The sequence below is a fragment of the Diabrotica undecimpunctata genome, chromosome 3 (assembly GCF_040954645.1).
Source record: "Diabrotica undecimpunctata isolate CICGRU chromosome 3, icDiaUnde3, whole genome shotgun sequence".
NCBI lineage: Eukaryota > Metazoa > Arthropoda > Insecta > Coleoptera > Chrysomelidae > Diabrotica > Diabrotica undecimpunctata.
In genome coordinates this window covers 129,422,852-129,567,030 of record NC_092805.1, presented here as the reverse complement: position 1 = coordinate 129,567,030, position 144,179 = coordinate 129,422,852, and the positions used below count along the sequence as shown (strand labels likewise).

Sequence of the window (144,179 nt, the reverse complement as noted above, 5' to 3'; positions counted from 1 at the left end):
TTGGCAAGAGGTCTCGGATTTAATAAAACAAGAGTGGAATTTTTCCAAAATTACGACAGTGTTACAAAAATATAATTTTAGCCCTGATCGAATCTTTAACTTGGACGAAACAGGTGTAACAACAGTCCTACCCCCTCCCAAAATTGTAGCACCAAAGGGTAAGAAGCAAATCAGTCTAGTATCGTCAGCCGAAAGAGAAGAACTTGTAACGGTTGTCAGGGTTATAAACGCCATAGGAAACGCATTACCACCGATTTACATATTTCCCAGGGTAAGAAATATCGAAGACTATTTATATGAGGCACCGTCTTTAAGTGTAGGATTTGGAAATAAGTCTGGGTGGAATACTAACGACCTTTTTATTAAAACTCTATGGCACGTTGTCAACCAAACACACGATAAGGACAATAAAATATTATTGCTGCTGGACAACCATGAGTCGCACACTAGTCTAGACGCAATACTTTATGCGTGAGATCATGGAATAGTAATGCTTTCGTTTCCTCCGCATACTTCCCATAAACTCCAACCAATTGATGTGGGAGTATATGGGTCTTTTAAGAGTAAATTCTCTGTTTCCTTAAATGAGTGGCTGAGTCTGTTTTCTAAGTCTGGTTTCTAAGTCCTGAATATGTAAGACCTTTCCCAATAGTTGAAAAACGTCAAGATAAAAAAAGAAAAATTAAAGCAAACAGCGATAGGAAGAAATAGAAAATGAAAAAAAATAAAAGAAAAAGTGAAATCCGAAAAGAGGACAGTAATCTAAGAAAGAAGCAAAAATTCTTAACCAATAGGGATGAACAAGCAAAGAAAGCAAAAATCCAGAAAATTAAAAAAAAAGTTTTTAATGACAGCTCTAGCAGTGAATCGGAAGTGAGTATTTTTTGTGACGACTCGGATGACAATGAAAGTCTTGCATCTTTTGAATCTGGCGAGGAACTCATAAAAGACACTTTCATATTAGTAAAATTTGAACTGAAAACAACAGTGGTTTATTATGTTGGAAATGTGGTTGAAAAAATATCTGATTCTGAATATTTTGTCACATATTTGCGGCGTAGGGGAAATTCTAATAAATTTTATTTTCCTCAAATAGAGGATACAGAAACCTGCGAAAAATTAATTATTCATGCCAGACTTACCAAATTCTCTAAATCTCGAAAAAATTCGACGGTGACATTTCACTACAACTTTGAAGGAACTACGTTTAAGTAAATATCTTTATTAGTTATTAGTTAATGTTTAATTTTCTATATGCTATTTTTCTTACTTTTCCATATTTTGTACGTTCAAAACAATGTTTGATAACAATGTTTCTTTTAATAAACAATCTACTAACAACCAAAAGAAAAATAATATGGTTTTTTCAAAATATTATAATAACACAGCCACAGCCTTAAAATTGTTATAGGTACCAGCAGTATTTAAGTAGAAATAGCAACAAATTCAAAAAGCTTGCTTTGTTTGTGGATCCTTTGAAAACGGCCCTTGTGGTTTAAATAAACCCAATTTAAAAATAATTTTTGTTTATATTCGGTGAGATTGCTACCAAAATTTCCTTGATCTGATGAAGAGATATTAAGAAATTCTTTACTCTTATTTGGATTTTCGTCGTGATCTTTTAAATTTTTGGAACCTCTGGCAAACTACGCGGTACAGGAAAATCTAAGAATAAAATTTATGTTATAATAAAATATTTTTTTTTATCACAAGGACCCTTTTACTTTACTGTAATGTAATTATGCTGTAAAGCCCTACAATAAGTTACATATGAAACTGGATGCGAATTGTTACACCAGTAGATAGAAACCTAGTATTTACTACTGTGATCCAAATTACTTTGGGAATATGTTTGATGGAAAAATAAAGAAATTTTGGGCATCTTCTAAAGTTCTTCCTTTTTTTGTTTTATTTTTCTTTTCATAGCTCGACTGAGATACTCTCCTTTTCTTTGACTAATTTTTTTTACAACTTTACAATATTTTCAAAATTTAAACATTCTAAATCGACTGTACAAATTGAAATAAATTCTAATAAACCAAAGTCGAAAAATGAATTTGAATTGTTATGAATCAGGTGGAAAACCGGGCAAGAAAAACCCGCTAATGAAACCGCTAAAAGGGCTGCTTAGCAGAGTTTATTGCCAGGATTTAGACATCTTCTGTAATAAATCTATAAGGCGTTCTTATTTCGCGGTATAGTCGTCCAAACCAAATCGAGTAAGACTATTATGACAAGTACAATTAGTCTTTGTATTGGGATTAAACGCCTCACTTTAGAAGGATGACAATATGACCTAATAATGAAATTGTGGAATATTTTTTTTTAATTTTTGTTTTGACATGTCCCCCCTGTATGTCGGAGCCCCGTATAATTGATACGACTGATACGGCGGTAGCTATGTCCTTGCCAATACACCAACAGATATTTAAATTGCGACTCCAACTACAACATAAACATCAAAAAAGGAATTATTAAATGCTTATATGATAGGGCCCAAAGCACCTACTCTAGTAAAAATGTATTTCAGAAAGAAAAAACCTGATAAAGGTCCTGACTAAAATTGACTAATCATTGCCTTATAAACAAAGAATTCCACAAGGTTAAGTAGAGAAACAACATAACACCACAAGCAATCCAGAAACACTCACAAGAAAGGACTTAAAGATACCAACAGTACCAGATGTAAAGGGCTTATTAGAAAAAAACAACCAACATACTGAGATCTATCCTATCCAAAACCAAACCCAGTAACACACAAGAAAAATCAAAAAATTGCATCTATAAAATACACTGTAAACAATCTCTACGTGGGAGAAACCGCAAGACCACTAATTGTCAGGATAAACGAGCATTAAACATACATCAAGAACAGAGACTTCGAGAAATCTTAGATATGCAAACATGCCTAGGACAACGAGAACAGACTACAATGGAAAGATGCATCAATAATCATGAAAGAAACAAACATAAAAAAAGAAAAGTCAAAAAAGCATTCCTCATCCTACTCAACGAAGAAAAATGTGTAGCAAACCTATTAGCAGAATGTAGCAGACTGTGGTTACCAATACTAAAAGAAGAAGTTAACAACAAGAATATAGCAGCAATAGCGAAGTAATATTGGAGGTACTATTGGACAAACAAGGAACCATTTTAGTGGAGACAGAGCAAAAATTAGGAAGATGAAAAGAATACATAGAGGAATTATTCCATGACCAGAGACAGGAAAATATATATGAATATAATCAGAGTAAAGACGAGGGACCCGAAATAACAAAGTCAAAAGTTATGCATGCGGTAAAGTGCATGAAAAATAATAAAACTGCTGGTCCAGGTGAAATACCAAGTGAATTGCTAAAACTGGTCAATGAAAAAAACATAGATCATTTAGTCCAACTACTAAACACAATCTATTCCACAGGAATCATTCCACGTAAAATGCTGACATCAACATGTATTTGTCTACCAAAGAAAGTAAATGCCAAAGAATGTAGTGATTATCGAACGATCAGTCTAATGTCATATAGCTTAAAAACGCTGCTAAAAATCATCCATAATAGAATACACGCTAAGCTAGAGATGGATATTAGTGATTCCCAGTTCGGATTTCGGAATGGAGTGGGCACAAGTGACGCACTATTTTCTTTTAACGTGCTGACCCAAAGATGTTTGGATGTTAATCGAGATCTTTATGTATGCTTTATAGACTACAACAAGGCATTCGATAAGGTAAAACATACCCGACTTACTTAGAGAAGTACTCATAAACAAGAATCTGAATGTGAGGGATGTAACATTGATATCAAATTTATACTACAGCCAACGATCAAATGTGAAAATTGGAAGAGAAGTGTCAGAAGAGGTGGAGATAAGGAGAGGGGTCAGGCAAGGTTGCATACTGTCGCCATTATTGTTTAATGCTTATTCTAAAGAAATCATACAAGAAGCTTTGGTAAACGAGATATAAAAGTGAACGGCATAAAAGTGAACGGAAGTTTAATTAACAAAATTAGGTATGCCGACGATACAGTCATAATAGCCGAAAACTTGGAAGACTTAGAAAGAATAATGAACAAAATAATAAGATATAGTGGAGAATACGGACTCTCTTTTAACATCAAAAAAACCAAATTCATGAATTAGCAAGAACAACAATACAAACGAAATATTAACGGTAGGCGGACAGCAGATTGAGAGAGTAAAAAGATATACTTACTTGGGAACGACAGTAACAGAAAATAACGATTATACTGCAGAAATTAGAGTCAGAATTGAAAAAGCATGTGACAACTTCGTGAAAATAAAAAAGATTTTATGCAGCAAAGATCTGACATTGGCCCTCAGAATAAGGCTAATTAAATGTTATTTACACAGTGTACTCTACTATGGAACTGAATTATGGAAATTAAACCGGAATACAATAAATCGACTTAACGCGTTTGAAATGTGGACATTTAGAAGATTGTTAAGGATCCCATGGGTAGATAGAGTCACGAATACAGAAGTGTTAAGGAGAATAGTCAGAAAGAGTGAAATGGTAAATGCAATAAAAGAAAGGAAATTGCAATATCTCGGACATGCGATGAGAGGCGAAAGATACAACATCTTGAGACTCATACTTCAAGGAAAAGTAGAGGGTAGGAGAAGCGTAGGAAGAAGACGCGTTTCCTGGTTGAAGAACCTGAGAGAGTGGTTTGGTTGCAGCTTAAGGCAATTGTTCAAAGCAGCTGACTCGAAGGTCAGAATAGCTAGGATGATTGCCAACCTTCGTCGCGGAGATGGCACTTAAAGAAGAAGAATGAGGTCGCAATAGCGAATAATAAATATAGCTTCGGGAATAGTTTGGTACGCAGTCTATTTTTACCTCAACAGCAACTATAGTGTAATAATTTAGTAGCTGTCAATAAAACTATATTTTACTCCTCAAATTTTTTATCATCGTCGATCGAGAAGAATCGAACACAGAGAATTAGAAACAATTCGAACTTATAATTACATTAGAATTTGTCCACATAAAAACAAAACAGTCAAAATTTGATATTCCGAGGGTAAAAACACCATCCTTAAATTTTGTTCAGCTATTACATGCTGTTACACTGAGAGCTTGACCTACAAGATCGGGGTCAAGCATGTCAATTTTGAAATGACATAACCAATAACAAGAACTTTGGTTATACATTTCACAGAATTTGTATGATAATATTTTTTGAAAACGATTTCCGGAGTGGAAATCGAAACGTCAAACATTAGTTAGTTAAAAATGTGATTTTTATTACAATCAATAATTGTGGCTTAATCCCATATAAACATAATATTAACCCATTATGACCTAGTGTTACTTTTATGTAACACATATTTTTTTTGTTAGTTAATAAGTTTTTGGGTTAAAAAAAATGTTAGTTTGTCTATTATTATACATTTTTAATAAAAATATATTAGCTTCTTTAATAAATTACAAAAAAAAATAACTCGGGTCATAGTGAATAATACTTCTATTGTTAATAGTTCTTGTATCAGTAATATTTCTTGTAATAGTAGAGATTACAGGGATCGGTACATATATTTTTTCATAAAAATTGTAATTGGGTTCTGTGATTTTATTTTTTTATTTTTTGATAATTAGATATTCACTATTTTTCTTCTTCTTCTTCTTCTTCGGCTTTTCCCATTATGAGTTCGCCGTTTTCGTCCTCCACAGCACTCTATTCTCCCAGTCACCTTCTCTGAGGTCTCTATCTATCATAGCATTTCCGACGTATGTTTTCCCTCTTGTGGCAGGTCTTCCTCTCCGTCTTCTTCTCGGCGGGTCCCAGTTTAATATTCTTTTCGGCCACCTATGCTCTGGCATTCTTTGTACATGCCCGTACCACTGCAGGGCTCTGTTTTCCAACTTTTTTGTAATTGAGCATTTTACTTCCATTCTGTTCCATATTTCCTCCGTTCTTATTCTATCCGCTCTTGTGATTTGTAGACATCTTCTCATAAAGTCCAGTTTAACTGTTCTTATTTTATTTCGTATTGTTGTTGTCATTGGCCATACTTCCGCTCCATATAGGGTAATATTCATCACTATGCTTTGAAAGATCCTCCTTTTGTTTTCTTTAGTTAGAGTGTTGTTCCATATTACTCCATGAAGTGCTCTTGTGGCTTGTTTTCCCCGTGCTATTTTCATTTCTATATCTTTCATACAAGTACCATCTCGGCTAATCATTGACCCTAAATACTTAAAAGACTTACAACTCTTAATAGTCTCTTCTTCTAAACTTAAGTTCAAATCTGCAACCTAGGGTCCAATACATAAGTATTCAGTCTTGCACATATTTATCTTGAGTCCCCAAAGTTCATATTCTTCCTTTAATTTCCTTATCATATATTCCATATCCTCCCTGTCTTGTGCAAAAATGACTTGATCATCTGCGAAAAGTAGTAAATGTAATATATTCTCTTGTACTGGTATGCCCATTGTTCCGCATTTTCTATACCATCTTTTCAAAGCCTGATCTATATATATATATATATATATATATATATATATATATATATATATATATATATATATATATGTTAAAAAGTGTAGGTAAGAGACCACATCCCTGTTTGAGGCCTTTTGTTGCGGTGATTGTTTTTGTTATTTCATTACCTAACTTTATTTGCACTTGTGTTTTTTTATACAGTCTTTGTGTTATATTCACCCATTTCTTGTTTCCTGGGCACGCTTCTTATACTTGTTTCCTGGGCACGCTATCGTATGCTTTCTCTAAGTCGATAAAGGTCATAGGTGTTTCAATGTTTTTTTCTTTGTTCTTTTCAATCATCATCATCATCATCAGTAGCTCGACAACCCTTTCTGGGTCCTGGCTTGTTCTAGGATTTTCCGCCATTCTGTTCTGTTCCTTGTTTTGTTTTTCCAGTTGGTAATCTTAAGTGTTTTCAGATCTTGTTCCACTTGTTCCATGTATCTAAGTTTGGGTCTTCCCTTTGACCTTCTTCCTACTGGTGTTTGTCTCATAATATGTTTTGGTGTTTCAGTTTCCAACATTCGTTCAACATGGCCCATCCAGCGCAGACGTCCGATCTTTATGGATGTTATGATCTCGGGTTCGTTGTATGCTGTGTACAGTTCAAAGTTATATCTTCTGCGCCATATGTCATTTTCCTTTACCCCCTTATATATGTGTCTCAGGATTTTTCGTTCAAATCTGCCTAATAGTTTTTCATCGCTTTTCGATAGTGTCCATGTCTCTGATCCATATACAAGGACCGGTTTTATCAGGGTTTTGTATATTTTGCATTTGGTGTTTCTTGTGATGTTGTTAGATCTTAGATGTTTAATTAGTCCATTATATGTTTTATTAGCGATATGTATTCTTCTCTTAACTTCTTCACTGACATTGTTATCTGCGGTAACTAGTGAACCTAGGTATGTAAAATTTTTCACGCTTTCGATGTTATAGTCTCCTATTGTCAGATTCTGTAGGTTTCTTTGGCCTGTCAATTTACTGACCTTCATGTATTTGGTTTTTATTTCATTAATGTTTAGGCCACTGTTTTTTGCCGCTCTTTCTATCGCATTAAATGCTTCTATCATCTCTCTTTCGCTTCTGGCTATGATATCAACATCATCTGCAAATGCCAATATTTGTACACTTTTTGTTATTATTGTTCCTCTGGTGTTGACTTTTGACTCCCTAATTATTTTCTCTAATGTGATGTTGAATAGAATACAGGATAGGGCATCTCCCTGTCGTAGGCCCGTTCTCACATGAATTAAATCTGTTAGTTCGTTTTGAATTCGAATTTTGCTTTGTACTTTAAGTGTTTCTTTTATGATATTAATGAGTTGAGTTGGAATATTTGTGCTTTATTGTTTTTGGATTTCTTTAGTGCTTTATTTATATCTTCCTCTGTGATTTCTGCTTCCTCAGTTATTATTGTCACAGGGTCGTATGAGATATACTCCGGCCTATTCTACTGCAATAATTTTGTGTAATGCTTTGTCCACTCTTTTGATGTAATTATCTGTATGGTATTTTTACTTCGTTTATTACTTCTGATGTTTTTTATTTTTTTCCATGCTTCCGTTGATCTGTTATACCCTATCGTGTTGTCTATGTCTCTGCACATTCTCTCCCAGTATTCGTTTTTCTCGAGCTTTATTCATTGTTTAACTTGTTGTCTAAGGGTAACATATTCTCCCCGTGTTCCTGGGGTTTTGTCGTTTAGCCATTTATGAAATGTACTTTTTTTTCTTTTGATCATCTCTTCTAAGCCGTCGCTGTATTTCTCCAAATCTGTATTCTTATGTTGTTCAATACCCAGCACTTCATTTGCCACTTTATTTATTTTTTCCTTTAGGTGTTGATACATTTCTGTTGGGGTCCATTCTTCGTTCATCTGTAGCATATTCTGTAGCCTATTCTGATATAGTGTTCGAGTACTAAATTGTTGCAGAAGTTCTACTTTATACCTCGTATTTGCGATTTTTTGCATCTCCTTATCTTTCTGGATATTGTCTTTTTGTCGTCTTCCCGTGTATATGAATTTTCCTAGCACTAATCGGTGGTTACTTGCACATTCTGCTTGCCTGTATACTCTTACATCTTGTATTATTGTTTTGCTGGCTTTTCTTGCTATTATTAAATCAATAATTGATCTTTGGTTTCTACTAGGTTCTTCCCATGTGTATCTATGTATGTTTTATGCTGGAATCTTGTGTTGGTTATGGCTAAATCGTATTCTCGACATATTTCGATTAGCCGACTTCCATTGTCGTTTCTAATTTCGTCTTCTCCGAATCGTCCCACTATATCTTCATAATCCTTTCCTATGTGCCTGTTAAAATCTCCAATTAGTAGAATATCTTCTTTTTCCTTTGTCCTGTCTAATACATCTTTTAGTGCGTTGAAAAAATCTTCCTTTTCCCTTATGGTCGCATTGTCATTCATTGCATATACTCCAACAATTATTGTTGGTTGTCCTAATATGTTCATCCTAATTTCCATTATTTGTTCATTTATTTGCTGGTAATCTTGTATGTATTTTCTCCATTTATTTTTTATTAATATTGATACTCCTTTTGCGGCTCTTTCATGTTTGCAAACTCCACTCCATATGTGTGTATATTTCCCTATAATTTCCTCTCCTTGATCTTTTTTTTTGTTTCGCTTAAGACTATTATATCTGTGCCTAGTCTTTCGATTTCTGGGATTATTTTATTTTGTTTAGATGCGATTCCTTGTATATTTCACGTTCCTATTCTTATAGTCCTTTTTCTTCGCCTAAGTCGTATATCCTTGTTTCCGTCCAAAATCCGAGGCTGTGTTGGATTGGTTTTTGCATAATGACTTTTTCCGAGTGTCAGGTAGCAGGCCCGGCGCCTCAACCCCCTATTCTTCGGAGGACCATCTTCCTATTCGTTAATCAAAAAATCGTTTCCATATTCAATCTAGGGTCGTTATCGGTAAATCCATCCAGGGTACTGGGAGAGAAATGGTAGGTTTGGATATGGACTGTGGTAGGACAATGGTTTCCTCGGTATGGTATTAGGAGATAAACCAAGGCTCGCGTGGGCAGGGGCGCATCCCTGAAGTATATCTGTCACCTATCGGGATCATAGATGAGTATCTACCCGCTACCCGCTACCTACTATTTTTCTATTTATAAATTTCCTAGTAGTTTTGTCAATTTTCTTAGTTATGTATTTAGGTATGACAATTAAGCTTAATTAACTTTTATGTAAATTTGACCATAATCACAACTTATAGTCGATGAAAAATAAAAATACTCAAAGTATAATTTTTTGAATCCCTAAAAAGTGTTCTAAAAAGGTTTCTTAAGTAAAATTCACATCTATTATTCCCATAGTGTATCTAAAACGAATAATTTAAACCTGTTTTTAATTAAGAATAACTGACACTTACTGGTTTTTAATAAAGTTTGTCCAAAATGTCATAAGAGTGCTACGGAATTGTTCATCAATCACACCAGGAAGAAAGGTAATATTCCACAAGTACATTAACTCTTCTCCATGTCCAACATGTTCCGTACCTTAAACATTAAGTGTTCCTTAAAACAAATCTATAAAACAATAAATATTAGTATAGATATATCAGACAGTTGCATTATTAAATAACTCTCTTCTCATTAATATAATCAACATTATTAATTAATTTATTACAATAAATGCCGATGTATTTCCGCTGTGTTGCTTGCTGCGCTTGAACAACGTCAAAAAAATGTCACTAATTCTAGAATTTAAGTAAGATGGCCCTTTACAACAGAAGAATAAGTTTTCAAATATTTTACCTGATATATTCAAGAATGGCTTTCCATATGCAAATTGGTACATATAAACTGGAACAAATTGTGAGGTCAGCTGTGCTTGTCGTGTTGTGGGATGAATGTAACCAGCATCACTATTATACTAAAAATACAATAAAATATAAATTCAATTAAGCGCATATGTTTTTTTAATAAAATTACAATAAACAATTAGAGAGCTTCAATAAGTAAATTATATTTTGAGTAACTGGTAATTACCAATAAAGTTACTGGTAAAGTTCTTGATCCAAAAGTTTAAACAGACCAAACAGATCAAATTTGATTTAATTTGATTTCTTTAAAATAATCTTTCCACATATGTGTCATATATTTAAAAACATATATTCTGTGTACAATAAAACTAACATAGACAGTCCGAGTAATATTTACCACTCCCTGTAATGATTCAGTTTTCTTAATTTTTTAACTTTTGACGGTTCTGTACCAAAATATTCCGTAGAGAGTTTTTACTTTAAGTATGTGTACTTAAAGTAAAAACTTAAAGTAAAGATAAGATTACCCCAAAAAACACCTAAAACCACTAAACAAAGAACGAAAAATAATAAAGTGAACGAGAATATCCAAAACTATAAACTAAATGACCAAAATGTCGCGGCCATGTTCAAAAGTAAAATTGAAGAAAAACTAGCCAAATTATCTAATTCACATAGTACTGACAACTTACAGGAAACTTGGAAACAATTTAAAGAAACCCTCGTGACGACAGCAAAAGAAACGTGTGGAATAAACCATGTAAACAGAAAAAAAAAGCAAACACGATGGTGGGACGATGAATTAAGAGCCAAAATAAAATATAAAAAACAGAAATGAAAAATATACTTAAACAAGAAAACAGAAAATAGTTACGAAGAATATAAACGACAAAGAAAGGTGGTGAAAGAAATGGTGCTGAAGAGAAAGAAGGAAGCCTGGGATGAGTTTGGAATGAAGATGGAGGCAGATAGCCAGGGTAACCAAAAATTGTTTTACAAGGCACTAAAGACGCTAAGAAAAGGTAAAGAAATAACTATGAAACAGCTGAAACGTAAAGACGGCACGCTGATTATCAGATCAAATGAGATTATGGAAAGATGGAGACAATACTTCAGCGAACTCCTAACACCAAGACAGCCGAAAGAGGAAACTGTAATGATAGAAGTAGAAGGAGAACATGGACAAGAAAATTATATTCAAATAGAAGAAGTCAAAAAAGCAATTAATAATACAAAGAGAGGTAAATCGGCTGGTCATGACAAAATCACTGCTGAAATGTTAAAGGCAATGGGACCGAAAGGAGTTGAATTTTTAACCAAAATTATGAACATGGCTTGGAACCGATGTACAGTCTCCGAAGATTGGAGAATTGGCATAATACTACCAATCTTTAAGAAAGAAGACCCAAGTTCTTGTGAAAATTATAGCGAGAATTAATCTACTCAGTATCGTCTCGAAAATATATGAAAGCATCCTAGAAAAGAAATTAAGACACATCGTTGAACCACATCTGGATGAAGTACAAAGTGGGTTTAGGAAAGGACACAGTACGCAAGACCATATATTTACGTTGAAACAAATAATTGAAAAAGCTAGAATAAAGAACACAGAAATATCTATGGCTTTTCTAGACATTGAGAACGCATTTGACAGAGTGTCCCAGGAAGCAGTTTGGAAAAGTCTGCAAAATAGAAATATTGACCATCAACTAAAAGGTGCTATCAAAAGTCTGTATCAAAATAAGAAGAGTTATGTACGTAAGGATAACTTGGAATCAGAGATGTTTGCAATAAACGAGAGTCTAAGACAAGGAGGTGTTATGAGCCCCACACTGTTTATATTGATTATTGACGACATAATTAAGGAAACAAAAGCAAGTATACACAAAGTACATATCGGATATAGTAAACTATGACCGGTTGGTATAGCTCAGTGTGCATTCGCAGATGACCTCATGTTATGCGCTTCCAACGAAAGGGACCCCCAGAAACATATAGATAGCTGGAATAATGAGCTGGCAATTAGAAACATGAAGATTAATGTTAAGAAAACCAAGGTGATGCTAATAGCGAAAACTAACCGAAATGTTAACATAGAAATTAACCAACAACTCATAGAACAAGTAGATGCATTAAAATTTTTGGGTTACAATAACATATCCAAACATATAACAATACAACATACAGAACACATCAACCAAAATCTTCCAGAGTTAGGCAATATATCAACACACAACCAAGTTGACACAGGGATTTTCAAAATTTAGAAACTTCTTCAAGAAGCCTAAGCCCTGGCTGTGCCAAAAACAAAATATAATCCTTATACTTCAACTCTTCCACCTCATATCATTACACAAATCAAAGCTCAAACGAAAAATGGTCAGAGAGTATAAAAGATTCAGAGACCCTCTTATCAAAACAGAATACAACAGACTCTCGGCGGTCATATGGTTGGAAGTGAACAGGCTGAAACAAAAACAGTGAATGTGTGTCACAGCCGGCCTTGACTACCGAGATGGTGCTGCATTCTGGAATAAACTCAAAGTCTTAACGAAACAAAAAAGTCAGCCACGATCTCATCTCATGGTTAATAACGTCATTCTCAACAATCCACAAGACGAGGCCGAAGCTTTCAAAAACACACTACAGGCCACTCCCATCTCCCCCAATAACCCCAATTTTAGCGAAAGATCGAAAAGAAATGCTGAGCGGAGAGTGGAAGATATATTCTACTACCTTCAGGTACATGATAGACCACATCCTCACGCAATGATGGCCCCTGTGACCGAGGACACCGTCAGACAGATGTGTAACCTTGGTAAAAACACATCTCCTGGCCCTGACGGCATTCACAGAATATAATCCCGTTGCTTACCAATATTATCAATGCATCCCTATCACTGAGTTACTTTTCTATTCCTTGGAACGTAGCCAGTACAGTCATGATCGCCAAAAAAGAGAAAACATTCACCAACCCTGAATCGTATAGACCTATTTCACTTTTGAGCACCCTAGATAAAGTCTATGAAAAGATCCTCAAGGAGAGACTCGTAGAATTCCTAGACGCTCACTTTGCAATTCCAGATTCCAATGCGGATTCAGGGCTGGTCACTCCACACAAAATGCATTGGTAGAAGTACCAACTTTCATTTCGCAATCAATTAATGAAAGGAAACACATCATAGGCATATTCCTAGACGTCCAGAAGGCATTCGACTAGGTCTGTCACATAGGCCTGATTGAAAAACTCCACCTCGCTGGACTGCCCACACCTTTCGTTAAATTAATCAATTCCTATCTCTCTCACCGGACGATCAGGATCAAAATAGCTGACTACTTATCCACTCCCTTTACTCCACAAGCTAGAGCCCAGGGCTCAATACTTGCTCCAGTATTATACACAGTTTACAATTGTGATATTCCCCGCCCACAGCAAGGATCGGAGTCCCTTCTATTATTCGCTGATGAAACCATCCTCACCTCAGGTTCTCACAGGGAGCGTGGGCAACAACGGTCTGTATTCGAGCGATCACAAAACTACCTTGACAGAGTTGTTAGATGGTGCAATAAATGGAGAGTGACCATAAATCCCTCCAAAACTCAAGCAATATTATTAAAATCTTCCAATTGTCGCGATGTCCAGGGCCGGATATCACTTTTAGGTGAAGACCTCATTTTCAGAAACTCGGTTCTCTACTTCGGAGTCCGCTTTACAAGGACTCTCAACTGGAAGGCCGACGTTCAGGAAACCTTAAATAGGATGAGACAGAGGTTTAACCTCCTGAAAGTGCTGTCCGGTAAACTGGGCGGAACATATTCAAAAACCTTGTTACACACCTACAAAACTTTTTTTAGGCCAATATTCGAATACAAGGCATGCGTCCATGTCTCTCTGAGGACCCATCAACTTAACGCCATCATGGCTACCTACCGCCTAACACTAATTAAGGACAGAATCCTATCCCTCAGCAGGAAGTATGTCCTAAGAACCATAGCTGGCTCGAACAACAGAGCCAAACGAACATTAAAGACTCCTTGCAACCACAGAAGGCAAATACTCACCAGGCTTCCCATTAGAAAAGTTCCGTTTCTTTGTTCCTATCACTTGGCTGGTAACCCCTGAAGTACCTGAACTGGCATGCTAGGCAATTCCTCTTGTGCGTTCCTAGATCTTCTTAGATCGACCACACAAACACAGCCACTTTTAGCTTCCCCCTGCTCCTTAGTAGTCCACTACTTCTTGACAACGACTTTATGTAATTGACGTTTATTCACACCCCACTACTCCGAAAAAAAAAGGAGTATCCCATTCCTTGAAGAGGCCCAGGCCTAAACAAGGTTAAAACTTTCATGTCATGCTAGTTTTAAATAGTTGATGAGAGAATATCGTACTGTATGCTTTAAATAAATAGTTTATAAAAATTAGAACCGCTCGTTTTATTGTTAAATACGTTACAATACATATAACTTACTTTTACAAACGCAGCTTTGTTTTGCGCAAATGGTACTTCGGTATAGATTTTCTTCCAATCTTGAACTACATCTTTTACTTCCTCTTCAATAACATTTAACTTCTTCGATATCATAAGTTCGGGATGCTCATCAAATTGTTGCACACTTTTCTCATATTTATCTTCAGCCATTGCTACAAATATATATATATATATATATATATATATATATATATATATATATATATATATATATATATATATATATATATATATATATATATATATCAAAAAACTATTGTATTAAACTTGCATAACGATTAAGATAGTATTATCTTATCAGCCAATTAAATTACAAGAAAGCAAGAATAACACACGATCCACAAGATTTGCATTATTTATTGTGCTTTTATACATTCTGACATTGATAAATAAAATAACATTTTTATTACAATAATAAGTAATAGAAGTAGTAACAATAATAACACAAATTAGTGACAATAAAATGTAATACTGTTCCGAGGCATAATCCTGTTTCTATGAGTTGTATGGTTTTAAAGTCTATCAGTAGGCTGCTAAGCTGGCTGTAGACCCCCGCCTCCTTTATCCGGGCTTGGCACTGGCAGCAGTTCTGTTGAGCTATTCTACAGAACTAATTCTATTATTCAAAAGAGGAGATAAAAAATAGCTAGAAAACTACACAGGCATAAATTTGTTAAATATTACCCTAAAACGTACAACTAAAATGTTACAAGTACTAATATAACAGAGGATAAGTTTAGTAGATGAATAACAGGATTTTCGTAGTGAACGATCGTGTACAGATGCAATATTCGTTAACTGAGATTGTTATAGAAAATTACTGAGAAATCACTAGAGTATAATAGACCAGCATTTCTTTGTCTGATTGACCTAAACAAAAAGAAAGCGTTTGACAGAGTAAGACTCAAAGATGTAATCCATCTTCTGTATAATAAAGAAGTTCTCCTAAATATTATAAAAACTATCAGAAACGTCTACCAAAACAACAAAATGGAAGTCAGAATAAATGGACAACTTACAGAACCTGCCTGTAGAAATAGGCAGACAAGGGGACTCATTGAGCCCTATGCTTTTTAATTTATTCATGGATGAAATCATCAAACAAAGGAAGAGGATACAGAATGGGAAACAAAGAAACAAAAATACTCTGTTACGTAGGCGACGCAATATTGATAGCCCAGGATGAAGACAGTCTGCAAAGACTGGTCCACAGATTTAACATAAGAGCAAAAGAATTTAATATGACAATCTCATTTCAGAAAACCAAAAAAAATAGTAGCTAGCAAATAACCAACTAGATGTAAAAAAGAAATTGATGGCATCAGTATTGAACACGTAATGGAAATAAAATATCTGGAAATTACACTATCCAGCTATGGAGACCTGGACAAAGAAGTGATAGATCAAGTACAAAAAGCAAATAGATTGGCAGGATGTCTTAACAACACTATATGGCGAAATAGACACATTAACACTGAGATAAAGTCAAGAATTTATAAAGCTAGTGTAAGACCAATAATGACATATACCTCAGAAACAAGACCCGACACAGCCATAATGCAAAGGCTACTGAAAACGGTAGAGATGAGAGAAGTACTGAGAAGAATAACAGGAAATACGCTGCGAGATCGAAAGATAAGTGAAGGCATTAGCAGAAAATGTAACACACCGTGTATAAATAAATAGTCACAAAATAGGAAAAAAGATTGGAATAACCACATACGCAGAATGGAGGAAACCCGTGTCGTCAAAATAGCAAGAGATAAGTCACCAATCGGCAAAAGAAGAATCGGACGACCGCGAAAAAGATGGAGTAACAACCTTTCATAGAGGTAATAATCCGCCAATAAACAAGCAGAATTGCTTATAAAGAGGAAGAAGAAAAAGAAGAAAAGGCAATACCATATTTTAAATACTCTTAAATTTTTATCCAGTAATCGTTTAAATTGAATAGTAGTAAGAGTTAGCATTTAGTGTTATCATTTTGCTGTCAAAAGGTATTTGGTGCAGGATTTACTCTTTCGTTTCACTTGACGAACCAGTTTATTCCAAACATGTAAAAGTTGCAATTTTAAGTGATATATATCTATTATATGTTTTTTTCAAATATGTCAAACTTTTTGTTTTTTACATTTCCACAAAATTTATTAGAATTTATTATCACTGCAGCTGTTTCGGTAGAGTAAATTTCTCCAATAAATTCAAAAACGCTTTTCTGGAGAGCAAAGGGCACTTTTGTGTGCAGATTACTTCAGCTTACCAGACTATATACGAGAAAAAAGTGTAATCTATTTAATCAAAAAGAAATTTGATTAATTGACGTTTTAATTGTTTACGAATTTATATTGCATGCATTAACAACTTACTTTACTTTACTTAATCAGTAGAACCTATTTTACCTTTCGGTGTTGGGCCGTTTACAATACAATTCATTAAATTATAATATTTGACAGTCTTCTGAGGTGTCCTAGCTCTTAACGAACTTTCTCCATTCCTTCCTATTGGATGCCATCTGTGTTGATTCCTGCCAAGTCTTACCCTTACTCTGCAGTATCTGCGAGATGTCACTGTTCCATTCTTTAATGGGTCTTCCTCTTCTGTTCTTCCCTATTGGTTTGGCGTCCCACACTCTTTTTACTTGTCTATTATTGTCCATCCGGGTTAGATGTCCGAACCATGCCAATTTTTTCTCTTTGATTGACTCGAGTATCGGTTTGATTTTGAGTCTTTCTCTTATTTCTTCATTTCTGATTCTATCAGTTCTTTTTACTTCTATCGTTCTTCTGAGGTATTTCATCTCTGCTGCCTGAATTCTGCTCTGATGTCTTTTGTTTAATATCCAATTTTCCGCCCCATATGTCACTGTAGGTCTATATATTGTTTTGTATATTGTCATCTTGGTCTTTGTTGATATTTCTTTGTTATTAAGGAATCCTCTATTTAGTGCTTGGAATAGTTTTCCTGTGTTTTCCATTCTGTTGTTAAGATCATCCTCGATGTCTCCTTTGTTGTTGATTACTGTTCCTAAGTATTTGTATGAATTTGTCTGTATTATTTTTTGTTGGTCTATCATTACTTCTATTTGATCTTCCGTCCCTTGTTTCCTTGATATTTTCATTATTTGAGTCTTCTCTTTGTTTACGTTTAAGTTGTATTTGCTTGCTTCTAGGTTCCATTTCTCTAAGTTGTATTTCAGTTTTTCTGCAGTTTCCGCAATAATTAATACTATGTCATCTGCAAATATACACATCTCAGCATTTATCATTTGCATTTTGTTCCAACCAATGCAGTATATCTTGAATGTTTTCTTACATTCTTTCACTATCTCATCTATTACATTTATGAATAGTACTGGGCTGAGACTTTCCCCTTTTCTAACTCCTTGGGTTGTTTCAAATGGTTCTGACTGTATATTTAACATTCTTACTGTATTTGTTGTTTTCATGTATATACTCTTTGTTGCTTCTATCAGTTCTTCATTTACTTGTTTCTTCTTTAGGCTTTCCCATATATCTTTTCTTTTGACTGAGTCGAATGCTTTTTCCATGTCTATAAAGCTCAGATGTATTTCTTTATTTTTCTTTAAGGCTTTTTCTATTACTTGTTGCATGGTGAATATATGGTCTTGTGTGTTGTGTTCTTTCCTGAATCCACTTTGTACATCCTCTAATTTATGTTCTATTTCTTTTCTAATTTTCCTTTCTATTATGGTTTCGTATACTTTTGCTGCTACACATAGTAGTAATATACCTCTATAGTTCCTACAGTCTCTTGTGTTTCCTTTCTTGTATATAGGTATAATTACTGCATTTGTCCATTCTCTGGGTATTACTTTTCTCTTCCATATTAGGTTATATATGTATAATAATTTTTCTTTTGCTTTTACTCCTATATATTTCATCATTTCTGGTGCTACTTCATCGTTTTCTGGTGCTTTTCCAATCTTTATCTTTCTTATTGCTTCTTCCAGTTTTTCTTTTTCTATAGTTTCTGGATTTTCCGTGTTTCTCATGGATACTCTACTGTTGTGACTTTCCTTCTCCATTGTATTCGCTTGATTTCCATTCAGTATTAGCTGAAAATGTTCCCTCCATCTTTCCATTATTGTATTATCGTCGTTTATTATTGTTCCTTCCTTGTTCATTATTTGTTTCAGTTTCGTTTCTTTGTTGCTTCTTAGGTTTTTCAGTGTTCTGTAAAATAATTTTACGTTTTCTTTGCTGTTTTCTTCCATTTTTTCCCCGAATTTTTCCCAACTTTTCTTTTTCTCTTTCTTAACTATCTCTTTAACTTTTGTTCTTTGTCTCTTATAATTTTCATATTTTTGTTGTGTTTTGTCTTAGATGTATTCTTTCCATAATTTCTTCTTTTCTTTTATTTCTCTTTTCACTTCATCGTTCCACCAAGATGTTTGTTTGCCTCTGTTGTTATTTCTTGTGGTTCCACATATTGATTTAGCTGTTTTTATCATCGCATTTTTAAATTTTCCCCATTCTTCTTCTATTGTTTCTGTTATTTCATGTTCATTGTCCATCTCTTTCTCTAGTCCTTCTGAGTATCTTATTCTCGTTGTTTCTTCCCTTCGTTTATAAATTTTTATTATTTCTTTGTATTTTCTGTTTATGTTCTCATTTCTTTTTATTTCTTTTCTTTTACTTTTGAATGTGGTTTCTAGTAGATAGTGGTCACTACCAATTTCATAACTCCTTTTTACCCTTACGTCTCTTATCCAGTTCTTCTCTGTTTTTTGCACTATAGTATAGTCTATAATTGATTGTTCGTCTCTTGATTTGACTTCTCTTGTGATCTTGTGTATCCTTTTATGTTGGAAGTGTGTGTTCATAATCACCAGGTTATTGTCTAGACAGAATTCGAGTAGTAATTTTCCATTTTTGTTTAGTTTGTCCTCCCCATGAGGTTCGATGACATTGTTCCATTTTTCTGTTTCTTTCCCCACTCTGCTGTTCATGTCTCCTGTGATAACAATTTTCTCTGTACAATCATTTATCACTTCTTATAATTTGTCCCAGAATTCATTCTTTTCGTTTTTTGTTGCGTCTTCATCTGGTCCATAACATATGATTAGGTTTGTATTGGTTTCCTCTGTATCCATATCTATGTTTACTCTTAGTATACGTTCGTTGTAATATATCCAATTTTTTATTTTGTTGATACTCTCCTTCTTTATCATGCACGCTACTCCTGCCTGAGCTCTCTTCGTTTCTTCCACTCCACTGTATATTAGTAACATTCCGTTTTCTAATATTATTGATCCTTTTCCTTTTTTCTTTGTCTCTGTTATAGCTACTATTTCAATGTTCTTATCTCTAATTTCTTCCCCCAGTTCTATTTCCTTCCCATTTATACCTCTCACATTCCATGATGCCATTTTCCAAATTGTTTTGTTCTTTTCTGTGTTTAAGTTGTACTTCAATTTGTTTTTACTTCCGTTTGTGTTATTATCTTTAGATCTGCTCATGTCCCTGTTCTGTGCCTGTTTTGTTTCTCGGTCCGTCATGGTGTTTTCTTCAGCTAGTTTTTTTAACCAGTTGATTCTGTATTGTATGTTATTTTTTCTATCCGGCTTGTTTTTTGATTCCATTTTCACTTATTGCCTTCTATAATTATGAAACCATATCCAATTTTTGTCCTTTTCCCATTAGTCTTTTCATCTGCTGCTATCTTCCTAAGATTTCTTTGTATCTCTATCTCTTTTAATGTTAGGTCACATTCTATATATACTCTATGTTGCTTATAGTTTATTAGTTTACCCTTGGCTTTCAGTATTTTTATTTTATCTTCGAATTTTTTACATTCGATAACACTTGTTTCATTTATCTTTTGTACCCTATTTATTTCTGATTTTACTCCCATTTTTGTTTCTATGAAGTTCTCCAGTTTCTCTACTTCTATTGTGTCAATTGGTAAGCCTCTCATTATTAGGTTATTTTTCTTCTTTTCTTTCTGACATGCTTCCAAGGCTATTTCTATTTTATCTATCTTTTGTTTCATCGTTGTCATTTCTTTCTTTATATTTTCATTTTCTCTTATTATTTCTTCCATTTGCAATTTGTATTCACTATTTTCCTTCCTAATTTCTTTTAGTTCCTCAATCATATTACCCATTGTATTTTTTATCTCTTCCAGATCCCTGTTTTTCTTTTTATTATCGCTTGCTATTTCTCTCATTAGTTCCATCATTTCGTTCTGGCTGCTGGTTTCATTCGTTGTTGGTTTCGACCTGTCTGGCGTTCGGCTCACTTTTCTGCTCCTGCTAAATATGTCTATCTCCTCTTTGCTTTTTCTTTTACCATATTCATCAACCTTACCATCCGCTATCTTTCTTCTTATTCAAATAATTAAAGTATTTATAAATATAAATATTATAAGTAACGGTTACGGATCTCGACAAGCGCCGCGCCTACCTCTATAGTTAAATTTTAGCAATTATTCTCGATCCTAACCAGTTTCGACTTCTACCACTTGTAAATACAAAAATACAATCAATATCAAAACAGCAAATAAATTTAGCCTTTATAATTCTGTATAGTTTTACCGAAACCTGAATAACAGACCTATTGTTTTTGTTGATAATTATTATTGTTTATCGTTCTTAATCACCCGTCCAGCGCAAAAAGCTCAACTAGTTTCGACCACTCAGAAGTTTCACTTTTATCCGTAGGGCAATTAAAACTAACTATTAATGTAATACAGTTCAAAATCAGATAACTGATTATTTACTTACATACAGGTCCTTTTTAACTACACTTTACACTAATTTGCATGCAGATTACACTCGAAACCACCCAAAATTGGAATTTAATTTAGGGAGCGACACTACACACGTCCAAATAGTCTGACCGCCAAAACCTCAATCCTATTTACAAATTAACAAATAATCTAAAAATGCTTACTTACCAAGTAAAAATAGTAATGATTCCTCTGAGTTAAAACCGATAAGGGAAGGTACCCTAAGAAAATTTCCCTTCATAAAATTTTCTTGCATGGGTCCAGTCACATAAGCATCAATACTACTGCCACTTTCAATAATGGGTTTCCAATAATCACCATTCATAAAACCTAAGAGTTCATCCGAATGCATCTACAAAATACTTGAAAAATTCTAAAAAATATTTAGGGTAACTAGATATCAAAATCATTTCCCCTGATTGTGGTTTAAATTGACGAATGGAGACGACATTATATATATATATATATATATATATATATATATATATATATATATAAATATATATATATATATATATATATATATGTTTATAGCACTTGCGCTGATACAAATTCAAACTTGGAAAGTCCAACGAATGTCTCCTAAAACTTTACCACTGGAGTAGTTAGCATAAAGAGGTGCCATCAACTTTGGTGGCCATGAACGAAAACGATTTAATGATATCGTTTTGTCTCCTCTGGCTCTGGGCTATACGAAATATGTAAGAGAGTAAATCTTTTAGCAAAAGCTGCTATCGCTTTGTTGAGTTAAATTTTCAAATATATGGCCTAGGAGGAAAAATTCGATTAACTTTCCGTGCTTGAACGGGTATCAGTAGAGTGTTATGATTGCTGTTGAGTGTTTCAGCAGTTCTGCTTCATCAGACAACAATTTGTATCAGCCCGAGTGTCTTAAACTTTACAGTTAGCGTACAGAGGCGCCATCTACTTTGGTGGCTATGAGCAATCATTTTCATTCAAAAATTAGTTCTTTTGTCTCCCTCTGGACAGATTGTTCCAGAATGCAATGGCCAGGATAAACCAATTTCCTTGGAAACAATGAGTCTCCATACTAAAAAGAAATTGTAACTAACATTGTCGAAAATTATAAAAAAGTGGGATGCAATATGAGCGTCAAACTTATTTTCTGGATTCCTACATGGACTATTTTCCCGAAAATCTCAGAGTTGTCACCGACGAATAGACAGAGAGTCAAAAAAAATTACAAATAAAAAACTACAAAATGCAGTTGTCACGAAAAAGAGAACGATTTTAGCTTAAAAACCAACGATTGTCTAACGTAGATTACACGACATTACCTTTTTATGAACAACTAAATTTTGCAATGTAATTTTCTATAAAATATACTTTCAATAAGTATCTTCTCAGTATTTTTGTAAAAAGAATAGTGCTTTAAAAAAACTAAGTACATATCTATGATCAACACACCCTAATATAGGACACCTAATAAACTCAAAAAACTTTATTATTAAAAAAATATGCATTTGTGTTATTTTTTTAAGAAACGGATTGTCCTTTATTTCTTTGATTTTCAACAAACGATGACAACAAGATTTGTATATCCTTTATAGTTTCTTTATTGTATTGTATGTTTGTGTACAAATAGAAATACTTACATTAGACTGAGTTTCTATTAAAGTTTCTACTGGAGTTTTTTGTAAAAGTTCCAGCAAATCTTGAGAGTTATTTGACGTAAACGTTGGGTCAAGAAGCTTGGCATATGCAAAAGCATTCTCTCTACAATTAATCTGGTATGCAAATGTGTTAAGTGCAGAACCGCTTTCTTGTATAACGCCCTTAATCATATCTAAAATTTTAAAGAATATATTATTCCTACAGAATTATTATTATTGTGGGAATAATAGGAATAACTATTAAAAAAAATGTTTGTTTCTGTCCTATTAGCTTTCTTGGTTTAACCCTCCAGTACACCTTAGGTTTAACCCAATTTTATTATACTGCTATTCGCACTATACTGTATATAAAGTTGCCTTCTCCTTATACCTTCAGGGTATAGTATAATAATAAGGAACTGTTTTAGTATGCGACTGTCGCTTGATGTGTGTAGGTGTAAGAAATAGATTGTGTTCTGTTATCATTGTAATTCACGCGTGTATTGACGTAACCTTAAACCCTAATTTTGAAAAAATGTTGATGGAATGGAATAATGAAATAGTGAACGAACAGGAGCCGAATATAGATGGTAGTGACGACGACAGCTGCTCAAATAGCTATAATGTTGAGCAATATGTATCTGATGATGTTCTAGAAGAAGAATGTACCATGTCTGAACAAGAATCGGAACAAGACTGTGATGAAGAGGTTAAAGGGGAAGAAGATGAAGAAAAAATAATTTCAAAATAGTATCTTGGCAAAGACAAAAAAAGATAAGGTAGAAACACAAAACACAGTTTGAATGTTTCAAATGTATGCTAGATGATAATATCGTCAAATAAATTACGCATTGTACCAACATCTATATTGAGAAGGTAAGAGCAAATTTCCAACGCTACAGAGATGCTAACATGACCGACATCGAAGAGATTTGGGGACTTATTGGTATACTCTTTTTAAAAGGTATTCTAAAATTTTAAAGACTAAATGTTTTGCAAATGTGGGGTAATAAGAAAGGTACTGGTGTTGAAGCTATTTACTTGACAATGTATTTAAATCGTTTCCGATTTCTACTGAGATGTTTGAGGTTTGACGACTCTGATTCTAGACAACAAAGAAGAGAGCTGGATAAACTTGCTCCTATACGAGACACTTTTGGAATTTTTATTGAAAATTAAAAAAAAAATTTACACCTTCAGATTATTTAACAGTTGACGAGCAATTACTTGCTTTTAGGGGAAATTGTCAATTCCGTCAATATGTCCCCAGTAAACCATCCAAATATGGTATAAAAATATCTGCGTTAGTAGATAGCAAATATGCATATACCTATATTATAGAGATTTACTGTGGAACACAACCACTTGGTCCTTTTGAAACTGATTGGAGTAGCGCAGAGGTTGTTAAAAAAATAGTTAAACACATAGAAGAAACGGGCAGAAATGTAACCATGGATAACTGGTTAACCAGTATACTTTTGGCCTTGGACTTGCTTTAAAAGCGATTAACCTATTGTTGATACAATTCGTAAAAATAAGAGGGAGCTATCACAAGAATTTATAACGTCTAAAAACAGAGATATACATTCTTCACTATTTGGATTCTTCCAAGAAAAATGTACATTGGCAATGTACATTCCAAAAAAAATGAGGTCGTATTAGCTGTTTTAACCATGCAATATAATGACAGTATTGATCCTGAAACAAAAAACAAGAACAAAACCCGAGATTATAACGGATATAACAAAACAAAATTCAGTGTGGATCTGGTTGACCAGTTGTGTGCACAAAATGGTGTTTCCCGAAACTCTAGGCGTTGGCCACTCACCGTGTTCTTTGATTTATTAAATATATCAGGAATTAATGCATTTTTCCATAATGAGGTTAGTAATGTCACTGTGTAACGAGTCCGTTACTTTAATAATCCGTAAACATTTTTAAATACAATTTTAAAATCCCAATCCTCTTAATGCTTTTCTGAATTTTGAATTTCTAAGTTGGCTTAAACAGCGACACCTACGATGATGTAGGGCAACATGATCATCCGTCTAGCAATTAGCGCTCATTCTGGTTTTAACCTTTTGGTAGACAACATCGTTTAACAAAAAAAGGGTAGGCGACAGAAGAAGGCTAAATTTGTTTTAAAGAATATTAATTTCGTTGGGAAGGAAGAATATATACAGTTTTTAGTTGTTTCGTAGTGTATACCCGTTGATTTATAAGCCACTTCTAGTCGGTAAGTTGATTCAATTATAAATAAAAGTGTAAAAACCATCAGCCATTTTAACTTCTATAATATCGTCATTTTTCCCTTCGTTAGTGATATATCTATCTGTCATTTATCACATTATTTCATTAAGAAACATTCTGGATTTAGATATAGTAATGTTATAAAATCATATTAATTTTCTATTTTACTTCCCGGCCTTAAAAACATATAATTATCCATTTTTAAAACTATCTATTATCTATTAAGACTATCTGTAAAAATATTCTGCCTCATATCGTTCTTTTACATTCAAAAATATATCCGTAGCAAGTTTTCGTTAAAAATTATCTATTTGATTAATTTATTTTACATCAAATATCGTCAGACCATGCGAAGGTCACATTATCTACAAAATCATTACAGCTTTTTCTTTGATACAAGCTTCCCAGCAACTTTTTGTAATATTTTTCAAGTTATTTCATTTGTTAATAAACCTTGTATTTTTCCCTTCTTTTTATTAAGCGTAAGGAAGAACTGTAACACAATTGTTCTTTTTAGCCTACCCCAAGAAGTTAAATCCAGGATCGATTTTTTACAAGGAGGAAAAGAATTTGCGTTTTTGAATTTGCCCATTTGCCCGTCTATCCCATCAGAGGTCCAGAGCTCTCGCAGACTACTCTCTGACCACTTCAGGATACCAGCCCGAAAGACCTCCCTTATTTAGAGTGTGGAACATTGTTCATTTTTTGTTATTATTAATTGTTAATAATTTTGTTTATAATATTTTGTTTCCAATCTTAAATCATACTGTTTCATTTAATAATAAAGACCTGTCATTTTTTCTAAATAATTATAAAATATATAAGCATTAAAATTGTCACGTCCAGGTCGAGGTTTTAAATAATCCCATTTAACTCAGTTTGTGCGATTTTATGTGTACACATCTAATCAGAGAGTTATTTCTTAAGATTTTATTATTATTATATTTTCAAACCTTTGGACATTTATCCCTTCAGGATATTGTCCTCATTACTTTATTACAACCTTCAATTGAAAGCCAAAGTACAGAGTTGCATCTCTGAGGCAAGTAAATTACCTTTTTAGGTCAATCATTACAATTTTTCCTATATCTTATTATTGGTAAATTTAGATCATCAAGGATCAGTTGCGTATAACCAGGGCATTTATTTTTTTTGTATATAATTAACTAAGTTGACTGTACATAATTGGTGGTGGGTATTTTAGGGTAAATTCAGATTGTATATATTGGATAGGGATTAAATTTTTGGTGAAAACTAAATATTTCAATTCATATCTGTATCCTTTTTTTTGTATTTCAGCAAATAGCTTTACAAGATACCTTGGAAAGTTTATGTTAATACTTTCCTGGCGCCCACTCACATTTTGGAGCAACTTCTATAATCATTTTTATTTACCTTAGTTATATACCTATAGATTGTTTATTACCTTGTCATTCATTTTCTTATTCTACGGTCTCTGTAGGGCATGCAAATTTGCCGAATCCTCTTTTGAGTGTTAAGTAGTCACTCTCCGGCACATTCAGCTAGCCAGATTTATTTGTTTTGTTACATCACTCCTCGTTTGTTTTTGTTCCAACTGCATCATTCCCAAGAAGCACTTTTCTTCAGGACATTTCGTTTGAGTAAATAAAATCACTGATGTTAACAGAAATAAAAAACAAAATTAATTTTTTTTAAAAAATAAATAAGAAATTTCTAAATTTCTTATAAAGAAGCTTCTTATTCTTATAAGGAAACTTCTAAAGAAGTTTCTAATCGATCTTCGGTCCTTGGACGTTGTTATATTTGTAGACGAGCAAGGAATAAGAGCACAAGAAAATGGTGCAGCAGCTGTGATCAGTGAACTTACCCAGGATATTTAAAGCAAACAGGTGTATATTGTGCTGAGATAAAACAGAACATGCAGTCTGAATCAGATTAAGATGTTATATTTAGAATATTATAGTACCTAGTTTGGTTTGTAACGTTTGGTTATGAGTAATTTTGATTTATAGTATTTGTTTTTTAAATCTTCATTGTTTTTTTATGTTAATGTACATTTTACCTATAAAATAAAGTCAATTATAGATTGCAGTGGTAATATTAAAACCTCATTAAAACAATAACACTATTTTCAAATAATATTGCTCTTCCAGAGCTCCAGTACGTATGGATTACTAATGTAATCCACGCGAGTAGTTACGTAAGAAAATAGAGAGCTTGTACTGGAGGGTTAAAATTGTTTTTAATTTAATTAACTAAACAATACTACGCTAAATGATTTAAAATTACTCGACTTCGTCTAGGACATACCTGACTAACCCGGGCATATAATTGGCCACATTAATTTCCCTTTATTTTACAACTGTAATGTTCTCATTGTTACGCATGTCCTTGTAGAGTGTTCAAGATAGCAGTTGTACAGACGGATCAAGCACATCATCGGATTGACAAATCAACCCTTAGTAGAAAATTGGAAAATTTAACATTTGGTGAAATACCTCAAAGACATTACCATATAGTCGTTTCTTTTAGGACATTGTCATTTTGTATTGGGTTTATATGTTTTTCCCATTTCACAATTCTTTCTGGTTCCATTCTGTCGACATGATCTTTCGATTTGTGACAATCTGCTCGTCCTATTTCACCACATCCTGGCTTGCAGTTTCTCTTTAAGTATTCTTATTTCTCATTCTATCTCTGAAAGAAATTTCTCTTATACTTTTTTCTTATACATACTCTATTTCTGTATATTTCATCAATCTTTTTGTAAGCACCGTTTCAGCTCTAGTTTCCACAGCATATGTTAGTACTGACCTTACATGCTTTCTTTATCCGGACTTTGCATTCTACGGTTATATATTTGTTCCTCTATATGATATCTGATTCTGGCTGCCTTGTTGACTTGTTGTTTTACTTCCTCTGCAGTATATAATTTATATCAATATATATATATATATATATATATATATATATATATATATATATATATATATATATATATATATATTCAATATTACATATTTTGTCCAATGTAAATGTATATCTCTAAAAGTGTAAGATTGCTGACTGGCCTGGTCAGCGTATCTTTTCTTATATATTCTCTCGATAAACTGTGTACAAATTTTTTAATTTTCTACTATTTATTGCTCTTTTTTTAATTGTACCCCATCTTATTTGTTCGTGTTCTTCCGTTGTAGTTATTTTCCAGCTGTTGTCTGGTCTTCCTCTCTTTCTTTTTTCCTCTGGATGGTATTAAAGTAGAACTATATAATATGTATATAGACTTTAAACAAGCTTTTGATAGTGTGAAAAGAGACAAAATGCTGGAAGACCTCCGAAAACTGGGTATACCAAAAAAATATATCATTGTCGTAAAAAATATATCATCCTCGTTGCAGGGTTCAAAACTCGCAGTTAGAGAAGATGGAGAACTATCTCCCCCGTTTGATATCAACATGGGTGTTAAAGCCTAAATGACCTGATGATGCCCCTGTCGTCTTTTGTAATTGATCTTGATTTTATTGAAAATAATATCTATTGAACGTATCGATACCTTCACATATCTGGGTACAGAAATCAATCAGAAGAATTCCGTAAGTAGCGAAATTAATGCACGGATTTCCAGTGGAAGTAGTACATACTGTGCTAATAAAAGATTGATGACCTCGAAATTATTAGACAAAAGAACCAAAATGACTATCTACAGAACTTTGATTAGACCCGTAGGAACCTATGGTTGTGAAACCTGGCTAATGACGAAAAAAGAAGAAGCCCAACACAGGACATTCGAGAGAAAGATACTGAGAAAAGTATATGGCCCGGTGTAAGAGGAAGACGGCACATGAAGAATCAGGAGAAACGACGAGGTTAATGAACTGAATGGAAGGTATGACATTGTAAGATTTGTGAAAAGTCTAAAAATGGTTGGATGACGTGTAAGACGACCTGAAAACCATGAATATACGACAATGGAGGAGAAGGGCCCAAGAGAGCTCTGAAATGAAGGACATAGCCAGACAGGCAAAAACCCATCCAGGGTTATATTGCCAAAAGAAGAAGAAGAAGAAGAAGAAGAAGAAGAAGAAGAAAAATGGTATTAAAGAGCTTGTCTGGTTATGTTGCTCTCATCTTTCCTCAAAGTATGGCCAATCTTTTTCCAGTTTTGGAATTTTCTTTGATCTCTTCCATAGTTTTGTATTAGTTTTTCTGTTGGGCCAGTATATTTTTCTTAACATTTGTTTACAAAAGTTTGCAGTTTTTTAGTTGTAGTTTCGTCCTGTTTCCATGTTTCTACTCTGTAAAGTAGTATACTTTTGATGCAAATATTAAAGATTTTAATTTTTATTGTTCCTGATATTTCGTTTATTTGCCAAATTTTATTTAAAGCGTTAAATGCATGTTGAGCCTTTATTATTCTCATCTATTATATTATATCCTTTTTACACCACCCATTTCTTTTTATAACTGATCCCAAATATGTGCACATATCTACTTCTACTTCCTTGCCGGTTATTATTATTTTAGCAAATGTCATCGGCAAATTCGAGATCTTCTAACTATTTGAGTAAATGCCATCTGATGCCTGTTTTATCGTCTCGGTATCTAATCTATCATCGTAAAAAATAGGGTAGGGGATAGTACACAACCCTGCTTGACTCCTCTTTATATGGCTATTTCTTCTTTTACTTTACCAGATTATTCCAGTTTGGGTTTGTTTCCCACGTAGAAGAATTTAATAAAGTTTATAATTTTCAGTGGCATCCCATATAATGTTAGGATTTTCCACATCTGTACATTATTTACACGGCGAAAGTCCTTTTGAAAGTCGATACAACCAGTGGCGGATCCGGATTTTGATATAGGATTTAGACACTCAGTGGCTCATCCCCAGAAATTTTTGTCGGGGGAAAGGGGTCATATGCCTTAAGGGTGATTTTGATATAGGATTTATATTTTTCTATCGATTTTTTATCAACCTTTACGATTGATATGATTTGTGCCTCATGTAAGGGAACCATTTTCTCAATAATTATTTTAAGTGATATATTAAACCAATGAGAAGTTATTAAAACCCAAATAACCTACGGGTGCAAAGAACGGTACAAAATTAAGGGGCCTCTATGACAGTAAAATCAAATGTACAAGACTATTAAACCAAAGGAAAGTTATTAAAATATAAATACCGAAAAATCAAGGACTGTCAATTTAAACTAGGTATTTTAAAGACAATTAATTTAAACCCACTTATCCTATGGCTATAAAATCAAGAACAAACCATCGATAAATAGTGAAAACATGGACTCTCGGAATTACAAGTGTGAGGCGTACAAAAGCCTTTGAAATGTGTGTTTTTCGAAGGATGCTGAAGATTTTCTGGACAGAGCACGTGACCAACAACGAGGTTTTGAGAAGAATGAGGACTGAGAGAGATTTACAGAGGAGAAAAATATAACTTTCTACGACTCATAATGGAAGGGAAAATAGAAGGAAAAAGAGGTCCAGGATGAAGAAAATGCTCCTGGTTGGAGAATGTAAGAGACTGAACAGGCATGGATACACATTTAATACTAAGAACAGCTTAAGATAGAGAGCAATTTGCTGTAGTTATAGCCACCCTTCCATAATGAAGAAGGAACCTTAATACGGAGTGTAAACAAAATTTTATTTAAATTCATTTATTCGACAAAAAACATAATATAATTTAAGAATAGTTATTTCTATAATTATTGATATTAGCCTACAAGTGAGTGATATATTTTTTTACTCTGTATTAACATTTTTCTCACGAATTGTCAGCAACAGCCGGCAACGAGTGGTAAATAAAAGTTCAGTGATTAAAAATACTACAAGAATAAGATAAGTAAATATTATATAATTTTATAAAATGTATTCTTTGCGCCTATCCGATTAAGCAAATCGCTCTGTGATTGCATCAAGATCTAGAGAAATTTCAGGATGCACCTTGCTGAGTGCTAAACCAGTTAACCTTTCCTCCAAAGTTCTATTTCTAAGCCAAGTCTTTAGACCCTTAAGCGTAGAAAAACTACGCTCTGCTGTTGCTTCACTGACTGGCAGTATAATTAATATTTGCAGAAATATTCTGCTAAGTTTTCCATTATTTTGCACGACTATTTTCCACTTTTGAATCCATAGTGAAAACTCTTGTTCTACTGTGAAATATGCAGTAGATGGTCCAATAATAGGTGTCAATATTTTTTTTAATGCAACTTGATCTTCTGGTGTGTTATCAGTTTTAGGTAATAAAACAACTCGAAGATTAAATAGATTCATAACTTTCGGCGAAAAAAGTCGATCTTCTAAATCAGTTAAGATATTGTCTAAAAAGGGGTAAATAAATAGATCTTCGGAAATATTCTTTGTAAGAGTTAGCAAATTGGTTTTGACGACAGGTTTGACGAAAAACAATACGAGGCATCTTCAATTCAGTGTCTAGTTGTTCAGTGATTTTCTTTACTTTATAGTAAAGTTTGCTAAAAACAGATTTCTCATTTAAACTTTTATTTTGAAGAATGCATTTAGTGTCCTCTATGGCCTCAGTAGCCTTCTTCAAATCTAATTTGGTGACTGAAGAAGACGACTAAGTGATACTGTATATGCAGATGATGTCGCCATTATAAGTAGAAGCAAGACCCCACTAATGGAAACATTCAAGGAAATTGACTCCGAAGCACAAAAAATAGGAGGCTTAAAATAAACCAAACAAAAACCAACTTTTAATTTCTTTTATAAGTTTCCTACTCTCATTTTAAATACTTTACTTTTGGCTGATACACTAAAAACGCAAAAATTTACCGTTTTTTGACTTTAATTTGTTAATAATTAATTAAATCGAAAAAATCAAGAGGTCCATGCTACTCAAAACAACTGTCGTTTGACTGGCCGGTTTAGTGTCTGAAACAGGGTACTTTTTTTAATTATTTCCCTAGCCTATATTAGTAGTAATTGTGATTCTAATCAACGCCCCTAGTTTGCGGTTCCCTGCGTGTTACAAAAACCAATTTGATGGTGTTACATTATTTTTCTTTCAAGGATAATAGGTTTTAATCTTTGTTTGCGCTTTCTGCAAAACGTGAACGTTCTTTCTTTAAACCCAGTTTACTAAAAGGAATATAGTTACCTTTATTTCCAGTATGTAATAAATGATAGCTAACTGATGAACCTCCTGCACTTTCACCTCCTATGGTGATTTGTTTTGGATCCCCACCAAAAGCTTTTATATTATCGTAAGTCCATTTAAGGGCAAACTGTTGATCTTTTAAACCTAAATTTCCAGGAATGTTTTCATCATCGGTTGACAGAAAGCCTATAATGATAAATGGAATATGTAACATTCAATTAGTCAAAATTTTTAAAAAATATTAAATTAATTACAACTGTACTCTTTAAATTCCATTATTGATTGGGAAATAGAAAGGACCCACTATTAAATTCTCCTTAAGATCAGTCAACCAACTTCATTTATATTATATTATTGGTGATCGTAATTTAATTATTGTAGATTGGTATATTTATACTGGAAGACAAAAACTCAAACAACAGAAATAAAAAAGCGACTAAATTAAGCAGCACTCGTTAAATTAACATACATTTAAAAAAAAAATAATTGCTATATCCCAAAAAGCAGTATTTAATAATTAATGTATACTGTTTTTATTTATGTTTGTAATACAAAGATCAAGATGAACCTAGTAAAAAGAAATTATCGTGTCTAAACTTAAGTCATGCGTAGGAATTAGTAATATAGCCTGTTGCTATACAGCTTTTTCACAGTTTTAATTAAATAAATTTCCATACCTCCAGCGGAAACGGCACCCAGAGGTAAATTTCATATAAGAAAGTAAAGGAATATAACTTTTACACAATTTCAAATCAGAATCGATCTAAATCTAGTACTCTCGTTTTGTCCCAAAAGACATTTTCTCCTTAGATTAGATTAGATTAGATTATGTGAGGTCGTTAAGGCCATGCGGCCTCACCGCACTTCGACCTATAGAGGTCTTTTGTGCATACCTTAATCTAGTTAAACTCTAGAATGCCAATACTTCTGATGAAGTTGATTAGCTTCCTAGGTGACTTGTTTCCTATGTCAGAGGACGCCAGACTGACCTCTCCTAGGAATTTTAGTCTTTTGCAGAACAGTGCTACGCAGTTGCATAGTATATGTTCTGCCGTTTCTTTTTCATTGTGACAGAAACGACAGTTCTCACTATCTGATTTGCCCATCTTCTTGAGATGATATCTCAGAGGGCAGTGACCAGTGAGAAGGCCAGTGACCATTTTGATATCTTTTTTACTCATTTCGAGAAGGCGGTTTGTTGCAGTAGGCGACACTTTTATGAGCCTTTTTGCTTGCCTTTGTCCTGGTGTGTTGGACCAATATGATCTTAGTTGATTGAGTTCCCAGGTACGGAGTTCCTCTCTGATGTGGCTTTTCGATAGTCCACAGAAGGGTTCCGGACCCTGGAATGGGGTATTAGCTCCTTCTTTTGCGAGGCTGTCAGCTTCCTCATTTCCTGCAATTCCCTTGTGACCTGGCACTCACATCACAGTTACAGTGTTGCGTTCCGCCAGCTTCTTGAGAGATTGTTTACAGTCCCAAACCAACTTCGACTCACATGTAAATGACTTTAGAGCCTTTAAGGCGGCTTGACTGTCTGATAAAATAAGGACTCTTGCCCTACGGGTGTCTCGGTTGAGACATTCTTGGGCACTTATGTCTATAGCATGTATTTCTGCCTGGAAGATAGTTGGGGCGTTTCCAAGAGATTTAGATAGCCTGAAATTGGGCCCAGTAACTCCCACTCCTGCCCTTTTATCTATCTTAGATCCATCCGTATACCATACGAGTGAACCTTCTTCCACTTTTGGTTCAATTTCTTCACCCATTTGGTGGTTTTTTATGACCACTTCAAAGGGTGTTTCAAAGTCGAATTTGACTGGCATAGCATCTGTCGGCATGTCCTTAGAATCCAATGGAATTTCTTCTAAGATTTTCAGGTGGCCAACTAGATCTCCAGGATTCTTTATTTATGTCTGTCGCAGTTTTAAGGTAGTTACTGCCTCCGTCCTTATGCAGAACTGCAAGGGAGGAAGGTTCAGCATCGCCTCTAGAGCTGCAGTGGGACATGTTGACATTGCCCCTGTGATTCCCAGACAAGCTAGCCGCTGCACTTTTTGAAGCTTAGCGTTAGCTGTTGTTTGTTGTGTTTTTGGCCACCATACGAATGATGCGTATGTGACCATGGGCCTAATTATTGTTTTATATGACCAGAGAGTCATTTTCGGTTGTAGGCCCCAAGTTTTTCCAAACGTCTTGCGGCAGGTCCAACTTGCCACCAAAGCTCTGGATAAAATTTTTTCAATATGACTATTCCAGGTGAGTTTTTGATCTAGGGTTACCCCCAGATATTTTACTTCCTTGGAATAGTCTAATGTGATGCCATTCATAGTTGGAGCCTGTAAATTGTATTTACGTCTCCTTGTGAAAGGTATCAAAGTCGTTTTACTGGGGTTGACATTTAAGCCCTCTTTCGAGCACCAACTTTTAATTTCGTTAAGAGCAGTTTGCATGAGACTAGATATAGTCTGGTCATGCTTGCCTCTAATTGTAACAACTAGGTCATCTGCGTAACCTTGGGTTATAAAACCAGAATCATGCAACTTAGTGAGAAGGTCATCCACAACCAAAGACCACAGCAGAGGCGATAATACTCCCCCTTGAGGGCACCCCTTTAGCGCTGTCACAGTCACGGATTCTCCTCCAATACTAGCAGTGATGATTCTCGTTTTTAGCATTGACTGAATCCATTGTATTAGTGAGACTTCAATGCTCCTCTTTACTAGTGCTCTTTTTATGGATTCAAAAAAGGTATTATCGAATGCTCCCTCTATGTCAATGAAAGCGCAAAGAGCTATTTCTTTTGCCACTATTGTCTTTTCAATTCTTTCGACTAGCGAATTCAAAGCATTTATAGTGGATTTGCCTTAACTACGGAAAGTAAATAAAAGCCTGCTTAGCACATTTTAGACTGGCATCCAGAATGATATATCCGATGTTTTGTTTCTTAACAATATTGGTTAAATGCTCGGTCAACCATAATCTTCTAATTCATGTCAGACTTAGCTTTTCTTAGTATTTACTATGGTTAAAATCCACAAGACAAATGAATTTCCTGTAATCAGCTGTATATCATAAATCACAAAAATTTTATTTAAAAAATCCTTTATAAAAAGGAATATTTATTTAAAAACAACCCTTTCTGGTTATATCTCAGACCGTTTTGGGAATGAGAATTCCATTATCAGTGCTTATACCTGGAACAAGTATTGCCACTTTAATTCGGATAAACAAAGTGTGTCCTAATGCGACTATAGCCAACAATGTGTCAAATAAATATGCTGAAAATTTTAACATTAATTACTATTTAAATGGGAATAAGCCACAATTCAAGGTTAAAATACGTTTAATGACGTTTCAATTTCCACTTCGGAAATCGTCTCAAAATACAAACATTTATTAATGTTTGTATTTTGTATTAAAAAATCATTCTCAGGACGGTAGGAAAAAGCCAAGTTATTTTCCAAAAAGCAGCAGAGAAAAGAATAAGCTCGACAAAAAAATTTCGGCAGATCGATCGTCATCCAAACAAATGACAGAGACGGCTACCTAAACATGCTTAACGTGTTAGAGGAATATAAAGAAAACAATAAAATAAAGTGGATTGCCTATTCAATTGATGTTGAAAAAACCAAACGGGTGGTGATAAGAGGACTGTCGGAAACGACAGACGTAAAATTCATCCAAAAAGAACTGAAGGAAAAAGGCATTGACACTATCAAGGTATCAAACATGATATCAAAAAAAGGAGACAAAACCGACTACCACTTTTCCTAGTCACAATCAACGAGGAAAACGACCAAAAAATGAAACAAGTCACCGATCTCTGCTACATGAGGATATATGTAGAAGATGAAATAAAAAATAATAAGGAATTAATGCAGTGCTATAACTGTCAGGAATTCTTCTACGGATCAAAGGCCTGCCACTACGGCTCAATATGTGTCAAGTGCGGAAAAAATCACTTGGGCAAATATTGCCAAAAGGACAGAAACACTGACACAAAATGTGCAAACTGTGGCGAAGTCCATACTGTAAATTACAGGGATTGTTTAAAGATACCCAAAAAACAAAAATTATGCTAGACAAACAAAAAGCAGAAGCATACAAAGTGCACCAGTAACAGAATCTGTCATCTACGCACAAGAAACCAGGAAGACACAACATCCTAAAATGAACTATGAACTGATAAAGAACTAAAATCCGTGGTCAATTCTGAAACATCAATCCTTATAGCCAGCCTCAACTAACAGTTGAAGAACTTCATGTTTATATTCGAGAAGATGACTAGTGTAGTAAGCGCAATGGGCAGTATTTGGTGTAAGCAGAACTGTCTAACTGGTTGGACAATCTACGAATAGGATCATGGAATTTAAATGGCGTTCAACAAAAAATTAACTCTTTGGACGAGTTTGCCAGCAGACTTGAACTAGACATTGTAGCTTTACAAGAAACTAAAATAGCGGAAACAACAAAAACAAAATTTTCGGAATATGAGGTCTACAGAAATGACTACATGGCCACATCAGGAGGCACGTCCATTCTGGTGAAAAAAGGAATCGAACACCAAGTAATTCCTACACCAGATGGTCTGGTCACTATGGAAGCCATAGTGATCGGACCGCATCAGCCTATGTTAGACCGAATGATCCAATCTTCAATGAAGACCTGAATGCCATTTTGGACACAAAGGAGCCCACCATTATCATTGGAGACCTGAATTCAAGATCGCTTAACTGGTTCGACAGAACCACAAACCATAATGGGAGACTATTGTGTGGCTATTTCGAAGACAGACAAAACACCATAGTGGTAGGACCCATAGAACCTACATACTTCCATGGTAGAGACATCAACAACACAAAATACACTTAATAAACGAGAGTGAATCAAATCACAACCCAATTGTATTGACCCTGAGAGCAGTAGAAACAAATTGTTTGGAAACCTACAAGAAAAAACGGACAAGTTGGTCAAACTACAAAAGAATAGTAAGCGAAACTATTGGTGCAATAACAACAATAAATACAAAACAAGAACTAGAGGAATGCGTTCTAAACCTAGAAAAAACGATACAAACTGCTATCGAGGCCAGCACCACAGAAGAAGAAACACCAACAGTTAGGGAAAGATTCAGAGAAATCAGCAATGAGCTGAAAGAACTAATAAAGGAAAAAATAGAAAAAGAATAATGGCCAACAGAACAAGACATTAAGAAGACAAAAAAATTGCTAATGAGCTAAATAGGCAAGTCAAAAATCAATTAGCAGAACATCGAAACGAAAATTGGGACAACTATATCTAGCAACTAAACTATTGCTAAGAATTGTGTACGTAGAAAAAGACAAAGCGGAAGTTCTAAAAACACGCTAGAAAGAGGATGTAGGAAAAATTACACTGGTAAACACACAGTTTGCTGCCGGAAATTTTTTTTACTGTTTTTTAGTAATTTGGGTTTGCTGAATCCAAAAATGCCATCATATTTGCTCCATCAGATCGTTTTCAGGAAATACAACAGATCACATTTCTAACATATAGGGTAATTTAATGCAGCACTAGCTACATATATGTAGTGCTGCTACCAATTCAATAAACAAAACACTAAAATATCTTACATAAATATATATTATCTTACATAAAAAGTAAGATATTTATTGTACAATAATGTACTTACAAAAATCATCACAAATATCTGTCAAAAAAACTTAACTTTTCATCTAACCTTACCAGAATCGCAGCACAAATCTGCTATTCAGCTTCACCTAAAAACTTCCTTTTATATGATTTTCGTGAAGAGGCTTTAAAAGGACGGTCCCTTTAAAGACTCCAGCAGTAATCTGCCATCATGTGTGTCCCATCTCCCTGATACCTCTCTTCGATCGTTTTGATATCTTGGTGGAAGCGTTCGCCTTGTTCTTCACTAAGGTCAATAAGATTTTCTGGGAAACGGTCTACGTGGCTGTGGAGGTAATGAATTTTAATACTCATATGACAACCGTTTTTGTTAAAATTGACCTTTAGGATCTAGGACCTTTACAAATTGTTTCATCAGCCCTAGTTTAATATGTAACTGAGGTAATATTATTTTCTCTCGGTCGACCAATGCTTCGTTAACTATATTAGCTTCTCCTTGAACTAAAGCATCTCTGGGATGCCATTTTCTTCTACTCCAGTATTGGTCCTTAGCCCTGCTATCCTAAAGATAAAGGAAACAAGGATATTTTGTATTTTAGCACCAGCGAAATTGTTTTATATTCTTCTTTCATTTTTGTAGAATGCCCAATTGGTATACTTCCATATCTGTTGCCATTATGTAAACACTTTAAACTTCTTTTGGAACTGTCGATAAAAAGACGCCAGTGATCTGGTGTATATTTCGATACACCCATTTTGTCTAACAGTCCTTTAATATTATTACAAAAAACCATATCATTTTGCCGAGAAAAAAAAGACAAAAGATCTTTTTCTTTATTACGGTAGTATGTAATTTTGGTGTCTGGGTGAAAAAGATTCTTTTGCTTTAGTCTGGAGGCAAACGACTCGGAAGAATCCTTTGAAAGGTTTAAATCTCTGATAAGATCACTCAGCTCTTTCTGAGTAAAGAGTTCAGGACGTGTTGACTTCTCTTCAAAATCACTGTCGTCTTCCTCAAATCTATTAGTCTGTAGTTCGTCAGATAACGTTTCGACATTATCCACTAATAATGCCTTTTATATTCACAAGACAGAAATAGCAATCATCAAAATGATTTTTTGGTTCCCTCCATACCATTGGTACACCAAACTTTAAACATTTTCGTTGTCATTTCGTCCACTGTCCCAAGTTTTCCAGACAAGTTTTGCACACTACATGTGGAGCCCAGGATTTATCTTGATCTCCTAAATGAACCCCAAAATAGGGCTTGATATGCCCTTTTTATAAAATCACAAACTGGTTTTCTACTTTTCTTTACAATGTTCTCGCCACATTTGTAGCAAAAAACGTCCGGGTTATTCACACAAAAACGCCTGCTTGTAGAAGCCATGGTTTTTAGTTGTCAAAAACAAACTCTTGCAACGAAACTCAAGTTTAAACTAAATTTTACAATAGAACACAGTTGACTTTATAGGAATTTATTAAGGCCGTTTTAGAGAAAATACTATTTACTTATCGGACAACAGTTAAAATGCAATTAGCCCTTATTTCAAGTTATGGGCATTTCCAAAAAGTACACTCTAATTAGAAGTCATTAGTATGTATTTGTATTAAAATTTGTTAAGTTGGTTTATAAACATATTGCAGTTATAGTGGTGGAATATACAGAAATGTAACAATATTTAAGTATTTGATGAGTATGCTATATCTCGAAAACTAGAGCTGATACAAAGAAAAGGTTTGTATTTTTGGAATCAGCACAGATGAATTAACCAAAATCAGTTGAATTTTTTTTGGCATCAAGACAAACATTTTTTTTTGTTGGGCTGTGTTATCATCCTAATGAAGATCTCGACTTCACAGAATAAGTGTAAAGAAGATACAGGGCAATAAAAAGAAGAAGTGGCAACATATATATATCACCCATACCTCCTCTGAAGAAGTCAGACAGTTGATCAAGCCTACGAATAGAGCTCTGAAGAATCTGCCAGCAAAAGCAATAGTATACATAACAAATTTAATCAACCACATTCTAAGATTAAGACATTTTCCTGGCAGATGGAAGAAAGCTCACGTAATAATGATCGAAAACCCAGGGAAAAATGTCACATTTCCACAGAATTATAGGCCGATAAGCTTATTACCAGCAATAAGCAAAATTGCAGAGCGGCTCATACTAGCTAGACTAAAACAAGAATCAGAAGATACCGGAACAATACCTGAAGCACAGTTCGGATTTAGATCCGAACACTCATGTGAACTTCAGGTACTGCCGTCTAGCGGAATATATCACAAAAGGGTTCAAGGAAAAGATACACAGCAGCCGCCTTTATAGAAGTCGGTAAAGCATTCGACAGAGTCAAGGCCTGCTGTATAAACTGAACCAATATGGTTATAGTGAGTCGATGACATGTCTTCCCTCGTCATACCTAGCCGACAGAAGGTTTAAAGTTCAAATAGGGCCAACCCTGTCAGAAGCTGTAGCTATGGAGGCTGGTGTGCCACAGGTAGCGGTGTTGTCGCCGTATCTATACACCATATACACAGCAGATACCCCAACTGAACCCAGATCGTTGCTAAGTCTTTACGCAGACGATACAGCGATAGCTGTTAGCAGTACCAACCCAGATCTAGCAACAACACAACTAGAAAGGACACTTAAAGAACTTTAAGATTGGTGTATACAGTATAAGATGGCTGTCAATCCTGACAAAACACAGGCCGTCATGTACCAAAAAAGAAGAGGCGACCAAATGGAGTTCTATCCCTATTCGGTACTCAAGTCGAATGGTCAAATCAAGCCAAATACCTAAGCGTAACGTTGGACAAAAAGCTGACCTTCACAGAACACCTAAAACAAACGGTCCAGAAAACTAAAATAATTTGAAGTCGACTCTCATTATTATTAGGTCGAAAGAGTAAACTAAGATTTAAAATAAAGATTAGGATGGCACACTGTATAATTTTACCAACACTAATATACACCTCAGCCGCATGGAGACACATTTGCAAATCTAACAGTAACAAAATACAAATAGTCTAGTACCATATGATCAGAGAGGCTCTTAATATACCTACGTACGTTGCATTAAGGTACGTATTTAGGGACTCAGAACCAAAGAAAATCCTGGGAACAATGGACGAAAAAGCACAGATGATTTTCAACGATCTCAGGAACCATTCTAGTAGACTATTAAGAGAATTGATAGACTATGACGAAAACCAGAGGACAATATATAGGCGGCTCAGACAGCAGCTAGCTGAATATGGAGAAGACCCAGAAGAACAATGAAGAAATGAAAGCCATGCAATAGTCGAATAAATGCAGTAACAGAAGGTCCCAAAAAATACCCTTTGCTTATATTTTATTTATTTTATTTAGTTATTTTTATTTTTAATACTTATAACGTACTATTACAGCAGCCATGCGGCGCCAATACAATACAAAAAAATACAGACAGGAAGAAAAGCCGTTCAACTAAAAGGCCCCTAAGTAGGTCAAAACGACCACAAGTTCGCGGAACTTGAGCATCGAGGTCACGTACCGACAAGCGTGAGCTTGATGGCCAGACCCTTCGAGTGCTTAGCGGACGAGGAGACCAAAATTATTTTGCCAATTCGGCGGCTGAGTGATCGAGCACACACAATCTGGGCGGTGAGTCACCGACTCGCTGTTCGGAATACACATTTTGGGACACAAGTCCAAACTCATGTAAAAATTAACTTTAGTCATTCATAGGAAGTAAAGCTTTTCTATCTACCCCTAACATCAGGTGGCTTAACCACATAAAATAAAACAGAGGATATCCCATTATCCAGGGCATCCAAAGTAACTTTCAGTAAAAAGCCTCCTCATTCGCTTGGTATGTCCTGCGATGGGGAGAGGTGGTTGGTTATAGCTTGGGGGTCAGATAGGTACTACTCTATTACGGAGTGTGACTGGTTTGATCTTCGGACATCTGGCTCCTACTGTTCCATTGGAACACACATGTCCTCGAAGCTGGGGTTCTACAAAAATTGTTGTGTGTATCTAAGTAAGTTTCGTGGATTGAAGTCAGGGATCATCTTAATTTTTATGACAATAAATAAATAAAATATATTTTATATTTTCGAATGTTTTTAAAAAAATGTTACAGGTGCGTTAGAACATATTTTATAAGTTTAGTTTGTTAGTTTGTTAGGTTAATAATTAATATGTTTAACATATTACCTAAGACTCCCAGCCTGTAATTAATTGTTACAACTACTACCCCAAAGTCCATATAATTTTTGGGATCATATGTGTTGATTGCCCCATGACCTACAGTAAAACCTCCTCCATGGATCCAAAAGTACACAGGCAAAGAAGAGTTAGTGCTAGGTTTCTAAAAAAAATATAAAAATTATTTTAAAAGGCAAGTTCCCAGTGGTTGGCTGTATACCATAGTTTAAAAAACTTACAATGAAGTAGATAGTTTAAAAACATTAAAAGTAAAAACTTCTCTGTAAATTGGTATTTATAAATTTCAGAACGTTTTTTATCCTATCAGATCATGATCAGTGAAAAAGTCATCATCATCAGGGGCATTACAGCTCATTATGAGCCAAAGCCTTCTTCAGAACAATGTTCCATTCGCCCTTGTCTCTGGCAACTCTTCTCCATGCTTTAAATTCAATGGATTTTAGATCATCCTCTATGTTATCTTGATACCTAAGTTTTGGTCTTCCTCTGGCTCGTCTTCCCACTGGTCCTCTTCGGTCGAAATTTTTTCTGATCATTGCATCTTCATCTCGCCTAATTACATGTACTATCCATCGAAGGCGTGCTAATTTAATACATTTTACAACGTCAGGTTCCCCAAAACTTCTGTATAACTCAAGGTTGTAGCGCCTACGCCACAAACCTTGTTCTTGGACTCCTTCATATATTTTCCCTAGAATTTTTCTCTCGAAACGTTTCAGCAATTCTTGGTCGTTCTGTGTAAGTAACTACGTTTCTGACCCGTATGTTAACACTGGCCTTATATATGATAACTTTATATATGATAACTTTAATTTTTCTGAGTAGTTTTGGGGCCATCTGTTTCCTCAAGCTATAATAGCACTTATTGACAAGCCCTATTCTTCTTTAATTTCTTCGCTGACATTGTTGTCTTTAGTCAGCAGCGAACCCAGGTAGACGAAGGTGTCCACACCTTCCAGTTTCAGATCATTAATTAATAGTCTAGGTATCTGGTTGCCTGATCTAGTACAATACATATACTTGGTTTTCTGTGCGTTTATTTTTAATTCCATTCTCAGTGCAGACGCCCTTAGTGATCTAACTGCTTCGATCAGAGATTCTGTAGACCTAGCAATAATGTGTATGTCATCTGCATATCCGACCACTTGTACAGATTTATTAAAGATAGTGCCATTCGTATTAATATGGCACTCTCGAATTACTTTTCCTAGTACAAGGTTAAATAAGAGACACGATACTCCATCTCCCTGTCTTAGTCCATTTTTACAATGGAAGGGCCTTGAAAAGTCGTTTTGGATTCTGACTACAGTCTCTACGCCTGTGAGTATAAGTTCCGTTAGTTGAACAAGATGAAGCGGCGTTTGAAATTCCACCCTAGCCTCTAGAAGTTTTTGTCTGTTGACTGAGTCGTATGCGGCTTTGAAATATACGAATATGTGGTGGGTGTCGACTCTAAACTCAAGCGTTTTCTCAAGAATCTGCCTGACTGTGAAGATTTGATCCGTTATGTATTTATTGGGTCGGAAACCGCACTGGTAGTTTTCAACTATTTGTTCCCAAATATCAGTGAAAAAGTGCTTTATAAATTAATTGGAACTAGCCACATATATGTGTGGAACATTATTATTAAGACACTAGATCGATGATAAAGGATTACATTTTTTAAGGGAACGTATAATTTTCCAGCTCGAAAAAGAGACCTTGCTCCCTGAATGGCGACAACCAACTGATGTATAGACATTAGATAAGAATTGGCGGCTAAGTTTCTAAAGTTGTTATTACATATTGTACTATTGATTTATATGTGATTTATGCTGGGTCAAATAATCCCCTAAAAATGTCCGATGGGCTTTAAGTCTATAACGTGTAACTTACCACAGGTGTATATACATTCACAACCAAACAATCTTCAGTTTCTATCAGTGAATCAATTGGAGATGTTAAGTTGGGCTGAGAACATATCTTTTTATTACTAGTTACGTCAAGTATTTCTTGCCATCCTTCTAATGCTATTGCTGGCTAAAATTAAAAGAAAAGAGGTTATTCTTAAAACTGAACATGCAGGTTCCTTATCGTGAAAACTAACAAATTTTCAACTGGCATGAAGGAAAAATAACGGACATTGACCTAAAAACATTATGTATTTAGTTATTAATTAACACCCTCAAGGGGCCAGTAGTCCATATGCAAAAATTAAAGAAAAGAATCAATAGTCCTCTATCGATTCGTAAAATGGTATAAAGGAAAAAAAATTTACAAAAGAATTTTTTTTTCCAAGAAAATTTCATCTTCACGAAAAGTTCCCCAGAAAACCATTAAGTTTTTACATATTTTACTCTCCTTAATTATCTTTCAGTACTTTTATAGTTAACACATTGGAGACCAACCTATTTTTAGGTCTGTCCAGAAAAACTGATTGTGGTGATACATGAAAGAAACATGCCAAATCCACCATTTTTGGGAAGGAGTATTATAATTGAACAAGGATTATAAAAAAATTGTTTGGCATAATGTCACACATGTGTGATACTGGTATATAGTAATAAAAATTTGAACATAGCATAAGTGTCACAACTATGTGACATAAAAATTTTTAGCTACTACTTATAAAAAATCATTTATTTCTTTAACATTAACAAAAATAAAAATTACTTCTTTTCCGCTTATTTTCTTTTTTTAAGTTGTGTTTCGCAACAACTTTTTTTCTGCTTGGCCGTTCTGTTTGTCCCAATAAATGTTTGATTTCTTTCTCACTACAGGTACGACATTCTTGTTTTCTTTGACGTGTTTTTATTTTTATTCAACAACCAGTTGCCATTCCACATCCAAATATTTACTAAGTGAAAGAAAACTTTCATGTACCATCTCAAAGTTTTTTGTGATGTGCCATTATATGAAGTAATCTAGTCAATTCTGTCAATTCCCGACCTAAAGGAATTGTAGTCACGTATCATTACTGGCTTTAATTTTTTCTGGTCTCTACGATTTTCAACTTCAACCATTTCGGAACCATGCTTGGATGAAATCATTATTACGTTTCTCTTATCTTTTCAGTTCAATACTCTGATTGGACCTCTTCTTTGCCATACCACTTCTCCTTTCTTCAATTTTTTTGTAATGACATTATTTATGTTACTTTTTCTATTTTTTCTTAATGTTCCACAAACGTAGGTCTTCTTTTCATGTTAAATCTTGGCACGCTCATAACTGTTGTAATAATTGTCCATGTATACAGTGTGCCCCTTATCTAAATATTCAGTAACAAGCCTGTTAACTACTTCAAACGCATGCCCATTTTCATTTACTACTGTCTCCTTGCCGCTGTAGATTGGGAAATTTAGTAAAAATCCATCAGAGCAAGTAATCTCATAAATTTTTATTCCATATTTACTAGTTTTTTTCGGCATATACTGTCGGAATATTAACCGCCCTCTCCACAGTAAGAGGGCTTCGTCAAGACTTAAGTTCTCTCTTGAATAGTAGACTTTAGAGATATTATTTATAATATGACTCGTAACGTTTTTAATTTTGTAAAGTGGATCTTGAACTTCCACCTCTTCCGGCTTGTAAAAACAAATTGATCTGGGCATAGTTTTTCCAAATATTGAAAAGTGATATAGTATATCTGTACTCCAGTATAAACGTAAGTAGGGAAGTTTTATGTTGCCCATTAATATTCAGACCCAAAAATTTTTTTAAGTCGTCAATATTTATATCTATCCAGCGTCTTAAAAAGGAATATTTTTTTAAATTAGGGTTTTCTTTAAGTGAAGCAGCTTTGTGGTTCGTCCACTCTACGATTTTTATCACAAGCTCTTCGTCAAATAGTAATGAAAAATATTGTATAGGTGTTCCCTCAAAAGGAATTTTTACTTTTATATTTTCTTGTTCAGTAAACTGATCTCAATATCTTCCTCTACATCAAGCCAGTCCGCCTCATAATTTTCTTGTATCACATTTTCATTTGCAACGTTTGCTTTCATCATCATCATAAGTGGCTCGACAATCCGTTGTGGATCTTGACCTGCTCACAAAGAAGTCGCCACTCCTGTCGATTCCTGGCAACTTCCCTCCATCTTCTAACCCCTAGAATCTGTAGGTCTTCTTCCACATCATCAATCCATCTTATTCGTGGTCGTTCTCTGCTTTTTGTGCCCTCTGGTTATGAAAATGTTAATCTCTTCGTGTATTCGTGATCTGACATCCTAGCAATATGTCCAGCTCATCTAAGTCTCGTTTGCTTTGCCCTTATCATTACTCGACTCACCGCCATCATTGTTCGACTTACCCCCATCATTGCTAGTATCCTCAGTCGCTCTTCCAGAGTGAGAAGGAGAATATTCACTTCCACTAGAATAAAATATTTCATCATTATGGTCCTCCTCGAATTCATATTCAATAGTTTCGGTATCTCTGTACTCACTAACTTCCCTACTAGCCATCTCGGCCTCTAATTGAAGATCTCGTGTACTTAGATGTCGTTTTGACATAGTTAATACGTCTGAAACAAATAATAATGGATTACACCGTGTATAAACAAGGTACATGGTTATATTACCTATATAAATTATACACAATAACGACACTTTTCGTATTTGATGTTTGCATACGTGTTATAAATTTATAGATTATTTCTTCTTTTTTTAAACGTCGAGATCACAACCCAGCCATAGCGTGTGAAAGAAGAATTGTTCAGGTGGACTGTGATCAAATTTAGACCCATTGTAATAAACCGTGGTAAAATTATTTGACGTTTCAACACGTAAGTTCGGTGTCATACATGTGTGTCAGCAGTCGTACGAAAACTTCACCGTTACACATGTGTGACCGTTGGTAGTGAATGTGTGAATGTAATAATCAGTTAAATGTATAAGGGATATCGTGGATGAAGTTCGTCGAAAATCCGACGGTCTATTAGTTGTAATAACTCAACAGTATTTTACCTTAAAACGATTTTTACCAGTTGGTGCCTTGGCGTAAGGAATATCTTGGAAAGCATAGAAGTCTTGTCCTAATCGACTCTTTAATATGTGTCCGCGAATTCTACTTGGGGGCTTTAACAGTGTTACAATCAAGTCATCTTCATCCAAATTTCTAACATCTAGTAAAGATGCATTCGTCTGAAAAAGAAAAATAATATTAAAAATAAAAAATAAAAAAAATAAAAAATAAATTAAAATTACAAATTAATACGTGAGTATAGAGAATAAGTGAGTATAGTTTAAGAATCAGACACTTCTCTTAAAATAAAAAATAATCATCTTTGTAATGTTAATAAGTCCAGAACGGTTTAATTTTGAATTAAAAGATATCACTAATTTTTTTGGCACTCAAAACAGTTTTTGGCAAACGCATTGAGCTCTAAACTACAAAGAAAACTAATAAAATGACAAACAAAAATCAAAGACTAAATAACCGAAATTCTAAACACCACTCGTTAAGGGAGTATTTTTTTGCAGCATAAGTTGCTAGTTAGAATGTTCTCCATTGGGGTTCCAAATTTTTTTGGTCTCGGAACCCTAATTGACGATCTTTTTTTTGGCGGAACCCTAATTGACGATATTTTTTTTCCTATTTTGATAAATAAAGAAATTATCTTGTAGTTTGAATATTTTTCATGTAAGACTGTAAAAAAATGAAGAAATTTTGAATGAAAAATAATATTATAAGGAATACAAAATTTTTATTATACAAAGATAAATACAATTAAGTAAGTAACTATAACTATTTCAATGTAAAGAATGAAATTTTTTACACATTTAGTCTCCAATCGGTAAGTCGTCACAAAAGGAAGTAGAATCACGATAGCTTTCTCAACGATTGCGGAGTATTCATCTTTAAGTGCAATCCAAAAGTCATTCAGATTAGAATTAGAATCTACTGATTCGAATTTTTGTTTTAGAAGGGATGAACACTTAATGTTGATCAAATTCTCATACTCTGTCATTAGCTTGGTATGTTTTGTGAATGTATTCTGAACCCAGTCGATGTCCTGTAACTTCTCCGGGAAATAATCTTTCAAGAATTTTTCAAGGTTAATTAAATGTTCAATTATGTTTTTTTCCACATCTGAGGATACTCCTAACTCATTCTCTTCCAGGAAGTTATTTAAAAAAGTAAAACATTGGTAATTTTTTTGTTCCACGCATTCTATCCAGAAGCAAATTTTGTTTTTAAGGGACGATATTTTGTCTTTTACTGTAAATGTGGTTATTGCTCTTCCTTGTAGGGACTGGCAGAATATGTTGAGTTTATCGAATATATCAGCTAAGTAAGCCAATATAATCAGCCAATGCTCATCATGCAATAGTTCAACAAGCGTACTAACAGATAGAAATGGATTGTTCAGCAAAGAATATCGTAAGCTCGTTGCGCACTTCAAATAATTTTGATAAAACTTTTTTCTTTTGAAAGCCATCTTACTTCCGTGTGTAGCAAAAGTGATTGATGCTGACTTCCTACCTCTTCACACGCTTTTTTAGAAAGCCTCGACTGGAGTGGACGTGATTTAATGTAGTTAACAATTTGTACGGCTTGATCGACAACTTTCTTTAAAGCCGATGACATTTTTTTCGCCACAATGGCATGGCGATGCAGAACGCAGTAACTGCTACTACAATTTGATGCAATATTCTTTATTCTTGTTATAGTTCCATTTATATTGCCGACCATAGCTGCAGCTCCGTCGCTGCACACATCAATACATTTGTTCCAGTCAATATGGTGTTTAGTCACATAATTATCAATGACTTTAAAAATTTCTTCTCCTGTTGTGTTGGTTTCCAAGGGTGTACAGAGAAACAAATCTTCTTCAATTGATCCTTCAAAGGGGTGTCTCATGAAAACAAGCAGTATTGATAACCCGGCAACATCTGTACTTTAGTCAAGTTGTAAAGCACACATTTTAGTGTCTTTCAACCTACAGATTAATTCATCTTCAATGAGGTCTGAAATCTTATGAATTCGATCAGATATGATGTTATGGAACACTGAACTGCTGCAACTTTTTTAGCTGCATCTTCTCCGAGTACGCAACTGTCCATATCTGCAATACATGGTTTGATTAAATTCTCTGCAATCGTGTGTGTGTAGTTTACCGGCACGAACAGTTCTGTAACTTAGCAGGAATGATGCTTGTGTTGCGATTTCATAATCTGTTTTAACATATCTCTGTAAAGCAGCCATACTGGTTTTATGTACTTCTTGTACCGCAACACAAGAGCGCTCACGTACCGCAGCGCCAGCACTTCTCAAAGGTGGGTAGCCGGGGTTTAAGCGAAAAGTCGTAATTAGATGTAGTTATGAGTCTTTTCTACGAATTTTTCATTTAACTATCGGACGGACACGGAACCCCTCGCCCCTTCTACGGAACCCCAGTGTTCCGCGGACCACTATTTAGGGACCGCTGTTCTAGAAGATACGTGAACGCAGCCAATTGTAAATCACCACGAATTTAAATACTCTGCAGTAGCTGAATTATGTGGCAATTACGCCGCAATACTTATAAATGATTTATCGCCCTATAAGTGTATTCGTATTTTTTTTTATGAAATTATTGATGAAAAGTGCCATATAATGAAAGTTGTCGAGATAGAGATCGTTTATTTAAGATGCAGCCATTAGCAGAAAGACTTATCAAAAATTTTCAAAAGGTTTATACTCCATTTTTTCTATACTATCTATTTTGTATAGATAAGTCTATGGTCTCATTTCAAGGCCGATTGATATTTAAACAAAATGTTCCGCAGAAAACGCATAAATATGGCAACTTTTTAAATAATGCATTAGCAATAGGTATACATTCAGTCTACGAATATATGCCGGAAAGGAAAAAACGCGGCAACACGTCTGTATTAACATTGTCATTAACCTCTCAAAGTACCTACTAAATTTAGGACGAGCTATTATTGCTGAAAACTATTATACAAGTCTTAAACTAACCAATATTTTGTTGGACCATAAAACAAATTATATTGGTACATTGAGAGCTAACCGGCATGGAAATCCGAAAGAAGTCCTACTGAAAAAGTTAAAGGGGGGAAGTATTTGGACAGGAAAATGAAAAAGATGTATGCGTATTGAAGTGGAAAGATAAGAGGGATGTTCTTCTTTTCACCACTAAGTACACTACAGAAACTGTGGCCATACAGTGATACATGGTTCATAAACCGAAGGCAATAATTAAATATAACGAAGAAAAGTCATCAATTGATCAATCTGATTAGATGACCTCTTATAATTCACCCTTACGAAAATCACTAAAGTAGTATTTAAACCTTGCGATAGAATTCATTCTGGGGACAGTGGTTGTAAATACTCACATAGTATATAACCAGCTTGCTCACAAAAAAGCAAAAATTACAGCTTTTCGGGAAAAATAAGAGAAGTACCTGCTAACTTATGATGAGAAAAATGACGAAAATAAAAACAAAACAAACGACATAAAAAACAGCACAAATTAAAAAAAAAAGTTGCTTAAAAAGAAAGACATTTTAACAAAGTCAGAAAATATTTTAATGGCTGCTATGTAAGAAAAATTCTATAATTCGCAATTACACTCATGGACAAAAATATCGAATATTTTGGAATTTTCCAATTTTTTAGGTGGTTAGTGTCATTCGTACATTTTATCATAAAAAACCTTCTTCACGTAAAGGAAAAATCCTACTAATTCGTTTATTTTTAGTTTAATTTAGTAAGTTTAATTAAATATTGTTTTGATTTAACTAAGTTTAAAACAAGTATCCCACCAATTCGACACTGCGATGAAGCCCAAGTAGAACATATTGTAATTTTGTACGAGGAACAATATACACAAAAAGGTATCGCACGACGTCTCAGCAGAACTGAATCTATAGTTTCGAATACTCTAAAAAGGTACCCCGAATCAGGAAATTTTATACGAAGGTCTGGTCAAGGACGCCCAAGGTGCACAACCGCAATTGATGACCGTTTTTTGGTTTTTAATTCTACACGAATTCGTTCATTGACATCGATGCACCTCAGAAATGAGCTGTTAAATGTTAGACAAGTTAATATGAGTTCACAAACAATTAGACGAAGATCAAAAGAAGCAAACTTAAAGCCGAGATGCCCCGCTATAGTGGAATATTGACAACTGGAAAAATGTTCTTTTCACTGATGATACCGGAATCCTATTATGGAAGCCAGATGGTCAAAGCTACGTATAAAGAAGAGTTGGGGAACGATTCGCCAGCTGCAGTCTCGCCCAGACCGTTAGTTTTGGAGTTGATGGCATAATTCTTTGGGAAGGTATTAGTTGGGAGGTACGTACCGCACTTGTAGAAGTGATTGGACGGATGACTGGTGATTCTTACGTTTAAAACATCCTGCAAGATCATGTTATGTCATATGTTGGTTACATTGGATATGAAAGATTCACGTTAATGCACAATAATGCTCGACCACATGCCGCTGCCATAGTGAGTAATTATTTTGATGAGGTCCAAATTCGAAGATTGGATTGGCCACCGTTTAGCCCGGATTTAAATCCAATAAAGCACATGTGGGATCAATTAAAACGCAGCAAACGACAAAGAAATCCCGTTCCAAATACGATAGAGCAGCTTCGGTTTGCTGCACAGGATGAATGGAATGCAATTTCCCAAGAATATGTCGAAAATTTACTTGCCAGCATGCTGAGAAAGATGCAAGCAGCAGTAAGAGCTAGAGGGGAGAATACTCGTTACTGATCATGCACTTCTTTTAGTTAAAACGACTTGTTTAAGCAATTTAAATTATCATTTAAGTTTAGAGTAAAATAACCTTATTTACCTAATATTAAACATTTAATTTTTTCGCAATTTTCTCTGCATAAAAACTTAAAATTGTTCATTAAATATTGTTAAAATAAACTTTATTTTACAATAAAGCATTTTATTGTAAAATAAATTTATTTTGAACAAACAATTTATTTTGAAAAAACAAAAATTAAAAAATCCAAAATATTCGTTATTTTTGTCCATGTGTATATGCCAGCGTTGTTTGCCACAGCGGTCGTATGTTGTATCTCAAAACATTGTAAATACGACCGCTGGCAAATAAATAACTAGAATTTTGTGCATAGCGATCGTATTCGCCAGTCGAGGCAGGAGGCATATTGGGAAAATTACGGAACGGGCGTATACCGCGTTGTGGCAGTAAACCTGTTAATATGCTTTTACAAAATATTTTTCAAGAGACGCTGTATTATAGGACGGAAATAAAAATAGCAGAAGAGATTATAAACAATATAAGATACGCTGATGATACGGGGCCATTATGATGTAAAACATCGATGATCTAAAGTTGCTACTGGATAAAATACACGCATTAAAGTTAAAAATTGTTGGACGTAGATAAAATACATGTGGCAGGTACCAGGAACGATTGTTGGTAATATTAAATTAGCATTATATTTTAAATATTTGCGAAATAAGCTGAATAATGAAATTACATGCAACGAAGAAGTAAAGGCTAGAATCATAATGACACGCCAAACATCAGTAATACCAACAAAAACCTAAGCGGGAATAAAAACGCGCGAGGTTTGTTTTTTCTTATCTTATAATTGTGAAACATGGACGCTAAAGGTCGACAAAATAAATTAGTTAGTGTGTTTATACAGAATAATGCTAAAAATTTCTTGAACTACAAATACCAGAAATGAAGATGGGCTTAAACTACTAAATAAAAGTCTGAAGACTCTAAATGTGGTCAAAATAAGAAAACTTAGGGCACGTAATAAGAAGAAATAAATACCATATTTCTGGCCTGATTATCTAGAAAGAAGTAAAAGGCAGGAAATGGAATGGTTGTAATGGTGCTTTTATAAGAAGTGGTGAAATTCCATTCCACTCGATATAAATTTTCAACCATGCCGATATAGCAATTCTTAGAAGGAATAAAGGAAGATATTAAACGGTACTTCTTGGGGAAAGAGCCCACTGCTACCTGTCTATATAATTTTGATGTTATCAGGGTGCTATTACCAAATCGGTCGTAAAATCCCGTAAGCTGAAATCGCTAGCTCGCAAAATACTCGCTTCTCTTATTAATATATTACATTTGTAACTAAGTAGTTCGCATCGCATTATTATTCATAAATATTATCAAGCCATTCATTTATAGCAATCACTGTTTCCTAAAACCGCAGTTATAATTTTCATATGAACACTTCATTTACTCAAACAAGCAGTGTGGTTAGTAGTTCGCTTTGAACATAGAAACGACATTCCGCTAAGCAATTCTACTTGTAATTATATGTAATAGTGAAAATAGCCTCAGTGAAAAGTGTAGTGAAATATCCCATATCACAGTGTTTTCGGACAGCTATCAGAAATTGCTACTTAATCTTAGCATTAAATATAAGTTAGTGTTTAATCTGTTTTCATTCTAGCCCTTGGCTGGTGGCCCTTCGTCCTTCAATTCTTTAAATGAGTTATTGTTCAACCAAAAAGAATTCTTCTTCTTCATGTGCCTTGTCCGTTCCGAACGTTGGCAATCAACATGGCTATTCTGACTTTGTTTACGGCAGATCTGAATAGTTCAGCAGATGACAATCCGAACCATTGCCGCAAGTTTTGGAGCCACGAGTGTCTTCTCCTCCCTGGACCCCTTCTGCTGTCTATTTTCCCTTGAATGATCAGTTATCCAAAAATTCATTATCAGTTAGTCCAAAAAGAATAGAATATCAAATAGAATATAAAAGGCTGAACAAGGTTGAGGCGTAAACCAATTTTGACGTGTAGTAAACGATCGATAAAAGTTTAATGTCATGGGGATAGCCTACATGAATATATGTGAAAAAACTTATATGCATAAAACTCATCTTCTTCTTCTTTACGTGCCATCTCCGCGACGAAGGTTGGCAATTATTACTGCTATTCTAACTTTTGACACTACAGCCCGAAAGAGTTCAGTTGAACTGCATCCAAACCATTCACTGAGGTTTCTCAGCCAGGACATTTTTTTTCTACCTATGCTGCGCTTTCCCTGAATCTTTCCCTGCATTATTAGTTTTATAAATTCATTACCATCATCTGTCACCACGTGTTATATGACCCAGATATTGTAGTTTTCTTATTTTGATGGAATCCGGTATCTCCCTGCTATTCTTATACTATTCTTCTTAGTACTTTTTCATTGGTTATTCTGTCTGATCAGGAGATTCTCAGCATTCTTCGATATGTCCATTTCAAATATTCCAATTTATTGAGACATTGTTTATTTAAAGTCCATGTCTCCACACCAAACAAAAGAACAGAAAATACATAACACTTTAGTAATCGTTTTCTAAGATTTAGGCTGAGGTCTCATAATATTAGTTTCATATTATTGAATGCACTTCTAGCCTTTTCTATTCTAATTTTAATTTCTTTGGTACATATAATCGTTTGTTTCATTAATGTTTGCCCTTAAATAGGTGATGGCGACAAGACACAGCCCTGTCTAACACTTCTTTTGATTTTTACTTTATTAGATTTTAAATTATTTATTCTTATGACAGCTTCTTGTTCATCAGTGTATCTTCTTGTATATCCTGTGTGTCGATGTTCTTTGTTCTCAGTAGTTCTATTAACGGATTATGTTTCACTGTATAGAATGCCTTATTATAATCGAGGAAGCAGACATAGATATCCTGGTTTACATCTAAACATCTTTGTATTAGCACATTTACTGCATATAATGCTTCTCTGGTTCCTTGAGAATTTCTAAATCCGAACTGAGTTTTTTCAATGTTTTGGTTTAACTTTTTATATATTCTACGATGAATAATCTTTAGGAATACTTTTAGTATGTGGCACATTAGACTGATGGTACGGTGATCGCAACATTGTCTGGCGTTTTTCTTTTTCGGTATAGTCACGAATGTTCTGTTCTGTATATAATATTAAATAATTCGACAATAACAGTTATTTCTAGTCCAGTCTCTTCAACGAAATATTCGATATCTATTTTGTCTCGTTTGTCGTTAAACGGCTGTTCTATATGGTTTGCCCTTACCATCAATTTTTTTTCTGTATCCATTACTGTGTCTCCCTTTTCATCAACTAGTATATTTTGTTTGTATTCTGGTCTTCTAGTTAATTCTTTTATTTTACAGCACAAATTAAAGCTGTCATGTTTATTTTGTAGAATTTCTATTTCATCACATTTTTCTTTTAACCAATTTTCTTTTGCTATTCGAATTTGTCGCCGTATTTCGTTTTGTGTTTGCTGGTATAATGATTTATTTTTGTCCTTATATACTTTTCATTTATTCATCAAGTTTAGTATTTCGTCCGTCATCCAATCTTTTTTCTTTTCTTTGGTTTTGGGTAGATATTTTTTTGAAGGTTCTATTAAGTCAGCATTTATTTTTTCCCAGTCTTTGTTGATGTTTTCTTCATGAGATTCCCCTTCAATATGTACGGTGTTTAGACATTTATTTATTTTTTCTTTAATATTTTCTCTGATTTCTGGATCTCTTGATGCATTTATATCAGTTCTTTCGTCTTTTGCTGTCTTCTCTATTCTTTTTATTTTAATTTTCATATGTGCTGCTAAGAGATTATGGTTAGATGCTATAATGTGCTCCATGTTGTGTTTTGACTGCAGTAATACTATTCCGATATCTTTCTTTGAACATTATGTAATCTATTTGATTTCTCATTATCTGCTGTTCATTATCTTCTGGCGATTTCCACGTGTACAAACGTCGATTAGGTAATTCGAAAAACGTGTTTGTAACAATCATATTATTATCGTGGCAGAATTGCATCAACCTATCTCCTCTTTGATTTCTATTACTTAATCCAAAATATCCCATTACGTTGCTTGTGCTACCTTTTCCAATTTTGGCGTTCAGGTCACCCATTTATATTGTGACGTCACGTGCTTTGGTAGTTCTCAATGCCTATTGAATTTGTTTATAGAACGATTTCACCTCTTCGTCATCTTTTTCGGCCGTATTCAAAATTAATAAAAATCCGCTAATAAATAGATCTTCTGCTTATAGCTCTATTAAATCGCTCTATATTGGGCGAGCTACTTAGTTAGATACACAAAATTTTGTATAAATATATCAATAATAATATGTTTGCTCACTTCTTTTTAAACTATAATAAATTCGTTAGTTTTCTTTATGATTTAATTTAATTTTATCTTGAAAAATACACTTCTAATCAACTAAAGTAAAAATTTTGTTTAGACGTATAATTATGCAGCAATTCACAATCATTCACTTATTTTACTTGAAAGTAAGATAAGTGAATGAGTAACATGATGACATGTATAATTAGAAACTTCCAGATGTAAAAGATGTCATATTAAATGTTTAGGCAAAGTTTATAAGAGCTTAAAAGAAGAATAAATATATCAGATATCTATTCTCAATTTCGTAATATTCTCGTAATATTTCACATACCCTTTTCACTGTTTGGTATAAAACCAATACGATAAAAAACAATTTCACCAAAAACATTCTTTATAATGTTTAATAACAATGGCTCATAAACTTATATTATTTTTATATTTCTTGAGTAAATAAACAATTTCGATAATGTTATAAGTTGATTATCGCCTAAAAGTAGATGTCAATATCTTTCCAAAATACAACATATTTTTAACATAATTTAAGGCAAAACCAGATCGGTTATAATTTATACCTTTAGTCTGCCTCAGTTGCAGCTCTCAATGCTTTTTAGGAGACTTCGTCAATAGTGTCAACTACAATTTGCGCGTTCTCCATGATCTTCTGGTTTTTCACCAACTAAACTTTGGACCAAAGATTTTGATTTTGTTTCTATAGACGAATCCTAGTGAGAATCATAAGACTCTAGAAATATGATTGGGATAGACTATATTTAAGTTTACTCCCTCCCACAGCCTTTCAGACTCGATGGAACTACCTCAGTAGTTTTTTTATATACTTGTTAGTACAGTTCACACACAGGGTCTTTGCTCGTTCCACTGCTCGTTCTAGTTGATTGATGATCGGGTCTGCTTGAGTTTTGATGAACAGCTCCGCCGATATCAAACCATTGTCGGAGGTTTTTTAACCACGAGATACGACAACGTCCCGGTCCAAATACTCCTGCCAAATACTTTATTTTCGAGTAAAAATGTTCATTTTCCAAAATTAAACCATGTTTTCAGACGGTTTTCCACAAATAACTCAAAAAGTAAGCAATAAAAAAATACTCTTACAAAAAATGTAGCTTATAAAAATACAAAAAAAAACTGGTGTATTTTTGAGCTCTATAGGACCAGTATAAGCAAAATTGTAGCATATGAAAAGTAGGTTCTAATTTTTCAAATTCTAAGTCGAAAATTTTAACGTAAAATAACCAAAAATGAAGCATTTTTCGGGGAAAACTCATCAAAACTTTTTTGAAAGTGTATAAAATGCTTTAATTTTTTTTTAGATTTTAGTATCAAAACTACGCGAGTTACACTCAAAATAAAGTCTTTTTTTTTAAACATCGTGAAAATCGCCCCTTAATTAGCACCATAAATAAAATAATCATTACCGCTTTACAATTTACTTTGTTTATGTATTGTTTATATGATCTGTTAGTTTATTTAGTTCAAACTGCTTATTTGTGAGAAAATAAAAGAAAATTAAAATAAAAGAAAAATGATTTATATTTTAAAAAAAAATGCTTTTTTCAAAATAACTTAAAGAGCATGGGATACGAAAAATCTTAAGGAGTAAAAAATATAGGTTTTGCTTGTTTGAACATTTTGGCTGTCTTTGTTTTTCTGTAAGACAAAAATTCGTTAAAATATGGTTGTTTAAAGTTTGCATACACTCGTACAAAATGGTATGTTTAAGTACTTCGTAGCTTAAAAGCTAACCGAGTTAGGATTAAAAAACCAATCACATATTTTTGAAGATATTGGAACGTGTATAAGTACTGGAATAAGACAATTTTTATCCTATTTGGCGTCAGTTGCATTGCGTTATTTGATGCGCGCATGGTATTAGCAAGACTCTATTGTTTCCGTGAATTTTCTAACATCTTCATCTATTTTCTAAATTCTGAAAAGTAAGTTATTTAGAAATTTTTATTGACATCTTCTTAAAACTTTTTGCGGCAATGGTCAAAACTATTATGCACTTATTTTTGTCAGTATTTTATTGAAGTATCGCTAAATTTATGTATTCATAGTTGCCATTTCTTTCAAACGTTAACACACGGAAATTAAGTGGATCATCTCACCCTGACAATTCGGGTCAGTTGGCACGCAAATATTAGGGAGAGATGGCTTAACTATTTAGTTACTTATGCCAACATGGTTTATTTTTTAGTGAGAATTTTGAAGTACCAGCACCTACATTAAGAAGAAGAGTGAAAAGTAACAATTTAAAAAAAAAGTGCATTAGAAGCAAGTAGTGTTCTCGTAAAGAAAATGAAAATAAAATAAAGAAACACATCCCTAAGTTGCAGTTGCAGTTTTGCACCTAGAAGAGTTGAAGTTAGAGAAATGGCTATCAGATTAGCGGGAGAATTAAATATTAACTCTACATCCAACAAGAATAAAAAACTAGTAGGTTTTGACTGGTTACAATCCTTCTTAAGAAGAAATATTGACTTGAGTATAAGAAAATAGGAAGGCGTATCCTTATCAAGAAGTCAAGGCATGAACAAAAAGGATGTAAGCGATTACTGATCTATTAAAGAAAGTTATTCTAGAAAATGAGTTGATGGACAAGGCTGAAAGTTTATTAAACATGGTTGAAACAGGACTCTAACTGAATAATAAACCTGCATTTGTTATAGCCCGAAAGGTATCTAAAAATGTAGCATCAGCAACTTCTTTGGAGAAGGGGAAAACAATTACGTGTATTACCTGTTGCAATTCTGATATTCCTTTCACCTTCCTGCATATTCAAAAGCAAACATAAAGAACTATAGTTCAAAGATGGCATGCCCCCAGGGTCAAAGGTTTACATGAATGAAAAGTGTGCTTACGTAAACACAGATATAGTGATTGATTGGTTAATACTTCACTTCATTCCTAGAAAGCCCCCTGGAAAAGTTCTACTGGTTTTGGATGATCATGTATGTCATTGCAACTCCATTTAAATGTTAGAGTTAAAATGAATGCTACAAAGAAGATTAACCGATTACAGTTCGGCAAATTATTAAATAAGGCTTGGACAAAAGCTGACTCAGTACAAATACTGTATATGTTTTTTGCGCATGTTGTATTTATCCAGTCGAACGAAATGCAATACCAGAGTACGCCTTTCTTGAGAGTTCAACAACACAAATTAGTGAAATAGATGATCTTTCCCGTCTAAACCTACCATCTACAAGCAGTTCGACGCTATCTCACACGTCACTATTAAAATTACCATCTTTACCTGGTAATAAGCCGACCTCTAAAGAAAAATCACTCCCGATGAAATTTTAGATAATATCTCTACAGTACCTTAAGGGCCTTACTGCCTTAAGGGCCTAGTCGCTCCGCGGACTAGGCCCTTAAGGCAGATCGAATGAAAGATCTACTCGCGAAATCCGAGCTCTGAGGTCATGTGCGGCATACATGGGCTTGGTGGCCGGACCCCTCTCGTGTGCTTAGCCGGCGAGGAGAACAAAATTTATTTTGCCAAATCGGCGGCTGAGTGACCGAGCACACACTCCTTTCCGGACATAGAGTCATCAGCTCAGGCTGATGGCTCTATGGTCGGAACACACGCTCTTTTTTCTTTTTTTTTTTAGGGACTCAAGTCCCGACGTAAAACTAGAGTAAAATCAATAGAGTCAGTAAAGTAAATAGGGAGAAAAGCCTAGATGTGGCTACCCCTACAGTTAGGTGGCATAACCACATTCACTAAAAACCGAGGATGTCCTATTACCCAGGGCATCTTAAGTAAATTTCAGATCATAAGCCTCCTCACGTAAGTCACACGATGAGGAGGGGTGGTGGAAAAGCCTGGGGGTCAGATAGGTACCACTTCGACAAGCGAGGTGTGACCGGTTTGATCTTCGGACATGTGGATCCCATTCTTACATTGGTATACACATGTTCCTAGGGGCAGGGTTGATCACTGCGTGTGTGTGTGTGTGTCTACAGTACCTTCTACATCAGGTATTTCGCAAGTTAGGAAACGCGGTAGACAATTGGCTGCAGTACTTACTAGCCCAGTAAATTTAGAAATACGCAAAGATTTAGATGTTAAAAGGAAAGAAAATGATGCTAAAAAGAATAAAGGTCCTCTGAAAAAAAAATGTCTAGAAACCCAAGAATCCCAAGGAGACGTTTTGTCTTCTTCTGAAGAGTCTGACGATCATATGGAAATTACTAAAGACTCTGGTAAAAACTTACAATATGTGGTGAATGTGCCGGCTGTAGGGAAATATATTCAAGCACATCGAAACAAGAAGACTGAGTATAGTGCGTGCATTGCAATTCCTGGTTCCATGACAACTGCTCAAAATATGTTAATTTATGTGATATATGCGGAAAACTATTGGCAAAAAAACGTGCCACATAAAGTTTATAATTGAGCCATATCTCCCTTATTATCCGAGTCATCTCAATCTGACACATCGGGTGAGTTAGCCTTATACAGTTTTTTGTATTTTGATTTTTTTCGTATTTGTATTTATTATATTATAATTTGTATTGTTTACTGTTTTTGTCTGTAAGAATTTGGCTTAACCAACTCTGTACGCTTTCTTCTAAATGTTTTTTAATATAAATATATAAATTTTTAAGTGTGTAGGCTTTTTGTGCTAATATTCACATAGTCAAAAAAATGTGAGATAGCTCTCCCGGACTTACCGTACCCGATTTACAATAATAAACAATGTTTTTTCTTATAGGGGTAGTTTTCACCCTTAAAAAATAAACAACAGCCAACGGCCAACAGCCCAAAAGTAAAGTGAAGGGTAAGTAGAACCCAAACTCAAATTTTCATGCATTTCGGTGGTGACACGGAAAATTACAGGGTATCGCCTTATTTTATTTACTGCCCTATAATGAGTTCGTTCTTTTAATACTGCGCTAAAAATAGCTTACTTGTGTTTAAAATTTTGTCCAAGGGTTATACAATTTTCTAAAAATTAATATTTAAAATATTAATATATCTAAAATTATATTAAGTGTTTATAATTTTTAATAAAGATTGCTAATTACATACTCGAAAATATTTGATTAGATAAATAATATTTTTATGATTATCTATGTTGAGTGTATAATAAATATGAATAAATTTGAATTTAATTTTTAATTTTTATTATTATTACCTTTATTACGAAGGTTCCAGAAAACTAATTAAATAATAAATTAACAATAGTGCAATTGTAGTAACATATTAAAAAAAAAAGAATTGATACATACTTTAAAAGTGAAATGATAGTCTATTAGAGTCTTTTGGAGAATTGATTTAAATCCAATATTTTAAAAAATAGCCATGACCTGAATGTAAAATAATAAAGCCCACATCCTATATACAATTGATATAGAAGGGAAAAGGTCGGAACAAACTGATAAGACACATAGCAAGACTGTTCAATTTAAGCACAGACAAAGGAAAAGTACCCTCAGATTAGAAACGAGAATCTTTATTCCTATCTACCAAGAGAGGAAACAAGCTAGGCTTCAGGAACTTCAAGTAGGATTTAGATAGAAAAGACTACAGAGATCACACATACACACATACGTACCTATATATATATATATATATATATATATATATATATATATATATATATATATATATATATATATATATCTTCTTTTTCTTCTTAGTCGTTAACCTGATGCAGGTATCGTGATATCATGAAGCTATTAGCTAAATTTCCCAATGTTCCTCCACGTGTTTCTATCTTCTGCCATTCTAGCACATTCTGACAATGGAGCGCCAATGGTAGCAACAATATGGTCCGTGTATCGTGTGGGAGATCTACCCCTATTTCTTTTGCCTTCTACTTTTCCCTGGATGGTAAGTTTTTCAAAACCATTTCTTCGAAGGACATGTCCAAAATAGCTTATTATTTGTTCTGATATTTGTGTTCTTAGTCGTTTCTTTATGTTTAGCTGGTCCAGTATGGATTCATTTGTTCTTCGGGCCACCCATGGTATTCTCAGCATTCGTCTCCAGCAGTACATCTCAAATACATCTATGTTCTTTTTGTCTTTCTCAGTAAGGGTCCAACATTCCGATGCATAAGTAAAAACTGGAAAAACTAGACTTCTTACTAGTCTCATTTTTGTATCGGTAGTTATTTCATGGCTTTTCCAAATTTTTGTTAATTTTGCCATAGCGCTTTTTGCGATTGTTGACCGCCGCTTTATTTCTTCAGTACAGCCTCCTTTGTTGGTTATTAATGAGCCCAGGTACACAAATTTATCTACAACAGCGATATTATTTATCATGACCAGATGATTTTGATTGTTGTTAGCTCTGTCAATTATCATGATTCTCGTTTTATCTCTGTTTATTTTAAGGCCCATCGTTAAGCTTACGTCTTCTATCGTTACGTTGTAGCAGGTGAATCAATTCAGCTTCAGAACTAGCGAGGATAATAGTATCATCTGCATATCTCAGTTGCAAATCTTCTTCCCGCCAATGGTGATGCCACCGTTCCAGTCCTCAGTAGCTTTCCGCATTATCCATTCACCATAGATGTTAAATAGAATTGGGCTTAGCATGCAGCCTTGTCTCACGCCCTTTGTGACCCTGAAACTATCGGTTAGTTCCCCATTTATTCTAACTCTGGCATAATTGTTATTGTACAGGCTTTTAATTAGCAGTATCAGATCATTGGGGACTCCCATTTCAGACAAAACCTGCCACATTTTACTCCAGTTGACCAAATCGAAAGCTTTACTATAATCTATGAAGCACAAATATGTTGTGATGTTAAATTCTCTGGATTTTTCTACAATCTGCCGTACGTTTAAAATTTGTTCTCTAATACCACGTCCGGGGACGAAACCTGCTTGTTCCTCCGCAATGTTAGGTAATAAAAAGGGCTTTATCCTCTCGAGAATTATGTGTAAGAGTATCTTACTGCAATGCGCAATTAGAGCAATTGTGCGATAGTTGCTACATAAATCTTTCGCTTATATATATATATATATATATATATATATATATATATATATATATATATATATATATATATATAATATATATTAAACCTAGAGCAAAGATTAATAACAATACAGGAATTATTATTAAACTCAACAGTTCAACAGTCTTCCGGGTTGAACCGCGTTGATTATCATTGCTCCGAGCTTTCGACATTCTCTTTGATATCTTCTCCACTGCTTTTGAGGTCTTAGTTTCTTAAGTCTCCAGACACTCCTACACTGATCACTAACCAATGCATTGCTGTTACTGGGAATAGAGGACGGTTGATTTATACCGTCGATGGTAACGTTGTTGGGATGGAGGTTGGCGGATAGGAGTGAACATTTCTAAGAGTAGGATTTTGATTCTCGGGTGGAGTGGACGATATATTCTTTATGAGGGGTCTCCATGTCGTATGATGAGTTTGAGTCTTTGGATTGAGAATAAGTGGGAGATTAATGTCTCTGTAAAGTTTTCTCTGTGGTAGTTTAAAACAAGCAATCATCCAAAACGGTTACCGCGAAAATCACATTAATAGGAGCATTCACAGACATCAATCTCTCACTCAATCTTAACCCAAAGACTCAGACCCTCATCATACGAAAGTTTTTCTTCCTTACATCAAAGGGGTCACTGACAAAATTCTTAAATCAAGAGAAATAAAGACAATATTTACCCCCCAACAAAAAACTTTCAAAAATTGAAAGTTTTTGAATTGAATTTAAATTGAAAATAAGGCTCAGACACAGAAAAACAAATAAGTGGAATCGTAGTAAGACAATATTTTAAGATGTAATAAATTACATAGTTAACTTAATGAAGAAATGGCGGGATACTAATCAGAGAAGATGGCAAAAAATAGGGCAGCTAAGTGACTATCTAGAAGTCGAGTACCAGAAAAAAAGACCAAGAGCAAGACCAACCAATTAATTTCCTGCCAATTAATCTTGTTAATCCTAATTATTAATATTAGTAATAATACTAGTAATAAAGAAGTACTTACCTTATTTATTATTTGGTATGAAACCAAAGCGATAAAAATAACCAGCTGTACTACTAATGTCATATTTTCAGTTAATCATTAGTATTAGGTAAAATAGATACTATATATATATTAAAGCTTTTAACAATTTTTTTTTTACTTTTAGATAAAGTTATCACTACATATCAATTACGTAACAATTAGGTTAAAAAATCATATACTCAAAATATTTCTTAAAATTGAAGATATGAAAAGGGGTGTTTTGCTTTATAGCAAAATTATTCAATCTTGCAATTTTGACGACACGGGTCTTCCCCATTCTGCTTATGTGGTTTTTCCATTCTTTTTTTTTATTTTGTGTCCATTTATTTATACCCTGTACGTTACATTTTCCTCTAATATCTTCACTTATCTTTAGATATTTCAGTGTCTTCTTCTTCTTCAGCCTTAAGTAATCTAACTTTGGACATAGGCCTCCCCCAAATCAATCCAGTGTCTTCTATTTTGCGCCACTTGCTTCCAGTTGTGTCCTCCGATCTTCTTAATATCATCAGCCCATCTCATTTGTGGTCTTCCTCTGCTTCTCTTTCCTAACCATGGCCTCCACTTTTGTATTTCGTGGTTCCATCTCTTATCCTTTAGTCGGGCATTGTGTCCTGCGAAGCTCCATTATAATTTGGCAGCATGTTCTCCTGCGTCTTTTACTTTCGTTTTGCTTCTAATCCATTTGTTTGTTTTTTTGTCTATAAATCTCACCCCGAGCATTGATCTTTCCATCGCTCTTTGTGCTTTTACTATTTTATCCATATATTAGACTTGGTTAGTGTCACACGTCTGTGAACCATACGTGAGTATAGGGAGGATACACTAATCGTAAATTCTGGTTTTCAAATACTGTTCTATTTTAGTGCTTTTCTTCTGGTAATTTCGGCAGTTTGAATTTCTTTGTTAATTTTCATTATCTGTCCCAGGTAGATGTATTCGCTTACTTTTTCTAAATTTATGTAGTTCAATGTTATTTCTGGAATGTTCGGTGTATTTGTCATTATTTTTGTTTTTTCCAAGTTCATCTTAAGACCTACTATTTTTCAAAAATATATTTCAGTGTATTTCCTGCAATTCTCCTCAGTACTCTCATCTCTGCTGTTTCGAATAGCCTTTGTGTTGTGGCTGTATTGGGTCTTGTTTCTGAGGTATATGTCATTATTGGACTTATAAGTTATTTAATTCATCTCAATGTTAATGTGTCTGTTTCGCCATACAGTATTATTAAGCTCACTTCTTTTTCCAGGACTCCATAGCTGAACAGTGTAATTCCAAGGTATTTTATTACCATTACTTGTTCAGTACTGGTGCCATCAATTTTTATTTTACATCTGGTTGGTTCTTTGCTGACTACTATTATTTTAGTTTAGAGATGCGAGTGTCATATTAAATTATTTTGCTCTTATGTTAAACCTTTGGACCAGTTTTTGCAGACTATCTTCATCTTGGGCTATCAACATTGCATCCTCAGCGTAACTCAGTATTTTTATTTCTTAGTTCCCCATTCTGTTTCCTGTTCTTTTGTTTACGCTTTTGATGATTTTATCCATGATTAAAAAAATATTCGATTCTTATGCCCTTCTTCAATCTTCAATCAAATCATTTAGCATTCCTCGTCTCGATCTTTAAAATGCGCAATTATTATCTCATCTGATAACGTAAATCACAGATTCTATTGATATAATATTGCATCGGTTGTTAGGTGGTCAGACTCTACTGCCAGGTTCGCCGAGATTATTACCAGTCGTCATAATTTACAAGTCCTCTTATCAAGTAGAGTCTCGTAGAAGTCTCTACCCATCTGGAAACTTTATCCTTCACATGGAACTATGTTCTTTTCCATGACAACCTTGTAAATTGCCTATTTGGAGAACCTTATCCTCAATAAATTCTGAATTTTTTTTGTGAACAGGACTACCATGGTAACTTTACAGCGAGAGGGATTGGCCTACCCTGAATCCCATAGTAGACGTAGTAACCGAGATCAAACCTTCATCCGTCATTGGATTACATTCATCACAAGAAATTTGTTGCTTTCCATTCAAAAAATTCTCTCAATATAATTGTTTATTAAGAACATATATGTTCTTAGAATAAAAAAATAACTTTTAGCCGTTTCAAGAAAACCGGTTCCTTTAATGTGAGTGATATCATTAAAACTCGTTAGGGCCTAATAAAACTATCTCAGCTATATTCATTTTCCGAAAAGCACAAACTTTTATCAAATAGTGAGCATATTAGATCCAAAAGAACTATTTTCTTTGAAACATTTTCTTGGTGAAGGAAAGAGCGTACATATAGAGAGACAGCTGATACGAACACTATATTCTGATAACGGAAAAAAATTATAAAAAGACTATATTACATTTGGACGACAAATTTCGTTTAAAACGATGCTTAATAGTTCAGTCGTCAGAGAATTGACCCTTAAAAATCATAAGAACAAGCTGAACTTTGCAGAGAATATTAATTTGAAGACCCTAAAAAAGATGCAGAAAAGTTTACTACTTTTACCCTCGACCTTCTGCCTAAAACCTCCCTCGCAGGGGGGTAAAAATACAAAAAAATCGATTTACTAAAAATCAGTACACCGTAGAAAAAAAGGTTTTAAATAAAAAATGTACCTAAGATAATTTTATACAAAAATGTTTATAAGTAATATTTGTGTATAATGAACTGTTCTCTTAGAAACAACACTTGAAGCGACCGTCGATGTTGCAGGTCAGTTACGCACGCGAAATTTATGTTCAATAAAATTTGTATCAGCTCGACGGTGAAAATTCGATATCTTTTGATTTAAGTGACCTATTAATAAAAATTATGCGTTTTAAAGGTAAAGAGTTCAGCTTTCGTATGCAGTTTTTATATTTTGCCGCAAATAAACTCTAATAAGAATCTTTTAAAAACATAAAAATATACAGGGTGTTTCATTAGAAATAAGGATTATGGACTATCCCAGACTTGCATGGATCACCCTGTACATTCAAATTTATGTTAAAAAGCGCACATTTAAATTTAAAAGTTAAGTTATCTCAACGTTTTTTATTATTTTCTAAAATAAGGACACAAACAAGTTTATTCCATAAGTTCCACACTGTATTTGTAAAGGTAGAGGATATCCCGGATGTTTGTACACTTGTATTGCTTTGTCTCAGTTGACTGGAGTTAGCACGCATTACTTCAGTAATTTTTAAAAACAGAATTAATATCAAAATAGCTAACAAAACTCATAAACAAGATCAAAATTTCTCATAAAATTTCTACATCAATCACAATATTTTTTAAAATAGGAACAAAAATAAATTGAATATAAATCTAAATAATCTAATCCCACTGTCTCGTATACAAATATTATTGTAGAAATAACAACCAATATTTTATATGATTTCTATATAAAATACAAAAGTCACAGTACTAATTTCGCCGATATTATTTTTCCTGGAACTCAGTAAATAAAGACTTAATCCGTTTAACCACGGGAGCGAACCAGTATACAGTCTTCGGAGCGAACTAGTATAATTAAAAGGGTTTTTTGACCTCGAGAGCGAACTAGTGTGGTCCGTCTCCAATATCTCCTGTCAGCTCCTATGTCAAGGCGTGCAAAATCGCAACAAAATAATGGAGAGTTCAAAGAAGGGCTTCTGGTTTTTATAAAGAATGGTACTTCACCTCCGGCTAAATGGAACATGGTTCGAATTGTTCAAGTCCGTAAGGGTTCTCAAGATGTACAACGTATTGCGGAACTTAATTGTTAGAGCACAGATTGAATTTTGAGTGGATTTTCCTTCCTAAAATCCATACTGACAATCAGATAGTATATTGAATCTTTTTAAAAAATGTATGTCTTATTTTACCTATGTTTGAGATTAGGATGATAGGCCTATAATTCTGACTATATATTCTGAAAATATATTTTTTAGCCAGATTTGAATAGTGGTTTAAAAGTTCCAGTTTTTAAAATATCTGGAAAAATGCCTAAATTAAGTCATGTATTTGTTATTTATGTTAAGGGTTTTGAAATCTTTTTGGTTATTTCTTTTAAGGTTTTTGATATAATATGATTATGCCCTGGTAACTTTTTATTTTTTAAAGATTTTATTATTTCTTTAACCTCATTTTTAGTCGTTGGAACTAGGTACATAGGATTATTTATTCCCAATATATTTTCTCGAAATTCTGTTAACTCAGGAATCATTTCTGCATAACGCTTTCCTAAATCGGTATAGTAGTCTACAAATTCATTTGATATGTCTCTTTTATTAGTTAGTATTTCATCATTTTGTGTTTTTATTAGTTTTATGTTTGTTTTTGAAGCTGTTTTTTCACAGAGATTATTTACACATCTCCATAAGTTTTTTGACATATTTTGTTAGCATTTATTAGTCCTCCTGCATAAGCTTTTTTAGCTTGTTGAATATATTTACTACATTATTTTTTATTTATTTTGTACCTGCTCTATAAGTTTTTATCACCGGAATGAGTTTTTAAGGATCTGAATAAATTATTTTTTCATTTATTGATTTAAGTAATGGTGGTGTTATCCATGATTTTTTAAATTTTTCTTTTTGTTTTTATTTATCTAATTTTTATTTTGTTAGTATTTAAGTTTATTTATGTTTTTTTTAATAATTTATTTGGTGACGATGCCATAACACAATATTCTACAGTAAGGTGTCCCGAAATATCGCTTTTATTTATATTAAACATTATTTAATGCAAGACCTCTTAAAATTTATATAATTGTCAATAGATTATCACAGTATTTTTAAAAATAAAATAAAAATATATCTTAAGGGTTCTACCGATCTTCAAAGTTTGTCATTCAAATCTTCATTCGATCTTCAAATTCTCATTTTTGTGATAATATTTTTTCGGTACCTGAACTAAAATAAATTGAGATTGTATTGTAGTATTGTATAATACTACGTTGTAATATACGTTCCGTTAAAGTTTAAAGAATTCTGTGAACTTTGGTTACGTCAGATCTGCTTTGATGGTAGGAGAAAAAGGAGTAGAAGGATAAGGTGGCTCGGGGTGGTAGACACGTCGTTCGACGTTTAACATCATTACAGTTGCTTTTGTTCTAGTGTCAAAAGCTGATTTTGTAAGTTTTAAATCATAAGTTCTAGGCGTAGTGAGACTACTGGTTCTATAATGGGACCTTACAAAGAACTTGACGATCGACAGCTGCCAACTATAAGAGATGTTATGAAATGTATTTTATTTGTGAAGAACGATCTGAAATTAAAGTATAATAAAAAGGATCCATCCAATTCAGAAATATATGCCATTGTTTTTGAAAAAGTTATTAATATTTGGACAAAAGCTTCGATTCCAATCGTAACTAAGGAACAGATTATTCAGTTATTACAACAAAATATTACTTCGAAAAGTACCTCAGTTTGAAAAGACACCCCAAAAGCAAACGAAATAACAGTTTTGAAAACAAAGTGCAGTATTTTGTAGAGTCAGCTGAAAAGCTTTTCGACGTTGCTGCTTGTAAATGTATTTCTATTGAATCTTGTTCATGTTTAAAACATAAAAAAGTTCCCATCAATGATAGAAATTTTCTGTTAGATCAAAGAAATGACAGGAAAATAGTTATAGGCGGTGTTGATAAAAAAGAAATTGCCAGATTCATAAAACGACAGCAGAGAAAAATAGAAGAATCAATGAGGGCAACAAAAAAGTTGTGTGCTACTCAAACGACCGATTCTATATCAGCAAATTGTGATGAAGAAGCAGTGCCTGACTCTTTCTCAACAGAGACACCGTCGACTTCCACGTTTAATAGAAATACGAATTTTTACTTCGATCACAACTTTTTTCGAGGGACAAAGTTTGAATTTAGGGTGGGACTCAAACTAATATTTACTGGAATGGTGGTGTGATTCAATATTTAGAGGAGTATGTGGAGAGACCGTTACAATGGTACGTTTGTTTGCTTCATGCCAATCAGTTACCGTTTCGGCACTTGATCCTGACCATAGATGGTTCTACTTCGGGTCCTAAAGAATACTCAGGACCTATTGGAAAACAGTTAATTGCTTATGAAAATAAACCCACCGGACTTTTTCTGCTGTGAATGGTAATTTGCCTGACTTGCCAAAAAATGTGATAATGAATTAAGTACAGATCAAATATATATATATATATATATATATATATATATATATAAATATATAACTGTTTTGGATGGGTTGGAGTCAATAATAGGGCTATTGGTTAACTATTTTTTTAATCTCGAGCTTTCAATTGTGTTTACAATTATTATCAAGAGCTAAAAAAGACAAAATACTTACAAGGTTGAACTAAAAAGAAAAAACAATTTTTGTTAACTTACCAAATAAAAATTAGTTTGGTAAGTAAAAAATCACTGCTTACATGTTCAAAATATTTTATATAAAAATGTTTTGATCTAACAAATGTTTCTCCGAAAATTTCTATAATTTTGAAAACATTTTTTTAATATAAAAATAATTGAATTTATAAATAAGTTCAAATAGCAACCAATTACAAATAGCCTCAATGTCATAAATGCCAACATAAAATTTTTATTTTTGACAATTATATTGCCAAAAGTAAAACTTCGTTTAAACATTCTTTTTTGTTTAGTAACAAAAAGAAGAAGATTTATTCACCCTTGACAGATGTCTGAAAGAATGTGATAGATATATGGAGAATTGAATATGACATTTTACAATTTTTATATATAAATCATAAAGAAAGAATATAATTATATATTTTACTTAAATTTTGAATCTCAGATCTTTTGTTTAAACTCTTATCATTTTTGCTAATACAAACCATTTCCAAAAAAGTCCTTTTAAATTTATTACTTTCACTACATAAAATTTTAATGTTATCAAAATCCATAATATGGTCTTTATCGATTACATGTTCTGCCAAAGCACAAGATGGTTTTTTAATTCTGCAATCACTTTTGTGAGAAATAATGCGATTTGAAAGATTTCTTCCGGTCTCACCAACATATTCAGCCTCACACTGAGTACAACTAATGCTGTATACTAAATTCGTTTTTTCAAATTTGTCTATAGGATATTTAGTTTTAGAATATAAAGATGAAATAGTTTTGATGTTCTTTGTTGCTATTTTTATATTGTCAATAACCTTTAGTGTTTGTATTAATTTAGGTGTTAATGATGGTATAAAAGGTAGTGAATGATAATAGATGTTCTGATTGTTAGATACAATGTTTTGAGATTGAGCAAAAAATGGTGTTAAATTATTTATATTACCAATATTAGAAAAAAGCATCCTATGTAGCATATCTGGAGGATAAGAGTTTTCAATTAGAATATTTTTTAATAACTGAAGATCTTCCTGTAGATAATCTGGATGAGAAAGTTTTAAAACACGTTCTTTTAATCCTGTTATAAGGTTCATTTTCATCTTATTTGGATGGTGAGAGTAATAGCTTATAAATCTATTACTACATATGGGTTTTCTGAACCATTTGGTTTTCAACATATTGTCTGTATTTCTTACAATTCTCATGTCAAGGAATGGTAGAGAATTATCTACCTCTTCCTCAACTGTGAATTGTATATGCTGATTATGACTGTTGAAAATGTTGACTGTTTCATGAATTTTGTGTTTAGGAAGTGCCAAAACTAAATCATCTACATATCTCTTAATAAAAGGAATGAAAAAAGTGCAATTACTGATACAATCACTGATAACATCATCCATGACATAGCTACTTAGAATGGGTGAAAGACTAGATCCCATAGGACTACCAAAAATTTGTTTATAAAATACACCATTAAATATAAAAATATTAGAATCAAAAACAAAGTTGATAAGTGTTTTGAAATGTAATAAGTCAATATTAGTGTGTTGTGAAATCTCATTCCAATGTTTTTCAACACTACTTATGATTAAATCTAAAGGCAAATTAGTAAAAAGAGATGTTACATCAAAACTAACTAAAACATAATTTTGTGGTAATTGGAAATTATTAATGAAAGAACTAAAATCAAATGAATCTTTAATGTAAAAATTGTTGTTTAAATTATAAGCATTAGTTAAGATGTCAGTGAGGAGCTGTGCTATTGGTCCATTAGGAGGGCATAAAGATGAAACAATTGGTCTCATAGATAAAGTTGGTTTATGTATTTTTGGCAGAGCATAGAACCGTGGAGCAATAGAATTATAAATTTTGAGCTCTTTTGCTTTTTTATTATCAATTAACCATTAATAATTAATTAATACAGATCAAATATATATATATATATATATATATATATATATATATATATATAAAATATGTCAAGCAGTATTAACCGGTTTCTGTACTCCTGAATTGGCAAACCGTCAACCTGAAAAAATGGCGCACTCCAGATGGCTTACTACTGCTAATCGTCTACTTAGACTTTAATGTAAGTACGCTTAATCCATCAAAAAATTTACAATTGTTTGTAAACTATGTTGTTAAAGTATATGCTCCGATGTGGTTCAGAATTAAGCAAAAAGCATCTTTTAAGGATGGAGCGAAGCATATTTTTCAACTAATTATGTACTCTCGATTTCTACCCGAAAATCTAAGATCTGTTGTGGATACCGTTATCAAAAGAAATGCCTTTTTTGCCCACCCAGAAAACTTACTTGTGAGTATTTTGTTTGACGATAGAGATCACATTAGGGAGCTGGCATGGCGAAGAATAAAAAAAGCTAGAGACACTGAAAGTAGCGATAAACGCAGAATATTTAAAACACCAAAAATTAACTTCTTTGCTAAAGATTACTCCGATATTATTATGTGGCACGAATGTCAGGATTGTCAGGTTACAACAACGCCGGTTCTTCGGCATATTTCTACTGAAGACCTTCACATCATGGTAAAAGATAAAAGCTTGGATATTTTTGACTTTCTCTGCCACACACAATATGTGGAAAGATGTGGGAAACTGATTACAGAGGCCTCGCAGAATGTAACTGATGCTACTTCTAGAGATAGCTTTATCAGAACCAGCTTGGAGTCTCGGGCAGAAATGCCAAATTTTGGACACACAAATAAGTTCAAATTTTAAGTTTTTGTCATCAAATATAGGATTTATATTGTTTTTTTAAGTTGTTTTGAACCTTTTTCATTACTTTTAATAATAAAATATCTTTTAAATTTGTGTATTATTTGAAGTATATGATTTAGGTCTACACAAACGTAAAATTTACAAAGCTTTAAAGTCTAGTAGAGCCCTGAGGGTGACATGCTATCGTATTTGTTTTACATTTTTTATAATATCTGGAAAATTACGCAAAAAAAAAATTTTTTTTTGCAAAGACCTATTATACAGTGCACCAAAAATTATTTTACGAAACAATATAATTCAAAAGAATGTGTTAAAATTCCACTAAACGATCGCATATTTGATAAAGATATTTTCAAGTTGGCTCTCAAATATAACTAATTGACGTGTACAATTTAAAAATAAAATAACATGTGCTTGAAATATCAGACATGTCAGAAGAACAGTATTTCCGTATAATATCCTTTTTAAATTTTTCTTTTCTTTTTTTTTTTCACATGTAAACATTATTTATTATTCATATTTTCTCCGTGTACATCTAAAACAACAAATGGTTTCATATAAATTTTAATTAATGGTAAATTTCGTTATATAATAATAATTACCAAGATCATATCTTTTCAACTTATCTGTATATTCCTTGACCGTAAATAGTGTTGTTTAGTGTTCGTGCCTGGCTGGTGTGTCGTTAATTTAAAGAATAATATTGATATGTCTAATTAATTTTCTAAGTAATTATTATCTTTCACGTTTACTTTATGCCAAATGGGCTATAACAATCATAATAAAATTATCTTCCACATTCGTGTTTATAATTCTCTGTGTTAATGGAATAAAAGAGATATTCTTTTAAAAGATTTAAAACTATGAGTATGATATTTACTGTGGGTGCCACAGCACCCACACGCGATCTAAAAATGACGCTGAAATGAGGTATCAAAATCGTAAATGAGGTAAAAAATATCAAAAATACTTGATACAATTAATACTTAACAACGGCTATGGCTGAAGTCCTATCCAAAATCAATTTTTATCTCAATCACAATTTTGGAATTCAAAAATAGTGATAGAAAATACACATACCTTATGCGTATACGTGAATATTTGATTAAAAAATAACTAGTTCTGTGTGTGTGGTTGGGATATTGACTGCGAAACCTATTTTCATAGGTTTCGTGGTTTCATGGTTTTATTCGCCTAATCGTGTTTGACTTTGATTCTTAGGACAAAAATTAAAATAAAAACTATTAATATTTGAAGTTTATATTATTAATATTTTAAAAACAATATAACTAGGGTAAAAAGTTCTACATTATACAATTGGTGAACTTACAAAATAACTAGTTTTATTTAATAACAAAGCTACGTATCTCAATCTTTCTTAGTTAGGAATCTAAACCTTGGCGTACCTTTGCTGTACGAAAAACATTGAGAAACAGATTCACCGATGTAAAAATACGTTAATGTATTTCTGCTATGAATCTGCTATGATTGGAAACAAACGAACGTAACTCTTGGTACACATTTATCAGTGGCAACTGGCAACACTGGATTGGCAACAGGCATCTGTTCAACGCGATTTTTAGTTTAATTTTTGGATTTATATGCCTAATTATTGACGAGATGTCGAGAATAACTAGAATAGCTAATATTAAGGCTCCAATTCGAAGACGTCTTACACCCACTGTATAAAATAAACATACCAGTCAATATTATACAAACCATCGAAAACATCTACTTACATAATCGAATACAGAAAGATAAATGGAAAACTAACACAGTGTATACCAGTACAAAGCGGAGTCAGACAGGGTGACTCGTTAAGCTCACTTCTCTTTAATATAATAATGAACAAAATCATACAAGCAGTACGTAAAGGTGATGGTTACAGAATAGGGAACAAAGAAATCCAAATATTATGTTATACAGACGACGCCGCATTAATCGCCGAGACAGAAGACGAGCTCAAAAGATTAACACATATCTTCAATACAACAGCAAAGAAATACAATGTGATAATATCAACAAAAAAAAACCAAATGTATGACAACATCTAAATACCCACTACGATGTAAAATCGAAATTGATGGGAAAATAATAAAGCAGGAAGCAAGCTTTAGATATCTGGGAATAAACTAGTTACGGAGATGTTAAAGAAGACGTACGAAAACAAAGCTTAAAAGCAAGTAAAGCGGCGGGATCTCTTAATGACACAATCTGGAAGAACAAACACCTAAGATAAGACACAAAAACAAAAATCTATAAAGCAGCAATTAGACCTATATTAACATCATAGCGGAGACAAGACCTGACACATCTTAAACGAGACGACTACTAGAAACAACAGAGATAAAAATACTCCGACGAATACCAGGGAAAAGTCTGTTGGATAGGGAGAGAAGCGAAAACATAAAAAGAACATGCAATATAGATAACATAAATGTATGGGTGACAAAACGGAAACAGGAGTGTAACGAACACATCAGTAAAATCGCAGAGAATAGGATAGTACGAATAGCACGAGATAAGTCACCAAATGGACGAAGAAGTATTAGCAGACCAAGAAAAAGTGGTGCGATAACCATTTATTAGGCTAATATTGAAGAAGAAAAGCCTACATAAAAGATGGAAGAAGAAGAAGAAGATATATATATATATATATATATATATATATATATATATATATATATATATATATGCACAAAATTGGCACAAATATGCAAACATTTTTAAATAATATGCACAACATATGCAAATATGCAAAATAAAATTATGGTCTTGTTTATAAATTTTGCATTTAAGTAGCAAATAATAATAATTTAAAATACCTTTCTGCTGGTATATAAAATGTATTTTTTATATAGATTAAAACTGCAATAATGTTAAAATACAATTTGTTGAAATTTATTTATTTTAATATATAAAAAATAACAATGTTTTATCGTTATCGAAACAATTAACAAAAATTTATGTAATTTACATAATATTTTAATTGCAAATATTTGCAATTAAAATATTATGCTTTCTATCTGTGTATAAATGTTTATAAATCGAAAAACGTCTTTCAACATCAACAGAAGTTATAGGTGCTTTTTTAAACTTGTTTATGTTGCAAGGCAGTAGTTCAAGATCTGCTACAGGATTACATTGATGAACTTTTTTCACAACTTTTTCCAAAATCGAAAATCCTGAGTTTTTGTTTAAAACATATTATTTCCTACAATATACCTACATTTCCTTAAACCCTACGAAAAGATTTCTTAACATGATTAAACAAATCGACTTTTCATGCCTTTAACAAGAAATTTAAAATGTATGCTTATATTTGCTAGAATCTGAGATAAATAAGGTAATTAAACATGGCATTTACATTCCTCCAAAGCTGCTGAAGTTAGTTAGGAAGCTGTTAGTTCTCTAATTCTTCTGCTGCTTCTAACCAAGTGCTCCACCTCGTGATAACAGGTAAAGGGGTAATGGAATATTATACAGATGTTCTTTGTAAAATTAAACTCGTAATGGTGATGTTAGTAAAATTTTTTGACATTATTTATCAAATTTTATATCAGAATTTCGTCGAATTTGTGGAAGTGTTGAAAACGAAAGTTTTCAGTGTTTTATTGTTAAAATTATGCTTGCTGTTGATTTTATTTTGCCCCATTTTATTTAGTCTTTTTTAATTTACTCCAGTTTAATGCCATACTCCCCATTCTTTCTAAGGAAAAATTCACTTAACCTACACATATAGATTATTAAAAGGATTGAGCCCTGGAGTGACGATTTCTATGTTATCGAGTCCTAGCTGACTTGTTACTAGTTACTGTTGCTAGCAGCAAAATTTGTTGTTGAAGTCATTAACACGAAAGAAATATACGCTATCTATAAATATGCATAAAGGCCGGTTTTCACCCTACGTATTTTTGAACGTTTTGTGGATCATATAAAACGTACGACAAAATGTACGTTTTGTCCAGTGTATACACATTACGTTTTTCCTTCCGTTTTCATTCTTATTTCTAATTCAGAGTCTTGAGTTGTGTGAAGTTTGTTTAGTGATTTTTTTATTATGGAGGAAACATGACTGCTTTCTTTTATTTTTTCAACTATAACGATACTACAACTGAGGAAAAAGAGGATAAAGAAAAAAGGGAAGATGGTCAGGAGAGTGGGCCTCTAAAAACAAGCCAGTATTCCCACGTCTCTTTACTAAAAGAACTGAGAGACGAACCATTGTCAATTGCTAGATTTGGTAACATCATACATATTGAAACAAGACACCTGCATGAGAAAAGCCATTACACCCCATGAAAGACACACAGCAACTCTCAGATATCTTGCAACAGGACGCAGCCTCAAGGACTTGGAGTTCACAACCATAATATCCAAACCAGCGTTAAGCCAAATAATTCCTGAAACCTGTAATGCAATCTACTTGGTTTTAAAACAGAACTACTTAAAAACTTTTATACAATTCAATAAATTCCCCGAGAAAATCGTGGATGCATTGCCGCAAATCTGACATTATTAGGGAGCTAGTCCTCATCTGAGTCAAGATCGGACGACTTGTCTGAACATGTATTTTCACGTAACGTTTTATCCTGTCAGTTCTCGCAAAACTATGTTTCTCCCATAATTTCTGCGATCTGACCTTGGATTTCATTTCGATTCGACAAGACGTACGTTTTGCTGTTTACATGCCACGTTTTAATGTATAGGATTTTTCCTATCCAACAAAACGTACAATAAGATGTAGCGTGAAAACCGGCCTTAACAAAAGACAAAAAACGTTTGAAGCAATAATGAATGTATTATTAAGCTGTGAAATCTGAAATATTTTAATTTTCTTGAATATACAATGTTCCATGTTACCAACATACTAAATATTTTATGTACCGGTAATCTATTAAAAAAAATTAACAGCTGGTAATAAATTTATTAAAATTTTTATGCAAATACAATCAAGAAACTGTCAGTTGCATTACCTTTATGTGACACCATATTTACTTATCTTAATAATGTCATTAATATATCTATATTCATACCGTAAAATGCCCCATCAACATGTTTATCAGTAATTTTACTCATTCCTTTGTTTATAGTCGGTACTTAAATATTTAAAAAAAAAACTTCAACTTTCTGTAGCCTCTTAAGGTATACAAGGTGTAGCAAATAGTAGTAATAAAACTATCCATAAAGATATGCTTGTTAAAAAATAATTATACTACCACTATCGATAATTGAACACTCTCCTCAGGAATGTGATAGTAACAATACTTATAGATTTGATACAAATGTAAATCTTCAAAAAAAGGATATAATCATAATTCTGTTATTTTATTTTGAATAATAAGAGAACATAACAAGTCTGTAAACAAACTTATCTAACCAATTTAGATATGAAGCCTATGGAAGTATGAACTTCATTGCTCTGAGGTATCTCATACCCCATTTGTAGATCCTTCGTTAACTGTTATTTGACGCTGTCCCTGAACGACTGCACAGGCTCAGTACCTTCAAATAATACCTAGTCAGAAGTGATGACGTATATATCTAATGTTTTTTTCCTATCACTTGTGTGATACCCAGTACACATTTTTGAAGTTATACTTCTATACGCGCGCTCCACGTTGGAAATTTGTATGGGAGTGAATCTGTGAAACCACTACATATGTAAGATAATGAGTAAGAGAGAGACAGAAGATATATTTTCTCTCTCTTCCTCTCTCGAATATAAAAATGTTCCTTTTGTATAATATATAATTTAATATTATATATATATATATATACTATATAAAATATTATACATATAATAAAATATTTATTAATATTATTATTTATGTGATATGTTTTGTATTATTAATTAAATGTTCATAATTATATTAGTCTTTTGTATTTCAAAATAATAATCTCAATAAATCACTGTATGATCCAGAACTGTCAATTTTTAAATACTTTTGTGTTGTGTCCTCGGTAGTATAGTAGTCAGTATCCCTACCTGTCATGCGGGAGACCGGGGTTCGATTCCCAGTCGGGAAGGACTTTTTTATTAATATTATTACATTATTGTCATTTTTAAATACTTATGGATATTGCATTTTAATTTGTATTGTATTATTATATGGAATTATGTTGCACTGTATTGTAGTGTATTTTTTTATGTATATTATTGTCATTTTTAAATACTTATAAATATTGCAGTTTAATTTGTATTGTATTATTATATTGATAACAAAATAAACAATGAATTTTACTGCAGAGAATGTGTAAAAAAATGTTTGCATTCAAATCCTTTCATACATATATGAAAATAAAAATATACATTTTCATCAAAATATTAATTTAATCCTTCATTGTTAGTAAGTTGTTATTAATTCTGTTTCTCTTTCTGCTATGTCTTACCTATAGAATTACATATGTAGTGATTGTGCAGATTGACTCCCAAATAAATTTGTAACATGCGCGTATAGAAGTGTAACTTCCACCGGCAGTCCCACCGGACTGCCACACCTGTTTTTTTATAACTAATAAATTAACAGTCAGAAAAAAAAGTATTCTTTAAGTTAATGTGTTGAGTTTAGGTCCTGTCTCTTGATTCTGGCGTGATGTGGTCTTCTTTAGTGAGAGAATCACATGTTCATGTTCAACGTCGTTTTAGTCTTCCTATAACTTGATGTTGAGGTATTGCGGAAATTAGTGGATTGGACTGTGTGTTCACTTTTTGAATGTACTGTGATTTCTTTTGCTGGATTACTTCTTTTACTGTTGAGATGTTGAGATCCTTATGGATTCTTTGGTTGGTTACGTACCAGAGTGCATCAAAAATTGCACAACACTTTTGATTACAACAATATTTTTGATTGACATCTTTCCATTATAGCAGTATTGCAGTTATTACTATAGCCTCACAGCTCTATGACCTATGTCTTGGTTTGATAACTGTTTTAAATTTTATTATTTATTGACAGCTAAGAGTTTTTTAAAATTAACCGATTGATTTCTTTTTGTCCTAGTTGTATTTGTTTTCTTTTTTTCTGATGTGTTCCTTCAAACACAGGGTTTGGTCCAGGTGTAGCATAAGGTATTTGATTGTTTTAGTCCTAGGTATTTTCTCATTGTTAATATATATGGGTGGTGGTCTTTCTTGTCGTAAAGTGAAAGTCATGTGGATTGACTTCCTTTTATTATTTTTATGTTCCATTGTTCTCTCTCTCTCTCGACAAGTCCACTTCGCTTTAATAAAATAATGGACGAAATAATATAATTAGTGCGTAAAGGTCATGATTACAGAATGGGGAACAAAGAAATCCAAATACTATATTATGCAGACGACGCCGCATACTCGCCGAGACAGAAAACGAGCTCCAAACATTAACACACATCTTCAATAGAACAGCTAAGAAATACAATATGATAATATCAGCAGAAAAAACCAAATGTATGACAACATCTAAATACCCACTACGATGTAAAATCGAAATTAATGGGAAAATAATAAAGCAGGAAGCAAGGTTTAGATATCTGGGAATAGATATAACTAGTTACGGAGATAATGAAGTACGATAACAAAGCTAAACAGCAAGTAAAGCGGCAGGATCTCATAATGACACAATCTGGAAGAACAAACACCTACGACAAGTCACAAAAACGAGAATCTATAAAGTAGCAGTTAGACCTATATTAACATATACGGGGGAGACAAGACCTGACACATTTAAAACGAGACGACTACTAGAAACAACAGAGATGAAAATACTTCGATGAATATCAGGGAAAGGTCTGTTGGATAGGGAGAGTAGCGAAAACATAAGAAGAGCATGCGATATAGAAAACATAAATGGATGGGTGACAAAATGGAAATAGGAGTGCAACGAACACATTAATAGAATGGCAGAGGATAGGATAGTACGAAGAGCACGAGATAAGTCACCAAATGGACGAAGAAGTATTGGCAGACCAACAAAAAGATGTTGCGATAATTTTAACAATTTAGGAGGCTAATATTGAAGAAGAAACAGGCTTTATAGCCTACATACAAGAAGGAAAAAGAAGAATATTGGTGCTGTATAGAGCGTTTTGTTGATTTATATATTGTTCTTGATTTCGTGAAAATATCATATTGGTGGAAGATGTTTTGGGTTGGTTTATTTGCATATTGTACATACCTGGTGTTTGTGAGGAGATTTGTGGACAACCCTGTATAGTGTTGATTTGTAGTTGACCCTGTGTGTTGTTTGTAATCTGCATTAGTGGGTAACAATTCATTTGGTTGATGGATACTGTTTACATTTTGCATTTGTTCGCTAACTGTAAAGTTGTTAAATCCTGATCCGTCCCCCGTTGAAAATATTAAACATAAATTAGTGAATTGTTCTTCAATTTACAAAAGATTGATGAGTTTATTGTTTTAAAATCTTTTATTTATTGACTGCTTTTTAATCACTTCTTATTAACATTTATCTGTTCAATTTGAGAACCGGTCGCACAGTGTAACAGAAACATTTAATTGTCCGCTCGGTTTGGAGTCTCGATATGTGGGATACTCCACTATACTAAATGTGTTAGGATTCAGTGAATTTGTTTTTTTTTAAGGTAATGTCTTGAGTTTTATTACATTTTACAATTATAACTAATTAAAATAACTATTAAACCTTCGTAGTATGTCTTACGGACAAGACCAACAACGGGTTCAGGCTTTACGGAATGAGCTTGATGATGAATCAGACGTCAAAGGAGAAATTCCGTCGTTCGAAATAACGAACAATAAAATTCAAACATAAGATTAAGAAGTTAACACATAGGAAGAAGTACGAATCAAAAACAAAATCTTGTTAACATTTATTAAATGAAAGAACTGTTTGTATTTTTTTTTTAATTAAACTTGTTTTTATTTTCTTCTAGTATACATTAAAAGGTTGCAATAAGTACTGCTGAAGTTCTTCTTTTACTTCTTCATATTGACGTTGAGGATCTGTCTCGATTGTAAAAATCTCGTCTATATTGACGAAATTAAATCCTTGCGTATCTACCTTAGGCCAAATGATATTCTGAAGATCAGTGTCTTGGCTGGGAGTAGGGTTTCTAAAATAAAAAAAAACGGTCAAATCCTTGCAGATATTGCAATAGACTTTTATTTAGAGTTATAACTATTTTAATGGGAATACGCCACAATTGAAGTTTAAAATGAGTTTGGTGATGTTTTAATTTCCACTTTGGAAAACGTTCTTAAAATACAAACAATAATAAATTAAACAAGTTTTGTTTTTTTTACTTGGTGAAAAATTCTTCTAATAATTTTATTTTATCTGACTCATTCATATTGACAATTCAGACATATATTAGACATTTTAAAGTGGACGACTTTAAAATGATATTGCCAATATTGCTGAGTTGCGTTCCTGGGGCGACTTTATTGTAATATAGTTCATTCGATTTCATGAAATCCACTTTAACTTCAACTTTAGAATATTCTGCAGAAAAAATCGAAGCACATGAATTGTCTTTAAAAAGATAACCACATACCATGATGACAGTAAAATTCTGCTGTAAGTGAATCCATAGTAAATCATGAGGAAAAAACCAGAAGAAAACCTCATAATACTATCCCGAAATGGTCAATATTTGGTCTTACATTCAGTTTACTCTTAATAAACACCAAACTCTGATTTTATATGTATGTTATTTAAAAAACGTAAATGATATTTCCTCGATATGCTACTGACTTACTAATAGTGGTATTTTTTTTATTAACTTCCTCTTTTAATATGGGTAACCAGTTCCTACTGCATTCTGCCGAGGAATTTGCAACACAATTGGTCTCATTCAGCATAATTAAAGCCGCTTCTTTGATTTTTCTCTTTCTACCATCTGTTATTTTTAGGTGAAAGAAGAGTTTTTCAGTTGGTTCAGTTTGTTCCATCTGCATTACATGACCTACCCACCTCAGACGTCCTTTTTTATTATATTTTACGATATCTAGTTCCTGGTAGAACTAGATATCGTATTCTAGCTCCATAGATTCTAGAACTGACTGCTCCATAGATTCACCTTAGTATTTTTTTTTTTTCGAAATATCCCAAGATGTTTTCATTACTTTTTGTTAAGTGTCCATGTCACTACCATATGTTAGGACGGCAGTATTATTGTTTTGTAGTTATACCTTTGTATTTCTAGATAAAATTGAGGATTTAAGAAGGGAATTAAGCTCAAAAGAGCACCTGTTGTATACAAATTCTGCGATTTATATCTGCGGTAGTGATATTTTCAGTGTTGACGAGCGCTCACAGATTTACAAATTCGTTAACTGATTCGACATTATTTTCTATATCAAGTGACTGAATAATTTGTGGGTGCGTGCTTACTTTTATGTACTTCGTTTTATCGGTGTCTATTGGTACTTATTTTTGTAGTAAGCTTCTCGTACAAAGTTTTTGGTCCATTTAATAATATTGATATCATCAGCATAGGTTTAAGATTTACAAAAATTTACACTGATCTGTTATATATTGAACCGGTGGTTGTGGTTTGTAATATACGTATTACTTTTTCCATAGCCAGATTGAACAGTATACAGAAGAGAGTATCTTCCTGATATAGCCTGTCATTTGTTTTAAAAGGTTTAGACTGTTCCCCCCTAAACCGTCGTCTACATTTAACTTTTTCAAGGCTTAATTTTGTTAAATTTACCAACTTATTTGGTACTCCTGGGTCGTCAATTGCTCTGAACATTTCTCTTCTATTTACAGAGTCTTAGACTGTCTTGTAGTCTACAAATATGTAGTGAGTATCTTTTCATATTCCAGTGATATTTCTATGATTTGTCCAAGGATTACAAACTAATGAATTATTGATGATGTACCACCTCTGTAGCCGAGACTCTATAGACTTGATATTTTCCTATTATTCGTTCTGCATGTGGTACCATAGTATGATCATCATTGGTGCTACAGCCCTATATACCATAGTATAGTGATGAATATTTTATACGCTGCAATTAGGAGCATAACTCCTCTGTGGTTAGATCATTCAAAGATATCTTCTTTTTGGTATATGTGTTCATATTTATTTTATAAGTTGCTGTAGTGCTATAATGGTATAGTGGCCACCTTCTTTATAATATAGTTCAGTTTGGAGATTATCTATTCCGACTGATTAATTTCCGGCTAGTTTTTAACAAAAATCGTTAGTGATTCCTCTTACCTCTCGTCTCTTCCGCTTACCTCATCGTTTGACATATTACTAGACAAATAAAAATAGAGATAGAGGATAACTAAAAATAAATATAAATATTATTGTTGTGAGACTTACTTGTTTTTTATAAAATTAACCCAAAATTTAACTAACGATTTTCGAATATTTTCATCAACAGTTGGTGCGGGAACTACTGGACTGTCCCAGAAATATGCCAAATCTACTCCATGACCAACTTTTCCAGTTCCTAAAAAACAAAACATATATTACTCCAGCCTCTCAGGCTATTCACCTCGCCATTTTGTCGGACTGAACCGATTCACTTGAAATTTGATGAGTTAATGGGGAAGTGCTCAAATCACAAAAGTTATATAACGCCGATATGTGCTTTTGCCCCAGGGGCGGAAGGTGGATTTTTTTGCTCAAAAAATCAAGGGAATCGGTAGATTATTAAATTCTAAGCAACTTTTGTATTACAGAGTTTTTTCAGAAAGTCGATACTGTTTGAGCCGTTTCTGGTTGAAAACAGCGAATTTTTATTGAAAAAGTCACGTTTCTTAACAGTTTTTCATAAATAAGTGAAAAACTATGTCTTTGAACGAGTAAGTATGCAAGATAAAAATGAAGCTTATAAAAAGGAATATGATTCATTCCTTACAAGATATTCTAGAGACAATACAAAGTGTGATATGGTCGATGATAGGAGATATTTTTTTGCAAACTATTTGGATCAATATATTGAACGTTAAATTGTAAGAAAAAAAGTACAAAATTGTTGGTTCTTTGGGGTAATGATATTAAAATTTTTCGTAGTCCATGAAAAGCCCTTTAAAATAAGTGGTACAAAAAATCATGTGCTTGTAAACTGAGTAAATTACAGCTCGTAAAAGATAGACTTTTTGAATATTTTCAGGAAAAAGGGGAAGTATAATTAACTTAATATCCACCAGAATTAAAATTATTCGTTTTTCTTCTACATTGCACTTTATTTCAGTGTTTTCCATTATAAGATGCAGGAGTTTGACTCATTTAAAATGCATCATTATTGAAAAAAGTTATATTAAATTGTATAGTCTATTTTGAAAATTTCTAAAAAATTGTTCTTTTCTTAAAATAACTTAAGAACTGATATATAAACGTAAAAAATAATAGAGTTTAAAATTATAGTTCTTTTTTCAATAAATATTCTTGTTTTTTATTAACTTCTGTACCGTAAAAAACAATGGAGATATCGCTGATTAAAATGTTTGTCTTGGTGTGAACACCCCCTGTTTCGAGTGCTTCAAATCTTAATTTTTCAAAATTGAAGGGTAGTTTAGTTTTTTAATAAACCTAGCCTTGTAGCCCTTGAAATAACCTTTTAAATGGACATATAAACATTTATTAAAGCTGGAAAATTATTTGACTTATTGAAGCAAAACCAATGATTTTTTGGAAGATAATTTTGGAAGGTAAAAATATACTTACGTATTTTACGTTGGAGCTCTCATATATCTAAAGTACGCATAAAAGTTTTGTAGATGAATATCTCGGCACAACAAATAGTATTGAGTGCTTACTGTTTATAGCATAGGGGTAGTTTCTAAGGGTTAAAAAAGTTTCAACCAAAGAAATATTGTTTCATGAGCTTCTTCTTCTTAAAGTGCCCTCTCCTCAATGGGGGTTGGCTACTACAATTTTAAAATCTTCTCTATCTTCAGCTGTTCTGATTAGCTGTTCAAAATTTAGCCCTGTCCATTGTCGGATGTTTCTGAGCCACGATAGTCTTTTCCTTCCTAGGCCTCTCTTTCCCTCGATTTTTCCTTTCACTATAAGTTGGGCATATTGGTACTTATTAGTTCTCAGTATGTGGCCTAGGTATGATGTTTTTCTAACTTTTACTGTGTTAAAAAGTTCTCTTTCCTTGCCTATTCTATGCAGTACTTCTTCGTTTGAGGTATGCGATGTCCATGAAATTCATGAGCAACTAACAAATTTTTATTAATTTAAATACATAAGTTTAAAATTTTAATGTGTACAAAACTATTTTTAATGTTGTAGTCGTCTTTAGGGATGAATTTTTGGGGCTGCAGTTTAAACTAAAGAAATATCGTTTCGTAAGCGAGAAATAAATTTTTAGTTATCTAAATGGAAAATTAAAACATTTTAAATTATAAACAGGCTTTTTAAATTTTTTTCTTTTTTGATAAATGGATGCTTTTTAGAGATTAAAAACAACTAAAAACCAAGATAACAGGCGATGAATGAATTTTTATTGATTTTAATTCATCAGTTAAGTATTTTACATCATAAAAAATTATTTTTTAACGTTATTTACGTCATAACCTGTGGTTTCTAAGGGTTAAACATTTGTATTAGAGTAAAAATTATTATTAAATATGTTTATTTTACTTAATTCAATCAGATTTTAATGCATAAAACGATTAAATACGTGTTTTCCTATTATTTTCACTTAGGGGTAGTTCTAACCCATCAAAAACAAAACGCATACTTTGTCTATATATATATATATATATATATATATATATATATTTATATATATAACTTTTGAAAAGAAGACAAGTTTAAATCCAAATTCAAATTTCAGCTAAATCCATGCGGTTCGACATAATTGGGAGGTAAGGTCCTATATAGACCCGAGTTACTAGACTATTTACGTAATTCATATATATTAGTACAGACATGTATGTATTAACAGGTTAAGTGCCATGAGAGGCCAACATGGACTCACACATATACGTTATATACGGGCCGCGTGATGCCGACGTGGACTCACGCACTAGGTAGTCATAAAATGCTGTGTAGCTCAACAGCGGCTTCCCGAACTCATTTAAAATACACGGGGACATTTCGAGCCCGGCCAGATGGTCTAGAAAGTATAATTGACCTGTGCTTTTGAGATCTTAACAAGGACTCGCATGGCCCGTAATATTTATAAGTAACAATGGCGTAATTATATATTTTTTTGTAATGTATTCACAGTAAGAACACATTCTAGGCAAAATAAGCTTTATTTTCATAAAACAAAACGTAATAACATTGTATCAAAATTGCATCTAAAATACCAATTTAATTTTTTGTCACGGAATGTACGACAAAAAAAAACAGCCAAGATCATAGAATTTTTTACAGCTAACACATGGCAATGAGGTGTTGGTTGCTTTCCTCTGTAATATTTGCATTCCTTTCTCTTCTACCATTTGTAACAGGTTGTACATCGTCTTCTGTCTGCACAACCCACATCCCTGAGTTTGTGACTATTTTCCATAATCACTGGTGTGACAATAAAATATCCTAATAGACCCCGAATTACCTTTTCCTTGAATTTGGTTATCGTCATGCTTTCATTGGCAATGCTTTGATGTGCGGCATAAGCATTTATAAGTGCTGTGCCAGTCAAGAGCTCCATCGATTTTCTGTACCACTTTATTATTTTACGTAATGGCGAAGTTTAGCTTTTCATTTGATCTGATATATCAATAAAGCTTTTATATTTATTAAATTTGATGACATTCTTTGGCTTTACAACATCACCGCGTGCCTTCTGCATTGTCACCATTTCATTAGCGAATTTGGTACTTATCATTAGGACATCTCACTTGTTCCTCCACTTCAGAACAACTATGCGCGAATTAATTTGTTCGGCTACATGTTAGCCTAGTTTTAATTTTTTTAAACTTTACGTGACGTTTTTGGAATTATAATAAAGGTTTTCACGTAGCGTACCAATCATATATGTTTTGCGGCGTAGGAGTTCATGTGCAATTATGACAGAACTGGTTCGTCCTTTGTCAAGCAGTCCATTTATAAGTTTCATCACTACATTTATTGATACGGTGCTACCTTCAGCATGTTCTTTTCCACAATATACGGTCAAATCATAGGTATATCCACCTTCCAGACAAAGTTTGAATAATTTTATCCCAAATTTGTGCCTCGTTTTGGCAATATACTGCTTGAATTTGAGTCGCCCTTGAAAAGGCACTAAATTTTCGTTAATGCACACGTTTTCCTTTGGAACGATGACAGCCTTGAACTTTGGTTCAATTTGCTAACCAAGGAAACGATCTTTTGCACACGGTCTTCTGTTGTTACTGAATCATCGTTGAAATGTAGCGTTTTCCCCAAAACTTGATTCTTTGACCAGTACGAATGAAAATATATAAAATGACATAATCCCATCTATATAACTATACCCAGAAATCGTTTTATTTCGGCGACATCAGTGTTGCGCCACGCGGTAATACGTGCGCTTTTTTCTGATTTCTTTCCTGACACTGTTTGGCACAACGATTGTTTCTTCGACCGAAAAATTAAATAAAAAATTAAAATCATTGTGGACGCCGATACATCCTGTCCCAACGGTTTGGTATTTTCGGCCACACGTTTTTTCCTTTTAGTATGTTCCGGAGTACTTGATTCATTTTCACTGTCACTAGAATCAGTTGGTTGGTACTCATCCGTGTTGCCAAACTCATCCGATTCTTAATTTGACAGAATTTCCTGCCAATATTTTTTTAAGTTGTTGTTGCTCTTTCCCGTACGACTGCATTTTACCGCTCTAATATAAGTACTGACAAGAAAAGCGCAAGCCATGGAGACGGCGCCTTCGCTTTTGGCGAGTCACATTTTAAAAAAATGAAATTTTAACCAAAATTAGCATTTTAGAGTGTGAGATTTTGATTTAAAAGTTAAAGAAAGTAATAGAAATACTTATGATGGTACTTAACCTGTTAAATACGTTGTGAATGCGAAAACTATTATTCAGGTTAAACGTTAAGACCACCAAATATTAGAAGAATAAGTTGAACATCAATTTTATATCAAAAATATAAAAATTTACAGATCTTAGATGTATAAACATGCATGAGAAAGTGAACATAGTCATGAAGAAAACAGCTGGTAAAAGAAAAAAATCTAAAAAGCTTATCGTATTTATCTAAATAAAAACAACTACGTGATAAATTTCTTAGTAGAATGTAATATAATTTGTTAACCAATATTAAATAAGGAAGCTACTATAAAGAAAATAGCGATATTGAAGATCATATACATATATAATTAGAATTTGATATCATCATTCAGAGTAAACTAAAGGTAGACGTAATATGTCGGAACATCTTAACATCATATGCCCCCAAGAAACAACTATCTCTCTCAATTGCGGGTAACAAAAGCTGCACTACCTAGTTCATATCTAACCCAACCCGTAAATACGCCCAAACAAACTCCGATACATAAACTAACTTTAGAATTGGCGTCATTAATACATTTTATGTGTATTATAATCTTATTTAAATATTAAATATATATTAAATTATATATCTTACCTTCAATGACCGAGTCTTCCAGAGCATATGAAAATTTATACAAATATACTGGCGTATACTTAGCAGTGGCTTCTGCTTGACGTAGTAATGGATGAATATATGCAACGTCACTAGAATACTAAATCATAATATACATTTTAATAATTATAGATAAAATGAATACATTAGACAAAATTGTTGTCTTGTTGTATTTACTCGTTATCGACGTGTTCTAGTTCTAGAAACATCTACTACCACATAAGATTTTGATATAAAAAAAACGTTCTATAAAATTTCTACTCTATTTACTTCGATTGCTTATTAATTACACACATCAAAAAAAAATTTGGTTGAAAACTTTTTTGGTTTTAAAAGCGGATTTTTATTGTTCTTTATTGCCGAAACCAAATCTAGTTTTAGTTTTTTTGTATCACCCATAGACTATGAGCAACCTGCTTTTTGTTATATAGTTTAAAACCCCTAAAGGGTATGGAGATGGACAAAACACGACAACACGAGGACCACTACACTTCCTCTAGGTGATTTCTTGCTCATTAAATCAAATCATGGTTTTTATTTATAGTAGGTTACTTGAAATACTGATACAGTGTAGTACTGTAGGTTTCACTAGTCAGATGTAAATGGTTTATTCTTTCTTTCTTTTTTTTTTTTTATTTGAAGCTTCTTGTGTAGCCTTTACTGTGATGAGTCGCTTATAGAGCTTCTATGTTAAGTGACCAACAGTAGTCGTCCATCATGTTGGCGTTTTTCCATTAATTTAATATCCTGGTGAAAACTCTCATACTGCTCCTCACTAACGCCTGCCAAATTTTCCGGGAAGTATGTAAGATGTCTGTTCAAGAAGTAAACTTTCAGGCTTTTCAAACATTCTAATCTTCTAAACTTCTTTGATATGTTGGTTACAATAGTACCATATTCTGGGTCTTTTGCACTTTCTATGAATTTTGTAAATTGCTTGAATTATACCCATAATTCTTTCTAATTTATGGTCATTTCGATTTCAAATCAAATTTTCAAAGATCCTTCTTTACTTTGGGCTTCTGAAAGGTTTGGAAACTTTTGGATGAGATGCTTGAAACTAGGTCCATCTTTAGGTAATGCCTTTACAAACTGTTTCATGAGGCTCAACTTTATATACAGAGGTAGTAGGACAATGTTTATAGGATCTACGAGTTTTTTTTTTTTGAAGCATATTCATCTCGATGAGTTTTAAAGACTTTCTCTTCTCACAGGTCACTTCTTTCTCTTGCTGACCAAGAAGCATTCATTTTACTTTTAAATCGCCACATATTATACAACAATGAACATAATAGCCAATTTTATTCAACACCATTTCTAGGTTGTAGTATATGGAGAAATAAAAATATCGGGAAAGAAACGAAAGGCAGAATTTACAAAACAGTCATCAGACCAATAATGACATACGCGGCAGAAACAAGACCTGACACAAAGAGGACAAAAAGGATGTTAGAAACAGCAGAGATGAAAACACTTAGAAAAATTGATGGTAAGACACTATGAGACGGAGCTAGAAGTACAGATATACGACGTAGATGCAAGGTAGAGAACATCAAGAACTGAGTAAGAAATAGAAGAGTAGAATGCAATGATCATCTAAGCCGAATGACAACTAATAAAGTAGTAAAGACGGCAAGAGACGGTTTCCCAATAGGAAGAGGATCTGCAGGAAGACCACGAAAACAATGGAACGACAACTTACTGGAGGCACATTGAAATACAGACAGAGTCATATCTATATAAAAAGAAGAAGAAGAAGAAGACTATTTCTAGGTTTTTATGGCTTTCTTTCATATGTACACAATGCCCAATAGGTATAAATACATATGTGTTACCATTGTGTAATAATACAGCTTTTTAACTAGCTTTGGAAGAATCAATAAACAGTCTCCTTGTTTGTATTTAACACCGAACTCATTCATCAGACCTGTAATGTCTGAGCAGTATATCAAAACATTTTTGTTTAAAAAATGTTGAAAACTGCAGCTCTCTCTTCCTATTCACCGTTTATACCTACATGAGCAGAATAGCCAATTTTATTTAACACTATTTCTAGGTTTTAATGGCGTCCTTTCATATGTACAGAATGATCAACAAGTATAAGTGCATAAGTATTACCATTGTGTAATAAAACAGCTTTTAAACTAGCTTTGGATGAATTAGTAAGCAGTGTCATAAATGCTGTTTCCAAGTACCAACAAGTTCTTTTCTTTTAGTCTAGATCCAAGCAATTTAGCTTGTTCTTTTGTTAACCCAAGATCCCTAACCAAGTAATCGTTAGGCTCTATCTGTGTAAACAGTTTAGGTTATATTTTTTGTCGTACATTGGAACTATTCATGCTCATGCTCATCTAGCTCTGACTGGATATCAGCAAACACTTCATCCTGAATATAATTCAAATCACTTGGCTGTTCTGGAACTGGTAAATTTACATTGTGCCCTGCTGTGAGTTTTATGCTCCTTTCATACAATAGGAACAGCAAACTTAAAGGCTTTTTTTCTTCTTTTTTGACTATTTTCTAAGATCTTCAACACAAACATAACATATCCTATGCGGGGCTCAAGATTTATCCTGATCACCAAGTTAATTCCAAAATATGAGTAATAAATCTTTATTACAAAGTCTGTAACATTTCTTTGGTGTTTTTTAGTAACAAACTTACCACAAATATAACAAAAAGTATCCTCAGAGTTTATACAACAACGATTAGACATTTTACTGATCACATGTGCTAAAAACCATAAAGTGAAGGTAGATAACCTTACAGTAAACAAAACAAAACACTATAATGAATCTTATATACTAAAACGTTAAGCCCTTTTCTTGTCCACTACTTTACTCAAAAACCATATTAGATAATTAAAATATTTTTTCGGAATATTATTAGTATTACGTATGAGATTGTCAAGATATACTTTTGGTACAAAAATTCACTTCCGGTTTTGAGATGACCGGAAGTTAAAATTTACTTTAAGTTTTAGACCCCACAATGTATATATAGATCGAAAGGTCTTGTCGAGACGAATCTAAATATGTACTTCCGGTTGCGATCCGACATCGGAAGTGACCCGAAACGCGCATAAAACGTCAAGATAGAGCAAATCTGACACCGGATTCGTGATCAGCATGCAAAATTAACTGCTAAATGATATCCATGTCGACATTTGATGAACTAAAAATTGCATTCTGGTTTTGAGGTCGACTTCCGGTTTCGTTTTTATTAGTCAAATCAATAGAGAATTCAACGTAGAGTTCAAAGATGTAAGTTCACGAAATTATCAATTATAGTTTTTGAGTTATTGATAAAAAATATTTTTACTTCCGGTCATTGTATATATTGTATATTTTTCTCGCAAAATAAAAATTTCATTTAAAAAACTCGATGTCGAGTTGGTCCGCTAGTATATAGTAAATGTATTTCAGTAGTGTTGCCAACTTTTCCACACCCAGTACAAGTTATATTACAATTCCATTTAAACTATATTAAAGCTGTTAAATTCTTAAACAACTCACAAAATTTAATAACTTTAAGATTATATGTTATTAAATGATAAGCGGTACAGCTTAATAAGTGAAATATTTGGGTTTAGCTCTCTAAAAAACATAAAAATAAGTTGTTTTAAGTAAGATAGTTTTTTCGTCGTTGACCTGTGTTAGTTAAAGCTATCACTAATCAAAGCTTTACTGTGATAAGTGTAGTAGTGTCTGGGGGCTAAGGAGACTGAGACCTCTGAAGCCCTTAAGAAGACATCGAAGAGGATGTCGAAAGATTGGCGCAATGATAATCGACTCTCGATTGAACCCGAAAGATTGGTGAGTTTAATATTAATTCCTGGAATAATATTAATCTTAGCTCTAGGTTTAATTGTACTAACCGCCGAAACCTTTCGGAACATAACATAATATATATATATATATATATATATATATATATATATATATATATATATATATATATATATATATATACATATATATATATATATATATATATATATATATATAAATATTTATATATATATATATATATATATATTTATATATATATATATATATATATATATATATATATATATAAACTTAATAATTATAGAGTCCTAAAAAACAAATAAAAAACTTACCCTGACAAATGCTGTTTTGTTTTCCAAAAATTTACTTTCTGTGTATATTGCTTTTATAGCTTTCCCGGCTTTGGCCTTATTCTTTTGTGGTATGTTGAGCTTGTCGTTGGCAATGAGAGATGGCAGCTGATCTACTTTTCTGGCATCACTTTCATATTCTTCTTCGTCTGTTGCTAAAATATTTAGAAACATTTTTAATAAAAGTTTATTGAGAAAAATTAACAAGAAATATAGAAAAATAAAAAAAAAACACTAGAGATAATGTGTTTTATGTTATATATACCAGGACAAAGAGGGCGCTACTAATTAAATATTAATGCTAATTTCCATGTTTGGTTAATCTAAGTCTAAAATTTCAGTGCGACGCGAGTAGAGACAAACTATTAATGTTAACAAGCGAGCTAAAAATGGAAATAAATCGTGAATGATTTCACTGCATAACTTTTTGTAAGGTATATAAAACAACTACGTAAACAAGAATGCATCTTCAATTTGATTTCTGTTTTCGGCAATGGAATACCTCATTATTTATCACAATAAACCCCCTTAATTTATAACTTGCTATGAAAGAGTGTAATATCATAAATGCTTTCTGTTTATGAAACAGTGTCACTAGATGTCACTAGGTGAAAATGTTGGGTGTTGGGTTTATGTTTCTGAAAATGTGTTTATTTACCTACTAATTCTGTTAGAGATTCTTCGGAGTTATAACCCATTAGTACGGGTACCAAATTAAAGTTTCCATTTTCAAAATCTTCTAACATCGGTCCGGTAACAAAGCTATCAGAGCTGTTTGGATCTTCAACCACAGGTTTCCAATATTCTCCCTTCAAAAATCCAATCTTTTCGTTTGACCTAAACTGTTGCAAAACACAGTATTTTTAGAATATTAAAATATTACTGAATTTAGTAGATTTATACTTGTTTCAAAATACTTTAAGAGTAAATTCAAAGATAAAGAGATTTGAAATATTGTAAACAAAAAATTAAATACTCTGCTGTAAAATAAAATATGTTTTTCTCTTGTTTTTAGGTTAGGTTAGGTTAGGTTATATTGGGTCGCCATCTACCAATAAGAGGGAGCAAGGGATGATGGGATATTTGGGGACCCTACATCTGGTTTTTCTCAGCACAGATCTAAAGCCAACTGTTGTCGGTTTCACGGTGGACCGATCATTGATGGTCTGCGACCGGTTCATCGGTTAGGGAACGGGTGTACGGGGAGAGTAAAATGGGAAGTAAAGTGGGAAGTAGAATCTCCACCAAAGGCAGTCGCCTTTGGTGGAGATTTAAAAGATTCGAGCCAAGAAGACAAGACACTGGAGAAAGCTAAGTGATAAATTGGAGGACCCATTTGAAGAGTAGGGACGAGGGTAGATGTACACCCGAAACGCTTTTAAGAGATTATAGTGAAATCTCCGATTATCTCTCGGACAGAAATATTCTAAGCAAAAGAGATGTGGTTTTAGATGTAACGGCTGGGATGCCTTAGGAATCTATCCTTTCCTATAAACAATGAATGTGGGAGGATATTAATTAGCATTATTTGAAACTCACTGCAAATAAAATCAAGTAGAGATTGCTTAGATATCCTAGAAAGAGAAAAGGAGTGATTTTTAAAATTTAAGGTGTGCGGGTCGCTTCTAAGGAAACAGGAAAGTATTTGGGGGTGATTCTGCATATTTGAGGAGAAAATTTTCGGGTGATTATCTGCAGGGCAAATCAGACATTATGTCTTTAATATGTGCTTTTTCCAGTAGCGTTGGGGAGGATAATTCCTAGAATTGGAGGACCCAAATTTGACAGAAAAAGGGTAGAAACACCTACCCGTAAAAGACTCATGGTACATGTGGACAAAATAGGTTTGCCGTGTGTAACATATGCTTACAGGACTGTATTAGCTACGACCCTGTGAGTAATTTATCGGTTGTGTTTCACTGCATATTATTGAGCGTAAAAAAGATCGGCTGTTTCGACGTAGCGTCAGAACATTGAACAAAATGGAAGTTGTGACGAGAGGGTCACGTCCATTAAGATGTGGCAAATAGAATGGGACGCAACATTGGATGTGGCGCAGTCGATGAAGTCGTTGGTCCCTTACTTGGAAAGCTGGATGAACTGTAAGGGCAGGCGTGTAGTTTATTATCTTATGTAGGAACTTTCTGATTATGATTATTTCTGTACTTAACTTCACGGGTTCAGAAGGGCTAAATCTATCGAATGCCTTTATGGCAACAGTTTGGACAATGTGACACATACAGTGCTGAAATATGTCAGGTAATCAAGCGAAAGAAATAATCTTGAGAGAAGGAGAGTGTGTGAGATAAGGTTTGATTATGTGAAGCAATTGTGAAGAGAATGGTATCGGGTGAAAAGTGGTGAAAAGTGATCCACAAGTATATACAGAGAGAGAGAGAGAGTGAGACGACTAAAAGAGAGCGAACTTGCGGGAGACACCTGATCGCTGTGTTGTGAGAATGAGAATTTGAAGCGAACAGTTAGAACGGGATTGGAAGGATATTTATTAGAAGTGTGCATTGAGACAATCAAATGTCCAAAGAAGACCATCTCGTCAAGTTACTCGAAGTAACAGGTGTGAGAATTAGTTCGTCTTATTCGTCTCGGGGTGTGGAAGCACAACGGGGTCTCCATAGGGCCAAACTGATCGGCTAGGTCTCAATTTGGTAAAGAACCCAACACTACCACGATATTTACTCTCTTATCACGCTGCAAATTCCCTACCTCGTGATGACAAAATAAGGTTATAGTAGGTTAAGTTAGAAATGAGTAGTCATATTAGAAATAGAAACTTTTGTCTTCCATAAGCGATTCCCATTTTTGATTAATATAATTTTAAAAATATAGATAATATACAAGCTGCCCTTCATATTATAATCTTTAAGTTTTAAATAAAAAAGTTTATAAAACATTTCTTCTCTGGATAATTATATTAGCAAGGATAAATGTTTTTTGTTATTATTGTATAATTATGTCTGTTTTTTTACTAGGAAATAGTGCAAGATAAATTACTTACTCCAGCTTGAGCTCTGATAATATCTGAGAAAGGTACCGATTGGAGATGTTCCATCAGTTCGGTGTTGTTATTGGAATTAAATGAAGAGTTAACTCGTCTTCCTAGTTCGAAAGCTCTATCCCGATAACCAATCTGGTTCCCAAAAATATTCAGCGATGATCCACTTTGCTGGATCACAGCACTGAATAATCCTATAAAACATAAAATATGAATAGCAATAAACCTAGAAAACATTAGGGCTACATTTATTTGGTACATACTCAAAAACACAAAATAAAAAACAACTACTATCAGCGAGTAGTGTATTATATAATTATGTAATGAAAACATATGTTCAAAACATGCTCGTACAAATATAAATATATATATATATATATATATATATATATATATATATATATATATATTTATATATATATAAAGGTAGAAGGCATCGGCGTAGCTTGCAAAAAAGGAAAAAAATATAATAAAATATGTGTATAAAATGGAAGGTGCAACGACATTAGAATAGGAGAATGGTAACTTGGAAAAGTTTGACTACAGGAACAATTAGACCAATTTGTGGCATAGCTCGCAACAAAGCGAAAAATATATATTAAAATATGTGGGTAGTAATCCACTTTGTTCTTTCATTTTCGTTGTTTTCTCTCCTAATCGAGCTGATTGATTCTTTTGTAAAGCTTTCCAATTCAAAATTTAATGCTAATACCCTGATAGTTACTACAGTCTCTCCTATTTCCCTTTTTATAAACGGAATTTATGTAAGAGCTTTTTGAATCCCTTGGAAGGGTTTCATCTTCTAGACACTCATTGAATACAAAGCAAGTCATATGCTCTTGTGGTTGTATGTTTAATAAACTCGATGGGTAAATCGCCTGGTCCTGGAGCTTTATTATCCTTAATATTTTGTAGAGCTGTTTCAATCTCTTCTGTTGTAATGATATCCACTCTGTTAACCCCCTGTTTCTTCTATAGGTTGCTATCGTAGTCTCTCTGCCGTTTCTTTGCCGTGTTTAGCTTTCTTCTTTTATTTGTATTTTTTTATAAGAGCCTTTATAGTTTTTCAAGATTTTCTAGATCTAGATTCCCCTATCATTGAGCTAATTTCAGCAAACATAATTTGTATTTTTTTTATTAATTTCTTATTTTACTATATGCTTATGTCTAGAGTTATATATATAAAAGTGATGCAATATAATCAATAAAAATAGATTAAACCTATTGTGTTCGCATATCACAGAACATTTCTATAGTGCCAGAATAAATCGATGATCGTGTAGAAAATACTGTATCTTATTAGCGGAGGTGTTTTTCGAGAGTTTCAATGCAATCATTCTGTAAACTTTACACTCTGTACGTAAGACCCATACTTGAATACGCTGGACCAACGTGGTATCCTGATCTGGTTTGAGACAAGACTATGTTGGAAAACGTCCAAAGAAAAGCCACCCGAATTTCTTTGGGACCGAGAAGACCTTCCTATGCAGAAAGATTTAGTATGGCTAACCTAACTTCTTTTGAACTTCGCCGACAACGTGGAGACTTAATTAAAACTTTTAAAATATTAAAATTCAATTTTTGAAATCTCGATGAAATGTTTATCATTAATCAAGATGAACGCCTCAGAGGTCATCAGTTCAAACTGAAGAAAGAAAATTTTTCAACAAGATTAAGGCAGAACTTTTTACCAAATAGAGTTTTTAAGTGCTGGAATAACCTTAACGATAACATTGTCTCTGCTCCCTCTACCAACTCGTTCAAAAACAGACTTGACCGTTTTACATTATAGTTAAAATATTGTTTTTCTTTTAAACCAAAAATTGTAATTTTATTTCTTTTATTTGTAATTTTTGTTTTTTACTAGTAGGTTATTAATGCAATTTCTTTGTTTTTGGGCATAATAGGGACTTAGTTTAAAGATTATTTATAATTTATTTACATTTTAATATAAAGTACTACAAACCTTTACTGGATTTGCTAAGTAAATGGTATCCGACTGAAATAGCTCCGGAACCTTCGCCTCCTAGAACAACGTTATTAGGATTGCCACCAAATAAGTGAATGTTTTCTGAAACCCATTTTAATGCCAGATTTTGATCTTTTATACCCAAATTTCCAGGAATATTGTTGTCATTGAGTGTTAAGAAACCTGCAAAAATACAATTTACTATAATTGTTTATAGCTATTTAATGAAAAACTATTTCTATAAAATTATAAATATATTCAAAAAATGTTCAATTGCATGTTCAATGTTATTTAAGTTTATTTTAAACAAAAAAATATATAGTTACCTAGCGCTCCCAAACGGTAATTAATTGTCACTACAACAATATTTTGTTCCAGAAAATATTTTGGATTAAATTGAGAGATACCACCAGAACCCTCAAAGAAACTTCCGCCGTGAATCCAGAAATACACCGGAAGCGAAGAATCTGATCCTGGTTTCTAAAAAATAATAATCTCACTAATATGATAATATAAAGGCTGTTACAATTTTAATATATTTTGTTTTAATGTTTGCGCGTCCACTAAATTTTTATTTAATTTAACCCTAAAACAACAACGTGAAAGTAGGTTTACGATACTAACAACGTGGCGTCGTATATGACTCCAAGAGAACTGGCCGTAAAGCATAACAAAAAGTACATTATTTTTTAAATAAAGTGTTTTTATTTTTGGTTATAAACATATATATATTCATAAATTGTATACAAAAATGTTTTTGCATATATAACAAATGAGAAACTTAAAATAAAACTGTGGTACTGGATAAAAGTATAAAAAAATATTGACGATAGTTTTTTGACAAAATGCAACAACTGAACAAATTTTTTTATATATAATGACACATAACAAACCAAAGGATACACTTTTATAAACGAAAAGTATATTATAAACAACGTGAAAGTAGGTTTACGATACTAACAACGTGGCGTCGTATATGACTCCAATAGAACTTGCCGTAAAGCATAACAAAAGTACATTATTTTTTAAATAAAGTGTTTTTATTTTTGGTTATAAAAATATATATTCATAAATTGTATACAAAAATGTTTTTGTATAAATAACAAATGAGAAACTTAAAATAAAACTGTGGTGCTGGATAAAAGTATAAAAAAATATTGACGATAGTTTTTTGACAAAATGCAACAACTGAACAAATTTTTTTATATGTAATGACACATAACAAACTAAAGGATACACTTTTATAAACAAATAGTTTACTTGCAGTCACACCAAATGCACAGGCGGTGTTCGGCCAGACCATTTTCGGGCAGTGCTCATATTTATCGCGCGCTTTTCGGTTTTTGCTTCTTCTTCTTGGGCAAAAATCACAGCGACCCATTGAACCTTAGGGCTTTTGTTCTATTATTTCTTCATCTTCACAATTTAAAATGTTTTTGATACTGCTGCAGATTTGTCTTGGCAAGTGATTATTATACATTCGTTCTTTTAAACAATCTTTAACCAAAATGAACGACAGCTTCTTTAGAAAGTTTGATAGAGACAGTGGTTTATTAACATTTAGTTTATGTATGACGTAACTGTTGACTATCCAACATGCCATAGAAAATTCGCAATGACGATCTGCAAGTTTTTCTGGCGACTGTTGTTAAATGACTGAGTTGATCAAACGTATCTACACCACCTTTTGTACTATTGTACAACAAGATTATCTCTGGCTTTTTCGATTCTTCATCTATATCATCTTGAGTATGCATAGACGATAAAAGAATGACGTTTTTATTTATTTTTTTTTTTGGAACGAATGACACTAGTGTTTTTCTCATCAAAAGCAAATAGAGATGATGAAACTTTTTTTTTTTTTTTTTTTTTTTTTTTTTGTGGCTTTAGCACTTAGCTATTTAGCCAATTACATATTGAGATATAATAAAAGAAAAATTACTAATATCAATATTCTGACATAATTAATACTAAAGAAAAAAAAAAGTGTATGCATATACACCTAAGTGCATACATAAGTGTACATTATACAGTGTATACATACATAAGTGTATAATCTATACTATTAATTGCTAGAGCAAAAAGTGTATCTATTCGAGTCAAAAAACCTCATAAAATCCCTATAACTGAATCAAACAGAAAGAGAAAATTATATCAAGAAAAAACAAATATAAGGAACAACAGGGATACTCACTTCTCGTCCAGGGACCCATCAGGACATTTGTTTAAGACATTACTAGCAATAGGTCACGGAAAGAAAGGTAAATAAACAATTGGGTTAGAACAAAGGTTAACGAGCTTAGCTGAGATTGACTACAGACACACATTTGCACTATGTATAAATTTAATCAAACAATCATAAACTTTTTTATTATTAGTAGCCAAAAGGTTATTTATTTGATATGGAGGAAATATTTTTAGAGTTTGCAAGTTGTTTAAAAGAGATCCTGAATGCTGAAGATATTTGGAACACTTAAAAAAGATATGGTTAAGATCTCCTTGTTCTTGACAAGTTTCGCATAAGTCTGAATTATATATTTTGATTTGAGCAAGATGAACAGGATAACAAGCGTGGCCAAATCTCAATCTTATTAAAGTTGTTGTATATTTACGAGCGGTATTGAAATTCTTAAACCATCTGGAATTAGGGATGTGTGGTTGTATATGCACGTATTGTGTTGTTGAGTGGTCGCAAAAAGTTTGCCAGGCGGTATTCCAACGATCTGTTTGATTTCTTTTAGAGATGAGAAAAGCATCAGGAACACAAATTCTCTCATCTGGTAAAATTTCAGCTGTCGAGGTTATTGCAGCTTTTGCAATGTAATCAACATGTTCATTATGTTTTATACCAACATGAGCCTTTACCCAAATAAAATTCGTAGTTTTATTTTTATTTTTAAGGTTAACAAGTATGTTCTTAATTTGGTAAATAAAAGGATTAGAATTATAATTGGGTAACTTTGTATTTTTGAGAGATAATAAGACTGATAATGAATCGGATATTATTAAAACTGCATTATTGTTTACGAAATATTTCAAGGCTTCAAGAATTGCAAAAGCTTCAGCACTAAAAATTGAGCAATTGAGAGGTAGTTTGAACATTTTTTCTATTGACTTGGATGGAATGTAGAAAGCACATCCGGTCCCTTCCGATGTTTTGGATGCATCTGTATAGATTACAGTTGCCATGGGCCATTTTTTTATGTAAGAATTTAAGATGCATGAATCTAATGATGGAATACTATAATATGTTGGTATGTATATATCAGCTTCATTAAAAAATGCGAAATAGTCGTTAATCTCAAGGTTGCTAATACTGTTGGTATACTTATTGTTACACATGGATCTAAAGGCCGTGCAAAGGGTTGGTGAATTTTTATGAATCCAGTAACTGTTTGTTAGATCCTCGGTATTTAGCGAGCTTATGCCAGAATATAAAGAATTATTGATATATGAAATTTTCACTACAAATTTTTCACTTAGATAATCCCGTCTAAAATTTAAAGGAGGTTCTAAAGCTTCAACATGCAATGGAGCTATTGGAGTAGACTTCATTGCTCCCATACAAGTACGTAGAACAGTCCGTTGAAATACATCAATTTTATTTAAAATTTGTTTACTTGCTGATCCATAAAGTATACATCCATAGTCCAGAATGGATCTGATATAAGATTTGTAAAAAAGCAAAGCTGTTTCTACGTCAGCACCCCACCAAGTTTTAGAAATTGATTTTAAAAAATTGAGACCTTTATTGCTTTTGCCAAGCATATACTCGATGTGTACTTTCCATGTTAACTTTTGATCTAGAAACATACCTAGATATTTTATTGACTTACAGAAATTTAAACTTTGGCCATTTAATAAAATAGTATTTATGTTTGGAATATTATGTCGTGAAAAAATGCACACGTTTGATTTATTAGTGGATAAATTAAAACCATTTTTACAAAACCAGTTTGAGAAATGTTCATGTAATTTTCTTAAAATTGTAAGGGAAGTTTCATATTTACTCCTTTCTGTATAGACTAGGAAGTCATCAGCATATTGGATTGTTTTGTAAGTGATACTTGGTATATTAAGACTATGAAAATCGGCAGTATACAGATTAAAAAGAAAAGGGCTTAAGACTGATCCCTGAGGTAATCCCCAACTATTATAACGTGGTCCAAGAAATTCATTTTTATAGTTTCTAACGTATAAGCGTCTATTAGTGTAGAAATTAATTATGGTTTGTGCCAGATTTGTGGGTATTTGAAATTGATTGATCATTTTATCTTTTAATCGAGGTAAACAGACACTGTCATAAGCACCTTCTCTATCTAGAGATAAAGTAGGCAAATAGTTATTTCTAGAAAAGTTACTCTGTATGTCCGTTACAAGTGTAGCTAGTGCATCTAAAGTTCCACATCCTCGTTTGTATCCAAACTGATTATCTGGTAGTAATTTTTTGGTATGGACCCACCATTCTAGTCTATGTTTTAACATCCGTTCCAAAGTTTTAAATACACAAGAAAAGAGAGAAATGGGTCGATAAGATTCTGCTGAATTTGGATCTTTTGCAGGCTTTAGAATCGGAATAACAATGATGTCTTTAAAAAAATCTACCTCAGAATTGTCTTGAATGATTCGATTTAAAAAGTCTAATAGAAAATGTTTTGCTACTTCTGGGAGGTTAATAAGCATGGAGTATTTGATATGATCGTATCCTGGACAATTATCTTTACGATCATTTATAGCGAAAATTAGTTCATTGTAAGTGAAAGGTTTTAGTAGAAAATGATTTTTTTCAGATGGGGTTGAATCTATGTAGCTGGATTTTTGAGGGTTCGCAGTTGGTGGTGCAACTTTAATAAGAAAGTCATCCATCCATTTTTGATCGAAAGATTTTATTTTTGATATTGGTTTTCTGTAAATTTTTCTAGCTTGATTCCAAAGAGTTGTAGCTGGTGTATTTTTATTCAGGGAAGAGACCCATTCAATCCAATGTTTCTTTGCTATATTTTTTAATGTTTTTTTGGTTCTAGCCGAGATCTCCTGGTATTGAACGTAATTTTCAAAATTAGTGTTTTTTTTGTAATTTATTAAAGCCAATTTTCGTTGTTTGATAATATTGTCACAATCAATATTCCACCAAGGGGGTGGGTGCCGTTTACATTTATAAGGTTTATATTGGGGTATAGCTGCTTCTGCGGCCGTATTTATATTATTAATGAAGAAGGAGATTCAGTTAGATTATCCGAGTGACTGTTGTTCGTATCGTGCAAAATCTGAATCGTCGAGGTATATAACGCCCAATTGGCTTTTTTAATATTCCATTTATTTTTAGGAGATATTTCATTTTCATTAATTGCAAAAATTAATTCTATAGAAATGACATAGTGATTTGATCCTAGGGTATCAGAGATGACATTCCAAGATGTTTTGTTAACTAGTTCAGGTGAACAGAAGGTTACATCAATAGCTGAATCCCGTTGATCAGGACGTCTTAAAATCGTAGGTTCTCCATTGTTTAAAACAGTTAAATTTAAATCATCTGCGACATTTATTAGTTGTGATCCTGTGGTATCATTATTATGACAGCCCCATATAGAGTGGTGTGCATTAAAATCACCACCTATAATTAAAGGCCCATCAAACTGTTCAAAAATTTTTACCCAATCTTCATATATTGTTTGTATTTTTGGAGGTTTATAAATAGATACAAAATTTAAAGATAAAGTTCCATATTTAACTTGTACAGCACACACTAAAATATTTTCATTGTAATTTATATTGATCTTATGTTCCACAAATTGAAGAGATTTGTGTACTAAAATTGCCACACCAGCATAGCCATCGTTTCTGTCATTGCGTATTATATTGTAACCACTAAAACTATATTGTTGATTTTTTTTAAACCAAGTTTCGCTTATAAGAGCAATGTCGATATTTTTATCAAAAAGAAATTGTACCAGACTATTTTTGTTAGCTATAGCAGAACGTGCATTCCATTGCATTATATTTAAATTGCGTATTTTAGGATTAAATTTTATTGGTTTTTCAAAATATCCTCCAATACTTGTTCTATACTACTTGTAATTACGTTAATATCAACAGGTTGTCTGTTGTTACTTGAAATTATTTTATTAATAAAGTCCATGATAAAAATTGATAAATTGCTAGCTATACTGCTTTTTTTGATTTCCAAACTAGAGTAGTTTGGTTTATTTGAATTTATTGTCAAAGGTTGTGAAGGTCCAAAGGTGAATGGAAATAATGGTTTTTGAACAGGTGATTGGATAGTGGGAGAGTTTGATTTTCTCTTTTTTTTGGTTGGAGGTCTATCCCTCGCATGAGTTTGTTGGGAAAAGGAATTATTTTGATTGCCATTGAAATTTGTAGAGATTTGATTACGATTTGGATGAGATAACGATATACGATCGTTGTTAGGAAGTTCTGGAAAATGTTTATCATAATTTGTTAGCGGTGAAAAGGAATTGTGACTTACTAAACTGGATAAAGAATTTTCAGATATTTCTTTGGCTTCCTTAAATGAGGTTTTTTGCTCTATCATTATATTTTTAATTTTTTTTTTGATTGTCATAAGAGGGACACTTTTTTGAGATAGATACGTGATCTCTGCTTTTACAGTGTATACAAAAAATCAAATTTTTATCACAATTGTGTTTATCATCTTTAATCTCACCGCAATTTATACATCTTTCTTGAGTACTGTTACATTGTTTAGATACATGCCCATATCTCAAACATTTGTAACACTGGGTTATTCTACCTACAAATTGTTCAACCGAGAAAAAAAACTCGATTAAAAGCTACGCGATTTGGTAAAATATTCCCCTCAAAAGTAACGACAATAGATTTTTTAGGTACAAATTTGACTGTTTTGTCTTCTTTTTGGACTTTTCTATTTAACCTATATATGTTAGTAACGCGTGAGTCTGATTCGATATTTTCCATGAGATAGTTGATATCATAACGAGTATCAACGTCTCTTATTAACCCTTTAATTTCTAATAAATGGTTCGGTATAAATGCTCTTAAATTTTCTGATTTCAGTAGTGGATGTTTTACTAAATTATTTGCCTCTAGAAGTGATTTTAATAACACTTTAATCCGGTTTCGGCCTATACTTTTAATTTCAAGAATGCTTTTAAGATTAAATTTTTTAAAAAGAATATGACCAACAGTCATTGGATGCAATCTACCTAAATTGTTATTGTCGGTACTTTCTATATATACCCAAATATTTTGCACGTTGTACTTATCTGAGAGGAGATTGAATGTTTTCGGTTCCAACTGCTTCGCTGTTTTCTGGACATCACTATCCTCACTAGATTTATTATTAATATTATTAACACTTAACTCACTGGTATTCATGTCAGTATCTGTCGTCATAAAAGACGTCCCTTTAGTTTTGTCCCCCATCGGGGACCGATATTATTTCGTATTAATTATCAGTTTACACTTTTTAATTATTGTCTATACGTAAAAAGTTAAATCCAAACACCAAGTAATTAGGAACCGGCTCGGCCTTTAACGAAATTAACGACTGACTCGGTCAAAGGAACGATCGATACTGATGATGAAACTTGTTTTCCTTTTGTTTCAATTAGTTGTCGTGGTATTTCTGGCTTGTTTTTTTTAAGCGTTCCCACTACAGTAAGTTCTCTTAACACTTTCGATATTTGATACGAAGTTAACCAGTTATCCATGGTGCAATTTCTATTGGTTCCATATATATTACTTGTAAGATGCAGTACATATTGTGTTGGAATTGGATATTGTACACCCCGTCCGGATATGTCTCCATTGAACTTTCATCAATGGTGAGACATTCGGACGGGGTGTACATCTCTCTACACCGGCCCTCGAACATGTCCCAAACTTCTCTAACAGCAGAAAATTTGTCTGTTGCCTTTCTTGTTAATCTTGTAATTTTATCATCAAGCCTAAGGCATGATATTAAAAATTCAAAACGATTTTTGCACATCATACCTCTAAAAACAGGCGGACCAAACTGCTTAGACCATAAATCGTTAGTCGTAAGATTTGAAGATTTCAAGATATCACTGAGATAATGCAATCCTAATAAAGCGCGAATTTCAACGAGGTTTGTTAGTTGAAGATAACGTTGTTTAGAACAAAAGCGAGCTTTTTTAATGCCTATTTCACAATTTGTGTACGTCACAACAATTTCTAATAGATCGTCTGTAAAAAATAACTGCCACAATTTGTGTATATTCTTTTCATTTCGAGCTGCTCCTTGTGGTCCGAGTGGTCCAAGAAGATAAGTAATTAAATTATGCCGAGATGTTCTTGTATTCTTAGAATGAAAATGTTTTAGATACCATTGGTGACCGTTCTTTGAATAAATTGTTGTGGTATGTTGCGGACTATCTTTACTTGTAGTTGGTTCTGGACTTTCTACCGCTTCTTCGGCAAAAAATTTCTGAATTACGTGCATTAAATTCATCTTCCACATGATCTTTAGTTTCCTCCAAATACGCAGTCTGGCTTTCCTCGCTCTCAATACATATGTCACTATCGTCAGTGTCGTCCAAAACCAATTTCTCAAGTTCATCATGAGTTAAAGGCCGCTTTCTTTTATAAAGATTGTTCATCTTGGGGTTGTACTTAACTTCAAATACATAACTTCAAAAAATTATTTGCATGTACCCTCTTACTTGCGTGATCGTTGTCACTGAACTAAAAGGTACTGGAACTGGAAATACAAGCGATGTATGTACAGAAGTGATTACATTTTTCACCGGTCATCGGCGACACCACGTTGTTGTTCTAGGGTAAATTATACATCTTGACACAACAACTGGAGACAAAATATATAAAATAATAACATCTCATCAAATATTGATAAAAAAATACACATAATAAGGTTTAAAACTCAGAAGTACGAGTGAATGTATATCTTAAGGGGAAAGGCGATTCTCAGAAGTACCTTACTTTATAGAGCTTTCCTGTATTTGATATGTTTTAGTTTTTAATACAAATAAAAATAATGTACTGGGACCTGATGCTGGGGCAAATATTGTAAGCCATACCGGTAGCCCAATATTTACCAACTTTATTAAAGAAAAACTACTTAAGATTGTGAGTATTGACTCATTTCCCATATATCCTAAATACTAGTTGGTTTTGTCAGTTTCTTTTCTTGTTTCTAATTTTTTATTTGAATCTTTCTTTTTCGGACGATATGGTTATTTTCGCTCATAATAATCCATGATCACTGCTTGTACTAAACTGGTTTAATACATTTACGTCTGTAAATGACGTAGACGTAAAGACAGCTGAACATAGGCCTCCCGTAAATAATTCCATTGCATACGATCTTAACTACCTTAAATCCAGTTGTGCTGAATGCGTTTGATGTCATCCGATTACCTTATTGGAGGACATCCTCGATTACGATAAGCATCGTATCTACGTCTTCATTTTTAAATGCTCTAGGTCCATCTTTGATTTCTGACTCTGGCAACACATGCTGATTAGTTCCATTTCAGTGTTGTATTTTTTTAAATTGAGTTTGTAACGCCAGTTTTTCTCCAAACTATTTGATATGAAACTCTGTATCTAAGAGATATATTCAACATTGACCTTTCCATTGCTCTCTATGTCACTTCTATCTTATTCATTACTTTTCTCGTAAGGGTAAAAGTTTCTGCTCCATACGTTAGAACTGGAAGTACACATTTATGATTATGACAAAGACCTTCCTTTTCAAGCACATGAGAATAACTGATCTAAAGACTTCCCTCAGTTTTACGTAAGCTGTCCATGGTCCTACTCTCCTGTTTAACTCTGTTGTTTTATTCTCTCTTCCTAATTTAATCTCGTGGCCCAGACACTTATAGGTATACACTTGGTCAATTTGCATTCCATTAGTTAAAATGTGGCATTTGCATTCCATTTTGGTATGAATTGGTAACACTTATTTGACAGCTACGGTGTTGACATTTTAGATTTTTTATTATTTACTAATAATTAAATTCTGTTTTTTTTAACAAAATTAGTGTGATTTAATGCCAAAATATCACTTAAGAAGTTTAATAGTCATTGTAAGGAGATACTACAATGCAGAGTAAAATCCTACCTAGGAGAGTAAAATCCTACAATAAAATGAATGCATGAATAATGTAAATACCCTAAACGAAAATATCGTAGAAGCTATTAGAGAGGCTCAAGTAAAATGCTGCCCTAAAAGACGCCAAGACGAAAAAATAACCATTGAAACAAAGCAACTAATGGAAACTAGAAGAAAAATCAAAGGAAAAGAAAGCATTGACGAAGAAAAACTGCGAAAAATAAACAAAGTAGTATCAAAAGCTATAAGAAAAGATTTAAGGAAATTTAAAAATGAAAAAGTCCAGCGAACTATAGAAGAGAATAAAAGTCTGAAAGTCCTGAGAAGACGACTAAACAATGGAAAATGCGAAATACACAAACTAAAGAAGAAAGAAGGAGTCCCCACATCAAATAGAAAAGAACTACTACACATAGTTGAAGACTTCTATCAAGAACTATACACAAGCCAAAGAGAAGACCAAAAGAACTTGGAAGCAGCCGCATAACGCAAAATTATCAACCAGGGTTCAGAGCTCATGCCAGAGATCACACTAAGCGAAATCCAAGACGCAATGAAAAAGATGAAAAACAACCAAGCGCCTGAAGAAGATGGAGTCGTAATAGAAGCTATAAAGATGAAAGGACGTGCCCTTCTCAACCAAATAAAAATGTTGTTTAACCTTTGTCTAACAAATTGTTGCATACCAAAAACATGGAACAATGCAGTAACAATTTTACTACACAAGAAAGGAGACAAGGTGCTCCTAGAAAACTATAGGCCAATCAGCCTATTGAACCACATCTATAAAATGTTTACCCAAATAATTACGCCAAGACTAGAGAAAAAGTTAGATTTCTATCAGCCCCGAGAACAAGCTGGCTTCTGCTCAAAATTCGGAAAAAACGATCACCTGCAAACAGTAAAAACCTTAATAGAAAAGTCGCTAGAATATAACAGACCACCACTGGTACTTATCTTCGTAGACTTTCACAAAGCCTTCGACAATGTGGAATTAGACAGCATTATAACTGCTCTGAACAATAGTAGAATAGATTACCGGCTCACAAAGCTAGTACAAACATTATACCAAAACGCCACAATGCGTGTAAAACTACATGATGCCACCAGAGAAATTCATATCAAGCGAGGTGTAAGACAGGGCGACACTCTCTCACCTAAATTATTTATAACGGTCCTCGAATACGCCTTTAAAATCCTAAAGTGGGAAAATAAAGGAATAAAAATAGATGGAGAAATGCTCAATCATCTGCGTTTTGCCGACGACATAGTACTTATTATCGAAGATCTGGGTGAAGCACAACAAATGGTACAAGAATAAGAAAACGTATCTTCAACAATAGGTCTAAAGATGAACATCAGTAAGACCAAATTTATGACAAATTTAGTTCCCAGCGAACACATAATCATCCAAAATCAAGTGGTAGAATTGACAGAAAAGTACATATATCTTGGTCATGAAATCAGAATAGGCAAGGACAACCAGACCTGCGAATTTCAACGACGAATAACACTTGCTTGGGCGGCATATGGTTCACTAAGAGACATCTATAAGAGCAACATCCCGATAGCTATGAAACGAAAGACATTTGACCAATGCGTTCTTCCTATAATGAAATACGGAGTAGAAACTGTCACGCTCACAAAAACAACAGCACTAAAAATGCGAGTGGTACAAAGGCGCATGGAAAGATCAATTCTCGGAGTGACAAAAAAAGACAAAATAAGGAATCAAGACTTAAGGAAAAGAACAGGTATCAGTGATGTCGTCGAACGTATAGCCAAGCTGAAATGGAATTGAGCAGGTCACATAGCGAGAATGAAAGACACAAGATGGATCAGAAAACTAATTGACTGGCGCCCAAGAGAAGACAAACGTAGCAGAGGACGACCACCAACACGCTGGATGGACGACATTGGACGAATATCCAAGAAATGGCAACAAGAAGCACAGAACCGTGAAGAGTGGAGAAAAATGGGAGAGACCTATGTCCAGCAGTGGACAGAAGAGGTTGCATGATGATGATGATGATGTAAGGAGATCGTAGCTTCTTTGATTTAATAGTTTGAACAGGAAGGTGATAATAACGGCCATCACTTCCAGCACAACACCATCGACTGTTGTTAGGAAAGTGTGTAATGTATTTTTGTGCTCATTTAGATGCTTAAAATATACATTATTGTTTTAGCGTATAGCTGCAGCTTTAAATTTACATATTTCAACTGTGAGTTCTATTTTTCAGGCCGTAAAAACTAATACACCTCTAACATCACCACCCAAAAAATGTACTAGGCCTAAGAAAGTTACCAATACTGAAATAATAAATACAAGCGAAATTTGTAATACAATTTACAGTATGTATGAACGAAGTAAGTGTATTTTGCGTTAGATATCATAAAGTGGATTAAGTTAAACAGATTTGTTTAACGTGAAATAAAATTTAATTATTTTCAGAAAAACATGTGATTGACCTCTTTATGGATTTAATTGAAGGAAAAAGAAAAGAACTGTTTAGTGTGTTGTCGTATGTAACTCAGTATTATCCTGAAAGACATTGGTTTTAAATGTCTAAAACATACTCCAAGGAAAGGACTGATGAAACAGTGTCATATTGTTGCGAAGAGATCAGAATATTTGAGATTATATCGAAAATATAAACATGAACTATACAAGTTTGTTTTTATAAATAAAACTTGGATTTTTCAGAATGGATCTATTTGTCGCTCATGGCAAAAATAGAATAAAAGAAAAAAATCTATTGAACTGATAGAAAACGGTAATATATTTAATCATATTAAAAACATTCAATGTCATAAAGTTTTACGTCTGCAAGCATACCACTTAATTTTCAATGCTATAGAATTTATATGGGAAATTGCCAAAAACTATTATAAACCGACATATTGGTAGGAATGGCTATAAGGAATGTGATGCTTTAAACATGTAAAAAGAAGCTCTACAAACTATTAGAGCCCAGTTATGGTGGCAACAGTGTCAAATTAGATCTCTTACGTAGATAATGACGTGCCTCGGGACTTCTTCTAAGTATACCAACTGTATGTTCATATACGAGCTTGTTACAATCTGTCTATAGAATGACGCAAGGTGCTAGAAAACCAAAGCATACATAAATTTGTATATTTAAATAATATACTACTATCTTGTGTGCGGTTTTTTATTTAATTTTTAATTATGTGTTGATATTAATGTTTGTAGGGAAAGCTAGTTTAATGCATTTCTTGCATATATCTTGCGATAAAAATAGCAAGTTTTTTAATTCTAACTTTTTCATCCAATACCCTCGAATTAATAAATATAAAACTACTGTTCGCTTACTTACCACAGGTGAATAAATATTAAGCACTAAACAATCTTCGGTTTCTATTAAACCCGTAACAATTGTTGAAGTTGATCTGGGCATTTGTGGACAGATTTTTGTATTACTGGTAGTATCTACTATTCCATCCCAATTATTTAGAGCTACTGGTGGCTAAAAAGTAAAAAATATTTAATATCATAAACAAAATACACGGTGTGCCAAATTTATTTGGAACCCATTTTGACCTTAAATACCTTATATTGATAGCGCATCTATATATTGATAGCGCATATAGCGAGTCTATGTAAGGGTCATTTTTATAAAGGCTTACTTTCAAGATCGTTGCAAAACTCACCTTGTTAATATTTAAATTCAAAAATTAGTATTACTACTAATACGTATCTGGAAAGACTACCCTTGAAATCGTATTAAAGGGCGGATAGTATTTTTATACATTCATATTAAATTTATTTTTTTACAAGGTATACAAATTTTTTAACTACATAAAACAACTTAAAATGAATTAACTAAATTCATTGTGGATGTGTACCCCATGGTTATTTACTAGAACTTGCAGTCTTCGACGCCACTGTGTAACGTTATAAACGTCACATCTCTATTAATTTATATTTAAATAATATTTCATTTTAATTTGTTTATTAATTTATTAATTTCTTTATCTTCAGTTTAATTTTTACTATTTTTTATTTATAAAAGCAGTTGGCGCCCTATGTTTTTTCTTTTCTTCCTCTATCTTTATTTTCTTTATCTTTCTCTGTGTAACGTTATAAACGTCACATCTCTATTAATTTATATTTAAATAATTATTTCATTTTAATTTGTTTATTAATTTATTAATTTCTTTGTTCCCGTAGAATAAATATTCGCCCTCTCTCTTTTTGTTCGGCAGACTATTCTGTTCCGTGTTGACAGAAAGAGAGAGAAAATAAAGATAGAGGAAGAAAAGAAAAAACATAGGGCGCCAACTACTTTTATAAATAAAAAATTTAACTGAAGATAAAGAAATTAATAAATTAATAAACAAATTAAAATGAAATAATTATTTAAATATAAATTAATAGAGATGTGACGTTTATAACGTTACAACTGTTCAAATGGTGGGTTGATAATTTCTTGGTCGAATTGGTTCCAATAAAAAACTATCCGATGTTTTAATGCAACTATAGTGTTGAAAATAGAATTTTCGTGAACGATGACTTCTAATGTACTCCAAATGTTGTAATCAACTGGATTAAGATAAGTTCTATTTAGCGACCACATGTTGAGTTCGATGAAATCTGCAACTTGTTCTTGCAAATATGTTATTGTATAATCTGTACTGTACTGTACTATACTGTACTCTACAGAATTAATACATATCACCATTCTCTTTCCCAAATAAATATGACAATATATTATTCTCTTTTATTAATTCTAGTTACTTGACAGTAATCGATTCCTCGTATTGGATAATCACTGTTTTATCATTAAATATACCCTAATCATCTTAATAAATTATGTTCTCTCAGTTTGGCATCAATTGCTGTTATTTCCCTTAATAGATTCATTATTAATTTCATCCTTTTCCCAAATGTACTCCTTCACTAAATTCTCATTTCTACAGCATGCTTATACACTTATAGAATTATCTTTTATATTGTATTATGTAAAAATATTTAAATAATGATAAACTCGCACTACTAATAAAAAGAAGACATCAACTTACTTTAAACCGACTTTGGCCAATAGGTGGTTGCGCATAAGGAACATCTTGAAAAGCATAAATATCATGTTCGTTTTGACTTTGAAGGATGTGTCCACGAATTTTTCCAATAGGATTAGCCAAAGTAACCACTAAATCATCGTCTTCCAAAAATGCTTTAGTTTCAAGATTAGAATGAACCTGGAACAATATTGGTTGTACCACAAATTTAAGAGTTAAGTTAAAATATGAGTAATATATATATATATATATATATATATATATATATATATATATATATATATACATATATATATATATATATATATATATATATATATATATATATAAATATATATATATATATATATATATATATGTACAAAGAAAGCAGTTTATTAGGGATGCAGTCAGTAGGTTTGGCCAGGATGTTATAGAAACACTCTTTTGACTTTTGGTCGAGCTTTCGGAATTACTTTATTCCTTCTTCAAGACACTGTAATTAGAAGAAAGTGTAAATATTTACAACATATCTCAAATTATCATTACAACTGACTAGTCGTTGAGATTATCTGTGTAAAGCTACGACACTCAACATTGAAAACACACATATAAAATATAACATTTAAAATAATAGACAAAATACATTTTAAAATTTTGTTAAATAGTTAAAATTTTGTTTGTGACATCTTTTAATGGTGTGTTTTGACTGATCCATAGAGAACAGAAAGAAAAACAAAACAAAAATAGTGTGGTTTAAAAGGTAATTAGGAGTTCTTGCTATTATATTAATGGAAATAATATTAAACCTGTCTTGATAGTATGCAACACGTTTTGTATACAGGTGTATTATGGTGTGTATATGTAAAAGTAAATCTTTATTTTATTTCGATGTTTTGTCAGTAAGTAACAATAAATGTTGCTCAATTTATCTATGTCTGACTTTTTATTTATACAAGACGTATTAGATTTTATGAAACACATTTCCAAGAAAACACGTTTAGTATGGTTTTTTTCCTTTGCCAAAATACAGGAATCATCGAAATTAAATTCATGTTTTAAAGTTAACGCATGTTCTGTGAGCGCGCATGCGTTTATCTTTTTGGTTTTTATGTCACTGCGATGTGATATTACTCTATTGTGAAAATTACGAGATGATTCTCCGATGTACACGTTTTCACAATTGGCACACGGTATAGAATAAACAACATTCGACGACTCCTGTATTGTGAAAGGATCCTTTGTCTTTGTGTACAACTTCGATACCGTTTTCACATTCTTAGTTGTAATTTTTAAGCCACTAACATTTTTGAAAATGTTCAATAGCTTAGGTGTGAGAACTGGAATATAGGGTAGGCAACCATACGTTATTTTAGATTGTGGTAGCTCTGATGTGTTCTGTGTCAATGTCTGTGTCAGTTGTCGGACTTCATTCATCTCATTAATATGAAAATTTTGGTTATCAGAAAATTGCACAGGAAAAGGAGAACCAAAAATGAGTTTATTCAATAGCCCTGTAGGATAGGAGTTCTCTTGTAGTATAGATCTCAACTTTTTTAGTCCCTTGTCCCTGAACTCGATGTGTGATAAGTTGATAACCCTAGTTTTAAGGGCCAAAACCAAATTTGTTTTCATCTTAGATGGATGTTGAGAATAAAAGTTTATGTAACGGTTAACAATACAGGAGTCGTCGAATGTTGTTTATTCTATACTGTGTGCCAATTGTGAAAACGTGTACATCGGAGAATCATCTCGTAATTTTCACAATAGAGTAATATCACATCGCAGTGACATAAAAACCAAAAAGATAAACGCATGCGCGCTCACAGAACATGCGTTAACTTTAAAACATGAATTTAATTTCGATGATTCCTGTATTTTGGCAAAGGAAAAAAACCATACTAAACGTGTTTTCTTGGAAATGTGTTTCATAAAATCTAATACGTCTTGTATAAATAAAAAGTCAGACATAGATAAATTGAGCAACATTTATTGTTACTTACTGACAAAACATCAAAAATAAAATAAAGATTTACTTTTACATATACACACCATAATACACCTGTATACAAAACGTGTTGCATACTATCAAGACAGGTTTAATATTATTTCCATTAATATAATAGCAAGAACTCCTAATTACCTTTTAAACCACACTATTTTTGTTTTGTTTTTCTTTCTGTTCTCTATGGATCAGTCAAAACACACCATTAAAAGATGTCACAAACAAAATTTTAACTATTTAACAAAATTTTAAAATGTATTTTGTCTATTATTTTAAATGTTATATTTTATATGTGTGTTTTCAATGTTGAGTGTCGTAGCTTTACACAGATAATCTCAACGACTAGTAAGTTGTAATGATAATTTGAGATATGTTGTAAATATTTACACTTTCTTCTAATTACAGTGTCTTGAAGAAGGAATAAAGTAATTCCGAAAGCTCGACCAAAAGTCAAAAGAGTGTTTCTATAACCTATATATATATATATATATATACAAAATATAATAAAATATGTATATAAGATGGAAGGCAACCGTATGTACGTATTTCTGTCTATTGGTCATCATGCAGCAGAGTTAGAATAGGAGAATAGTTAACTTCACTAAGGATCACTACAGGAGCAATGCGACCAACTTGTGGCAATAATCCTAGAAGACTCTGAGGTTTCCAGAGCAACAACTAACACATCCACGGAGGAAGCTAAGCTACCTGAGGAAATAAATGCCCAACGCTTAGAACATTTCAAACAACAAGAAAAAGGTTAATTCGAGTTAATAGTAAAATAAAGGTAAAACGTATCAGCAAAGCTCGCAACAAAGGAAAAAAATATAATAAAATATGTATATAAAATGAAAGGATAATTGTATATACGTGTTTCTGACTATGACTATTGGTCGTCTTCAGTACGGTGCAGCCAAGTTAAAAAAAGAGCATGTTAACTTGAAGAAGGATCACTACAGGAACAATGCGACCAATTTGTGACAATAATCTTAGAAGATTCTGAGATTTCCTTTAGAGTATATTATCAGATTCAACTTTGAATGGCTTCAAATATTTGCCCAGAATATTAGGGTTGGAAAAAAGAAGAAGATCTTTTAGTTCCAATAAAAATAACTCAAGCACCTGATAGTTCAGAATTTTTTAATATGATCATCTGCAACTGTAAAAGTGATTGTAAAAAAATTTGTAGTTACAGAAATTCTGAATAAGTTTGTTCAGCTGCATGTGGAAGTTGTACAAACTCATAATTGGACAAATTATAAAAAGTAAAAAAAGAAAGGAAGAGGAAAATCAAAATTAGGTAAATACATACTAACCTACAGTGGAGTAGCAAAAGAAAACAGTGTCAAAGAAGGTGTAGCTTTACTAATAGACTAAAAGTACCAAAATCACATCAAATAGTGTCAATACATATCAGAAAGAATAGTAACAGCAAAGATAAGAATAGAGAAGGAAGACCTGAATATCATCAGAGTATACGACCCAGAAAATAACAAGTCTTAAACAAAAATAGAAGCGTTTTATGACCAATTACAACAAATAGTAGATCAAATCAGATTGAAGATGATAATATTGGGGGATTTTATAGGCAATCAAGTAATACCCGGAATTAAACAAAAACATAACGAGGATTTCACAAACGAAAATGGAGAACTGATGATAAACTTTTGCACGAATAACGAACTAAGAATAAACACATTGTTTGACCACAAAAACCAAAACAAATATTCATTTAATAACACCCATGGAAAAAGATCTGTGATAGATTATGTTATAACCAACAGAGATGTATATCCATCGAAAATAATCGACGTAAGATGCCTCAACTCAGCAGATGTAGGTAGCGACCATAGCCTAGTATTATGTAAAATAAGAATAATCCTGAAATACTTCCCACCCAAGAGAGCGGCGTGAGCACAAACAAAAATCAAAGTCGAAGGACTAAATACAGAATCCACGGAATACTTATACAGGACAAGAATATCATAGAAGATCGCTGGGAATGAAATATTAGAAAACGATAACAAGAAAAGCTGGGAAAAACTTAAAAATAAGATAATTAACGCAACAACAGAACGACTAGGAGAGAGGAAAGTAACGAACACTAACATTTTAAAAAGGAAAACACCATGATTTAGAGAGAAAGTGAAGAAAAAATGTGAAGAAAAGAAGAAAGCCTTTTTAAAATATAGAACACAACAAACACAACAGGCATACAACCACTATAGACGAATCAGGAATGAAACGAATACTTTAGTTAGACAAATAAAAAGGGAACACTGGCAGAGCTTCTCAAAACAGGTGGAACACGACTTCTACGGAACACAAAAAGAAATGTGAAGAATGATCAGAGAATAAAGAAAAGAGATGAACGAACTAATAAAAACGAAACACATTCAGAAAGAAACATGGGTAGACTACTTTCGATCTCTATTTGCTAAAGGTGACGATAACGAACGACCAACACCAGAGGTGACGACAAACGAAGAAATGAATATTGAGGAGGAAGAGGTAAAGGAAGCATTAAGGAAATAAAAAAATAAAAAATCACCAGGAGAGGACAAAATACCGAACGAACTTCTAAAGTACGGAGGACCAGATCTGACCAAACAACTATTAAAGCTAATCCAAAAAATAATAGAATAAAACAGAATTCCTCAAGAATGAAGAGGACAAATAAACTGAATGAAATTATAACACTAAGGTTTTAGGTCGGGAAGATCATGCACCGACGCTATATTTATAATGGGGCAAGTGCAAGAGAAATCATTAGAATACAACAAACCGGCATATATGTTTCGTGGACCTTAAAAAGGAATTTGACCGGGTTAAATTAAAAGACTATACGCAAGAGAGATACCTCTAGGAATAATCAAAACAATCAAAAATATCTACCAAAACAATACAACAAAAGTAAAAGTAGAAGAAGAACTAACCGACCCTATTGAAGCTGACAATGGGATAAAACGGGAAGATTCCTTGAGTCCCCTATTGTTCAACCTGATTATAAATGAAATAATAAAAAAGTAAAAACTAAAAAAGGATAACAAATGGAAGAAAAATAACTTAAAATAATCTGCTATGCAGACGACGCAACACTACTCTCTCAAAGTGAAGATGATGTACAAAGTATGCTGCACCAATTTTATATAACCGCCAGAAAATTTAACATTAATTTCCAAAAAAAGACAAAATGCATGGTTACAACAGCAAACTTACTAAGATGTAAATTGGAGCTGGAAGGTCAGATAATAGAACAAGTGGGTTTAAATATCTAGGCATCACATTACGGAAAGCTCCAATAAAGTAGAAGATCAAGTGAATAGAGAAAACAGAGCCGCAGGCTACCTGAATGAAACAATATGGAGAAATAAAAATATCGGGAATGAAACGAAAGGCAGAATTTACAAAACAGTCATCAGACCAATAATGATATACGCGGCAGAAACAAGACGTAATACAGAGAGGACAAAAAGATGTTAGAAACAGCAGAGATGAAAACACTTAGAAAAATTTATGGTAAGACACTATGGGAGACAGCTAGAAGTAGAGATATACGACCTAGATACAAGATGGAAAACAAGAGCTGGATAAGAAATGGAAGAGTAGAATGGAACGATCATTTTAGCCAAATCGCAACAAATAGAGTAGTAAAGACGGAAAGAGACGGTTCCGCAATAAGAAGACGATCAGTAAGAAGACCAGAAGAAGATAAAAATTAGGATATCATACTTTCTGATTATCAAGAGGATACAAGTAGGTATATCAGATGATACCTGCCAAGAAATTCATAATATCGACTTGAAAGTGCTGTGAATATACTGAAAATGTGATGGATTCAGAAGCTAATTTTACATCGGATGATGTAGAAGATTATGACTAATTGACTAATTAATTAGGTTATTACAACCCTTTTTTTTAATTCTTTCTGGATTGATAAAATACAAAAACTCAATTTTTTATGATATATAATATATATGTACATAATATGTATGAAGGAGATAATTTTTAATAATATGTAAATAACTTAAATTATTAACATGAAAAAATGTACTTAATACTCAGCAGATGCTGCTTAAAAAATTTTTATTGCGAAAAATAATTGTTTATTTCTATTTTATTTGCTTATATATTTAAATATTTTTGCAAGTACACATTTTTTAATTCACTATCACATCAATTTACATCAAATTTGAGGTTTTTTGTATTATTGACGTAATAATTCAATAATTATGCGCGTTCGCAACCAGTTTAAAAAGACGCTATAATATATCAGCAACTACCAAAACTATAAAAATATTCTTAGACCAATTTGTAATGTAAAGTCATGCCAATAATAGTTTTCTAAAAAAAATTATATTTTTTCAATATCATACGAAATACAGCCCAATATACGAAAAAATAAAGTCCATTTTGTAACATTTTTGCAAAATAGAGGGAGGTACTTTAGGATTGTAAACTTTGTTTTTTAATAACGAACACTTTCATCCATCGATTCCAAAATTTTGTGTTTATTGATTGGGCTAATAGGCTGATTTTGCTATACGGTGAATAACAAATTTTTTGTTTTTTTTTTCTATTTATTCAAATATAGCATAGTGCTAGTGGCAAACAACTGTGGACTGGATGTTAACTGTTCAATTTTATCTAATTAGTTTTTGGACTTTCTGGTCTCTTTTTATTTAACATTTTCCTATTGTAGAGATAAATCACGGATATTGTAAATATTGTTTTATTTAGACTATGGCATAATATTCCCTTCATAAAACAATTGGATAGTTATCATCATAGTTATTTGTATAAATATGCAGTTACATTTGCACATGCGCACTTAAAATGTTTAAAGAGTTAAAATCTTCAAATAGCTTTTAAAGTAATTTAAGACCAAATTTTTAAGACATTATTGTTGAAATTTATAGTGTTTAATCTTGCTTTTTCGATACTCGGTATTTAAATAAACATATCAGGTGCTTAAATGAGTACTGCTTGTACATTTTAAGATATTACTTTTACCATAAAAAGTATCATATTAACAAACTGTTTTAGATAATGACAAACCATACATACCTTTGTAAATGTCAAAAAAAATATTAACACTATACATATCGCAGTGATTTTTAATTTTAACATTTTATTTTGAATCTATGAACACTTGATCAGGTTTTCAACAATCAATTTTATACAATCCTTTGTTTTTATACATTTTGATCATACAATTATTAATCTAATAGATTATTCCCCATTCTAGATATTATGTTAATCTAAACATTAAATATAATACTCGAATACTGTAGTTTGATTGTCAAAATTCCACAAGTGCACGAGCTAATCTGATTGATGCTTAATTATTATGTTTTATCAAAGTGAAATTATTCGATCAAAAATAAAAACTAAAGTACATAGATACAAACTTGACACTGGATATATAATATATAATAAAAATTGGTCATTAAAAATATGTAGTTATTAGATATGTAGTTTTATGTATGATAAGATAATTTACTAAATCCTTGATTAAAGTGGAGGAGACTTATGGATTTAAAATATTTTCATACTTATTTTGTGGCTTTACCTAAAAAATTGACAAATACAGTTCATTACAATAAAAATGATGTACTGTCAGTTTGACATTATAATTTGAATAAAAAGTAATAAATTCACATAATTCACTACTGATTCTTATTTCAAAGAGTGTGTTTGTTTATTGAAGCCAAAAATGCCGAGACGTGTTTTAGAAGTAAATAGCTTTATATTTAATCTAAATGTTTATAAACAGCTTTGCAAAATGCAAAAAGTGAACAAAATGAACAAAATGTCTCACCATACAAACCTCGCCTACGCTCACAGGCAATAGGTCTCTTTCCAAAGGTTGCAACTTTGAAATTCGTGAGATTATATATATATATATATATATATATATATATATATATATATATGTATGTATAAAAAGTGTGAAAAGAAAGAACACGTTTCTTTACATTTAGTTTAGTTTTAGATATAATTAAAAGAAAGAAATGTGTTTGAAATTTCCAGAACAAGTCTCTAGAGAGTTTTGAGACAGATTAGGTTTAAGTTTAAAAAGGAAGACAGTAGAAAGTGTCAAAGAGCTAGTGTCGTTCACAAAAGAATAGAATTTTTAAGAAATTATAACAAATTAAAAAAAATGTTCTTTCTTTGTTTATTTAGACAAAACATGGATTTTTGTTAAAAGTGGTATAAAACGAAGTTGGCAGGATGAGAGATAAAAAACATAAAACACATTGATAATGAATGAGAGAATTATTGTGCATGCATGGATTTTATTGATGCAGCTGATCTTGTATTTTCATCAAAATCAAAATCGGACAATTATTATGACAATATAAATACGGAGATGTTTGTAAAATGGTTTAAAGAAAAACTTTTGACAAGTTTACATGAACCGTCTGTTATAATACTGGATAATTATAATTCAAATTTCGAAATTTTACGCCTGACCACAGATAAAATAGCGAAGCAGACCAGAGAGATATAGACTCCTACTGGAACAGGATAAAGGAAGATATTGAGTACGCAGCACAAGATGAAATAGGAACAGAAACTTGTATCCGAAAAAATCACATACCCAAAGACGCAACACAGAAAAAAATTAATCCTATGAAAAAATGCTTACCCGCTGAACTAGAACAACTATAGAGAATTACCAGACAAAGAGAAGAGAAGAAAAGAAAATACACAGAATGAAGAAACGAAACCACCTAAAAAAGGAACTTCAATATATAAAAAACATTCTATAGAAAAGTTAACATCAACAGAAAAGAATTCAAGGCAAACACAAATCAATGTAAAAGTTTGAATGGCGATCTATTAACATCAAGAACAGACGTACTAAAAAGGAGAAGAAAACCCTGAACACAAAAGCTGTGAGGTAAGCGGAGCAAACGAGAGGGAGGAGGATCCACCAACGATCCTGGAAGTTAAAGACGCTGTAAACAAACTATCCAGAAACAAATCACCCGGAATAGAGAATCTCCCAGTGAAATTATATAAAGAAGGTGGCCACGATATCATAATAGTGCTACAGCAGCTTATAAAAGAAATATGGATACAGAAGTCCCTTCCCAGTGATTGAAATATTGGAATACTTTGCACCATACACAAAAAGTAAGTAAGTTCGTGTAACCTTCTGGCTAAGGTCTAGTGTTAGGGTTTTCAGGTCATAGTCATTTTCATCATCATTTTACCATACACAAAAAGGGAGATATCTTTGAATGCTCTAACCATCGAGGAATTACGCTCCTAAATGCAGCGTATAAAATATTCTCCAATATACTTTGCCATCGTATGGCACCATATGCAGAGCGAATAATAGGACAATACCAGACTGGTTTCAGAGGTAGTAAGTCAACAATTCAAATCATCAGATGTCAACCCTAAGACAAATTCTAGAGAAAACACTGAAATACGGTGTAGACACGCACCACATATTTTTATAGACTACAAGGCAGCCTACGACTCTGTAAATAGAAGAGAATTCTTTAGAGCAATGATAGACCTAGATGTATCGAATCTGTTAGTAAGTCTAACCACACTAACCCTTGAAAAAGTTGAATGCAGAGTACGAACCCAGGGGGAACTCTCTGAACCTTTTAAAACAAATAACGGGCTAAGTCAGGGAGACCCACTCTCCTGTATACTATTCAATCTAGCTCTGGAAAAAGTAATACGTACGTCACAAATCACAACTACCGGTTCAATATATAACAAATCTGTGCAAATCCTAGCATATGCTGATGATATCAATATTGTTGGCAGAACGGAAAACGCAGCACGAGAGGCATACGTAGCACTAAAGGAAGAGGCTACAAAAATGGGTTTAATAATAAACGCCAATCAAACGAAACACATGAAAATAGATATGCAACCACAAATACTACGGTCACTTGTTATAGAAAACGACGTCGTCGAAGCAGTTAACGAATTTGTATACTTGGGAACGCTCGTCAATACTGAAAATGACACTACCGCAGAGATAAACCGCAGAACTTGCACGGCTAATAGATGCTATTTTGGGCTTAATCTCCTTTTTAAATCTACATATATCAAGAAATATAAAAGTAAAACTCTAAAAAACAATAATACGCCCAGTCCTAACATATGTTTCAGAAACCGGGACTTTAACAAAAAGCAATGAACGGATAGATAGGATGTTTCGAAAGAAAAATACTAAGGCGAATCTATGGAGCGAAAATGGAAATGGTGTCTGGAGAAGACGATACAACTTCGAACTCTATAGAATATACCAGGAACCAGATATCGTAAAATACATTAAGATAGGACGTCTGAGGTGGGTAGGCCATGTAATGCTGATGGAGCAAACCAACTCAGCTAGAAAAACGCTGCTTGACAGACCTATTGGTCAAAGAAGAAGAGGAAGACCCAGAACAAGATTCCTAGATAACATACATCAAGATATGCGAAATATGGAAATACGTGCTTGGTGGAGGAAGGCGATGGATAGGGACGACTGGAAAAAAATTATTGGGGAGGCTAGGACCCACACAGTCAAAATGAAGCCAAAACGTTGATGACCATAGATAAAATAAAAGAATAAAAATATTACATTTGCTTAGTATTGTTTTAAGAGTCGATTACTAACGTTATCTAAAATTTATGCATCCGATTGAATATATTTGGGGGATATGCAAAACATATTACGATATTCATATTGGATACAAGGGTTACAGTAACGAGGCAGCATGGCAACAAGCATTGGATACTTCCATTCCTAAAATTTGGAAAAAAAGTGTAAAAAATATCACTTAATTGAATAATTGTGGAAGAATCTGAATGAGGAGGAAACTAAGGAAACTAAGCACTAAACCTACCAATTTTTCGTAGCAAGATGAATTATTGTGAAACTGTTTGCATTAAATTCTGGAAAGTGTCTGGAGAAATGAAAATTGCATTTTGTATATAAGAAAAATACATTTCCAAATAGCATAGATAATGAAAAATTGGCAACCAATAAAATATCGACAGGAATGCTCCTGCTCGTGCTCGTCCTTCCTGCTACTTAGGATGGACTGTGTCTCCTGGAGTATGTTATGTTATTCTAAATTAACCGACAGTCATAGCTCCTAAGTTTTCGAGGCCGCTAAATACAAATATGATAACGACTATGGACCTCGAGCTACCTGGTGACCAGGTGGACCTCGTCTTCTTGAATTTTAGTAACTGAGTAACTGAGTATTCACCTTAGAACGTTTAGATTTTGTTATCTTTTTTAGCCTCAATTTTATTTTTGAGACAAGGAGGTTATGGTCTGACGGGACATCTGCTCCAGGAACAGTCTTAACGCTTACAATGGAATTTCTAAATCTTACATTGGTTAGAGTAAAGTCCATCTAATTTCTAATGCAATTTTGTTCATTATCCTGTGGTAACCTCCAGGTATACAGTCTACGGGGTGGTAATCGAAACCATGTGTTGATAATCGCCAGGTTTTCTTCTTGACAACATTGAGCCAATCTGTCGTCTCTAGCATTCCTTAATCCTAAACCATAATCACCTATTATATTGTCGACTCGGCCTTTTCCTATCTTTGCATTTAAATCACCCATTATTATAGTAAATAGTTACTTCTATAATACTATTAAAAGCGATTAAAAAAAGAGTTGGACTAAGAATCGAACCTTGTGTGATTCCATTGTCTACTATATTGGATGAGCTTGTAACACCATTTATTCTAACTTGAATTGAGCGATTTTTTAAGAGCTTTTATTAATAAGAATATGTGACCTTGAATTCCATTGTCTTTCAATGCTTCTAAAATACAGTGCCTCCATGCTCTATGGTAGGCTTGAGTTACATCGAAAAATATTGCTATTACTTTTTGGTTATTTTCAAAAGCTTCATTGATTGAATTACATTTGTGAAGAAGAAATATACGAGAAACTAAATATCTAACAAACAACTTGTCAGTCAGGTAGTTATATCATTTTCTGCATCTTTTCTGTTTAATATATGGGAAAACTTACTGGGTTTTAATAAAATTAGTCCACAATGTAAGCAACGGTTTACGCAGTGTTTCGTCGACATGATAATTTAACAATGGAAAACCCCACAAATAGGGTAATTCTACAGCATGTTGAGCACCTAAAATGGAAATACATGTTTTACTAAAGAAAATGTGAGCCCAAACTGTTGTTATTGCAATAACAGTAATATTATTAAATTACCTCCATAGTACGAAGCGTTTGTAAATTTAAATCCAAAGCAACTGAGCACTCATTGAATCTCGATTGTAATGTACATACAGCATTCGAGTGTGGATGAGTGGTCAATATTTATTCAATGACTCATCTAATCAACAAGTCAAATTTAATCAGCAAAGCTTAGTAAATTCATATACACTGTTTATTGTGCATACTAATAAATCTTTGATTAAATTCCTAATATCTACGGAAACTACTTAAAGCAGACATTCGTAAATTTTTAATAAAAAAATAGCTTAAATAAAACTCTACTAGTACTCTATTAGGTGAAAGAGAAAGTTAACTTAATTTGAAAAAATCTGAGAGGTTCAATTCCAAGTTTCTCGGTTCTGGGCGGTGCGACGGAAGACGTAGAAACTCTAGACGTGCTTTTATAAAAGTGTATATTATTTATAATACTTAAAATATTATCAATCTAATATTAATAGTATAATTCAGCACCAAAATTACTTCAAAGTGGTATTTATTGTGTGGTAACAGCGGTAATAACGCAAGAAGTGTCAACAGAGCTGTCATTGTATCGTCGCTGTTATTTTAAATATAGTCGCGGTAAAATATATATTGTAGAACTTCTTAAATGCGGTGACGTTTGATACCTTCTTTTTACAACCGACTGAATGCCTGTGCGAAGCGTTTAAGTTGGGAAGCAGTTTGTTTTGTCAGTAGAGTATATGTTTTAGAGTTTTGTCAGTAGAGTATAAATGTAGTTATAAATATGTTGTACAATAACATTACTGATTGTTTAATATCTATACTGCAAATTTACATAACATTTCCATTAAAAATATTAGCTTTAAAATAATACAGTATGCTGATGACTTTCTTATGTATTCTTCTACCAAAAAATACGATAACTGCATTCAAACTTTAGAAAAAATACATGATAGATCCAAAAATTGGTTCAAACAAAATGGGTTTGAAATTGCATCAAGTAAATCAAGTATTAGTATTTTCACTCGACACAAGATCCCAAAACTAAATCAGATAAAATTGAATGGCTATGATTTTAATTTCAGTTCTTCAATTAAATATTTGGGAATGATTCTCGTTCGCAAGTTAACTTGGAAACTTCACGTTGAGTTTATGTTGGATAGATGTAAGAAGGGTCTAAATTTCCTCAAATCAATTACAAAAACATGGTGAGGTGCAGATGTGGAAACTTCTTTGCTTTTCTTCCGATCTTATATTAGATCAATTATCATTATGGATGCATATTATATGGTTCAGCAAGTAAACATATTCTGAAAACAATAGACGTGTTTCAAAACGCAACATTGCGTATTTTTTTGGGTGCCATGAAATCGACGCCTATTAATGCTCTTCATGTGGAAGCTCTAGAAAATCCCTTGGGCTATAGAAGAGAATACCACAGTCAAAAGTTTGTTATTAATATACAAAATCGTAACACTACTCTCTACTCAAATATCAGAAAACTGAACGAAGAAGATTTAACTAATCGATATTGGAGACTTAAGAAGAGACTCGCCTCCACTTTGTGAGGCTTTTAGAAGCCTGACAAATTTTGATTATGACTTTAAATCACATGATAATCTTAACATCGAACATTTTTATTCGTGCTTGCAACCCATTACTGTGACACAACCGAATTACCATGTAAATTCTTCTGTTAGCTCGAATATTTTGAGGTCCTGTTTATCTAGTGTGTCAGACTCTTTAGTTATTTATACGGATGCCTCAAAGTCTATTGTTAGTACTAGGTGTGCTTTCTACATTCCATCAACTAATACAGAAAAACTTTGTCGACTAACTCCTAGTTCTTCAATCTTTAGTGCTGAAGCTGTAGCAATATATGCAGCATTAAGATACTTTGAAAACACTCAGAATACATCTGTTACAATAGTATCTTACTCATTGTCTGTTATGTTAGCCATTGAAACTTTAAATTTTCCTAATAACTTAAATATATATGTCTTTCAAATTAAAACACTTGTTTATGACATTTATTAAAACCAAAGAGTTGTTAATTTTTTGTAAGTTAAAGCACATATAGGTCTTAAATACAACAAACATGTTGACCTATTAGCTAAAAAGGCCATTGATACCGGAACGCAAGCTGGTCACCAAATCTGTAGACAAGACGCATTAACAATAATTAAAAATAATATCAATAGTAAATGGAAACAATCTTGGCATATATATAGTACCCAGTCTTCCTCGCAATATGCTTCTATACAGCCTATAATCCCAAGTGATTATTGGTTTAATCTGTTCCACGAAGGTATATAACATCCATAATTAGAATAAAATTTGGACACGCCTGCTATCCTAGTCATCCGTCCAAACTAAAAATCGTAAATTCAAATATTTATGTCCAGACTGTCAAAAAGAAGGTGATCTAGATCACATTTTCTTCGAATGTAAAAAATACACAAAACAAACTGAAATTCTAATAAAAATTTAGTCAACATAAAAATTTTTCCTCCGTACAATATGTGCTATCTGCTATCTCTAAGTATAAGAGTTGTAAATGAATGTTTGATGGAATTTATTTGCAAAAGTAAGCTTAATATTTAACTTTAATTAGAATCCTAACCTCTGTTTTACCCCATTTGTTATTACCTTTTATCCGTGACCCAATCTAGTTTGTCTTAAAAGCAATGTCTTGATGGGTCCCTAGACGAGAATCGAGTGCCCATGTTTTATCTATATCCTATCCTTAATAATAATTTTAATGCTTAAAATTTGTAATGCTACTTAAGTTTGAAATTTATATTATTTTTTTATTGTGCTACACAATTTGTACATTGTGCCAGTATGAATAAAATTCCTAAAAAAAGTACCCGTAAAGAAGATTCGACTGCATTTTAATGCTGAATCACAGAAAGTATGTTTCAATTTGTACAAAGATCTACATAAAAAAGAACCTTCTGATTTACTACAAATATCACTTTCAACTAAATAAAAAATATCACAAGAAGAGTGATATAACTTTTCAAGGCCTATAAATGCCTCACTTATAAAACTATTGAAAGCCACAATTAGGAGGAAACTAAGGAAACTAAGCACTAAATCTACCAATTTTTCGTAGCAAGATGAATCGTTGTGAAACTTTTTGCATTCAATTCTGGAAAGTGTCAGCAAAAATTCTTGTTGATAAAATGAAAATTGCATTTTGCACATACGAAAAATGCATTTCCAAATAGCATAGATAATGAAAAATTGGCAACCAACAAAATATCGACAGGAATGAGTATAATTTAGTTATTCGGGGCTCTTTGAGGTCGCTGAATACGATTATGATAACTGCGATTATGCTCGTGCTTCCTGCTACTTAGGGTGAACTTTGTCTCCTGGAGTATATTATAGTAACCGATAGTCTTAACTTGTGGGTTTTCGAGGCCTCTGAATACAAATATGATAACGACTATGGACCTCGAGCTACCTGGTGACCAGGGTGGACCTCGTCTTCTTGAGTTCTATGTTATTTTCATTTAAAATTAGTCAAATGTCATTACTTGAAGGGGTTTTAGAGGTCGCCGAACATGAATATTATGATGGCGATACTCCTCGAGCTACCTCGAGGAAAACCTTGTTCTCTAAATTTTTAGTCTAAACTTTACGTCGTCTTTTTCTTTCTATTACCAGACTTAACGACCACGCCAACTTTGGAATCTACCGCAAACCTACTCAAACTGACCAAAATTATCCTCTTTTAGAAATTTTATTCATAGACTAACCTAACCAATCACAACATTCCTTTATCCACTGATGAATATAACAAGGAACTAAATATCATTAAACAAATAGCTGTTAACAATGGATATGATCACCACATCATTGAAAAACTAGTTCATTAATCACTCACATTTCTTTAAAAGTTGGCAATACTCTAAATAATATCCTTAATAACGCCAAAGATTCCATCCACTACATGAACTGTAGTGGAGTGTACAGATTGTCTTGTTCTGATTGTAATGATTCATATATTCAGAACTTACAGATCGCTGTTAACTGGATCCGCAGAATACTCTAAACTAGTAAACACATCAGCTTTTCCCACCACCTGAAAGTTAACAAGCACCACTTGTATATCTCCGATGGTGTTACATTAATTTGTACCATACAAGAGAAAAATATCTTACGATTGGACCTCTATGAAGACTTGGAAATTGCCAGAGATATAAGGACTAGCCCCAATTGCACCAATCGTTATTTCTACATTAATCTAATCATTTTACCCCTATACTTCGTCAACTTTTTTCCTAATCTTCGGTCAGTTCCTTTATCATAATTCTTTTATTATTTTACTACTGGATCCTATCGTCCCCCTTTCTTAACTGGCATTTAACTTTCTACTTTCCAAACTTAACAACCAATAACTTCACCTAGAAACTCGTTTCATTGTATCATCCTTTTTCATATACCTTTTATTCTTCTTTCATGCACAGTAATTAATTACAGCACACTCTCCCACAATCAAGTCCCACATTTTGATTTGTAAGATCTCTTTAAATTCATCTTATTTCTACCGTTCAACACTCCATTTTCAGCCTGTATTTTCCATCTTTTTAATACAACAAAAAATCTTTCGCTTTTTTCATTCTGTTTTCAATTTTCAATTTCGTCATTATTTAACAATTTATAACACTGGATTTCCTATTCCCTTTTTTTAATTAGTCCACGTATGTTTTTAGTTGTTTTTTAAATCCAATCTGATGTAGAGGGATAATACATTTTTGTTCTATAACTATAGGGATTAATCTATGTATTTTAAAGGAGTTTTTTAAACAATTTTGAAATCACTACAGAAACGATACTACCTGACATGGTGTTTCCTCATTTAATGGTTTCCCAGGTTTTGCTATCATAGCGATTTCCGCTACCTTTCAGCATCCTGGGAAGTATTTAGGGTTAAAACTAAAGGGAGTTACATACGGCATATCAAAACTAATCTCTTCTTTCTCTTTTTCTACCTCTTAGCCTTCTATCGTCCATCTTTAGACATAGATCTCTCCCAACTCCTTCCATCGATCTTTATCCTGAGCAATATACTTCCGATTTATTACGACTATTTTTTTTTTATGTCATCTACCCATCATATTTGCAGTCTTCCTCTCGATCATCTACCTTTGTAAGGTCTCCCATGTTGTAATGTGACGTTACAACGTTGATGTTTTTGTGTAGCAGTGTGGCCTGCAAAGTTCTATTTAAGTTTGGCAATTTTTGTTTACATATTTTGGGCTTTAGTTTATGATTTTATCCAGTCGTTTTCTTTCTGTCCGACAGTCGTATATCTGACACTGTCCTTTTCATTGCCCTTCCTATTGTGGCTAGTTCGTTTATTTTCTTCTTAGTTAGGGTCCAGGCTTGACATCCATATATCATGATAAGAAAGATGTACTGGTTGAACACTTTGCTCAAGTATCGAGGTATTTTGCGTAAGTATCCAACAGAGTTTTTTAAATCTTGCCCATGCCAGTCTCGCTCTTCTCGTGATTACCGCACTTTGGTTCTCTTGTCAAGTTTCAAAATTTGGCCTAAAAATTTGGTAGATCTATTTTGGACTTGTTTTATCTCATTGACATTTACGGTTATACGTCTGGGGTCATCTCTATTTGTCATTAATTTTGTTTTTGTCATATTCTATTTAGGCCGACGTATTTGGTCTGCTTTGCTGTCTGCGAGTTCCTCCACCATAGTTTGAAATTCCTCGAATATGCTCGCTATAATACATCACGATGTGATCAGCGAATCTGAGGTGATTTAATTTGTTGCCATTAACGTTGATGCCATATGTTTTAAGTCACTTTTATAGACACACACGAAATAATACCGATACCTATTCGCGACAAATATATTTAAATGTCCATTTTATGTACCCTTTAATAATAATATAGACATCTATACCTCAAACTGCCTGCTTCTGCAATGTGATTACTATCAAATGTGTGCGATTAAAAAAAACACTATAATGACAAGAATTTTTTTGTAAAACAATCATTGCTCACGAGATTAGCATTTAACTGGACGATAGTCATTTTCCTGTGGAAGACACTTTTATTTTTGTATTTCCATTCAAGTTAATCTATAAAAATAACTCAATATAACATCAGTAAATTAGTATTATAAAATTACCAGTCTGTATCTCAGTTCAATAACTTGAACAACAAAAATTAACGAATCCAATTCGAAATATTCGATTTAAAAAAGTTTTCTATCCAACTGTATCTGGCTTTTAACAAAGTAAAATCACGATATTTGTATTTGACTTAAGCTATTATACTAAGCTTACAGGATAAGCCACGAAAATGGTCTCGACTTGAAAAAATAAACAATAATCCATCTGTTCTCGGCAGACACATGGTATGCAACGAACACATTAAATACATTAAGGAAATTAAAGGAGGCTCTATACTAAGAATCTTCATAAAATAAACAGCCACAGAATATACAATATTTAATGAAGGCATGTGTAAAATCATATATATATATATATATATATATATATATATATATATATATATATAATGAGTTTGCTTATTGAACCGTACACATTATATATACTATGTTTACTTACCTTATATATTTTTTAGTAGAGTTTCTTGGGCTTAAGGCTTTTTTTTTCAACGATTCCGCAAGATATCCATACCTTTTCAAGAAATATTATTAACTAAAAAACACTTTTTTAAAAAGCAATAAGATTTAAAAAGAATTTTTTACTTACCACCAAGCATGTAAAAGTTGGTTGTGAAAAAGTATACAATTAAAAATAACAATTAAAATAATAGTAAAAATATAGGATAGACAAACAATTTAAATTATAATTATATTTTAAATTTAATATGGCGTTCGTTGATGTTAGGTTTATTATTTAGACAATTAAGTGTTTTGTTTTTACATCATTCTCCTTCTCATTCGTTGAGCCCTAGTCAGGACGTGGTAGCACTCTAACTATGATTAGCTTGCCGTCTCCATTGAGTGCAATCATGTAGGTACCATATGGACGGCTTCATGTAGAGATTTTCCTACCAGAGTCTTCATTTGGTTTTCCCATAGTGTTGTCGATGGTTTAGTCTTCGGCCTTCTACCTTTCCTTCTACCGTGGTCCGTGGTCCCTGTTCTTCTAGCTAGAAGACCGAAGTAAATTAGGTATGCTCGGTTTAATTTTTTTAATAGCATATCTTTTATATAACGGTCTTCCAGAATTGACAGGTTGATTCTATAATATGTCCAGGACACGCGTAGAATTCTTCCATAGACCCACATTTCGAAGGCTTTGATCTTTCTCCTATCAGTTTTTTTGAGAGTCCATGTTTGAGCTGCGTATGTAACAATGGAAAAAATAAGGATATTGACCAACCTAAGCTTAGTATTCCTTGTTATTGTTCGGTCTATCCATGTTTTAAGCAATTTAGCTGTTACGGTTTGTTTGGGCCATTGCTAGAGTACGGTTGATTTCTAAGGAGCAATCGCCATTGTTAGTTAGCAGAGACCTGAAGTATGCAAATATGTCTACCACTTCGAATTTCGCCACTTGGTGTGTGTGCGGTAGATTATTATGTACTTTGTCTAGGATTATTATTTTTATTTTTCTGGTGTTGATCTGAAGTCCGAATTCTTCGCTTATTCGGCTTGGCCGTTCAGCGAAGGTAATCATTTCGACTTCATTCGCTGCTAGCATAAGGGTGTCATCTGCGTATCGGAGGTTGCTGATTTTTTTGCCACCTATAGTGATACCTGCATTCCATTCGTATAGTACTTTCCTCATTATATAGAATATATTTTGTATAACAATGGTGATAGTATGCAGCCCTGTCGAGTTCCTTTCTTTGTTTTGAACGCACAGTGTTTATCGTACAGATTTCTTATTAGGTATACTAGGTGATCAGGTACTCCCATATTTTCCATTGAACTCCAGAGGGTATCCCATTTTATTGAATCAAAAGCTTTTGTGTAATCTACGAAATAGAACAGCATTGATATGTTGTTGTTTTGTGTAAAACTTAGAGGTAGCTAGTTAAATGAATAAGAATAATAACAAAAAAAATATAATATTCTGATTGTGAATAAATTAGCACTTAATTTAAATATCCCGGAATATAGCTGGCTTAACTCATTGCTGTTATATGTACAAAGAAAAAACACCTACCTTTGAAATATGGTGTATTAATTATTGTAGCAAGCGGAGTAGAGGAGTCTGTGTGTCACGACACAAGGGACGCACTGGTCAAACTAGAAGAGATGTTCACATCGCGATACTTTGCCTTAAAGTGTTTTTTAGCCTTTTTAAAGATAAAAATCCACACCTACAAATTCTAAGAGGTGGGCAACGGAAGCGAACCCTCATAAATCAGAGCTATTGTAATGCACTTTTGAAATACGATACTTTAACTAAATGGTTCACAGAAATTTGATATTGTGTAACGTTTTCTGTGATTTGCGAGGCAGTTTCCCAATAACAAAGAGAAGTCAATTTCTTTCAACTTAAAAACAGAGTATTATGTGTTAGCCAGTTAAACAATGGGAATTTTCTGAATAGAAGAAAATAATATACTGTAATCTTTTAAAGTAAATAAGTAGTTAGAATATATAATTAAATAAGAGCATATTATAATACAGTAAAAAATATTAAATATAAAATATGTAAATGAATACTAAATATTTTCACAAACAGTTCTGTTCTCTCGTTTTTTCTATTATCTATCTGGTGTTCAGCATCTGCTTTGGCGTTTCTTTTCCTAGTACGAATCCGTATTGTTTTTCGACTGTCTCTGGAAGCAGAAAGCTCTTTAGCCGTTCATTGATTACATGTAACTGGATTTTGATTGAATGAAGAATAAGGGCAATAGTTCTGTAATTGCTGCATACAGTGAGTGATCCTTTTTTATGGACAGGGATTAAGATTGATTCGCACCACTCATCAAGCCATGAGGTGGTTTACAACCACCTAATGGAAAAGGTCGTAGACTAATAATTACTCATACTGGATCTGAAACTGGTTTTGTAAATGGTGGTTTATTAGAATTAGACCCCTTAATTTGTATTTGAAGAATATTTCTTTTAGATGGTTAGTATTTCTAAAATACCACAAAATTTTGTTAGAGTAATGGATAATGCTAGGTACCATTTTCGTTTAATTGAAAAAGTACCAACTTTGGCGTGGAAAAAGCATGAGAGACTTAATTGGTTAAAATAAAAAGAGATCTCATTTAATAATACGATTGTTAAAAATATGTAATAGATGAAAAAAGCTAAAGATCGCCGAATAACTGTACTTCGTTTACAACCATATCATTGTCAACAAACCTATAGAGCTAATATAGGCATAAGTAAAAGCGAGATAGCGAGAAGTAATAGTACATTCAAATTAGTTAATCTGAAAAGACTTTTACAAGAAACTTAATTGAAAGTCCTTGCAAAAAATTGAAAACGATTTATAGACGGAAGGAAAGAAGCATGCAATAAATAAGGAAGAAAAGTTATGGAACTAATGCCCGATTTCACCAAAGATACTCAAACAGTTGCCTTCGGGAGTATTTCTTATCGAAAGGAACTTCCTAAGTCCAAAATTTTCATAATTAATTATAATTAATTAAAGTTTCATAATTAAAAGAACTGCTTAACTAGGAAACTCTTTCTTAGGTATTAACTGGGTACGTTTCAACTATTGTTGATAAATAAAAAGAAGAATAAGATGTCATAAGTTTACTTTTTGTATTTGTTATTATTGAATTGTTTGTTTGCCAAATTAATTTTATTCAGTGTGTTATAGTTACTTTAATTACTAGTTAATTATTTGTAAATTAAGTTTGTTTAAAATTAAAAGTGAAACTGGAACAAAACCATGAAGTGGAGATATCCAGGAGTGGCTAGTATACCTGTTGAATACAAAGCACGTGGTGTTCGTGTGTATTAAGGTATAAAAAAATGCTTATTAAAAGCTTAAAAAATTTTATTTTAAAGATCTTTTCGGAATTGAATCATTCCATCATCAGTTTAATAAAAATTGTATGGCCACAGAAAAACATTGGAAGGACATCAGTATTAAAAACCAATCCTCATGGTATTTACAAAGGTAAATGCAATAGACTGTTAACTTTGTTAATTAATAAAAACTGAAAATGGGGACATCTTACATGACACCCTGGAGCTGGTGAGGTTTTATCGACTTACATTACCTCTGATCTGTGCTGGAGTCTAGGGTTAACTGTTAGCCCTAGTTACAGTTAGCCCTAGACTTTTAAAGCTTTTAATGAGCATTTTTTATACCTTAATGCACACGAACACCACGTGTTAAGTTTGTTTAGTTTTGTAAGCTATAGAAAAGTAGCCTTTTGTGTTTCTAAACAGCTCTGCATCATCTCCACCTACAATTATAGTATGAAAGTAACATCACTGTTGCACAAGTTGTTTATTGCTTTACCTAGGTTTTCAATCTTAATGTGTGTACAATCCAACGTGCCGAGAACATTTCGGAACCTAGCTACCAGAAAAAAATTTGGTTTAGTGGATGCCATTTCTTCATCTGTAGCAGGAAAATAATGTATCTTTCTTTTAACCTCCCTAATGCAGTTGTTACATGTTTAATTACGTAAGAAATGATATGTAATATATTAACATTTTATATTTAAACTTGCACATACTTTTCTATAATAAAATCCTTCGTTTTTGTTTTATGTGTTAACCCTCGAACCTATTGTATTGGCTGTCTCAACCTTATAATACAGGGAAACTACAACGAAGGATGCCGAGTAAAGACACATTTTTAATAGAGTCGCTTTAATTTTTTGAACGACCCCCTAATCTTTCGGACACATTCAAGAGGATGAAATATAAATGAATTTAATTAATATTAAAATAAATTACTTAAATTAAATAAAAGATTCTACATACATATTCTACAAAAGTTGAAAAGAACTGTGGCTTAAGGGTTAGGTTTGGTCAAAAGAATATTTTAATTTCAAAAAGACACTGAATATTTGTCATATTTTACTAGTAAAAAAGAATTATGTTCTTTTTAATAGTTCGATATATAATTATACAGTGCTAACTTCGAAGCTTAGTATTCATTAACATGTTTTGCTCACATTCAAGCTTTATTTTTATTTCCAATGAAATCACTCATTTATCACTATCAGGCGAAAATTAATGCTCATGAATAAAGATTGTCCACTTAATTCATATATCGGTACTTTTCAAACAATATTTCTTCCTATCAGCATTAAAATCGCAACACCTATTTACTTACTATGTATGAGAGTAAATCGTGATTTCTTTGATAATGCTCGCAGTATATATCATTATTTGTCGGAATTAGCGAGTTAATTTAGAAAAAGCCAGTAATGGGAGAATAATTAAAAGTCTCTATTACTTAAATAATGTATAAAAACAAAATTTACTCAACAGGTCTTATAATACGCGTAGATTTTAATTAGTAAAGAAATAGATGTTTTCTAGTTGTTTTATGTTTATATACTTAGTGATTTTTCTTATGGCATGCGACTGGAGATCCAATCAGTTGCCATCTACTATCACTCATTATCTTAAAAAAAATAAAAATGGCGCGTGGCACTTGTGGAGTACCGACAGAATTGAATACTTCTTATAGCGCGTTATTACTATCTGTACTGAAATTGTGTTTTCGCATGTCTTATCTTCTCCCTGATTATTGCGTGGATTCTCTTTTTGTTTTCGTTTTTATTTTTGATTTCTCTTCTTTGATCCATAAGTCTCAGTATTTCTTTTGTCATCCACCGTTGTTTTCTTCTTATGTTTACTGCACTTTCCTCAGTACTTTCATCTTTGTTTAACGCCAACTTTATTTTTTGTTCTAATACACTGGTGTTTTCTTGTTTTACGGTATCATTTGACATATTTTCTCTATCAACAGTACCTATTTGCTAATTAGTCTTTGTAACTCTTTTCAATCTCAGTCTTATTTTTCCTACCAGAATATTGTGATCTGTTGGTAAAGTTTGTTTAGCAGAAAATGGTTGACTTGAGTTAATGCGGTTGTAAATATTATTTAATTTATCTGACTTGGCCCGGACTGGTCCGGAGCAATAAGCAAACGAGGTAGACAGAGTTGGTCTTTGGACAATTAACACTGACTAGATGGTACTCCTATAATAAAGCAAAGGATCCACAAAACTTACAATAATTACGACGACAAAAACAAAAAAATGAATGTAAAATATATGGCTTTGCCTTATATATCTGAAATTAATGTTTTCAAATGAGTTTTAAATAAATTAAATCTATTTTAATTGCTAAGTTAATAGAATAACTGTTCTGAAAAGCACCGTTTTTTTTTTAATCTTAACATTTGTAGATTTGATGACAGTATCACTTCACACATAGTTCTCTTTCGCTATCGCTATCCTTATTTAAATTAATTATGATCGGTTCAATTATATTATGATCTACATGAACATATGAATTTTCTTTACTTATTACGTGCCGTACTGAATTTCTCCAACTACTAGGAAGAATATTATTGACACATTTTGTTATTAACTCTACAACAGTACTACTTAACGTTGGAGAAATATTTTGTGACCTTACGTTAGACTTTAATTCGTACCACATATGTTCTATGGGATTAAACAAACAGTAATAGAGTGGAAGCCGCAGCACTGTATGTCCCATTTCCCCTGCCAATGTATCAAAAACATATACTTTTTTTATAGAAAATGCCTTTAAAACTTCTAAAAGCTCTTGTTTGGTGTAACATTCTTTAAAATACATATCAATTATCTCCAGTAATTTTGAATTTTCAATTTAGTATTACTCGAGTTTGGAGCCTTACTTAGTTGGTGACTGTGATAGCTTGCATTGTCCATTACTATCACGCTATTCTGAGGAATGTTTGGCATAAGATTATTTTTAAACCATTCTTCAAAAAGTTTTGCCATTGTATCTTCATGGTAGTCGACGCAGTAGTTTTTAATATTCTTTGCAGAAAGCCACAGGACATTTGGAACCCAACCATTTTCTGATCCAGCATGTAAAATGGTTATTCTTTTCCCTTTATTTGACGGAGCTTTTGTCTTACATTTAGAAAAAATTGGCAACTCCTTTAGGTCACGTTGAATATATATCAAAGCATGTCTTGCCGGGGTAAATTATCAGACGATTTTCAGAACGGAATTTTCTAAACTAATAAGATTATCCAGTGTTGAACGATTTTTTCGGAATCCGCTTTGTTCCGGGGCAAGTAATTTATTATTTTCTAAAAACCACATTAATCTGTTGGATATAATTTTCTCGAGAACTTTACACATTACACAAGTTAAAGAAATAGGTCTATATGAATGTGATAGAGATTTTGGTTGATTTTGTTTATAAATAGGGATGACGATAGATGAACTCCAGATTTTTGGAAACTTGCTGTGTCTCCATATATTATTATAGATATTCAGCAAGTATTTCTTTGCAGATGAAGGAAGTTTTTGAAGAAATATTGCAGGGATGTTATCAGGACCGGGAGAAGAGTTTTTCGTATTATTGAGTGAGTATTCTAATTCATCCATGGTTATGGGATAATTTAAAGGAGAAAGGTCATCAGGCGGTATATCAATACCTTTGGATTCCTCAATTTCTTTTTTTGGTCAAAAAATCTGGAGGAAGAACATCATCACTTAAGAATCTTTCAAAACTATTTGCTAGAATATTGGCTATGTCTAGAGGGGAAATGTATATTTTTTGTTTTTCTTCTAAGAAGTTAATGTGGTTTGGGGTATTTTTCCCGGATATCTTTCGTACCATTTGTCATACTTTATTAATTGGTGTAGATGAATTTAATTCTGAAACAAACTTTTCCATGATTCACGTTTACTTCTTTTAATTACAAATCTAGCTCGTGCTTTTAGTCATTTGAATTCTAATTTATTTTCAAGTGTATTATATTTCCTGAATCGATTTAATGCTGTTTTTGAAAGTTTAATAGCTTCTTGACATTCAGAATTCCACCAAGGGACTGACGAATTTAATTGTTTAGAATTCATTTTACCAACGGCTCTTTCGGCGGCATTCAATAATACATTGGAAAACTCTTTAATTTGACTATCAATATTATTATTTGATTGTAAAATTTCGTGTAATGCATTTATTTCATTTCAAACTAGATTATAATACTCATGCCAATTTGCATTTTTGATATTCCATTTTTCAACATTACAAGAGTATTGTATACTATCAGGATTTGTTATTACAATCGGAAAGTGGTCACTATCATTTAAATCAGAAAGTAAATCCCAAGACAAGGTAGCTGATAATGCTGGATCATATATTGAAAGGTCTATGGCAGAGGATTTACCAGTAGAAATGTCAAAATAAGTATTTCTTCCATCGTTTAGTAGGTTTAACTGAAAATTGTTCAACATTATTTCGATTCTACGACCTAATGGAGTAATTATTTTTGATCCGCATATGTAATTATGTGTAATGTAAATATTACATATGTTCATTTTTAAAGGCCCTTTGATAGTAATTGCGACTGCTAGCATGGTCTACATTTTCTCTATTTTTATATGTGCATGTGTAGTGTTTTAAATTATGAACTTTAGTATTTTTAAAATGAGTTTCCTGTAAACAATGTATGGATGGAGTTAGTTTTTTAATCATTTGTTGTAATATCTCTAGGCGAGTGTAATACCCTCGTAGGTTCCACTGGATAATTGAGAAAGCCATTATAATATATCTTTTACAATTTCATTATCGGATTCGGTGTTAGTATCTAATTGTATGGATTAAAGTATTTTGTTTCGAAGTCTAGTGCATCTATTTTTTGAATTCCTATTTGATAAATTTTCATGTAGTTGATTTAAAAGTTTCAATAGGTTTTATAGATCATTTGTATAAGTTTTTATTAAGCTTACTGGGTCAAAGGAACCATGAGCATTTTCCAGTGTATATACTAATGTTTCATGAGATATTGAATGGTTTACTGAAGTAGCTTCATATATTTGTCTAGCTGGTTTTTTTATATCTTCAGTTACTCTAATGGTTCCTATGTCTGTGATTGAATACTTTGGTTTTTTTTAATTTAGGGTCTGGAAAGGGATTATTTACTAGAGTATCATTTGGTGGAGGGGTTATACTTTCAAAACGATTTCGTTTGTTTGAAGGAGGATCGTGGGACATTTGTTCAAAATCAGTGCTTTCTGTAACATGAGTAGATGGTAAAATATGGATATCTGGTTTAGTCGATAGTGTGGGAGCCGAGGAAGATATGTTTTGCGTTAGGGGAATGTACTCATTATCTATTGGATCAGTTAAAGTAGTTAGAGCAGCATTTTGTGTTTGAGATGTTTGAGTTTCCTTAGTAGTTGGGCAATTTTCAGCCAAATGTCCCGCTTGTTTGCAATTAGTACATAGATCCTTCTCCATTACAAGAAATATACGATATGATGTCATTTCGTAATTCATAATAATTGAGTCGGGTATTGATGAGACTGGGAGAAAAATAAAAGTATGCCTTCTGATATAGAGTATATAGAGTATAAATATAGAGTACTACAACTGATCATTCAAGGGAAAATAGACAGCAGAAGGGGTCCAGGGAGGAGAAGACACTCGTGGCTCCAAAACTTGCGGCAATGGTTCGGATTGTCATCTGCTGAACTATTCAGATCTGCCGTAAACAAAGTCAGAATAGCCATGTTGATTGCCAACGTTCGGAACGGACAAGGCACATGAAGAAGAAGAAGAAGATGCCTTCTGAAACTGAAAATGTATTTGTAATTAGGATTTGATGTACCAATTTTTAAAAAATTTATTGGAGTTACCAAAGTTAATCCCAAATCAGAAAGGGCATTTTCAATAATTGAATGTGGGATTGGAGGACAAACATTTGATACTAATAATCTTACATTTGGTGACATTAATATACGAGCCTGAATTTTTTGGTGGTTTACAATTATTATCCCTTTGTTAATTTGTAGAAAATTGTTAACTAAAGTTTCGCTTGTTAGATAAATGCAAATTCGTCCATTTGACATTCTAGAAAAGAGAATATTTTTTGGATGCATTGATTCACCAACTGCAAATATGTAGATAGTCTTCACACTTTGTATTTTCCAGCGCAGGAAAAACTATTGCTTGTGTTTTGCATGGAACTTTAGGTACAGTTTAATTTGTGACAGTTGCAAAAGATTGTTTCATATTTGTGTTTGATGAACTTTGTTCCAGTTCTTGTTCAGGGGCCCCAAGAGGCAGAAAATTATCCATTTTTAATTATAACCATCGATAATTCTCAAAAACCTAGTCCGGTTCTGTCCCCTCGATATCAGAACTGATAAACGGTAGCAGTAAAAAGTTGTTGCTTTAAAACCAAAATTGATTCTTGGTAATTGTTTAGATGTTAATGTTAATGTTAATTATTTAGATGAAATAAATATTTGTGCTCACAGATTTTATACTTGTGGTGAGAAAAATCACTGAGATTCACTTTTTTCTTTTTTTTTTATACTTTTAAAAGAATACTTTCTATAAATTTTGTTGTGTAAGGGTCTTGTGTGCGGCCGATATTATGGTAATATTTGCATTGTTGTTAGAGCTTCCATTTTTCTGAAAATCTAATTTTCTATCTAACTTTCTTATTTCAAATGAATCATCCTGTGTGTTTCTTGTCTTTTGAAGTACTTAAGAAAAATCTATTATTTTTCATGTAATATTCCGTAAAGGAAATAGGAAAAAAATTGATATTTTCTGTGGAACTCGACATTATATTTAAAATAATTGTAAATAATTATTTAATGTACTGTGTAATTTATTAAGTCAATGGTTGAAATAAGTAAGCTTAATAAAGCCATAGCTACTTTTTTATTCGTTATTAAATATTTAATTAATTATTTTATTTTTGTTCTATTTATACTGTCAGTTTAAATTAGCGCAATAGCATTTTATTAGTCATTGGTTGATCAATGACTGAGAAAATCAAATCAAGATCATAATATTTTCTTCTAGTACTTAGTTAATTAGGTAAAACTTATAACATTTAATTAACAGTCGAAAGGCTCAAGGTAAATATAAAGTAACCAAAGAGATAGAATTAACATTGGTAATTTCGTTTTTAGTTTTTGAGTCCAAGTAGAAATATATCTATCTTAAAAGAATTTTGTTCATGTATATTTTAAAGTAAACTATTACATGATATAAACAGTGGCTCTGTAACATCATTTATCACTATTACGTCACATATTATGACTAGTGACCTGATGAGAAGCCTACATCCGTTTATTTCCTCCCTCCAAATGGCACTATTATAAGTATAACTATTCAAAAGATACGAGGGGGGTAGGAGACTTTTGGCTATCAGTGTATAATGAAATTAGAAAGTGCAGAATACTGCACCTATATATTTTACGACAATTGCGAGATAAAACACTTTTATGTTATGACATAATCAGCGAATATTGATTTAGTCAGCCGTATTTAATCTTCTTCTTACGATGCCTGTCCGTTCCGGATGTTGGCGATCAACATGGCTATCCTAACTTTGCTTGCTGCTATTCTGAGAAGTCCGGTTGTCGATGTATTAAACCACTTTCTCAGGTTTTGAAGCCAAAATATTCTTCTTCTCCCTGGTCCTCTCTTTCCAAATACCGTGCCCTGAAGAATGAGTTGCAACAAGC

General features: G+C 32.9%; 3 protein-coding genes across 3 annotated transcripts in view; all 3 read right to left on the bottom strand.

Moving 5' to 3' along the window:
* LOC140437407 (juvenile hormone esterase-like) overlaps positions 1-64,568 on the bottom strand; it is a 70,533-nt gene extending 5,965 nt beyond the window's left edge. The window contains exons 1-10 of the mRNA XM_072526919.1: positions 64,472-64,568; positions 47,339-47,515; positions 44,271-44,414; positions 42,384-42,537; positions 32,540-32,725; positions 23,173-23,363; positions 21,725-21,908; positions 14,786-14,958; positions 10,306-10,423; positions 9,921-10,047 (exon numbers count right to left, since the gene is read on the bottom strand). Coding sequence (XP_072383020.1) covers positions 9,921-10,047; positions 10,306-10,423; positions 14,786-14,958; positions 21,725-21,908; positions 23,173-23,363; positions 32,540-32,725; positions 42,384-42,537; positions 44,271-44,414; positions 47,339-47,515; positions 64,472-64,534 — 1,517 coding nt within the window. The 5' untranslated portion in view covers positions 64,535-64,568. The remainder of the gene's footprint in view (positions 1-9,920; positions 10,048-10,305; positions 10,424-14,785; positions 14,959-21,724; positions 21,909-23,172; positions 23,364-32,539; positions 32,726-42,383; positions 42,538-44,270; positions 44,415-47,338; positions 47,516-64,471) is intronic.
* Positions 64,569-82,388: 17,820 nt separating this feature from the next.
* On the bottom strand, positions 82,389-121,628 carry LOC140436167 (para-nitrobenzyl esterase-like). Its single transcript, XM_072524875.1, has 11 exons — positions 121,394-121,628; positions 114,346-114,522; positions 112,641-112,790; positions 99,527-99,680; positions 99,198-99,383; positions 97,235-97,425; positions 94,877-95,060; positions 94,201-94,373; positions 90,060-90,177; positions 84,847-84,976; positions 82,389-82,620 (listed from the first exon to the last, which is right to left on the bottom strand). Exons 1-11 carry the CDS (start codon positions 121,454-121,456, stop codon positions 82,437-82,439), a joined length of 1,710 nt encoding a protein of 569 aa, XP_072380976.1. The 5' UTR covers positions 121,457-121,628; the 3' UTR covers positions 82,389-82,436.
* Positions 121,629-133,954: 12,326 nt separating this feature from the next.
* Positions 133,955-134,311, bottom strand: LOC140436047 (uncharacterized). Its single transcript, XM_072524760.1, has one exon. It carries the CDS (start codon positions 134,309-134,311, stop codon positions 133,955-133,957), a length of 357 nt encoding a protein of 118 aa, XP_072380861.1.
* Positions 134,312-144,179: the final 9,868 nt, after the last annotated feature.

Excerpts from the sequence above, each read along its gene's own strand:
- LOC140436047 (XM_072524760.1), bottom strand. The coding sequence starts at position 134,311 with ATGAGGAAAGTACTATACGAATGGAATGCAGGTATCACTATAGGTGGC.
- LOC140436167 (XM_072524875.1), bottom strand. The coding sequence starts at position 121,456 with ATGTTAAAATTAAAAATCACTGCGATATGTATAGTGTTAATATTTTTT. Across the intron at positions 99,384-99,526 it reads TTACCGTTTGGGAGCGCTAG|GTTTCTTAACACTCAATGAC; the intron begins GTAACTATATAT and ends GTATTTTTGCAG. Across the intron at positions 84,977-90,059 it reads GGAAGACTCGGTCATTGAAG|GAACTGGAAAAGTTGGTCAT; the intron begins GTAAGATATATA and ends TTTGTTTTTTAG.